Raw genomic sequence first — 120,912 nt, forward strand, 5'->3', positions numbered from 1 at the left:
GCTGGAGCTGCGATACTCTCCCAGCCTTGTTGCTAGGACTCTGAGCTGCATCTGAGAAACACCTCGGAGGGGGACCCAAAGGAGAAGGGAGCTCAGCTCTGGGCATGAGGGGGTGGTCACAGTTCCAGACACACCACAAACAACACCTGAGAAACTACAGCGGGCAGGGCGGAGGGCCCATGGCCTGGCCAGTCCAGCTGGTGATGTGGCTGTTGCTTCATGGCACACATACCACAGCCAGCACAGTAACACCTATTCCTCCCTGAAGCCGGCAGATACAACCACTTATAAAAGGCCACTTACCTTGTGGGGTGCCACCTCCTGCCTCCCCAGGGGCCCTCTTGGAGCCTTGCCCCAGGCAAGCGGGTGGGGAAACTGAGCAGAGGTTGCACGGGGGACTGGGTGCAGTCCCTTCCTGCACCAGCCTCCAGGCTGCCTGGCCTGACCTGGAGATGGGCTGCCCCTACCTCTGGGTGCTCGGTGTTTTTGGAAGCCAGACTCATTCTCTCAGTTGTTGCAATCAGGGTGCCCTCTGGTGCGAGGTCCGAGCACCGGCCTTCCTGCCCCAGCATCCCTTTCTCCCCTCTGGCCCCTCTGTTTCTCCCCACTCAGCCAGCTCCTCTGGCAACCAAGGCTGAACAAACTCCTCCTCGCAGCCACCAGCTGAGCTGCCTCCCCCTTGGGACATGTATAACCCACCCAACACAGCTGTGGGTCGCCAGTCCATGGAGTGGCACTTAGCCCCTTACAGGAAGAAAGATGGAGTCTCTGTAACAGCCTTGGCTGAGAACCAGCTGGCATTTAGCTCAAGCTGCAGTGTTCTCCTACACTCCAGAGGTCCCAAGTTCAAGGCCACCGGTGGGCAGTTACACAAGAAATAGCCGGCCCACAGGCCTGCTAGATCTTCCCCCACTGGCGCTGACCAGCTGCCTGGAGACAAGAGTTCTGGTTCAACACATCAGCAGCAGTAACATTTAGGATGCACTACCCCTCCCCTAGGAGCACGCACCGTCCCGTGTGCAGTAAAAGACCCACATTGCTCAGTCCAGGGCTGGGCCCGTCTCTTGCTGTTTTTCTGTGTTGAGCAGGTGCTCAGTGCTGGACTTGTCTCCCAGGCAGACCACCGGGTAAAAGAGACAACTACAAGCACTGCCTGAAGGAGCACTCCTTTAGCTCTTGCAGCAGAGATCTGCGGTTGTGATGCCTCCCCATGTGTATAGATCAATGGCAGCCCCCCAGCTTCACGCCCCTCTGAAGGGAACTCCCAGCCATGAAACGGCGCTGTGCCACGAGCTGGCTAAAAAGCAGCTGGAAGCCCAAAGGAATCCCACCTCCTGCCGTCATTGCTGGGGGCAGTCCAGCAGCACAGCACAAAACCCCGCTGCAACTCATTCAGTACGCCGGCGCTCGCCCACAGGGAAAGCACCAGGGAAATTTTCCTGCCCACCAGCCATCAGGTTCTAGGCGCTGGGGGAGATGGCCGAGGGCTTCAGTAGGCTCCTTGCTGGTGGGTGGCAGAGCGCCTTCCCCGACTCACCAGTGCTGCTTTCTGCTGCACCAGGCCACCTTACACCCATACACTGACCTCCTGCAGCCCTTCCAGGCAGGCGAGAACTGACAGAAGGCCAGGCCCCACTCCCCTGCTACCCCCACTTCCCGCCAGAGGCTCCAACCCTGGCACCCAGTCACCTCAGCTTCAGGTTCTCCATGAAGTGCTCCATGGTCACCTGGTCCAGGAGGACAAAGTCCGCCTTGCCGAACTCCAGGCTTTCCTGCTCGGCCATGCCGCTGCGGAACGGGGCGCTGCCGAGGGGGCCGCTGGGGCTGGGTAGCGTGGGAACACGCCCGGGGCTGAGGAAAGATGACTTTCAAAACCTAGCAAGCTGCCAGGGCTCAGCTTCCTGTGCAGAGGTTGCCTGGGCGGTGGGGGGTGGCGTCAGCCGAAGGGGTGGAGTCCCGTGGTTAGCCTGGGCTCTTTGCTCATGGCGAAGCGGGAAACCCATGCTGCCCCCCGCCATGGCACAAGGAGGACAGCCGGGCATCCCTCTGCCCATCACCCAGAATCCCGAATCCCATCCCCCTTTCCATGTGACGGGAGCCAGAGGGGGCAATTCCCCTGCAGACAGGGGGCAGGGTCCCACCCAGGGATGCGGTGTGCCATGGAGCTGTGCTCTGCAGGGCCCGGCCCCTCCCTTGCCCCCCACCCCCATGGTGAAGCAGATTCGGAGAAGCCCACCAACCAGCTCTCCTTGGAAAGCATACAGGAGCACTGCAGTTTGGCTGGTGGAGAGGGTCCCCTCCCTGCCTGGGCCACTCAACCTGCGCCTTGGAGGCAGGGGATTCTCACTGTCCCTATTCACGCATTGCCCTCACCCTGTGGCAATTCTACCGATGCCCTCAGTAAGTTGCACTGCAGCCCGGCAGGAGCAAAGCCCTGCCCAGCTGGGCACTGAGAGCAGTGTGGGAATAGCAGTATCTCACAGAGCACTGGCAGAGCTGGGTAGGATCTAGGCCTGGGTGGGGTTCGGTGCTCAGATAGCAGCATCCCAGGGGCAAGGGGTATGGGCCGAATCGGGTGAATTGGAAGACGAGGCTACTGTGGAGAAGCAAAATGATGTTTCTACATCTGTCTCCCTCCAGCGCAGATGACGCGACTGGGAGTCCTGCACCTGAGCCAAACTTGGGGAACTGTTCCAGGGTGAGGTAGCGGCAGAGGTGGCTTCAGAACAAAGTGCGAAAATCAAACAGTAATAAGTCCCCAGGATCAAAGGGATTCACCCCAAAGATCTGAAGCATCTCAAATACGAAACTGCCGCAGGGAGAACTGGGGTACTTAACCCACCCCCAGCAGGCAGGGCTAGCTCAGTGGTTTGAGCATTGGCCTGCTAAACCCAGGGCTGTGAGCTCACTCCTTGAGGAGGCCATTTAGGGATTGAGGTAAATAGATGGTGCTTGGTCCTGCCAAGAGGGCAGGGGACTGGACTAGATGACCTCCCAAGGTCCCTTCCAGCTCTAGGAGAAGTGTATCTCCAATTACATCTTAATAAAATCAGATTGTGGAAGAGAGCCAATGTGACACCAATTTTTAAAAAAAGGCTCTACACATGATCCTGGCAAAGTTACAGGCCAGAAAGTATCATTCATTACCACAGAGACTGACTGAAGCTGCCATAGAGAACAGCATCACCATACAGTTTGTTGTGGAAGAGTCAACACAGCTCTTGTAAAGGGAAATCTCATCTCACCAGCCTCCTGGAACTCTTTGAGGGGCCAACAAACACGTGGACAAGAGCGTTCCAGTGGCTATTGTGCACTCGTACTTTCAGGAAACCTTTGACAAGTTCCCTCACCAAAGCCTCTTCCGCAGAGTGGACAGTCCTGGGACAAAAGGGAAGGTCCTCTCGTGGATTCGCATTAATTAAAAGACAGGAAACAAAGAGCAGGAACGAAGGGTCAGGTTTCCGAATGGAGAGAAGTATCTAGTGGTGTCCTTCATGGGTCCACACTGGGACCAGTCCTAGAATCACAGAACACTAGAACTGGAAGGGATCTCCAGAGGTCATTGGGTCCAGCCCCCTGCCCTCACAGCAGGACCAAGCACCATCTAGACTCTCCCTGGTAGATGTCAGTCTCACCTGTTCTTCAATATCTCCAGTGCTGGAGATTGCACAATCTCCCTAGGTAGTTTTTTCCAGGGTTTAACCACCCTGACAGGAAGTTTTTCCCAATGTCCAACCTAAACCTCCCTTGCTGTGTTTTAAGCCCATTGCTCCTTGTCCTATTCTCAGAGGCCAAGGAGAACAATTTTTCTCCCTCCTCCCTGTAACCCTCTTTGAGGCACTTGAAAACTGCTACCATGTCCCCTCTCAGTGTTGTCTTTTCTAAACTAAACAAGCCCAGTCTTCCCTCACAGTTCATGTTCTCTAGACCTTGAATCATTCTTGTTCCTCTTCTCTGGACCTTCTTAAATTTCTCCCCATCTTTCTTGAAATGCGGTGCCCAGAACTGGACACAGGACTCTAAATGAGGCCTAATGAGCGCTGAGTAGAGCGGAAGAATTTCTCGTGTCTTGCTCACCACAGTCCTATTAATGCATCCCAGAATTACGTTTGCTTTTTTTGCAACAGCATTACACTGTTGACTCATATTTAGCTTGTGGTCCACTATGACCCCTAAATCCCTTTCTGCAGTGCTCCTTCCTAGACACTTGCTTCCCATTGTGTACGTATGAACCCGTTTGTCTCTTCCTAAGTGGAGCACTTTGCATTTGTCCTTATTAAACTTTATCCTGTTTACCTCAGACCATTTCTTTAGTTTGTCGAGACCATTTTGAATTCTGACCCTGTCCTCCAAAGCAAGTGCAACCCCTTTGAGCTTGCAAACTTATTACGTGTGCCCTCTATGCCAATATCTGTATCGATACTGATCCCTGCGGAACCCCACTTGTTATGCCCTTCCAGCATGATTGCGAACCATTAATAACTACTCTCTGACAATGGTTACCCAGCCAGTGGTATACCTACCTTAAAGTAGTCCCATCTAAGCTGTATTTGCCCAGTTCATTGATAAGAAGATCATGCGAGACCACATCAAATACCGTACTAAAGCCTACCAATCCACTTCTCCTGTAGCAACAAGGCTTGTTATCCTGTCAAAGAAAGCTATCAGATTGGTCTGGCACGATTTGTTCTTCACAGATCCATGCTGGCTGTCACCTATCACCTCATTTTCTTCCAGATGTTTGCAGATCAATTCCTTAATTACTTGCTCCATTATCTTTCCTGGCACAGAAGTTAAACTGGCTGGTCTGTAGTTTCCTGGGTTGTTTTTTTTTTTTCCCTTTTTTATAGATGGGCATTATATTTGTGTTCTATTCAACATATTCATAAATGATCTGGGAAAAGGGGTGTCATGGACTGTGTGTGGAGGGTCACCAGGCCCTGCACACCATCCACAGCCTGATGTGACTCATTCAGCAGGGAGAACAGGTTTATTAGGAGACATCAACTCAGCGTAGAACAGACTTGTCACAGAAACTAGAAGCTATCAGTACCACCCATCTTGGGGAAAGGCCTCCGAGTTGGGGCTCTGCCCTTCCTTCTTCCCTCTCAGGTCAGCTGAGACTACCCCACTCAACAGCCCAGTTCCAAGTCAAACCAGCCAGGCACCTCCTCCTTCCGGGGGAAGAAAGGTGTCACCTGGTTACTTACCTTACAAAGAGCCTGGAGGGCCATTGCCAATGTGTAAGAAGTCATCACAGTGGAATTCCCACCACCAGCTACGCACTGATGACGTGCCTGGGGAAACTGAGGCACCCACCTTGGGTTACTACAGGACAGTAGGAAACACATGCAACCTAACCAAGGAATAAAATCCTCACACACCCCACTTCACCACAAGGGATAAACAGGAATGAGACAATTTGCAGATGCTACAAAATTACTCAAGATGCGTAAGTCCAAAGGTGACTGTGAAGTTACAAAGAGATCTGATAAACCTGTGCAAAAAATTCATGGTGGATGAAGTCCAGCATTGGTAAATGTGAAGTAATGCACATTGGGAAACATCTCAGTGATCCATACACAACAACGGGGTCTGAATTAGCTGCTTTCAGAGTCATTTTGGATACTTTGAAAACATCTGCACAATGCACAGCAGCAGCAAAAAGTGAACTGAGGACTAGGAGTCATGAAGAGAGTGGGAGGTAATAAGACATAAAGTATCAAAATACCCCATTCTAAATCCATGGTGTGCCCTTACCTCGAATGCTGCCCACAACTTGAATGCACACCTTGGGTTCCAGCCAGCCCATCTCATACAAGATACATTCGAAATGGAAGAGGTACAGAGAAAGGAAACAGGAATGACTGGGGTATGGAGCAGCAACTATACAAGAAGAGATTGAATCCTGGGACTATTCAGAGTAGAAACGAGACAATGGCAGAAGCATGAATGGTGCAGAGAAGTGAACAGTGAACATGACAAGAACTAGAGGTTACCCAGTGAAATTAATGAGTCACAGGCTTAAAGCAAACTTAAGGAACTACTTTGTCAGAGTTAACCTGTAGAACTCCTTGCCAAGGGATGTTGGAAAGGCTAAAAGCACTGTTTGGGTTCCAAAAAAAAAATTAGGCAGGTTGATGGAGGACAGACCAACCAGTGGCTATTAGTTAAGCTGGTCAGGGACCCAAGCTCTTGCTCTGGGTGTCCCTAAGCTTCTGACTGCCTGAAGCTGGGACTGACAACAGGAGGTGAATCACTCAGGACGTTACCCCATTCTGTTCATTCCTTCTGAAGCATCTGGAGCCGGCCCCTAGTGGAAAAGAAGATACTGAGCTAGACGGACTACTGGACTGAACTTGTACGGCTGGTCTCTTGTTTTTAGGTCTGGGACAGCAGTGGGCTGTGGGCAGGGGCACAGCTGTGTGGGGTGCAGGGTGGGAACAGTAGGGGCTGCACGCCAGGTGCGAGCTGCCACTGCCCACTGCTGGGTGTTGGGGAAACACGCCTGGATCACGTCCTGCCCACCAGAGTCAGTGCTGTGGGTTTTTCACTCCCACTGCTCCACAGAAATAGCTGCTGTGGAAACCGCCTTTGGTTCGCTGCCGGCTCTCACTTCTCGGTGCTTTGGCATCATGTGACTCCTGTGGGTGACTGACTTCATTTCCTCCTGGGGCCGGGGCCACTCACACGCTCGGATGGCACCACACAACATCCTGCCGGCCCGCGCTGGGGCGAACTCACCCGACCGAAGCAGCCTCTGCCAAAACCCTGCGGGAAGGGGAACAGGCTGGGGGGTTTCCTGGGTTAGCGTGGGGGCTCTGCTCGCTGCCAGGTGGGCTTTTCCCTGGGGATGACACGCAAGTGATGAGCAATCGCCCCAGGCCCACCTTGGGCGTACCACGCTCAGTAGCCACTATCCCAGTCGGACCTCAGCCCCGTGGGGGCCAAGCTCGCAGCACACACCATGGCCTGGGGGGCGCGCCTGTGTCATACAGATCAGGCAGCAGGGCAGCAGCGCCATTCCAGAGGGTTTCCCCTGCTGGCGCTGGCTTGGGGAGTAACCCAGTGCTGCGTGGTCCATGGGGACCAGGGGACACATCACCAGGATGCAGGGCCGGAGGCGAGAGGATGAGGAGGCAAGCCTGTCACGCCCGCTCGTGTCCCTGGGGACAACAGAGCTCTGAGCACCGGCTGCGGAGGGTCGTAGCAGGACGCCATCCCTGCATACAGCTGGCGGAGGCTTGCACCCGCCCAGAAAACGGCCCTCAGCACAAGGAACTCCCAGCCAGCGTCCTGCCTGGCCTCTCTGTGTCCTATCCCTCTGCCCACCAGTCCCTGCAGAAAGGCCCCGCTGAGCGGCAGCGACAGAGAGCACGTGGACAGGTGATCGCACGCAGCCTAGCAGGGGTGGCCCGAGAGAAGGAAACTGACTGGGGCACCCATCGCATCGGCCATCCCCCTCTCCCGTCGCAGGACAGCCGAGCAGCTTTTCCCAGCACCTCCCTTGCCAGAGGTGGGCCCAGGGCTAGAGCTGGGGCTACAAGGGCATGTCCAAACTGGGAAGGATGCCAGGCTCTGACAGAGGGTAACAGGCCCCCCCAAAGGGGCAGGGACCTAGGGGGGCTCCAGCAGGCCTCACAAGGGGAAATGAAACTCAGTGCACCTGGGACTCACCAGCTGAGTTACCGGGGACATCCCAACAGGCAAGGAGGCAGCTGGCCGAGAGCCAAAGGAAGCTACGACCTGTGTGTGTGTGTGGGGCGGTCAGGGCTAAGGGCGGCAGCTCAGTGTGTGCGTGTGTGTGTGTGCGTGCACGTGCGTGCGTGCGTAGGGGGCTAAGGGCGGCAGCTCAGTGTGTGTGTGTGCGCGCACACGTGCGTGCGTAGGGGGCTAAGGGCAGCAGCTCAGTGCATGTGTGTGTGTAGGGGCTAAGGGTGGCAGCTGTGTGTGTGTGGGGGGGGGGGCATAAGGGCAGCGGCTCAGGGGTACAGAAGAGTCCCCAGGCCATACAGAGAGAAGCTCCCCGAGGAGGGGGTAGGTGGCGGACTTGGTCCAGAAAGGACCCAAGGGGACCAGTGCTGGGGAGACAGAAGGCCCTGAGCAGGTGACATGATGCAAGTCTCGGCAGAGCCCGGCCCCCCGCAGGCCCCAGCATCAGGCTCCTAGAAGCCTGTTGCACTTTGACCCCTGCAGGGACCTTGGCGACGAGGCAGCACGTCCCCAGGGGGTGACGCCTGCTGGCGGGAGACCTGGACTTGGGCCAGCCGCCCGCTTCCATCCAGCTGGCGCTCCTGGGGGTGGGGGTGGGGGTGGGGAGAGAGACCTGTTAGTGCAACGTTCCCCCTGGGGCTGAAATGCAGCAGAGCCCTACGTGGGCACAGCCCGACACACATTGCGCTTGAGGGAAACTGAGGCAGAGGTACCAGCTTGGTACTGCAGTGGGTGGCTGGGGGAACTCAGGGCTGAGGGTCCCCGTTCCAGGCTCTGACTTTTGCAGGCACAGCTGCTACCTGCCACCGGATCTGCAGCATCTCTCGATTTACCGACGGGCCTGAGGTTAAGACATCTATAGCAACTTCCTCTTTCCGCGCCTTCCGCCTGCACTTGCTGCAGGGGCCTGGTGCTTTCTAAGTGGCAGGGAAGGGAAAGACAACCTCTGGCTGCAGGGGCCCTTTTCCACCTCTAGGCTGAGTGTCGATGTTATTATTGAGAGGAGACCGGGGCCGCCCGCCAGCCGGGAACAGCTGGGAAGGGAAGGAAGGGTGGGCAGGACGCTCGGTCCCAGCCTGAGGGATATTGGCAAGGTGGGAGGCCCTGGGGGTGAGGGGACTGGAGCTCAGAACACAATCCCACTTACCCCAGCTGCCCTCAGGCAGAAAGACCCGGACCCCAGCATGGTGAGGGCTTGCTGGTTTCCACTGAGCACCTTCAGCCAGAGGTACCAAAGAACAAATCACATCTTGTTCCTATCAATGCCTCTCCCGATAAGGAATCTCTGTGGCTGGGGCAGGGTTCCCTCTAACTTTTTCCAGCCACAGGTGGAATAAATTTTATGTGCACCACCAGTAGAAACACAGGCTGCTGCATTTCAGCACTGTGCTAATCGGTCAGGCAGCATTCCACACTGCCCTAGGCAGCTGCCCAAGCACTCAGCTTACAGGGAACACCGGACAGTAGAACCGTGAGCATGCACAAGTCAGAAAGGCAGCTGGTGCCAGGAGGAAGAACGCAGCCACCCTTCTGGGCCAGGTCTGGCGGAGCAGGAAGCGGTGGCGGGGAAAACGGGCAGAGAACTAGATGTACACCAACCCCTGGTCACTAATAAAGCAGCCGGGACTGTTGTCACCGTGCGCTCCTTGCCTAGCCCCATACTGGGGCGCTGAGCAAACCCCCTGAGCCAGCACCTGGGGGCTGCAGCTCTACTCTTGGCAGCCATATACCTGCACCCAAGCAGCACAAGGGATCTTCCCCCTCAGCTGGTGCCGGGAGGTAACAGCAGCCTCCAGCAAAGGTGGGTCAGATCAGCAGGAGGAGCCCCATGCATGCACTGGCCCTCCCCACAGCCAGAGGAGCCCTTGTAAACCAAACAAGCTGTGGGCTTAGTCCCCTCATCCACGTGCTGAATTCTGGGGCCAGGCCCAGCCTCTGCCTCCTCTTGTCCTGTAACCCAGCAGGAGGCCTGGAAGCAGTGGGCCCCGCTCCTCCCCCACCAATACCCTAGGCTAGTGACTTCTGGGCACTGGTGAAACCCCCCCAGCCTGTGCTGGGGCTGCGGATGCTCAGCTACCGGAGCCGTCGCTCCACCAGAGCTGTGTGTGAGCGTTCCCAAAGGGCAGCGCCCCACGGCACAGGGAAAACCTTGTGTTTTGTGATACTAAGGAGGCCAAGCCAGGACCAGTTTGTTTCCCGCGGGTTGTACAGTGGGTGGAGGGATAGGCCAGGCTTGCCCCTGCCCAGACCAAAGCTACAGCCCACGCCTCAGCCCCCCTTCAACACCCTCCCCCCGACAGACCAAACGCCCAGCCTGCCCCGAAGACCCACTCCCAGCACTCGGCCCAGAAACAGGTGGCCGCCAGTCCACTCAACCAAGGGGAATCCGGCAGTGGGGCCAGATGCTGCTCAACACTGCTGCTGTCCCCCAGGCCGTCGGGGGGCTCCATCCACCGCCGATGGCACCAGCGTAAGGCGGGCAGGGACCAGCGGCGCTACTGCCCTCCACAGCCCGTTTCCTACTTTGGGCACCTCCTTGGGGGTTGCTCTCAGAAGCAACAGAGCCTGGGGGCCACTCCTGGAAAGGCTCTGACAGGACAGGGGCACATTCGGGGCCTTCCCCTCCTTAGGCCCCCCGGGTCTCATCCAACACCGAGGAGGATGTTGGGACTAAGCCCAGCGCCTCACGCAGGAGCTCCCCCGCTGCACAGATTCCCCAAACGAGTGAACTCCTGGCCTTCTGTACCGCTGACCCCTTTCCCACAGCAGACTTTTGGGGGTGGAGGCTGACAGCTATGCCCCGCCCCCCCCCCCCCCAAGCTCCAGCACCCCTGCACTAGACAGACCTGGGGCTACCAAGGAAACAGCTGTGGCTCTGACCACCCCCCCAGGGGGCTATGAACTCACTGAAGGGGAAAGACTTAGGCTCACCTCAGCAGAGAGACCAGCTACCCAACCCTGGCTCCAGCAGCCACTACCGGGCAGGCCAGCACACTGCACCACCACTGCTGTGGCAGTAGGTCCCAGGGCCCACTTCAGAGCTAGTGCTCATGGGGCCTTCCATCTTCCAGGGGTTGTAGATGACGCCACATCATCCCCCCAACCCCTGGAAAGGCAGAAGGGCAATGTTTCAGAAGGGGAAACTGAGGCACATTGAGGGCTACTCAGAGCCAGCAATGCAGCTGAGATTAAAATTAGGTTACCTGCCTCCTGGCCTCAAATACATACCTGTGATCAGAAAGTGCTGCTTCCAAGCCTCGCCCTCCTCGGGAAGCGACAAACTCAGAACCAGACCTCCTGGACTGTGACCTGTCAAACCCCTTCCCCAAGGAGAAGGCAGAAACCTCAATAGTTCAGCTCCAGGGAGCAATTTCCCACTGCATCCCAGCTAGCCATGACCTGGGGCCCAACTGCTCTTTGTCAGCTCTAACTTGCCCCAAATTACACATACAACATGATGGGGTCAAATTTAGCTACGATAGATCAGGAAAGGGATCTTGGAGTTATAGTGGATAGTTCTCTGAAGACATCCACGCAGTGTGCAGCAGCAGTTAGTAAAGCAAATAGGATGTTAGGAATTATTAAAAAAGGGACAGATAATAAGACAAAAGATATCATACTTCCCCTATATAAAACTGTGGTACGCCCACATCTTGAGTACTGCCTGCAGATGTGGTCTCCTCACCTCAAAAAAGATATATTGGCATTAGAAAAGGGCGACTAAGATGATTAGGGGTTTGGAATGGGTCCCATAAGGGGAGAGGCTAGAGAGACTGGGACTTTTCAGTCTGGAAAAGAGGCGATTGAGGTGCGATATGATAGAGGTATATAAAATCATGAATGGTGTGGAGAAAGTGAATATAGAAAAATTATTTACCTTTTCCCATAATACAAGAACTAGGGGACACCAAATGAAATTGATGGGTAGTACGTTCAAAACTAATAAAAGGAAATTTTTCTTCACATAGCGCACAGTCAACCTGTAGAACTCCTTGCCCGAGGAGGCTGTGAGGCCAGGACTCTATTAGGGTTTAAAAAAAGAGCTCGATAAATTTTTGCAGGTTAGGTCCATAAATGGCTATTAGCTGGGGGTAAAGTATGGTGCCCTAGCCTTCAGTACAAGGGCAGAAGATGGATGGCAGGAGATAAAATGACTTCATCATTGTCTTCTGTTCTCCTTCTCTGGGGCACCTGGCATTGGCCACTGTCGGCAGACGGGATACTGGGCTGGATGGACCTTTGGTCTGACCCAGTATGGCCATTCTTATGTTCCCTCTTTGGAGCAGGGGTTCCCACAACACATGCTCGGCTGGCTGCGCAGCACTGCCACGCTCTCGCTCAGCTGCTCCGACAATTTGGCCACAACTGCTTAATTAACTTTAGGAAAAACAAACATGCAGATACACGTCTCAGTCATGGTAATTTATTTATGCAGGGGTTTTGCGTTTGCTTTTCGCGGATTCAATTAAAATAACACACAGTCGTCTTCATCCTTTCCTAGAGGTGAATGCTGGAGACCTATGAGAAGGTGCATTCCACAGTTTTGGATGATGGCGATGCACTTTTACATTACGGATTCAACAACCCCCGCACCTTCCAATTAAGCCTCTCCAGCATGTCCTTCATGGCGGACAAAGCAGTGACGCTGAAAAAGTTTCCAGCCACAGCTTTCTTGGAAGCAGTTCTGGGCTCGCCAGATTACCTGCCAAGCCCTACAGACTGTCAAAGCTCACCTGGCACTTCTGCAGTCTCGCCTGAATGCACTGAAAAATGAATTTGCCATCTGGCTTATCAGCGAGGCTTCCCTGACATAAGACACCTCCGGCAAAACCATCGTCAAGGGAGCATGTGCAATTATCTTGGGATTGTGACATCAGGGCTGCCAGCCAAGTGCAGACAAGGGAAAGGGTTCCCTGCGACTCCCTCAGCTGTTTTGTTTTGTAGGAAGTTTGCCCAATCTCTTGTGCTCCTCTGTAGTATCTTGTTGCTCAGTTGTACCGCTCCAAAAATGTGCTTGACGGCCAGAACAACTGGCTTCACAAATTCTTCATCGTCAGAAGATTTCCTTGCTTTCCCCAAGAGCGGGGCAAACTTAAACGTAGCCACCTGTATCTCACCTTTCTTTGGTAAAACCTTTGGGGCATCACTGCTGTCTTTCTAGCTCGGCTTCTGCGTCACTGAACAGCTTGCACCGCTGAAGATCGTCCCCCACACAAGCGCTCTAGTGACGTTTCATTGCGCAAGTCTGATCGTAACGAATTTCCCTCTTACAAATACCACACTGCCACTTGCTCAGAAACAGAACTCGATGGCTTCAAAACACACAAGCAATGCTCTTATCTTTTCGGTTTTTTCCCTGCTTCCATATTCTTCTCTTAGCAGCAGGCGACTCCTTTGGGACCATCTTTTTCAGGGGCCTTTTCTAGAACTGCTTTCTTTTAAAACCTCTGTTACCCAGTTGCGTTTTTAACTCTTTCACTGTCTGCCGTGAACAATCTCAACCTACCCAAACGCCATGCAGTGACCTTGCTGATGAGAACGCTGGAAAACAGCTGCTTAGGAAAGATGCAAACATAGGGATTAGCCACTGAATATGCTTTGTGACTTAAAAGAAAACCATGCCTGTGTAGAGAACAACGAGAAGTTTTGTGGCACCTTATAGACTAACAGATATTTTGGAGCGTAAGCTTTCATGGGCAAAGACCCACTTCATCAGATACACTCGTGCATCTGATGAATCAGGTCTTTGCCCACAAAAGCTCATGCTCCAAAATATCTGTTAGTTTGTAAGATGCCACAAAACTTCTTGTTGTTCTCGAAGCAACAGACTAACACAGCTGCCTCTCTGACACATGCCTGTGTAGTTCAGCCAGTCCTGCTGTACTGTATATACTGTTTAGAAGCGAATGAGAATGAATATGATTTATCGCATTTACTCCTACAGAATATCATCCCTCCCTTTGCTTCAGGATCAAATGATGCATCTCCACGCTCCTGTGCAGGAAGCCTTGGCTGGTCTGAAATTTCTATAACCTCACTGCAAAGAGGGAATAGAGGAAGGCCTCAGACCATGTCTGGTCTGCTCTTTCAAGCTCTACAAGAATGAACAGGATTCACAAGGCAGACTCAGCCTTGCTGGATGGCTTGCATGAAAGAACTTGGTCTCCCAAGCACACAATAGCTCCTCTTATTCAAGAGAAATAGAACCATTTAACAGTAGAAATAGATGCTGAGGCAAGTAGCATCAGCCAGACAGATGCTCTCGCAAGCGGAGAGATTTATTCCTATGGTCATTGCCACAGATCAGTGCATGCACATAACTCAGGCTGCAGTCTTGAGAGTCCTACTTCTGTCGACCCGCTGCAATTTACGATGCATCATTTGATCCCGAAGGCTTTAAACAGGGGCGTGACTTTTATACAGACACTACCCTCACCACCGATATGCAGCTGCTAATTTGCATCTGCGAGTAGGAAGAATAATTTCATTGAAATTACAGGCACAGTTACCCCAGAATGCCCCGGGGGAATCTGACCAACACAAGGACTCCTGAGAAGAGTGCTGTAAAGGCACTGGGATTGTGTTAGAAGCACTGACATCTTATATGCAGCGCAACATCATTCTGGGGCACTGTTCAAAACTAGTTCAGGAATTCTGGGTCAGCTAACTCCATTCTGGGATTTCTTTTGGACATGTCCCATCCAGCCGCACCCGTGCCAGCCCTGCTTAACTTGTAAGCTGCAGAGATCGGACTGGGGCAGTACAAGGAAAGATGACAGATTGAACAGAAACGCTTACAACTAACAATGGCTGACTTCAAGCCCACTTCTTGCAGGGCCTCACCGTGGGGTGCACAGCTCCCCCATCTAGATTGCTCTCCGCTCAGCAAGCTCCCAGAGCTTTTCTTTTCATAGTGTGTGTAAGGCTTGGGATGCATTGGTTTCTCCACAGCAGTCCTGGGTGGGTGGAAAAAGGGGTAGGGAACATTATTTCACCCAGAACTAAACTGGTTTTTAGCTTACCTACTAATTCCACTTTCCATTGTGTGAATTATTCCAGCCAACCAGTACAGACAAGGACGCCCCAAGCTGCAGGCAGGAGACATGACACAGTAACACTGGCAATGCAGCTTTAGAAATAGCGATTTATTACACATTAATGTAGAGCAAAAAGCAACAAGCACGAGGTCTCCCCTGCAATTCCTAACACAATAATTCAGAAGGAAAGGGGTACAGGAGAATAAAGGAAGGCTTAGAGCAGGTTCTGCTCAGGAATAAACACTGGTTACACCTCCTGGGTTTTTATACTACCTGGGTTCAGGAGTCACTAGAGGGTGGGGCAAACACCAGGCTAAGGGCGTGTCATGCATATTTTAGGCTCTGTGTGCTTCTACCTAGAGGCAACTGGGTGTCCTGATTCGGCCTGTCTGAAATTTCTATAACCTCACTCAGAAAAGGAGCAGAGTGAGGCCTCAAACCATCTCAGGGCTGCTCTCGCAAGCGCTACAGGAATGAACAGGGTCACCGCAGACCCAGCCATGCTGGAAGGCTTGCTCACAGGGCACCGTCAAAGGAACCAGGGGAGACTGGTGTAAGGTTGAATGTCTTTGCTCTTGTTCAAACCCACAGAAATTTTTACCTCTGCAGCTCAGCAATCCCACCACTCCAATCACAGATGGCAGATGTTTCTGGAGGTGGAAGATGGAAAAAAATTAGATGACTTAGCAGAAGAAAGCAGAGAATCACCTTAATTGGGAGGTCAGGAATAGGATGGTTCTGAGATATTTATGACTATCTGCTCAGAGAACTTTGCGCCTGCACGCACCTCACTCACTCCTAGGGCAGCCAGGCACCCTTAAAGCAAGCAACACCGTCTAGCAGAGGAAAACGGAATCAGCACAGTCCATGCCGGATGCCAAACGACAACTGATTTTGCAGTAGTGGTTGAAGCAGGCGCACAGTAACCTGCTTAGAGATCAGCTGATCCACCCAGAGAGTAAGAGCACAGCCCACTTGGCTGGAATTTGCACCGGGGTAACTTAAGTCTGATGCTTAAACCATGATCCCAACCTTTCAGGGCATGCCTCAGATTCAACCTTTTATATACTGCAAAGCATCAGCCCGAGGCACTGTTAAAACTAACTCAGCAGTTCCATCCTGGGCTCTCTTTATAATATCTTCCAGATACAGTCCAAGCCAGCCCCACTTAACTTGTAAGCTGCAGAGATCGGACTAGGACAGTAAGGGCAAAGAAAACTGAACAGAAATACCTACCCACAGCAAACAGAATGGCTAGATTTTAGGCCCACTCCTTGCATGGCCTTGCTCTGTTTTCTGGTAGCTCTCAGCATGCGAGGCTCTGATTTGTTCAGAGGAGTGCAGCTTCCCTACACGGCTTCATCTCTGCTCAGCGAGCTCCAAGGCTTTCCTCTTCTCTTTGTGACGTGAGTGTGGGTTTGAGACATACTGGTTTCTCCAAGGCAGACCTAGCAGCCAGGGTGAGGGCAGAAAGAACAGACACGTCAGCCCAAAACTAGTCCTCTTTGTAGCTTATCTACCAATTTTGCTTTCCATAGCGTGAACTTGTCCATCCAGCCAGTGAAGTAACAGGGAAGCCACAATTCGCAGGCAGGAAGGCAAGATGCAGTAACTCCGCGAATACAACTTTAAAAATGGAAATTTATTATAGGTTAACACGGAGCAAAAAATAATCAGCCCAAGGTCTGGCCTGCAAATCCTAACACTGCAGTCTAGAACTAACAAAAGGGTTAGAACAGATTTTGCTATGGAATACTGGGAATCATAAGGAAAGGGATAATAAGAACAGAAAATACCTTCTTGCCTCTACATAAACCTACGGCATGCTCATGTCTTGGGTGCTCCATGCAGATGTGGTACCCAATCTCAAAGAGATATACTGTAATCAGGAGTGCTGGAACAAGTTTTAGAGCTGGGGTTTTGAGAGCTGTTGAACCCAACTGGAAACTCTGTATATAACAGATGCCACTTCAAGACAGTGGGTGCTGCGACTCCCCCAGTTCCACCACCTGCAACTGGATTTGTAAAAAGTTCAGATAGAGAGCAAGAAAGAGGATTACCTTCCCTATGAGGAGAGATTAAAAACACTGAGATATTTCATCATTGAAGAGAGACGGAGTAGGGCGTAACACGATCAAGGTCTGTAAAATCATGGTCTGTGTGGAGCAAATAAATAAGCAGGTATTATTTACTCATCATAATACAAGAACAAGTCACCAAATGAAATAGGCAGCAGATTTACAACAAATACAAGTAGTTTTTAATTCATACAACACAGTCAACCCATGGAACTCTTTACCAGAGGATATTGCGGAAACTGAGACTAACATGATTTGTAAAAAAGATGGTCCATGAATGGCTATTAGCTGGGACAGGCAAGGATGGTGTTCCTAGCTTATGTTTGCCAGAAGGTGGAAGTGGGTGACAGGATAGATCATCTGACTGCTACCTGTTTTGTTCACATTCTCGGAAATACCTAGCAAGAACCAATGCCAGACAGAATACTGGGCAAGATGGACTTTTGGTCTGACTCAGCGTGGCTGTTCTCACGTGACAAACATTATCCATCCCTCAGTGCTTTTCACACTAGGTGTGCTCAAAGATCATGAAGTGGTGAGGCAGACACTGGGAGGCTTAGGTTAAGGGCGTGTCATGCACATTTCAGGCTCTGTGTGCTTCTGCCTAAAGGCGACTGGGCTTCCTGATTCGGCCTGTGTGAAAGTTCTATAACCTCACTCAGAAAAGGAGCAGAGTGAGGCCTCAAACCATCTCAGGGCTGCTCTCGCAAGCGCTACAGGAACGAACAGGGTCACCGCAGACCCAGCCACGCTGGAAGGCTTACTCACAGGCCACAGTCAAAGGAACTAGGGGAGACTGGTGCGAGGCTGAATGTCTTTGCTGCCGTTCAAACCCACAGAAATCTTCACCTCTGCAGCCCCAAGAGAGGAGGCTACAGTTGAGACAACAAAATGAGGGAAAAATAATTAGTTGATAAGGAGAAGAAAGTGAAGAATCACCTCAACCAGGCAGGTTGGGACTAGAACGGTTCTGAGATATTAATGATCAAAATGCTATGCAAGCTGCATAAAGGTCATTTGCTCATAAAGCCAGATGGACACTCCTGCTTTAGGATGTCTAACAGCAACCTGTGGGCCAGAATCTAGCCCACAGAGCCCTTTTATTGGCTTGCAGAGGCCAGCTGCCACAGAGCCCTGGTGGCTGGGCGGAGAGATACTCCGCCAGCCCTGGGAGTAGAGCTTCTGACAGAGCGGTTTGGGGCTGCAAGTGGGGGTTAAACCTGGGGATGTGACTAAGGCTGGGGTCATTTGGGGCTGCAGGGTGGGGTGTGTCTAAGGCTGGGGGAGGGAGGTGCTTTGGGGCTGCGAGGGCTTTAAGCTGGGGGCATGGAGGTAGTTGGGGCTATTTTGTGTTTGGCCCCCAGAACATGTAAAAAGTTGCCGTGTGTGTCGCCCCCCGCGAAAAAAGGTTGGACACCCCGCCCTAAAGCAAGCGACCCCGCCCCGAGTGGAATCATGCCAGCAGCTCCTGCCTGATACCAAGAGAGGAATTAGCTTCATGGCCCCTTTTGAAGGCAGGACACAGGGAGGGCCCTGCAGGGAAATCCCCGGCCCGGGAACCCCAATCCCTTCGGCTGAGAGCCGCACCGTGATTTCTGAAGCCGGATACTCACACCACCATCCCAGGCCTTCTGGGGTTTGCCTTGCAGGGCGATAATCCCACAGCCACACAGCAACAAACGGAGCATGCTGCCCATGCAGTCTACCGGGACAGGAAATCCCAGCCACCTCCGGCCCGGCGGAGCCCGCGTTGCAGAGCTCGGCGCTCAAAACGAAGGGCCAGACCCCACGGAGGTGAACGGGCGGCCGCGCTCGGGGCAGCAACACACGTGCAGACGCCTCCTTTTAAAACTACAACTCCCAAGGTGCACCGTTCTCGCTGCTGCACCGGCGGCTGCGTTCAGCTCGGACCGCGGTTCCCTGGGACTTGCAGTCCCCGTGCGGGGGGATCCGATTCTTTACTCACCTCCACGGGGGGGGGGCTGAACCCGAGGTGCATTTCCCGGCCCCCGAGAGCAGCAGAGCCGGCGGCTCCTGCTTGCGCGCCCCCGGGGCTCCCAGGACAGCGCCAGTCCCCCGATGGAGGCGGATTGGAAACTCCCCAGCGCCGCCTCCGCCGCTCCCCACCACTACCGCCATGCTTGCGCTTGCGCCTGCGCCCTGCGTCCCCTGGCGCCTCGATGCGTCAGCTCCGCCCCTCGCTTCCTTCGCGGGGCGACCGGGTAGCCTTGCGGCCAGGCGCCTCGGCTGGGTTTGCGCATGCGCCTCACGTGGGTGCCCCGTCCGTGCATGACGGCGGGGGCTGATCCTGGCGCGCCCAGCCCATGAAAGTCATTTGGATCTAGGGGTGAAGGCGCCATCGATTTCAGTGCGGTCTGACGCCTGCACGCGGCATAGGGAGCTGTTTGTGGCACGCGGACAGTGGGTTGTGTAGGTGGGAGCCTGTGTACTCCAGCGCTGCATGGGGCTGCTAGAGCTGGGATCCTAGAAGTGGACGGGACCTCCTGAGCACATGGAGTCTCGTCCCCTGGCCTGGGGACAGGACCAAGCTCCGTCCGAAGCAATGGAGTCCAATAGTAAAGCAAGGATTGCCCTCTTTGTGATTTCTCCCCAAAAGCCAGACTCTCCCAGCCCACCTCCCTTCTCTGCATCAATGTGCTCCCCTCAGCTCCAGAGCCCGGCAGCCCACCCCACCCCCGTATATTCCACCAGACTCATTGCCGCTGCATCTGGGGCCACCGGGGTTGCAAGCGCCACTCCAGGCCCCCAGGCTGCAGATGCTGGGGCAGCAGTTGGTGCACCAGGCCTGAAGGAGTCACGTGGCTCCCAGCTGGTCCTGCAGGCGCTGCACTGGAGAAACTATGGCAGGGGCTGTCTCCACCACCACCACCACCATGCACTTGTCCCGCCATGTTCTTAAACATCTCCTATGATGGAGATATACATAGCACAGCGAGAGAGAAGGGACCTCAGGAGGTCATCAAGTCCAGTCCCCTGCCCTCTTGGCAGGACCAAGCACCCCACCCCACTTATTTTTATTTGTCCCAGAGCCCTAAATGGCCCCCTCAATGGCCTGTTCTGGTCTGGATATGGTCTGAAAAAGTGGGTCTGTCCCACGAAAGCTCACCTAATAAACTATTTTGCTAGTCTTTAAAGTGCTACTTGACTGCTTTTTGTTTTGCTACTCATCTATAGTACACGTTTATTCCACCTACATGTTCTCCTGGGCTACATGTGCACCAAACACACACAGTGACTGGAAGAAGAGCTCGAAATCTTCTCTCTCCCCAACAGAAGCTGAGCCAATAGAAATTTGTTGCTATCTAATCTCTTGGGACCAGCATGGCTATGACACTGCCCAGTTACACACGTGCACACCTTGTAGGTACAAATTTATCAAGATGCTCTGCAACTTCCACACCGGCCATTTGCACATTCAGATTGGCACGAGGAGGCATGTGCCTCCCACGCTTATGGGCAGGAGGGGTGAGTGGCAAGAGTCCAGCCAGCAGCCAGTGGAGGCCAGAATCTCTTGGCATCTGGAGGGACTAGCAGGGGGTTGTTGCCCAAAGAAGACATTCACCCACCCTCCTGCACCCACTGGCAGTGGTGGGGGAAGCAGAGCCAGGTGGACTGGAAATCTTGTGATTGCTACCAGAGTATTTGATCTGGGCTTTGCACTGCCCTGCTGAGAACAGAAGTTTGCCTACTGTAGGGTAGGACATTTTCATTTAATTGATTCAGCTACTCATGACTGGGATGGGGGTGAACAAAAGGCCAGTCTCCCTAATGAATCACATATACTACTCACTCCACCTATTCATGACCCTAACTGAGTTAATGTGGAAACGCACAGTAGTAACTTTATGCACTTGTGTAACTTTTTGCAGGCTCACGGCTGAAGCCTGTAGAGTGGTTGGGGTTAAGAAAAAGTAGAAGTTAGGTTTGGGGCGTAGGTTAGCACAAAGGTAGAGGGCTAGGGGAAAGTGAAATTGTTAGTGTGAGCAGATAAGCTGGAGATAGTGTTCTGGGGAAGTAAGAGTTAGCAAGGCCAGGACCTGGGGTCATGTTACTAAATTGTCTGGGTTAGAACTGGTTTAAGCAAGGATTTAAATGAGTATTTTTGAGAATTGTGAATTTCAGGACCAGACTCCAAAGAGAAGTTGCTGAGCTACAATTCATCTGCAAATTCGACACCCTCAGCTCAGGATTAAACAAAGACTGTGAATGGCTGGCTAAGTACAAAAGCAGCTTCCCCTCCCTTGGTGTTCACACCTCCAGATCACCTGCTGGTAGTAGGCCTCATCTTTCCTGACTGAGCTAACCTGTTATCCCCACCCTTGCTCTGGCTTATTTATACCTGGCCCTGCAGATTTCCATGACCAGCATCCGATGAAGTGAGTCTGTGCTCACAAAAGCTCATGCTCAAAACTTTTCTGTTAGTCTATAAGATGCCACAGGACCCTTCGTTGCTGTTACAGAGCCAGACTAACATGGCTACCCCTCTGATGGTTAATCATGAACATCCCTCTATCACCCATATTAACAGTATTGGACGGACTTTGGTGCAGATGTTAATTTAAATAATGTGTGATGTAAAAAAGCAATAAGAAGGTAGCAGAACCATAATTATGACAGAAGATAGTTTAACTAGTATTAGACTGGAGTATAAAAGGAATAGTTATGCTAATTAGCAGGAGAGCTCTAATGACCATGCAAAAGGTATTGTTAGGCTCCTGGATTTTGTGGCTGTTCATCACTGCATTGTACCCTGATTGCCCACTGATACACCAGTTCATGTTTCAAATATGAGTATAGTCATAGTATGGTGTAAGTAGTAATTGCCTGTTTGTTTAATCATTTTTCTTTTTAATAAATTTTGGTTGCATCATTCAAAGAGTCACCTAGTGATCCCCTACTACATAAATGTTCCGTAACCAGACTAGAAGCTCAAACCTGAAAACTGTTTGTAAGAAAACCTACCTTATCTTTTATTAACTTAATCCTAATTGGGAAACTATTTCCATATATAGGTTATAAGAGGTCTGCAAACCGCCTAAGATCACAAACAGCTGCAGCGCTCTTGTGTTTGCCCCGTGTTCATTATTACCAAACTTAAGTGCAGAAAAATGACTGGCTTAAAAATAATTATTTTTCAAAAATTAGATGTCTTGTTCTTTGAGCTTTTAGTGTTCTTAATACCAAGCTTTTGTATCTGCAACCTTTTATCTTATTTTCCTTCCCTTTTTTTATTGATTCTTAACATCCTATCTGCTCTTCTGACTGCCGCTGCGCACTGCGTAGATGTTTTCAAAGAACTATCCATGATAACCTCAAGACCTTTTTCCTGATCATATTAGCTAAATCAGCTAAATCAGCGCCCATCATGTTGTGTGTGTACTTGGGGTTATTTTTTCCAATGTGCAATTACCTTACACTTCTCCACATTAAATTTCATTTGCCATTTAGTTGCCCAGTCCCTCAGTTTGGTGAGATCTTTTTGCAATTCTTCACAGTCTGCTGTCGTCCTGACTATTTTGAACAGTTTAGTATCGTTCGCAAACTTTCCCTCCTCACTACTCACCGCTTTCTCTAGATCATTTATGAATAAATTGAATAGGATTGGTCCTAGAACTGACCCTGGGGGAACACCACTCGTTACCCTTCTCCATTCAAAAAATTTACCATTTATGCCTACTCTCTGTTTCCTGTCTTTTAACCAGTTCTCAGTCCATGAAAGGACATTTCCTCTTATCCCATGAAAACATAATTTACAGAAGAGCCTTTGGCGATGGACTTTGTCAGAGGCTTTTTGGAAATCTAAGTTGATCCATATCTACTAGATCCCCCGTGTCAGCAGACAGGATGCTGGGCTAGGTGGACCTTTGGTCTGACCCAGTAATGGCCGTTCTTATGTTCTTATCAACTCAGCTTTTAAAAACAAAAGCAGAATTTTTTCTCCATAAGCACATGGCACCATATAGCTTGAAACTTGATCAAACTGTGTGGATTTGCAATACGCTTCTTATGTGGCTTTGGGTTGGACAACTGCTGAGCCCTGAAAACCATCACATTTATTGGAGGCAAAGGACAGCACCTCTGTAAATGGATCATCAAGTGTCACAGGGTGCCTGGATTTGTAGAGGAAAGTGGGTACAGAGGGACAAATTACATCTCAGCTGACAATGATCAGCTAGCACGGTGGTTCCCAAACTTTTTGGTGTGCCGCCCCCCTTTGGATTTTTGAGAAACCCTCACGCCCCCCCCACCTCTTCTTTACCATCATCCAACCCCCTGTTAACAAAAAAAAATCAATTTGTAATTTAAAATTGACACAAAAACTTGATATAAAAATGTTATTTAAAATTAAAAATAAGCACAAATAGTTTTTCTTGGCCCCTTGCAGGTGCCTAGTGCAACCTGAGCTAGCCAGCTTCCTGAGCCCTGTGCCAACCGCCAGAGCTGCCCACGCCAGCTGCCCGTCCACCTGAGCTCTGTGCTGCCAGAGCCGCCCATCCGAGCCAACCAAACCCTATGTTGCCAGGGCCAGCCTCTCACCCACCAGCTGCTGGGACCCCCTGCTGCTGGGCCAACCACCCACTCACTAGCTGTCCCAGCCACCCACCTGAGCACTGCGCTGTCAGAGCCAGCCGCCCAAGCCCCATGCTGCTGGGACTAGCCGCCCGCCCACCAGCCCAAACCACCCCAGCCCCACGATGCTGGGACCAGCCACACGAGCCCGGCAAGCCGTCCGCCTGAGCCCTGTAAACCCTGCCCCGCCCAACCCCTCCCCTCCCCCAAACCCAGGCACCCCCATCCCCCCATCTAACCCCATGCTCATCCTTCCCCTCCCCCCACAACCCACACTCCCCTTCGCAGGAGGCAACTAGCTCCGCGGGGGTCTTCACCAGCTGTCAGCTTTTTATAGTGGCTGAGCCAGGTTGGCCACGTAAAATGGCAGGGGCTGAGAGCTGGAAGCAAAGGCCTGCTTTTTCTTGGGGTGGGGGAATGATGTGGGGGCAGAGTCACCTTGCGCCCCCCTGGAATTTCTTCATGCCCCCAGGGGGGCATGCCTGTTAGCCGATGGTCAGGTGAGATGCCACTTATGCCCTTGTCTATGGCAGAGCCCACCAGTGACCAGGCTGAGAGCAGCTGAAAGCAGCTGGGTTCTTTGTTTTGTGTTGGGTTTGCACAGTAACAGGAGGGGTCACGTTACCACTTAATCAATTACTTTGTTCATTTATTTAACAAGTTAATCTCTTACTGTTACAATGTTTGTTTGTTTACCTAGCGAGTTAAGCTCTTGAGGTTACAATTGTTACAAGGTTTACAGTTTGCTTACAAATAGCTAACATGCACTCTAATTCAGAGATCTATACTTGTTAAATGCGTGCAAAAATGAAAAGCAAAAGATAAAATACCTAGCAGGTCTTATTCTCATCCCTGCATTACCATCGTGGCTTGGCCAGTTTCTCTCTCAATCCCTTGGGAAGAAGTCCTTTGTCCCTTTTTCTCCAGGAGTCGGGCGTCTCCGGGGACCTGGGGAGACCCCCATCCTCCTGTCCAGCAGGAAAGATGATTGGAGCTCAAATAGGGGGTCCGCCGGACCCCTCTTTTATACCCATTGGGTCATGTCGGCTTCTTCCTTGGTTTAAAAAAAATGCCCATTGAATTAAACTGGTTGATGCTGGTTCTCACAGGGACTTTAAGGGCGTAGTTCACACCTGTGAGGTGGACTGTTGAGGGCATTTGTTTCTTAATGGGCCAGAGATTTTCCTAGTGTCTGGGACTAAGTGTGCGGTGGATCAACTGATGGTAATTAGCCAAGGGCAGTCTGAGGCCCGGCTGTTAATTAGCCCTTTGTTCTTAGCTTTGCTCCAGAGCTTCAAAGACCGTGGCTAAAATAAGCCCATCTGTGCTCTTGGGCATTCCAGGGCTGGGCTATTCCTTTTAACCCTTTCGTGCTCTGAAGCATCTAGGGAAGGCAAGATGGAGTAGAGTAAAACGGGGGGTTCTGTCTGGCTACAACGCCCCCCCCCCAGTCTGGGAAACCATGATCCAGAGAACAAGTGATCATAAAACCCAGCAAGTGGCTCTGTTAGTGAAAGAGCTGTAAGGATGGTGGCAGAGGGTGGGGCCCTTAGGGCACCACAGGCCAGGGAGGATAGGTAGGATGGGGTAGGTTGTCCAGACTTTTCTGCTGAAAACTAGACAAAAAAGGGACCTGATAGTGTTTGGTCACATTGACTGACTGGCCACCTGAAAGGTGGTTACTGTAGGTGGGGATGGTGGGGAGGGGCCGTCACTGGGCCCTATAGAGCCAGGGCCACCCCTTGTCTGCAGTGGGTAGCTGCTGGTTCCAGGCTTAGTTTTGCAAGGGAATCACAAAAGCCTGCTAACTGAGCTAGCCAGGCTCACAAAGTAACTAGTGGTGAAGGAGAAGGTCTTCTGGAAGGCCATGCGGTGGAGGGGGAAAGCCTCTTGCATCTGACCAGGGATTTGAACCCTGGAGAGTCCTTCAAACCCAGGGCTCTGCAACCTGTGGCTCTTTATTGTGGCTCCTGATGCTATAATTGCAAAGAGGAAAAAAAATCCTGATTATTTTTGATAAATGGTGAATGTCTGAAACCCCAAGAATGAACAACTCGTATCTAAATAGCAAACGATATGTGATGTCGAAACGTTGGATAACACCCCTAGCATCCTCGAGAGAGGGAGAAGGTTTGGGAGTGAAAGTCAGGAAGACAGTGGTACAAACACATACGCAACATGTGAGCAAATAGAATATGTAAAAAGTTTGTGAACGTGCTGCAGTAAACATGTACCACGTTACAAAGCATTGTGTGCGTGCTGCTCTTGAAAGAGGGGTTACAAAAAGGACGGTTTGAGGTTACTCTCTCGTATTCACATGCATTGCGGCTCTTGGATTCAGTTTTTTACCGAATTGGAAAAAATGGCTCTTCTTGCTATTTTGGTTGCTGACCCCTGCTCCTGACCTATGGGTGGAGCAGGAGAAAGCAGTGAGCACTGGAGGGAGTGGGAAGGAGGCATTAAGAGCTGGGGCACTGGGGCTGGACATTTTAAATATTACAAAGTTGGCAGTGAGTGGCAGGAGCGGCTACTTGTAGGAACGTGGGTGAGGGCTGGAAGAGGGGCAGTGATGTGGGGTGCTGGTTTCAGGCAGCGCTGCACATGGCTGGTGTCTGACACTCTGCTCACTGGCCACTGTGCCAGCCTGGGGGCCCGAGCTGGCTCCTTTCACAGCTGGGGCTGTTCCCATCCACTGGATAGGGCACAGCTGTGCCAAGCTGGGGGGGCTCTGGCTGGTTGGGGATCAGTGGGGAGGGGCTTAGGCTATGGGCCGGTGGGGGCAGGGATCAGTGGGGAGGGGCTGAGCCCTTGGAGAGGGGAGGGGCAAGGGATAGTGGGGAGGAGCTTAGCCCCTGGGCACGTGGGAGGGGCGTAGGCCAAGGCGTGGTTAGTGTCAGCCATAGCCTCCCGCAGGAAGGTGAATAAGGAAACAGCGCATGCGCATGTCTGTCTCCGCCCTCCTTCCCCCCCCCCGCCCGTCGGGGCTCCGCACATGCGCTGTCCCCTTCTTTGCCTTTCGCGGAGGACTGACGTCAGTCCTCCGGGCGCGGGGAGGGCCGCGCCGGCCCGCGCTGAGCACGCCGGGAAGCCGACGCCCAAGATGGCGGCAGGATTGAAAAGTTATTGCCGCCGCTGAGCTCGCGGCAGGACGGAGCGCGGCTGGCGGGCCGGCTGTTGCCATGGCAGCCCAGTGAGGGGGCGCTGGGCCGCCCGGCCGCCGACGGGGCGCGGCTGCGGGGATGCCCCGGGGGGGCTCGGGCCGCAGGAGGCAGCAGCAGCAGCAGCAGCCCGGGGCAGCCGCCGCCCCCCACCCCCGCCGGAGCCATGGAGGATGAGGGCAAGAAGGGCAAGAAGGTGAGAGCGGGGCCTGGCCGCCCCCCGCGCCCTGGGGGCCGGGACCGCGCCGGCTCCGGAGCCCGCGGGCTGCGCTGCAGCTGCTGCCGCTGTACCCCGCTCTCAGCGCGGCCCGTCGCTCAGGCGCCCTGGGCCCCCTGTAGCCTTGGCTCGGTTACCCTCTTCTCCCAGCCGCTCTGATGCGAACGCCCTTCCCTGGCTGTGCGCCCCCCGCCCCGCCGGGCCTTGCTGCTGCCTTCCCGTGTCTCAAGTTGCCAGCGCCCCGGGTTATACGCCCCTTCTCCCAGAACTGCTCTGTCCTCCATCTCCCCAGCTTGGCTTTGTTCTCCAGCACAGAATTGCTCCGTGCTCCCCCCGTTCTGCTGCTGGACCTTCCCCCCCCCACCCCCCTGCAGTGCTCCTGGGGCAGTGGGGTCTAACTCCCCTTCTGGGAGAGCACTTCCTTTCTCCTCCCCCCAGTCTTCATGATGATTAATATTTCCACGTTGTTTCCCACTTTCCAACAGCTTGCACCCTGTTACTCTCTGCCCTCGTGGCTCTGGCTCTTCTCAAGTGTTATCTGGCCCTGTCTAGTCTTTCTGCACTCTAGTTGTTGAAGCGTCACTTATGACTGACTGTTGGGGATAAGTGACCTAAATCCCCCAATAATTCTTCATGCAAGATAGAGCTAAAAATTTTCCTTTAAATGGATGTCACCTGTGGGGGTTTGCCTCCCATCAGATTGGGACTTGGATGGGTATAGAATAACAAAACAAAATCACAGTTAAAAGCTGTCGCATGCCTGCAAAGGCAGCAACCTAAAATTGGTATAGGAGTGCACACAAGGCTCTTAACTGTTTAGATTACAGTACCTTCCATATCCCCACTGCCTTGTGGGTTATCCTGGGAGGGAGCAAGGCTAAGGGAGTAAACCCTGACAGAAAATCTGGAGGGGAGTCCCAAGCCGGTTCTGTGCCAACTTCTGGCATTGACCTGGCAACTCCTGCAGCTGAGGTTATCCTCTCCTTTGGACTACATCAGTAAAGCCGAGAGGGAAACACTGGTGTCCGGGCAGCCCAGGGTCCCAAAAAATTGCCCAGGCTTGTGTCTAGAGAGGTACTCCAGCATCACTTGACACCGTTGAACCAACATGGGAGGTAACAGATAGCAGTTACACATGCAACAGATGCAGCAAGGACTGTCACTCTCGTGTGGGCCTTCACAGTCGGCGCTGCAAATGATGATCCTAAATGGAACTACGAAGGGCATGATCCATAGTCTACGTAGACTGAAGGATGCTACTAAGCTAAGCTAAAACCTTCCATATGTGTCTGAAATGTTATGTGAATCTCACACTCTTCTAATGGTGTTATTTTCCTGTGAGATGCTTCATTCCTTTGAGCTTCATGTGTCCCAAGAGTACACTGCTAGTTAATACTTGTAATTAATAACTTTGCTAATTGGGCCTAGAGAGAGTTTTGGAAACTGTGCCACTGGTCTTGAAAGTTTGCATGTTAAAACAAAAAAGCAGTCATGTAGCACTTTAAAAACTAACAAAATAATTTATTAGGTGATGAGCTTTCGTGGGACAGACGCACTTCTCCAAATCATAGCCTTACCAGAACAAACTCTATATATAAAGCACACAAGTCAAAAAATGATCAAGGTTGACCAATCGGAAAAAATTGTTATTGAGGTTGGCAAATCAGAAGGGGTGGGGTGTGGGTTGGGGAAGTTGAGTTAGGTCAAACATCAAAGTATGTAAGACTCCTTATAATGGGTGCATGTTAATATACTATAGGTAGATCAGTCTAATTATTGTAAATATCCCATGCAAATTCTAATGCAGCCATCACTGCTGATATAAGGAATGTGCCAGCAGGAGCTCAATACTGCTGAAGCAGTTGGGGAATGTGTCCCGCAGAGATCATTTGCATGAAAATACAAAGGACGTTTTAGAAGGGGCCTCTTCAAAATATAGCATTAGGTTTCTACTATGACTTTGATTTGCACATGCTTCTAAAGAAACTGTAGACTCAGACTTGGAGTTTAGTTTCAAGAAAGGTGTTGGCTATCTTTTATTTTTTTTGCTATAGTGCTTGTGAAAATTGCTATCTTGACAGCCCTGTGCATGGCAGTCCTCTAGACCAGTGTTTCTTAACCACCCCACTGCCCCCCAGGGTGCATGTACCCTTGAGGGTTATATGCTGAGGTCTTTTGGGGGTACATCATCTCTGAGTATTTGCCTAGTTTTACAATGGGTTACATAAAACAATAGTAAAGTCAGTGCAATGTGAAAGTTCATTCAGACAATGACTTGATTCTAGTCCTTCATATGTCTTACGCTGATATGTGAATATAATTGTATTCCAATTCATTCATTTATTTAGTAATGAGTAGAAAGTCAGCAAGTTTTCAGTAACAGTCTTTCTGTGCCTTTTTTCAATGTCTTTATAAGTAAGTAGTTTTTAAGTGAAGTATAACTTGGTGGTATGCAAAACAAATGACTCCTGAAAAGGGTACAGTAATCTGGAAAGACTGAGTGCCCCTTGCTTCAAGACCTCCGATTACTTTATGACCGTGTTTCTCATCCAGTGATACATGTACACTTAGTGGTATGTGAGAGAAATCTGGGGGTACTTACAATTTTTTTGAAAAAGGAGAACTTTATTTAAAAATTGCAAAACACTACAGTAGACCAAGTAGAAAAGCAATGCAAGCCTTTCCATCAATGCTACCAAAAAGCACTAACCTAGAGACCACCTCTAAGAGAGAGAGGACAGTTTAGTCTTTGTGGCCTATTCAGTCCTGCCTCTTTGCTGGAACTGCCAAAAAGACAACTAATTAGTGCCAAGATGTTTTAAACATGTGTGTCCCTACAAGAGCCCTGCATTTCATCTCTTTTACAACCTGATAGTGTAACTAGTTAAATGAGGGCTGTAAGACAAGATTTGTGATTCAACTTTAGCCCTTGAAGGTGTCACTCCCATGAATGTAGGTTGCTGTGAAAGTGGTAAACTTAATTTAGTGCAGATTTGGGAAGTCTTGGCTTTAAATGAGGTCAGAATATCTCAGTGTTTTGGGGTCGGCAGGTGAGGGATAATGAATCAAACTTTATTTGTATTTAGCTGTGACACTCTTAATACCTTTCCCAAACCTGAAGAAGAGCTCTCTCTAAGCTAGAACAACAGAAGTTGGTCCTCTAAAAGGTACTGCCTTCTCCATCTTTAATATGGCATACATGCTGTTCAGAGTTGTAGTAAAGACCCTGTCAAGAATGGCATTTAACTTCCCAGGAAGAGGGAAGCAATTACTCTTCTGGCTTGGGATGTTACAGTGATGGCGGTGGGGTGGAGGGGTGCATTTTAGTCCAGTATTTTTTTATTGTAGATACCTGCAGTAATTGTTGTTTCACAAGGTGGCAGCAGAGTCCCCCACTGAAGTATGAAGATGCTCTTCATTAGTGATCAGAATACCAGTGTGTTTAGGAATTGCATAATTCTTCCTGTGGTGTAGAATTCTGTAGTCATTACAAAGTGAAATCGAGATATTTAACTTCATTATGCAATGATAGGACTTTTTTTCTGAGCTAATACATTGTCAAACCTCATGATATACCTGTAAAATTAGGGTACCTTTCTTTCATCTGGGGAACCAAAGAAACAGATTAAATTACATATTCAAGGACCCACAGAAAATCAGTAGCAGAATTGGGAATGAGCTCAGAGCCTTTCCTCTCACTGGTGTGCTGTAACGAAAGAGCTTTCTTTTTATGGTATTCTATATGTAATATTAACACTCAGAGGTTTTGTACAAAATAACTGTGCTTTAAAAAAGTTTAGTAAGTTGAAAACAGTGTGTGTATTCAGCCTCTGTCTGGACACTTCTGCATTTTGTTTAAAACTCTTCTGGTGAAGTAGAGGAGTGAAGGGGGAGCCTTTACTGGAGTAATCCAGGAAATGCTCAGTCCTGGGACAAGACTCCTAATGTTACAGGTGATATGCTGCCCATCTAAAGGTGGTACTTGCAGCATGATCAGGAAATGCTTTGAAGCTATATCAAGTGTTTAACCCCCAGCTAAAGTTCTGGTCTCTAAATAGTGTCTGTTAACAGAACTAGTTTTCTGGTCTTTAGGGGGCTGCATGATTGCCATATTACCAAGCTGCATTCTGTGTGTACTCCCTTGTCTTTTATCATCCTACCAATGCAAGGTATACACTTGAGCCTGGATGTATTAGCAAAGAACTGAGTAAGACCTTCGGGTCAGGCAAGGCTGCAATATACAATCTCATGGCAGCATTAAGATGTCCTAAGCTAGAGGTCATGTAAAGTGAAATGATACCAGATGCATGTTTTATTTCTAGGAGAGCTTCCTGGACCAGTATAGACAGATATCTTATAATAACCTACTACACGTTGGCTGGGTAAGCAACTTTGAAGCTGAGCGTCTACATACAGTTTAACTTTGAAGTAGGGCACTATTCTATTCCTGGGAATGGAGTAAGGAGTTGGGCTCCCTACTTCAAAGTTAACTTCGAAGTAAGGGGAGATACGTGTAGACTCTGCTGGCTATTTCGAAGTAGTGCCTAACTTCAAAGTTAACTTTGCAGTTAGTTCCTAGTGTAGATGCACCCGTTTAGTTCCAGTTGGCTGGGGGAGGGCTAGGCTGTTGCTTTTAGGTGATCTGTTTACCACCTATGAAATCAGGACTTGTCTACACATGGTCTTACTCCTGATGAATGCTTGGGGGGTGGGGGCGGGGAACTCTTTCCAGAGAGAGTGTCATCTTTCATTACCTTGACCTGAAGCAGAACAGAAACAAAGCGCTCTTATTCTGGAATAAGCTCCTCCAAACATGGAGCTCATCAGGAACAGGGGACGGCAACCAAAATAGCAGGAAGAACCATTTTTAATTAAGTTTAAAAAAAATCAGTAATTTAAGAGTCAGTGTTTGTGAATGGGAGACAGTCCTTAATAAATACCCACACTTTTTGTAACCCTATTTTAAGAACAGCACATGCAGTGATTTGTAAGAGGTTACAGGTTTACTACAGGAAACTCAGACTTTTTACATATTCTATTTCCTCACACTTCACGTGTGTGTGTGTGTGTGTGTGTGTGTGTGCCGCTTTCCTCCTGAACTTCCTTTAATTATGCCAGTTTTAATTCATGTTTAATTCCAGTTTTCTTTCTTAAAATGTGTTGCTCTTCCCAGCAGGAATGCCGTAAGCTTCTTTTTCAAAAGGAAGACTTTATTAGCAACTTGATCAAAACACAGATACCGTATACTAGCCACAATGTGCTGCACGTGTTAAAGGGGGAGTTATGCAATGTTTTGAGATCACATCACTTTGTATCTAGATATGAGTTCATTGTTGGGCATTTTAGATGTTCACTGTTTATAGAAAATAATTGGCAGAGGTTTTTTTACTTTGCAATTATAGCCTTGGGAGCCATACAGAAATCCTTAGAGCCCCTTGTGGCTCCGGAGCTGAAGGTTGCAGACCCCTGATCAGGAATAAGTCCATCTGTAAACCAGTCCTGAAGTTTGACACTTGAGAGCCAGACACTAACATCGCTTATGGGGTTAGCTTTTCATCTGATCTTGAACTCAAAAGGACCAGTTTGATTGTGTGCCTTGACCTCTTCTAGAACACAGGCCATAGAACTTGCCCCACATCGTTCCTATAATTTGAGTCAGACTGTTCTAAAGTCCAGGGCCCCCACACAGCCACAATGGTACTCCCTCAGTGCCAAGTTCTTGCCACAAATTAAAGGCTCTTCTTTCACTTTGCGTAATGTTTGAAGTAGCCTCAAGGGTTAGGACATGGGGATTAAGCATTTCCTGTCACCCTGGTGTTTAACAGCACCTGGAATGTCTGCCATATGGCTTCTTGTGACCTTGGACAGGTTACAAACTCTGAGCCTGTTAACATGTCTAATGAAGTGGGTATGTTACTGTGCTGTGTACTGTAACTACAATATCTCTGTGAGACATTAGCCATTAGATGCAGCATTGTCTTCCCTGTGTTTGTGTGTTGTGTATTGTAGAGAAGTGCATGTCAGACTTTAAATAGTTTAAACACAGAAATTGATTCTCACAATACATTAGCGCACTGGTCATTAAAATTCTTGTTGGGAAGAATCACATCTGAGTGAAAACAAGCTGTCTTGTTTAAACTTCACATTAACTTTATACTATGCGCTCACATCTTAATCACGTTCATTAAACAGATGACCTAGCATCCAAAATGGAAAGTTTGAAATGCTGTAGAAATGGTAACTGTTCCCAAATCGACTGGCTGGGCTTGTAACTTTTGTTGCTTCCCACTCCAATTTATTTGTGTGGTGTTTTTTCCAACACTTGTTCAGAATTAACTTTACCCATGCTGATCTAAACATGATGGATGTTGAGTTGGCTGCGTAAAAGTGAAACTGACACTTAAAAGCAACTGCTTTTTATGTAGTCTTGTCTTCAGTGACTATTCAGTTGTTGTCCATCATTTGGATACTGAGGAAATGTGATAATCTCTTTCGCAAACAGACTTGAATAGATACCTGGAGTTACAATGAAATACTAGGAGAGAGAACGGCCTCAGACTTTTATTCCATCAGCTATGTTTCAATGGCCTCTTCCTATTTTGGATTCCTCATGTTGTTTATAATCATAGAAGCAAGTGTAAGAGAGGTTTTGTTGCTTCTCTGCTGTCCTTATGGTGGTCTGGTTCTTAACTAGATTAAGATAAATGTTATCCATACCACAGAAAATATTACATGCCTGTAATCCATCAACTCCATTTGGAGCCTTCAGTTCCTTTTGTAAACTTCTCTTCACAGCCCCTCATGTTAAGTGTGTGCTCTATTTTGGTTAGTCTTCATTGCAGTTTCTGAAATGCCTGGTAATGATGTAGATACTCTGAGAATTCTCTAGTTCCATTTTCTCCAAATGGTGTTGCGGGGAACCCCCGGGGTTCCACAAGAAAATGATTAGGAACTTGTGGCCCTAAGGAATCGTTTGTAGCTCCAGATGCTGCTGCTGCCGCCACCACCTCCTCTGGCTTGCTGCTGCTGAAATAGTAGAAGTAAATTGAAGTGGTTTAAGGGCCAACAGGGTGGTGGGAGGGATCCATCCACTAAACTTTCTGAATTTAGTTCTGTTATTTCAACAGCAGGGCAAGGAGCTGCAGAGAGCCCCTTGCTTGCTAGGGAGCCAGGGTGTGCGCAATGGAGGTGGGGCAAGGGAAGCCAGTGGCTATCCAGAAGGGGAGCCAGACAGGTCCTGCAGTTCCTGGGTTGTCCTCACCTTTAATTGGCTGCAACTGGCCTCTCGTGTTGCCATAGGGTGGGTGGCCGATGAAATCAGGCCCTGGGGACTAGAATTGGAGGGTAGATTCATCCGCCATGTTGGTTGACGTAACTGGAGAAGCTAACTTGGGTGGAATTAGTCCAGGTGGGGTTAGGCTGGGGACCTCTTGGGTGAATGGGTTAGTCCTGGGGGCTGGTTTGGGTCTGAAGCAGGTAAATTCTGAGGTGGTGGTGGTAGGTTTGGGGTTGAGAGGAGATTAAGCCATATGACTGTTAGAAGTTCTGCAAAATTCTTTAGAGTTTAAGAAGGTTCCATGGCCCAATAAAATTGGGAAACACTGCTCTAATCATTGGCAAGTTCAGTCCTTTTCAGTCCCACAGATGAGCTCATGAACTTCCACAGCATGCGTTGGGATGTTCAGTGATATTTAACCTTTGTTGGGGAAAATGAGCAAGAACCTGTCTTAAATGGTTTTCATCTGAGAAGTTTTTTGCTGGGATAAATACGAAGACTTTGCTATTTTTGTGAAACGAGTCCGGTGGCACCTTATATAGACTAAGATATTTTGGAGCATAAGCTTTCCTGGGTGCAAAGACCCACTTTGTCAGATGCATGACTTGTTTCTGAAGATACAGACTAACTTGGCTACCCCTCTGATACTTGACATTTTGTAGTTTGGAGATTCATCTGTGCATGAATCACAGGCAGAAGAAAAGACCTGGGGAGCCCAGAAGAAGAATGTTTTCTCTTGCTGTGTATGTTTGCAGCAATTAACCATTTCTTATCTGTAACCAACCATTTTGCATTTGTTAGCGTTTTGATTCTTCAAACTCAGACTTCTTATTTCCTCTGTAGTCACTTACAGCATCTCGTTTTACTGGAGTTACCATATAAAAAAGAGGACACCCCTGAAAGGGAGCATTTCTGTATCAGTATCTACCAGCTCATGTTGAATTAATGTACTATATATACACATGCTAACACACACAAATTTCAGGGGTGTCTTTTTTTTTTTTTTTTAGAAAGGTCAAATATGGTAATCCTAAATATAACTTGCAGGTTTATCCTGAAAAATGTACTGCAATCTTTTCTTATTAAATAGCTCATCTTATGCTACATTTGAAAGTGATGTTAATTTAAAAATCCAAATGTTCATTTATCAAAACTGAAAGGCAAATGAATCAATCTTTTGCTCATCTTTTTGACACCTCCAAAATGCTCTTAAATCTTCTGTATGGCTGTAGGAAGGCCTTGGATAGGAACTTGTTACTGCAGCCATTGAAAAGACCTCTCACTTGCAGGATCAAATTCATGTTCTGCTCTCCCACTTCAATAGTCGGTATCATTCAGTAGCATACCTTGATGCTGTAAAACTTATGCAAATAGTTTTGTACTTCGAGAAGCAGGAATCCTTTTTATCCTGCTAATTAAGTCTTGACAGTGTTCAGTTTTTAAATGAACTGAAGTAATGGAATGCTGCCTGCCCCCTCCCCCCCCCAATGTGGAATGTGTTGATTTAGGCAAATTCATCCAGTTTAATCATTTACGTTATTGATTGGCCTTCACATTTTACTGCATTTTTAGATAAACTAATGAATTTAATTCTCCAGAGACTGAGAAATAAGCAACTAATTATTTGCATATAGCACTGTAATCATGTAAAGGTCTGTGACGTGAAAGTTATAATGTAGGGGACACTGGGCTGTGTTTTTGGCTGGGAGAACAGACGTTTTGGAAACATAGCCCTGCTTAGGAACTCAAACCACCACCATGCTGACCCTTAAATACATGTAGATGCGTCAGCCAGATTGTATTATGAAGTATTAACAAGGGAGGAGAAATCGCCTTTTGGGTCATATATAACTTCTACATGAGAGAGAACTTTGCAGCTGTATGAGTGCAGAAGGAAAAAATGGGATTTAGTTCGGCTAAAAATGAAACAAATATGATACAAAATGCTGAATGGTATTCAGAGGTTAGGCCGTGCACTTGTGTTCGTTCTGATGATATGGGAACAAGTGAATATTCCATAATGAGGCAACAAATTTAAAACCAGTGAAAGACTAATGTAATGTATAGTCTCCAGTGGAACTTGTTGCCAGAAGACACTGAAGTTGAGTTCAAGGACTTTTTTTCAATTTTTTTCCGTGTTATGTACATTAGTTTTTTTTTTTTTTTTTTTTGGTGACCTGCAAAGATTAAGCTCTTAAGAACTGCTTTGTTAGAGGACAAAACATAATCAGCTAGGAGTGGCCACTAACGGCAGGTCTACATTTAAAACCTGGCAATGGTTCAGCTACACCAACACTACTTAGCACTCAAGGGAAGCAGCTTTGACATTAGTGGAGGAGAAGCCTTCTGCTGGCAGAGTTAATCCACCTTCCTCAGAGATGATAGCTATGCCCACCCTCACTACTGTGGTCTTGGTTGGCTATTTTGAAGATTTGTGCCTGTGTAGACACACCCTGTATGTGTGCTGTCTTTAAAACGGGTGATTAAAAAGTACAGTTGGGGGTTTAAGGGCTGTCTCCTAGTCACATGCATTGTGGCTCTTGGACTGATGTTTGTAACTGAATTTGAAAATATGGCTCTTCTCACTATTTCTGTTGCAGATCCCTGCACTAGTGTAAGCACCCTCCCTTCCAGAGCTTGGAATTGCACCTAAGCTTCCTGAGTCTCGATGTTCACAGCTGTTTGCTGACAGCAGAGGAAACCTGCTGGTAAAGTAGTTCCTTAGTCTCTAACCGTGGTCAACATGCAGGATGACCACCTGTTGTTGCTGTCAGCCATTCCATTAGCTGAAGTAAAAGGAGGGCTGTGGGGTGGAGCTAAGTGTTCCATATGTGCTTATGAAGCACATGGGTGTCAGTAAGTGTCCCTTCACTGTTGTAAGAGCCTAGGAAATGGTGTGAGTCTACAAGACAGTTGCTTGTACAACCTGGATTTAGCCCCGTTTCATGAATAGTTTTTTCTTCTCACAGGTTCCCTGCTTCATTTAATGCATAGGCCTATTTATAGCTTGACTAGAGGTGGGTCTAGGCCCACCCAAAGCCAAAGACCTGTCTCTTTAATCAAGAGAGTCCATGAAGCCCAGAAAACAAGAATATATGAGGTCAGTGAATGAAACAGGGAGGGAATTAAGACTCAGAAGCTTATAGGAAAAGTACTGGAGCAGAATATAGGATGAGTCTGCTCTGGGGATGAATCAGGGTTGAGTGTTTGTAGGACCCCTGGCTCCATTTTGTTGCAAAAGTTGAAAGGTGTATAGTGAATGAGATAGGATGGCCTTCTGACTAAGGCAGCTGAATGCTGCCTTGGGAAATGCGATCTTTGCCTCTGCCGTGGATTTCTTATGTGCTACTGGATATGCCATTGAAATCGGACTTGTCACAGCTAGTTGCTAATTGCTTCTCACTTTCTGGGTGCCTGAGTTGATTTGCAGCGGTGCCGAGAACTCTCAGGTGCAATTGAAGGCAGAGAGGGCTGTGCTTTGAACATACTCGAGTTAAGTAAACACTGAAAAATTAGGTCCTAGGAGTCTCAGACAGAGTACCCAAGAACCTGAGAGAGAATTGTTTAGCTCAAAAGCTTGTTTTTCACCAACAGAAGATGGGGGAGGAAATAGCTTTTTGGACCAACTCAAGTCTGTAGTATTCTGGGATCAACTCAGCTGCACTAGTGCTGTAAACAAAACACAAGATGGAGGGTGCTGGTTGTCTGTATTGGCTCTGGTGAAAGCGGAGCTCTTCTGTGTAATATCTTTATGAATGATACGCTTGGCAGAGTGCAGTGTTTGAAGAGTTCTGTGCAAGTTTGAAAGCTTATCTTAACCAACAGTTGGAAGTTGATTCAGTAAAAGATATTGCCTAACCCACTTGATCTTGTGAATGGTACAGACTTACTTGATTTAGATTACCTATTGAATATAGAAGGATTAAAATGCTGTCCTGGAGCACGGTGTGAGATAATGAAGGGCTTGAGTCATGTAACTGTCTGTTGAATGAATGGGTCTTCTAGAACTTCCTGAAACCAACTTGTATCAACTGAGGTTCTGGGAAGACAGACTCTAAGGGTTGAACGATTTGATGCCTGTCAACAGGAAACTTTGGGCAGGTGGAACATGCGAGTTCAGCCTGGGTCTGTAGCAGGAAGACAGTGCTAGGGTTAGAGCTAGGCTCCTGGAAGAGATGACAGTTCTGACCTGGGAGTGATGGAGAGAGAGAAAGGAAACTCTGTGGCTCCTGAAGAAACATGGCTTGAGGGGGCTTCGTGCTAGCCTAAGGCATTTCCTATGTTTTCCAGCTGACTAGCAAACTCTACTCTGCTTTAGGAAAGAGTGCTTGGTGTCTTGATCTCCGAAGATGTCAAATCTCTGAGTAGGGGGTTGATCAGTTGGACTGGCTCGGCAGAGCTCACGCTGTGGACCAGGAATGTTTAGCTAGATGCTAAGTCTTGGAGATAGTGCAGCTTGTGTGGTCTCCCCTTGTAGAAGAATGTGGGACCTTTTGGAGTTGGACACAAGTAAGGGGCTACTCTGAGACACTGCTGAAAAGCTGGGGCACAGCACAGATCCTGTAGATGTGAGCTACAGTAAAACTTAAAGAGAGAGCTATGAACATGTGAGGTTTTTTGAATGTATATCTGACCTAATGGCTATGTCTACACTAGCCCAAATCTTCGAAATGGCCATGCAAATGGCCATATTGAAGACTACTAATGAGGTGCTGAAATACATATTCAGCGCCTCATTAGCATGCCACCGGCCGCAGCACTTTTCGAAAGGGACCCCCGTCTGGGCGGGCTGCATGGCAATGAGCTGTGGCAATTTCAGCACCTCATTAGTAATCTTCAAAATGGCCATGTCGAAGATTTGGGCTAGTGTAGACAAGGCCAGTTTTTCAAAGTTTAACACAAACCAGCCAGCCTTTAGTCAATTAGGGCAGGCTGAGACCATGGATGTGTGGGGCAGGGTTCCAGATCTGTATACTGCAGGGTTCTTGCACCTTTTTCTGAAGCTTCTTATTTTGGCTCCGGTTAGGATATTGCACATAGATCTCTGGTCTGCCCCAGTGTGGCAGTTCCTTTACCTGTATAGTCTTATCCTCTTTGAAACTAGAACTAAAAGAACTACATCAGTTGTAATTCACGCTGTCGGTTATTTCAGGGCCAGTTGGTGTGAAGACGCTTATTTCTGACTACAAGCATTCTCTTGGCAAATAGGACAATCATTAAAAAAAGTATCCACATGTGTTCCCCCCCACATCGTAACAGAAGATGCAGTTAGTGTTTTTGGGTAGCAGAGCCCTTAAACATGCCTGAATTTTTTCCTCATGGACCCCAGAAGAGTTCATGCAGTAAGAAGCATCTGCAGCTTTTTACCTATGTTGTGGGACAGTCACTGAAAACACTAAGGTAGACTTTATTTACTTGGTTACCTCTGAGCTTAGACATGGCTGGAATGAGGGTAAAGGTGGATCATGCAGATGCGCATGACTGGCTGGTGAGCTCTCAGGATTGTGTTGTGTTGGAGGTAGCCAGCATTTCTGCTGAGCCAGACTGCGTTTACCATAAGCAGAAAGCTGCGGATCTTTTGAAATTTACTTTGGCTGTAAAACAGTGAAAGGATTTATGAAAGCTAGTAAGACTGCCGAGTATATTCCAGCAGCTAAAACATGTAAAGCACAAATATCAAAGTGTAATTGACCCATCCTTAGACTGGGTGTGATAAGAGATGGGTTGTTTCTTGACTCTCTTCAGAACTGAATGAACTGGTGCAGGAACACGGGTGGGGGGTGGGAAGGAAGATATCCAAACAAAGCAAAATAGCTGGTTTCTCTCACTGAAGGAGAGGTACTCAGTACAAAAATAACCTCCACTAGTTGATTTATACTGCAGGTTGTACGGATCTTGCTTTTTGGTGGTGGCTCTCTTAGGATGATGGGGAGGGATAGCAAGATAGCTCAGTGGTTAGAGCATTGGCCTTGTTAAACACGTGGTAGTGAGCTCAGTCCTTGAAGGAGCCTTTCAAGGGTCTGCAGCAGGTTAAGTTTTTTAAAACAAAAATTCTCAGGGATGGTGATAAGGGGACTGGACTCTATGACCTCTGAAGGTCTCTTCCAGTTCTATGATGATGTGCAGTAAACTTGTATAGCCTGGAACTCTCAAATAATGGCAGTTTAACAATAAGTAAATTTTAGTTGTTTTTCATTAGTTCAGTGTAGTGAAAGTAAATGCAAATACAGTACAAGTTTATAAGTAGAGAAAGCCGTGCTAGTCTATATACGATCAAATATTGAGTCTGTGCTGGTATGGCTATGGCCTGAAGAAGTGGGTCTGTCCCATGAAAGCTCACCTAATAAATTATTTTGTCTTTTTAAAGTGCTACTTTACTGCTTTTTTGTTTTTACAAATTTCTAGTGTACAACACTACTGTTAGTAAATAAAGTACTCTGCATAAATTCTTTTGTTTAATACCTAATCTTTTTCTTTAGTGTTACACATTGCTAGGTATACCTTTTATAATCCAGAATATTTGATTATCTGGCAACTTCCCAGTCCTGGGGCTGCTGATTTTGGAAGAGTTTAGTGGGTGTGAGGTGCATGTGTGCGTGCTACCCTTCACCGGCACGCGAGGTGGGAGCTGAGCCCCATCCCTCGTCCTCCATGCATCCGAGAGCTTCCTCAAAGCCGTGCTTCTTGTGGATTAACAAGACCAGCTAATGCTGCCAACTGCCACTTAAATGCTAAAGCTCTGCATATTCAGTTTTTAATGAAGCTGTTGTAAGTAGGACTACAAGTGACTTTAAGTATCACTGGCATTCCGACTGTTCATAGAGGTCAAATGATCAGGCCTAAGCTCATATCTTTGGAGATGCCTTGGAATTTAAAACACTAAGGCTTCCTCTTCACCCCGTTACCCTGGCAAATTTCTTTATCCCTTTCACGCTTCAGGGCTACACATACCTTTACCCCAATTCCAAGGGCTCAAGGCATGACCCTGTTTTAAACTCCCATCCATAGCCAGTTTCTAGGGCACAGGCCATAATTTCCTGTGAGTCTGCAAGATCCGTGCCCCTGAAAAAGCCTTACACAGTAATATTATGTTCTCTATTTACAATGACCAAGAAAGCAGAATACATGCTAAGCACTCCGTATCATGCTCACCAATCCTGCTGCAGGGAGGCAGGCTTGCCCTGTTGGGACAGACAAAATCAGTCTTTCTGGATGCTGGTTGCTGCACCTCAGGGTCTGGTAGTTCTGGTCTTTGGGGTGAGTCTTCCCAGGTTTTTCCCTTCTTGCTGTCCTTTTTTTTTTTTTTTCTTCCTGTTTTTTTCCTTCTTGGACTCCAGTTTAAGTAGTGAAACTTAAGTCCTGCTAAGCTAAACCTTGACCAATTATTTTAGTATAATTTTACTAACCAGTTGTAACCTACTTTAACAGAATTACCTAACCAGTCATACCCCTTCTCAGCTTAATTTGATTTATACTTAGCAAAAGTAATTATACAGCAGACAGGAACAATTACAAACCAGAGAGATCATACAGAAAACAGTTTAAAAAAAAAAAAAAAAAAGACAATCATCACAGAATGGGGATTCCACAGCCTCAGTTATTAAGTAGCTTCTTGCCAGACAAAGTGCTGTTAACTACGTTGTCTTTACCCACCTTGAGATCTACTTTCTTTTATTTGGTGACAGTGGGTGGCATTAGGTCGGATGTGGCCTCCCTCTTAACAGCCTGGTGTGACACTATTGTAATGAAATTTAGATGGACTATGAGTATGTGGCTACCAGGTCTAGAGGTGGCTGCAGCTCCTTTATTTTGTCTGTAGAGGATGTTTTCAGGCTTGTCACTACGGCTGTAGAAAAAACACTTGTTATACTGTTAACACTCCCCACTGCCACCTCAGTCCCTGCATTTGTAGGATGTACTGAATGAATTACTCTAATATTTAGCCTCTTGTAACGAGCAAATAGGGCTCCTCACATCTGAAAACAGCTCCAGTGGGCCACTGTCAACATTTCCTGTAAGTTAAATGCCTGGGTGGTCATCCAGGAGAGATTCGTGCGCTATTCAGCTAACTAGTAAAATGCCCACATCCACCCAGAGCCGACATGTGCACCACCGATAGAAACACGTAAGAACTTATTCTGCACATGGATGGAAAAAGTTAGAGGGAACACTGGCCAGTGCTGACTTGCATCGAAAGGTTCAACCTACTGAATCACTGACATCACTTGTGCATCACCAGAATTTTCCTTGGCCATCTCATTGGCTAGGTCAGTGCTTCATAGCTGTCACAATATGCAATCTTCAGAAAGAGTTGGGTGCATTTGAAGTGTCTTTTGGAAAACAGAAATGTGCAGGTGTCACAGGAGTTGTTTTTTACTTGAGTTCAAAAGATCCCTTGCTAGCTCTGTCCATAGCCAGCTTTTTTGCTGGTATAGATTAGTAAACATAGACTTTCGCAACTTAAAAGAACTTCAGGCTTTTTGCTTTGTTTGATCTAGATGTGCAGACATATGGTCAAAGCCTTTTCACATGTCTTTTTTGTCTGGTTGGCTATTTTTAGCTTATCCACCACTTAGCCAATGCCTTGTACCACAGTATGGTCTTTCAGATGGTTTTAATTAAAAAGCCATAAAAGATTTCCCTTTTTAAAACAGAGCTAATAAATATCCAAGTTCACGATTAGCGTGGCTTGCTTAATGTCCCTAATTGAAGTTATTCCATTCGGTGATCTCTACAAGGCAAATGGAGAAAGTAGTATCATTTTGCTCTGAGTGGCCGAACTTTAAAGTTTGTAGGGGTGTGGGGGAGGGGGGTTCCCCACCCCAGAAGCTGAGGTGGGACAGTGAATGGGGCTGATTGGTGCTCTAAGATAAGGCCCACTCAGGTGCTTGGATGCTATCTTGCTCCGGGTGTAACTGATCGCCATATTCTGTGTTTGAAAGAATTTTGCCCTCTGAGATTGGCAGGGATCTGGGGTAAGGAGGCTTTCCACCTTCCTCTGGAGCGTGAAGCTTGGCCACCTCTGTCACTTGCTCATATCTCTAACTCCATTTCCTTCATTGTGTAATACGATACCTCCTGTTCTCTGCCTGTGGCACACACTAGTTTAGTCTCAAGGGGTGCAGTACTCTGGCTTAATTCTGATTGATGGTCTTGGTGTGGAGGTGGCAAGGTGATGTTTAGTGGTCTGATTTACAAGGGATCTGAGGAGAAGATGGGATGGTCCCTTCTGGCCTTAAGTTATCAAACAGCCTTCCTGGCTTTAACACCAGTGAAAACAATGGGAAATACTGGCTGTTTTGAGAGAGAGGAAACTTTGACACAAGTAGCTGGTATAAAAAGTGTGGCTTTTTTTAATCCCCAAATGTTGCCAGTCTCCTAAGAGCGAGAGATGCAATGTTCTGCTGTCATGTGCAATTTGGTGCCAGGAAGGTGAAGGCAGTATCCCAACATGACCTGTGCTTGAGATTGTGGCAGGTAAATGATACTTCCTCTTCCGCAGATGCCTCTGAAGGCGCTTGGGACAAGGTGGTGATCCTTGTCGTTATAATAATAGGAAGAATCACCTTTGGGATGGCGCTGCTTATGGAGAAGTGCTTGGTGTGACGAGAAGCTTTTTAACCCCAAGGGCCTCAAGGCTGAGACTTGTCAACAACCAGCTGTTTACATCTTTACCACAGCATTGTGCGTTCCTCGCCTGTGTTGCTCCTTTCCAGTTCAGAAGCCCCAATTATGTGATCAGATCAGGAGAGTTGGCATCGCTGATACCTTGTCAGTTTCACAAAATGAGTTAATAGCTTCAGAAGTTACACGAATGGATGAGATGGCTCTGCACATACTTTTCCTGGGCCCAGAGCTGTATGGAGCTAGCAGCAGGAAGCCACTCTAGATCCTGCTGCCCCACTGATGGTAGTGGCAGGGGCTCCCGGTGGGTTTTAAATAGTCTGGGGCAGCAGGCAACATGTATGGTGGAAATGCATGGAGACCCCATGACCCCCAGAGCCCTACTGGAGGGGAGGGGGTGTCCTCTGGCCTACTAGGAGGATTTGAGGACTAGCACTGGCCTTAAGGTGAATTGAGTTTGGGTACCCTGCCATAAATAGCTAGTTAAATCAATGTTTGTTACTATCAGAAGAACCAATACTTCCATTGAAGTAAGACTTACCTAAAGCAAATGGCAAGTCAAACACCAACCAGTTCATATATTTCATATGTGTCAGAACTATGGCCTCGCTCTGCTCAATCAACTCCTACTTTTATTGCTAAGACTTCCTGCCTCTAAGAAAGGAAACGCGCATGCTGTCAGGGTGGAGTCAGTCCTCTCTAAAATAATTCTCCAAATCCTGTCTGAGATGGGGAATTTGAACAGTGAATAGAATGGACAGTTCCTGGGAATGGTTTTTTCCTGTCAAACATTGGGAGGGCCTCACTTCCAGTGCTTGCTATCGGATATCGCTAACCAAGCCCTGGGTGTTTCACTGATTGCCTGTGATTTAAAAGCAAAGCAATGGCTAAAGGATACTCTGGCATGGGAATGCTCTGAATGTTTGCTGTCTCTGCCATGGTATGTATCGTTGTACTTGTACTTGTATATTTCTTTACATGCTTTGTGCTGGAAAACTTCGGCTGTAACGTTGTTTTACCAGATTTTGCATTTTATCGTGCAGAAGCAAATTGGCACTCAATTAAATGTAGCTGTAGTTTGTAAAGCTCAAAATACTTCTGGGACTCGAGTTTGATCTGCTTTCCTTAAATCTCTCAAACTTTTTACTCTCCTTTCAAGAGAGGGATAGTTTGTCTGACTTTCAGAGCAGAGCATGATTCTTCTGTTCACATCCTCATAAACAGAGGGAAAAGTGGAGCAGTCTTGGAGAGGGTCCTTATTTGCAGTGTTGTCAGCTCTCATTTGATCTCTTGCTGGAATCAAGAGATTGAATAACCATCTCTGCTTTCATTTTAAAAAATATTTAGTTGTCTTTGGTTGCAGAGACTATCTTTAAACAAGTGAAGTGCCCCCTCCAAAGTAAAAAAACAAACCTTCAAACTTAACTTTTATGGGAATTGGGGGTGGGGGGGCGCTGATAGGGAAGACCATCTGTGCATGTTTTAGGAATAAGGCAGTAAAGTGGTCTGCTGACCCTGACAAGCCTCCACTCCTTGGGGATTTACTTAATGCGTGATGGGATGTCAACTCTCGTCCTGTAGTCGCCCTTGAAATCATGGTAGTGGTCCGTTTTTTCTCTTGCAATATCTATGATAGTCCTTTCATTTATCTGAGACAAGTACAAGGACTGAAAGCAGCTTGGCAAATGGACTGCTTAATCTTGCTATCCTACGGAGCTCTCTAGAGTTGGGACTCCACAGTCCTAATGAGGTACAAGGAAAGAAATTTGTTGCTTGCTTCAGTCTGAAATGGGAAATGCAGTTCTAGAAGATGCAGTTTAATATTTTGTCTGACCAGAATATTTTAGCACTTTCTAATCTGGATTTCAGGAACTCGTACTGTTAATCAAGGACTCTATTTTTCTTTTCCCCGAAGGCGGGCAGGAGTCTCTGGCATTCCTGCTGAATCTCCAGTGCACAGAGGACTTTCAGGCACTGGCACTTTGGCACGTTCTGGAGTCGGTGCTACTTTATGGAAACTGCTTGAATTGTCATAAACAGGAAAAAATTACAAGCTGAGTACAACTGTTTGCTGTAATATAGCAGTGGTGGGCAATCTGTGGCTCCTGAGCTGCATGGAGCCCATTGGAGTTCAACTTGCAGCCACTGAACACCCTCTCTGCCTTGTGCACTGGAGCCCCACACTTACCACCTATTCCTTCTCCTCTCTCCCAGGACTTAGCACAAGAACTAGGGACCGCAAATTTCGAAGGAAGTATTTCTTCCCATCCTGCACAGTCAATCTGAGGCACTTCTGGCCAGAGAGTGTTGTGACCCGGACTTAAACAGGGTTTCAGAAAGAACTGGGTAAATCCATGGAGGAGATCATCAATGGCAATTAGCCAGGCACATGAACGCGAGCACCCTGGAAGACCTGAACACGACCAATATTGAAGCCATTATCATTCACCTCCAGCTTGGTTGGGGAGGCCATGTAGTTCGGATTTCTGATCAGCACTTCCCAAAACAGTTTCTGCTCTCAGAGTTGGAGGAAGGACAGAGCAGCACTGGGGCCGGTGGAAGTGATATAAGGACGTGCTGAAGGTGTACACGAAAAAGTGAAGCATCAGTGTCGCTTGGGATGACCTTGCCCAGGACCGTCCTGAGTGGAGAGCAGTAATCCATTGAGAGGGTGATGCAATTTGAGAGGTCCCACTGCAGTGCAGACAAGAAGTGGTGGAGAAGAAGAGTGGCAAAATTGCCCCGCCTCCTTCCAACTACCAACACCTGCCCCTTCTGCGATAAGACCTGCAGCTTCAGAATCCGGCTGGTCGGCCATCAACAGACTCACAAATGGGAGCATGACATGAAGACATCCTACTCCCGAGTGACCACCAAGAGAAGGAAAAGAGATTAGCCAGGATGAGTAGGAATGGTGTGTCTAACTCTTTTCCAGAAGTTGGGAATGGGTGACAGGATGGATCACTTGGTGATTACCTGTTCTGTTCATTTCCTCCTGGGGCACCTGGAAAAGGTTCTTGAGGTTCACGAATGATATAGTTATCATTGAGGAAGATGAGGAGAAGCTAGTGAAAACGGTGCAGGTGTTAAACGAAGAAGGGAAGTGGTGTGGACTGATTATGAACACGGATAAAACAAAAACAATGGTATTTGGAGATAGGAAGGCAGATCTGTGCGGATGGGATTGAACTAGAAAATGTAGAGAAGCTCGCAATCTGAGGAGCAACATAACGTATGATCTAGACTGTAAGAAGGAAATAGCGAAAGCGAGAGCGAGTTTGAAGGCGATGGATAAGATCTGGGAAAGCAAAGCAATTAGCTAAAGAACGAAGCTGGGCGTCTTGAAAACGTGTGTATTCTGCAGCATGTTGTACGGATGTGAGACGTGGGTGATAATGAAAGATTTGAAAAGAAGAATATTGGTGTTCGAAAGGAGTTGTTATAGAAAGATTCTGAGAATAGGATGGATGCAGGTCACCAATGAGGAATTATATAGGAAGATGCAGCCGAAAGAGAACCTGCTGCAGAAGGTTATAAAATGAAAGCTACAACTACTTGGACATATTTGCAGAATGAATGAGGAACGAAAAATTAAGACCCTGGTATTTGGCATAATGGATGGCTTGAATAGGAGAGGCAGACCCCACAGAGAATGGACAGATGATGTAGTAGATTGGTGCAGAGTTAGTTTACAGAAACTAAGCCACCCTGCACTGGACAGGGAAAGATGGAAGGAAATAATGTGAGAGGCATCAGATGCCAACAGGTGCTGAGCCCACAGTTATTGATGATGATGCACCTGGAAAAGGCCACTGTCAGAAGATAGACCAAAGGGGTATAGAGCTAATGGATCTGACCTGGTGTGGCTGTTCTTATGCTCTTATGAGAGTGCCACTTGTGAGGCCCACTCACTAACCTTGGTTGGTCATCACTGTTATAGTAACAGACAACCCTTTCTGGGGTTGAGGCCCATTTATTCTTGGTGCATGTAGGAGGACAGTTCCTGCGCCAAAGAACTTACAACTGGCATTGGACAGATGACAGCAGATGGATGAAATAGGCAACAGAAGAGTGGGATGAGGAAACCGACCATGTTTTTGTTTAATGAGAAGTTGTGCCAGCTGTGTTGTGGTGGTCAGCTGGCGCTTGGAACTCTGAAGGCAATGTGGGGAGGTAAATTTGAATTCATCTGTATACTGCTGGCTTACGGCTTCTTGGTTAACAGACTTCCTCTTATCAGTGTTTCATGTTAAAACCCATCCTAGTATCTTAAGCCTAGTCTGTACCTTTGTGCTTGCTGTTCTAGTCACTTATCTCAAAAGTGCTAGAACTGGAAAATGTACAGTGAAGGGCAACAGAAATGATTAGGAAAATGGAACAATTTCTGAATACAGATTAAATAGACTGATTCTTCCACCTGCCCGCTAGGAAAAGTGATGACTAAGAGGGGACATGATAGGCCTATAAAATCATGAAAGGTGTGGACCTTAGTCTGAGCCAGTATGGCCATTCTTATATTCACTTAAAACTTCGGTCAGGGTAGTTGCTTTGCTCAGAGATGTGAAAAATCCACATCCCATAGTGACATAGCTGTGCGGGCCTGTAGATGCAGCTAGGCTGATGCAAGCATGCTTCTCTCAATCTAACAACTGTTGCTCAGAGAGACGGTGTTCCAGCAGTAACAACGTGGATGAAAGTGGGGGGGGGGGGGCTGAGAGAGAGAGAGTGTGTGTGTGTGTGTGTGCGCGCACGCACACAGAGGGATTATGCTGCAGCTATTCTGCTATGCTACTTGTTGTGTAGACAGGGCCCTGGGAGGCTTTCTTTGTTGGCTTCAGTCTCTTGTAGAAATTTATGTACAGTAGGCATGCATGTTTAGAGTGCCAGGACAAAGTTTCGTATGCATGCCAGTTATCTTATTCCTAGGCTGTGTAACTGCCACTTACGATCTTTAGTGGTCTGGCATTATGGAACACTTCTGGACCAAACCAGAGGGTGTAGTGAAGTGTCGCAGTCCTGTTTACAGTGTGATTTTTTTTTTTTTTTTTTTTTGGTCCTACTTATTCATGATCGCCTAAATAATTCTTTAACACTGATAGACTGGTAGTATACATCCTGCAAATGAGCTCGCAAGCTGTCTCCGCCGTGAGCCTGATATCATACAGGCTGAAGTCTTCAATTAGCTTTTTTTGTTTGCTTGCACATACCAGGACCTGGAGCGCCTTTGGCAAATAGGACTGAACTAATCTTTCAAAACCTTTTCCTTATGGGACATCAGCTTCCTGAATCTGAGACCATCAAGGTGAATATTTCTGTTCTTAAATATCCTGGACTTGCCTGTATTACACTTAGAACAGTGATGGTACTTCATAGGTCACTGGAGAGAACCCAAATTCATGAAGTCTCTCTCACAGGCAGGGTGAGCATTTTTTTAAAGGCTGGTTAGAACATCTGTATTTGTTACTTCCTTCTGTCTGTCATCCCCTTTATACAAAACAAGACAACTTGTTTTGTACTGCCTTTTTAAAGCCTTTTCGGGAAACCTCATTCATGGGCTAGCATAAAACTTGGCATCACAAATACTGTGTTGTTTATGTATCCGTTCAGCCTCATGTCAGTATTCATCGGTCTAAAATAAAATGCTATGGGTAGTGAGCCAAGTTGAGTTAAATGAGGCAGGGAAAGCTGTTCTAAAGATAGTCTGGAGGTGGGGGTGAAATATTTTCTTTTGCCTTAAAAGAAAATCTTCTTGGCCATTCTGGAACCCAGCTACAGCTGGCAGAGCTGACTTAAAGATGAAAATACAGGCGGTCTTATACCATGGTTGGCTCTTCCAGGTAGTTGTTTTTGCTTTGTTAATTTTGGAATATTTCCTTTTGAGACCTGTGATTTGGCCATAAGATCCATTTTTAAGGAGCAGGCAAATGAACCCTTTCTGCATCATCTATGTATTGAAGCTCTCTTGCCTACAGAAGTAGCTTTAAAATGAAATGAGGTCTGCTTCTTGCAGTCACTGGTGGATAATTCAGGGTTTCAGTCCCTCGGCATTTTTAATAAACACCATAGCCAACATGAATGTGGATTCTGCAGACTGCTAGAAGCATCTTGAAGTGAGAAGGATGCAGTTAATGAGCCACTATCTAAGCATAATTAGTAGCTGGCTCAATGAGCAGTGCCGAAGTTGTGGTAGCCATGAAGGGAAGCCTTATGGGATCAGCAGCAGACTTGTAGAAGAAGTCCGTCTCCTCCCCACTTAGAAGGATGTGGACAGGATGACCAAATCCCTTAAGCTGACTTCGAATTCTTCCAGCACCTGCAATGAAAGCCTTTAGTTGGCTTTGTGGCTTATACTCAGTGGTTCTCAAGCTGGTGGGCTATGAGGAAAAATTTTTGGGTGGGGGAAGTGGTATATAATTCATGTACCCTTATTTCTGTGCTGTTGCTTTCAGAGCTGGGCACACAGCCAACAGGTGCCACTCATCTCTGCCTTCATAACTGGATGGCTGGAAAGTAGTAGCTATAGGCCAGGTGCCTCGCTCCAAAAGCAGCCCTGCCTTCAGGAGCAAAGAAGAGGTGCTATGATATTAACATCTTTACTTCTCCAGTGCTGCTGGCAGCCATGCTTCCTTCAGAACTGGGCATCCTCCCTTCAGCTGCTGTTCTCCAGCCACCCAGATCTGACAGCTATGCAGAACTAAGGATGACAATACTGTGATGCCCCCTAGAATAGGCTTGTCCCATCCCCCCCAGCTGGAGAAACACAGCTATGTAGTTCACTTAAAATTTACACTTGTAGGTACTTACGTGGCTCTGTTTGAATTGAATTCTTATTTTTAACACCGAGTGAGTTGCATGTTGTTCACATATATATATATGCATGCTAGTGATGGTCAGAAAATAAATGACCCCAGATTTAGTATGGAGGGCACTATCAAATTTGAAAACTACTGGCTTAAAAGGAGGCTGGCTGAGGGTAACACCACAAGTTTCCCAAGAATAAGGAAAGCAGTAAAGATGATCTGTATAGGGGTGGAAGTTCTTGCACTAGTCTGCAAGCAAGAGGTTTAGGATAACTGGTGACCAAGCTTTTCTAACCTAATGGCTTTCCAGAGTGATAAGATCCTTCCTTTTCTGAACCAATTACCAGAGGATGCCAATGAGAGAAAAGCCATTATTCTGAAGGGCCAAATGTTGCAAAATGCTCAGGGCTTCCTAGTGTACACAGGCCAGTTCTGTAGTCTTGTCATGGTGGGTTTTTTTTGTTCCCCTCTGTTTTCTTCCTCGTGGTGGTCTCCAGCAGAAGTTAAACTGCTCTGGTGGAGGGACCAATACTGAAGGACTCCAGCATAATTATAAAATCATATGGGTATTAACAGACTTCAAATGGCAAGTCCAGCATCAATGGGTGTCTGATGCAAACAAAGGCGCTCCTTTGGAATGAAGCAAAGATCCAGGTGCACGTCTGTCCTCTGTTTCTTCTGCACCTTTTTATTCATCTCTAAACACAGGTACCATTATTATACACATGCTGTTCCCCACTTCCTTTCACTGCTGGCATAGTCAGATTGCTTCAAACGTGGGGTCTGAGATACATCCCAGGAACTCTAGAACAGCTGAGCAAATGCCATGCCATGAAGTCTTCTCCCTATGCAGGCAGTGATAGGTGTGTTATAGGTGTGTTTTAAATCTTTATCTAGGAAGGGGGCTCTTATTGCTTGTATGGCTCCCCTCCTAGCTCTAACAGTTCAAGAGGGACTATCCCACTTCAGGTCTGAGATGACTCAAATTCATCTTTAGGTTAGATTTGGAATGGTGTGTGGTTTTTATTATAAAAAGCCACTAGTTCCCCTCTGCCCTGTCCTCCTATAACAGGCCACAACCTCATCAGACCTGGTTTGGGGCTATCCTTGATAGTGTCTGTCATGTACAAGCGTGCAAGAGCCGGTCCCACTCACCGTGCTCCACCTCCTGAGTCCCGTTACCTCGTGAGCCCCTTGAGAGGATCAGATCCCGGCACTAATAATGGCCTGGTGATCTGTGCCGCTGTCAGGTACAGTTCCCCTTTATGCAAATCATTTTGGTAAAAGATTAAAGTGTTTGGCCAATTAGACCAAAAAAAAAAGTGGGTGTTAGTTAAAAATGATACAGTGCCAAATTTAGGAATATACACAGGTGCATGCTCCTGTACAGGTAACATACCTAGAGAGGGCGTCAGGTGGAACTCACGATTCAACACACAGCATACTCAAGAGCAAATGAAGACAAAACAGGCAAGTTGATCAAAACAAATAGTTTATTTGCTCTGTCACCTGTATCTTTTAACCCTTAGGTTTGATTTCTCTTAGTGTCACTGGTATCAGTTACTGTGTCATACGCTCAAACATGGTGACATAAGATTACAGTTAGTACTTACATAGAGCTTGCCAAGTATGGCCCAAAGGACTGGCACTCTGCCAAGCTTTGTGTCAGTGTAAAAGTAGCAAATCTTTTGCTTTTTCTTCTTGATACCTTTAACTAACCCTTAAGGTTGTTACTTTTCAAACAATCTAGTTATGTAGGTTGGAGGCCCTGCTACATTTGAACCTAATTACTATAGTTAGCTCAGGTGGGGCGCTACTCCCACTTGAGGCTATCAGTATAGTTAGATTGAGTAGGGCGCTGCTCCCTCTTGATGCTATCAATATATATGTATTCTTTTCTCTAGTTCTTTGTTTTACTAACTGTTTTAAGAATACTATTTTTGATTGGAGTAAGATAACGGCATTAAGCAAATCATAGAATCATAGAACACTAGGACTAGAAGGGACCCCGAGAGGCCATTGAGTCCAGCCCCTTGCCCTAATGGTAGGACCAAGTACTGTCTAAACCATCCCTGATAGACACCTATCTAACCTGTTCTTAAATATCTCCAGTGATGGAGATTCCACAACCTCCCTTGGCAATTTGTTCCACTGTTTGTCCACCCTGACAGTTAGAAACTTTTTCCTTATGTCCAACCTCAACCTCCCTTGCTGCAGTTTGTCATAGAACCATAGAACACTAGGACCGGAAGGGGCCTCGAGAGGCCATCGAGTCCAGTCCCCTGCCCCGACGGCAGGACCGACCACTATCTATGCTGTCCCTGATAGACATCTATCTAATCTGTTCTTAAATTTCTCCAGCGAGGGAGATTCCACAACCTCTCTTGGCAACTTATTCCAGTACTTGACCACCCTGACAGTTAGGAATTTTTTCCTAATGTCCAACCTAAACTTCCCTTGCTGCAGCTTAAGTCCATTGCCTCTTGTTCTAGCCTCAGAGGCCAATCAGCTGGGCGGGCTTAGACTCTCCCCCAAACGCCCACCCAAACACCTACCTAACAGGGAACATGGGGAGGAAGCGAAACCAACGATCTGGTTTTGATAACCATGCGAAATGCCAGGGGAAGGCAGCTGGCATAAAAGCAAGAAGCACATTAAAATGTCACCCTTACTTCCGTGTTCATCATCTCACCTGGGGTTAGCAGCATGGGGAAGGCCGTGTGTTTGTTACAAACATTTGCATGTTTGACTAGTCTTTTGGCATCAGCTTTAACTCTGAAATGACACAAAGGACCTCGCGCTAGAGACCCCACGGCCCCCAGACATGCAAGGGGGACGGCAACGCAAATACAGTAGAATGCAGAGCCAGCAATGCCCAGGCTGCCGTAGTTCCCACGTTAACGTCCGGCTTATATGGGTACATGGTACACACCTGGCGCAGGTAGGGTGTCCTTCCCCATCCTTCTCTTACATGTCCAGCTCCTTCCCAGACCCTGCTCACTTCTAAATGTGGATCACAGAACCCCGCACAACTTCATCCAATAGCTTATCCCAGGAGAAGTCCCTTCCATCCATCTCACCAGAGGCTTGGAAGGGGAGAGGATGACAATCATGTGACAAGATTAGGCTCTATTCATGCCTGCTGGCCTGGACATGGAGTTAGTCACTAGAAAAGTGAGCATTTCCTGCCTGTATGGAGAGGGCTGACAGGGGACTTGTGGGTCTAGGAACTGTACTGAAAAACTATGCATGAAAAATTGCATGTGGCTGGGTCTGTCTGTGGCTACTTCCAGAGAGTGGATAGTTACAGTGCAGAGGGCAGAGTTATGGTTAATGTGGGAACCCCAGCTGCCCGAACACTGCTGGCTCTGCACCCCATCACACCCACACTGCAATCCCCTCGCATGTCCAAGAAGCACAAAATCCGCAGCACGAAGTCCTTGGTGTCATCTGAGAGCTAGCAGCCTAGGTTTCTCGGGTATTTAGCGAGAGCTGTGACTGAACTCAGAGAGAAGCAGGTGTGGTGGTTCTCAAGCAGCTGCAGTAAACGAGACACAGACAATCCTGTACGTGCAAGCACACGGAAGGCTGCACAACGGCTGTGGTGCACGCCTGTGCCTGGCTGATTAACAGGAAGAGTGAACAAGCCCCGCCTACTGGACCCCTGCACCAGACCAACTAGGGCAGAAGGCCTGGATGCGGAGAGGGAAGCTGCCTGGCCATTCCCATGGGAGACGAGGGGGAGTGGCCTGGAAGCTGCCAAGAGGTGGGAAGAGAGAAGGGCAGGAAGAAGATGGGACGGGGGAGAGGGTGTTGCCACCTGGGCACATGGAAAGGAGGCTGGGGAAGAAGCTGGTGGCGAAGTGAACACAGAGGACGAGAGGTGCGGTTGGAACAATGGGAGTGGAGGAGGTAACCGGGCTGGGAGCTTCTTGGAAGCAGCTGGGCCAGGAGGCAGAGAGGATGTTCAGATCAGGCTCCCCCCAGAGATGGGGTGAGAGGCGAATGTGAGCAGAGAGCAGTGGGCTGATGCAGGGGAAGGACAGCCCAGCGGTCTGAGCAGCGGCCTGCCAAACCCAGGGCTGTGAGCCCAATCCTCTAAATCCTCCTTTTCTAAATATCCTAACTTATACCTAACTAATAGCTATTAATCTAACTAAATATCTATTTATCATTAATCCTATACTTCTCCTACCTTATATTAACACAAAACCTTTCTTATGTTCTACTATAAATTTATACAGTTAAGGAAATTAAAGTCTTTGTTGCTATCAAATGTTCAAAGTCAATAGTTGGACACAGATCAGAATAAATGATATGAGGGAACTGGGCCACAATTCTTTTGCTGCAGGGAGACTTGCTGTTGGCAGTGGGGCTCTACCGCCTCACACGCTGACTAGAGCGCAGTACCCCCTTAAGAGGGGCCAGTTCGACCACCAGCCAACGGGCGGCAGGAGCCACCCACTGCAACTTACATCGAGTTCTTGATGTCTATTGTTGCTATTTAAATGGCGAGTGGAGACAAGGCTCGACACTGCCGCCAAGTGTCAGCTCTTTTAATAGGCGGACAGGGACAAAGCTCTACGCCATACGCCTTAGTGATTTTTTTTCAGCTCGTGCAAATTCAGCTCACTTCTTCTCTTCCTTCCTCCTCTTCTCTCTTTGCCTGGATCCCAAGAAGTGAGCAGGCAGTGGGCAAATGAGCCAGCTGGGACCCTGACCCTTGTACGGACCATCTTTTATAGAGCCCCGCCATTAATATTCATGAGGCTCAAAGTTCTGAACGGACCTGATTGAGGACTTAAGTCCTGTGGTTTGCTGGACTTCTAAATATTCCAGGTATATTTATTAATACAGGAGTTCATCATGATTCTATAGGTAGCTTTGTACCGTATTTACATTAATAGAGTGGTAAAGCTAGATTGTAACTGACCGTTGGGGGGACTCCAACAGTCATTCCCTCGATGTAAGTGAGTGGATGTGTGGTGGTTTGAAAAGTAAACCCATTTCTATTAACATTTTTGAGGTAAAAACTTCATGATTTGCCTGTGATAAGCACGGCCACACAGGGGAGGAGACCCTGCAATACACCCTGAGGGCGGGGACATCAAAAACCCCCACTAAGATTTTTAAGTGTCTAAGAAGTCTTACCAAAGTATAACTTCAGCTGAACCCCTAATGGCACCAGAGATGCCAGACAGTTGTCCTGTGTTTGCACTACGTTGACTACATGTGCACCCCCAAAAAAGTGGGGACCAAAAACCTCTATATGCCACCCAAATGCCAAGAAGGGGTTAACAATTGCTTGTTTTAATGGAGTAGAAGGGATGGCCACTAGACATTGAAACTCTTGGCATTTACCAAGAGGCGAAAAGTGCTCAACTTATACCATACATCTCTGGTGGTGTGCCTAGAGCTTTGCTCTTAATTACCTCAGAGCTTTTTGCATAACAGCGTCGTTCTTTGGAACCGTGCTTCTAAATCCCTTTTCTAGCAGTTTTATCAACTTGATAAAATCTGGTGGGGCGTTTTTCAGTCCCCTGACTTAAAGGGAAATACTGAATTTATGCTGCTGTTGACATCTAGTTAATAAAGAGAATTCTGGGGAAGGGAGAACAAGTTAACCACAGAAAACTAACTTCCAGGCTGTGATGTTGAGTGCCAAGTGTCGGCCTTCAACACAAGCTAATTTTTGTCAGTTTAAAGCAAATCCTGGCACACCCTTTAGCTGGAGCTGGCTGTGCGCACTGGTGAAAGCGGGGTAGGGGGGGGAAACCTTTCAGTCCAGATTTGTTTGCTGAATGCTGCCATCTAACCAAAAACAGAAGGGGCTTTCCGAGCAAACATCCTTAAAATTCAGTTCATGCAAATTTTTTCATTCTGGTTTTGCTGTGATATGACTGCTGTTGCAAACCCTGGTTTGAAAATTAAGGCAGCCAATAAAATGAAGGTAAATGGCATTCTTCTGGTGGATGGAGTTTTCAGTTTATAGCCCACAACAGAACATCATTTTAACTATCTTGCTTGAGGACTTGTAAAACAACCCAGTTCTACAGAGGTGTTTTCCAGATAGCTGTGAGGTTCCAGCATACTACTAGGGCACAGGAAAGATTTGAAAGTCCCTTCAAGGCTGTTTCTGAATGTTTTACTCTCATCCCCTCTAACAAGACTTTCAGTGCACAATTCTGTAGCAAGTAGCGCTTTTAGGGGGTAAGCTTCTGTTACCGGAAACACCTATAATCTGTATTCCTTATTTTGAGATTACACCCCAGATCCTCTTGGCTGAAACTTTGGTAGTTTTGTGGCCTTCTCCCCTGTCCTGGGGAGTTTAAATGTAGAACAACCTTTAGATCTCCAGACAGATACCTGGAGAATTGCCAAAAAACTGAAAGCATGCTTGTTGTAGTTATAAGTAACCACTGAAGTGGGAATTGTTCTTGCACCTCTCATAGCATTTTGGGTAATGCCATTTTACTGTTGGCATTGTCTTCATGGGCTGTCCTGCTAGGACAGGAGGACTCTGGTTTATTAATGACTGCAGAAGCAAAAGAGAACCAGAAGAGGCAATAGTGGTACATGCATGGAGGGGTGAACCTGAGTGTTGTGTTGCATCTTGATTGCTGAAAAGAAAAAAATGTTTACACAGCTCGAACCTCTGTTGTCCAGCGCCTCAGGATCTGATCAGTGCTGGATGAGATAATTTGCTGGATAATGGGAGGTTAATATTGTCTAGCACATTATCAACACTTCCACTGTTCATCGGTCTCTTAGAAGACACTTAGGGGTAAATTACTGTTGCTGAGCTGTATGGAACACTGAAAGCCAGGTTTGGTGGCAGTAAAACTTTATGGAACCCCTGGGAAACTTAGCCCCTTCCATAAGTGGTTATCCAGCCAACTAAAATCTTGCCAGATTATGGAGTTTGCTGGATGAGAGAGTTCCTGATTAGAGCATTTCAACCTGTACCAGGGTATGGAAACTTCCAGCTGTACTGTGCTTTTTAAATCTCACTATTAGAACCCCTGATTTTTAATTTGAAGTTGGATTAAAAAACAAATTGATAGAATCTTTTTTTTTTTTTTTAAAGTCTGTATGCCAACTCCTGTAAGGAAAAATCCTCTGTTCCACTGGTTTCTCTGAGTTCCTTCTAGAAAAGAAACTCCACTTGTTGCGATGTGCTGTGATTTCAGAAGGCGCTGTCTTGCTGGTGAAAGTCAATGGTTTGATCAGCAAAGCTGAGTAAGTTTTAATGGCCAAGAGCCAATCAAACCAAGGAGCAGCAGCTCAGGTGTTGGGATACTGATCCTGCAGGTTGCAGGCTGGCCTTAGCTGCACCCTAGATCATAGGCCTGAAGGAGGAAGCTGTGAGTCGGCTGGGTTGTGAATGTTTACCTAACTTAGGATTCTGCAGATAGTAAGACTAGCTGTCTTCTGGCCATGCCTAGTGCCAGCAGCCTGTACAATGCTCTGCTTACAGTATGTCTGTTTCAGAGTGTGTTTAAACTAGTCTAAAAATGACCCTTAATTTTTCTGGAGCTTAGCCTTTGGCTTCAAGACACCATCATGTATTTCATGAGCATCTTCCACTGAGCTCACTTGAAAGGTGGTGTGCTCCTGTTTTTATGGCATCTCCCTGCTTCAGATCTGATTTGGTTCTGCTCTCAAATTGACTGCCTCCACCCAGCATGTAACATACTAATGTTCATATTTCATAAAACAAAAAATATGAATCAGGATAATTGCTTAAATAAAAGCATATTATAGCGTACCTTCCTCTGAAGCAAAAAAGATGTACCAAGCCTGGTGTAAAGCCTGTATTTAGTTTGTAAATCAGTGTTAGATGGTGTACTAACCAATGAGAGTTCACCTTTCCTTGGAAAAATTGAAGTACCACTGGAAAAGCTGATTTAAATCCAAAGCCTTTCCCTGGCATTTAAATCAGTCTACTCTGCTTACAATGCTCCTTCAGACACTGTCTGATCACTCACCCCTGGGAGTTAGACCAGTGTTAGCCTCACTTGGCAGAGTGAAGGAGTTCTAAAGAGGTTTTAAATGTTTTGTAGAATTTGGGAGTTTTTAGCTTCCGTTGTCAGCGCTCGCTCTCTCATTGCCAAAGCTACTTTTTACCATGATGTGGTCTTTCCGGTACTATTGATTTTTGTTTTTACTGTTACCCACTTAACATGGAGTGGAGTTTTTTTTAATAAAAAAAAACTTATTCAGTTCTTATTTGCATAATATTGTTATAACTGAAGATGATCCTCTGTATAAACCTCAATGTAATTAGACTTGAGCCTGTGCTGGGGGAGTGACTCTGCAACTGCTGCACAGGCCAGTGTTCAAACCCTCCATGTGATGGGGCAGGAAGCCTTAAAAAGGCGCACTGCACCTACCTTCAGAGCAGCATCTGCTAGTGAGAGCAAATACTCTGCTGTGAAATGTGAGGTAGTAGCTAATGGCCAAGCTTAATTACATTGTGAAGCAGCAATAAAAGTAACATGCAAATATAACCACTAAAGAGTGGGGAGCCAGAAGTTACAGCAGTTGCAGGTTGGGAAGCAGTTTGCACTGCAGCCTGTTCTGTACTTGGGTACATCTGACTGCAGCTGTAGAGGTGCAGTGTGTTTAACAGACGCCATCTAAATGAAGAGGTATCTTGAAGCTTCAGTTCTCCTAAGTTGTTCTTGTTGGGCGGGGGGAGTGTGTGTCTGTCTCTCTCATTTTGAGACAAGTAGCAGCCTGGGAAACTGATTTAACAGCAGAACGCTTCACTAGATAAAGTGCAAGTTGTGACTATATGCAGCAGAACCAAGGCCTTATTGATTGCACTGTATTAGCAGAACATGCATAGGAAGTAACTCGGCAATGTGCATTTGGCATCAGATAGAGGCCATGATACAGTCTGAGGTTTGCCTTCTATGTTTACAATTTGATTAGGTGCATAAATCTTTAGGTTTCAGGGCAAGGACTGGTAAAAATCAAGTACATCTTTTTGATCACCTTTTCTCTGTGGGTTTCTCTGCAGCTGAGCAATGAAATGACTGTTCTTTGGTCCAAGAGCTTGCTTGCTCTTTATTCCTGAGTCTGTGGAGTAAGCAGAAGAGGATCAATTCCTGCTGCTGTCCAGTGATACACACTCACACTAAGCTCCTTTTTGAGGTAGAAAATTGTCCCTCCTGTATACTGGCCATGTGTCTCTCCTTTCTCCGGTACATTACACTCACCTCCCCCCCCCCACCCCCCAGCAGTTCTTGCTAACCTCAGTCCCTGTCAGTTCAGAGCAGAGATGGGTTTTATGTGCTCATAAAGCAGCAAGAGTCTGCACAGTTTGCTCTTGGACCAAGAACAATTTTTTTCAAGGCAGAGGCAACATCTCCTTGAACTCTGCATCTGGACAAAAAACCCACAACCACATTCCTCCACAGGGCATATCACAAATACGAATCCTGGAACTTTTCTTTGTGTCAAACCTTGTTGCCAACTTCGTCCACGTATTTACTCTGGAGACACCATCACTGGACCTAACCATGTCAGTTACATGGTCAGGAGCTCATGCATCTGTACCTCCACCAATTATATATGCCATCATGGGCCAGCAGTGCCCCTCTGCTCTGTATATTGGACAGACTGGGCAATCACTTGTCCAAAGAATGGACACAAATTAGTCAGTAGGAATCAGAATATATGTAAACCTGTCAGTGAGCATTTCAGTGGAGTAGGCCATAGTATTAAAGACGTGAGAATCTGTCTGAAAACAAAGCAACCTTAACTCCAGTTTACAAAGGGAGACATCTGAACTGGAGTTTATGCTCAAATTAGATACTTTGCTCCTTGGCCTCAATAGAGAGAGCAATTACCTTACATGTTACAAAGACAGTTTCCCCTCTTTGATATGTATTTTTAATGATCTTAGGCAAATCATTTAACATACTTGCAGTAAGTAATTTTCTCCCCCCTCTTTCCCCCTTCATCCTATGTACCTGATTTACCAGTTTTCATTTATTTTTTGTTTATCTTATATATTTGTCATGCTAAGTCACTTTCAGCACTATCTCCAGATCTGAAGGAGGTCTGCCCCACAAAGCTCAAACCTATTCAATTATTTTTTAGTCTTTGAAGTGCTCCATGACTCCCTTTTTTTTTTTTTTTTTTTTTTTTGTTAGAATACAGGGTGGTAGCTAAGTTAGTCTGTTACTGTTAGCATTCCTCCAAATTCTACTCAGGCAGCAGCAGCACCACTATAGGTAGTGTTAAGACACACAATGATTTCTGTTTATGATGACCACAGTGACCTTACCCCGTAGCATATACGGAAGGCTTTTTCTGTCTCGGCAAGAACGCCATCTCCCCAAGGGACAGTGGGCTAGTCTGTGTTTGAAGTGTTGTAGCTGTAACGCTTCTGTGTATTCTGTCAGTCTAGCACTGGGTGTACTGGGGGTTGGGCTTGGGTTATGTTAACTACATCACACAAGGGTGTACAACTTTTAGCCCAGAACAATGTAGCTGGGTTGGCTGAACTTTTTTAGCATATACCTAGCTGCCCTTTTTTGAGACAGTTTATCTTTACTTATTGGGTTCTCAGGTTGACCGATAAGCTGCTAGACCTACATTAACTGACTTAAAAAAAAACAAAAAAAAAAACAAACCAAGAAAAACCCCAATGCTGAAGTTTTTTTGTGGTACGCTGCTATTGCCTATGTTCGCATCCACCAAGATAACTTGTTACCCCTTAAGTGACTTCATTGTAGTTGAGTGACTTTGTATTTGTCCAGAAATCCATGTTACTATAGTCCAGAACAGTGGAGGCAACCTTCAAACGTCTAACATAAGCATGCTGGTTTTATGTACTGGTAGGATTGGCCCATACTACCCTAAGATCCAAGATACTTCTATTTATATTATAGAGCTGGAAGGGACCTTAGGAGGTCATTTTGTCCAGCCCCTGCCTCAATCAGGAACAACCTTAACTAAATCATCCTAGCCAGGGCTTTGTCAAGGCAGGAATTAACCTCTAGAGATGGAGATTCCACCACCTCTCTGGGCAGTGCATTCCAGTGCTTCCCTACCCTCCTAGTGAAATATGTTTTCCTAATATCCAACCTTGACCTCTCCTGCTAACTTCAAACCATTGCTCCTTGTTTTGCCATCTGTCTCTACTGAGAACAGCCTCTTTCCAGTCTTGTTAGAGCCCCCTGCAGGAAGTTGAAGGCTGCTAGCCAATCGCTCCTCACCCTTCTCTTCTGCAACCTAAATAAGGCCAAATTCCTCAGCCTCTCCTTGTAGGTCATGTGCTCCAGCCTCTTAATCATTCTGGTTGCCCTCTACTGGACCTGCTCCAGTTCATCTGCGTCCTTTCTGTGCTTGGGGTGGGGGGCCCAGAACTGGACACAATACTCCAGACCAGGCCTTGAGATGCACATGAAGAGAAGAGTTAAAAGCAGGCTGCTGGGTTTGTGGCATTGTACAGCCCAGATAATTCATGGTTAGAACACTGTCTGGCTCATGCACTATAATGCAGTAAAGGAAAACTAGCTCCATTTATTTGCATTAAAGCAAATCTACTTCTTGTTTGTGTACAAAGCTAGCCTGGCTTGCTTTTAAGGTGGGCTTCATTTTTTTCCACCTGTCACTCAAAGGGCGGAGTGGTCTTTAAAGGGGCTGTCCAAATCAGCATCCCCTCTTGGACTGATCTGTATCACAAAGGACAGTGTATGAGAATGGGCTTGGGTGGAGTAGATGGGACAGCGTGCAAGCTTACCTACCATGTTCATTGCCCATAAATACTGCAGAAGGAAAGCACTTAATCTAGCATGGAAACACTGTAACTGTTGTGTAATGTACTTGGGCCAGAATGTTAGGAGTAGCAGCCTGTCCCCATAATACATCCCCTGAGCACACTGGAGTCATGGCTCATGTCTGGGGTTCTTAGGCCTTATAGTAATACAGGTAAGTGATCAAGACTTCTAGAGCAACTTTCTGGTGAATGGAAGGCTGGTCTTGTGGTGAAGTATGGGAAGGGGAGACTGGCATTTAATTCTTAGCATTGCCACAGGTGCACAGAGGCCACAATAGCGCTGGTCTCTTCCTCCCTCGTTTCTGCCTTCTCCCCCCTCAGCCCCCAGTCTTAAACTAGAAACATGAGATCAAAAGAAAAAAGTACCCCTCCCACCTTGCACATGCCTCTGGCTTTCCTGAACTATCTTGTTTACTGGCACCACTCCAGCACCAGGAGGAGTGCTAGCAGAGTGCCACTGTAAACAGAAGCTGGTGCCCTGTCTCCACAAGTGCAGAGGTCTGCAACCTGCAGCTTGTTAAGTTGTCGTTTGTGGCTGGCAGGAGGGATCCAGCTGTTAAACCAACTGAATTTATTTCTACAATTTCAGCACCAGCTGGGCAGGGAGCTGCAGAAGAGTCAGCAGTGGCAGCGGCCAGCGCTGCAGTGGCTCCATTTGGGTCCTGGATGGAAGGGGTGGTTCTACGTTCTCCCTCCCCTGCATCTTCCATGTTGGCCAGTTCTAGCTGGTTTCCTTCCTCCCTCTGTCGGGTGCAAGTCAGCAGATCCAGGGGCTGAGAGGGGAGGGGAAGGTGGAACGGAGGCAGGGGCACGGAGGATGAATTGGCCCCTCTGCCTGTCTGTGCTGCTGGCAACAAGCACCCCCTGGGCAAGGCCTGGCTACAGAGCTTGCCTCAGGTGGGCTCCCAGCTCCACCAGCCCCACATGGGTCAGGAATGAGGCAGGGCATGCTGCTGCTGCCTGATGGGTGGGCGGAGAGCTGGGGCAGGGTCTCGCCCAGAGCACCTGCTGCATCCACTGACTGCCAATCCTGGGAGTGCAGGAACTTGGGCTACCTCGAACCAGCAGCAGCGGCGTCAGTTCTTGGGACCCCAAGGGAGGGCTGCCTTTCAGCTCTGGCCAGGAGAGCGGGTGTGACGTTGAGTGCCACCTGCAGGGACTTGCTACCCAGTTCCTCCTCACCATCGAGGGTTGGTGTGAACGTTTTCTCCTTCGTGCTTAAGGGCCTATCCCCAGGTGCAGTGGTTTCCTTGTCCTCATTTGCTCTCCAATCCAGGGGTGACAGTAACGTAACATTTCTAACTGGTACAATCATTATGTGTGCGCTGCTCTGAAACTGGGTTGCAAAAAGTCTGGTGTGAGGTTAAGGACGGTCTCCTATTCACATGCACTGTGGCTCTTGAAGTACGGATTTTATAACCGAATTTGAAAAAATGGCTCTTCACCACAGTGCCCGACCCCACTCAGCCCGAATAATGTCATGGTAATGGCGCTTGCAGCCTGCCAAGCATTCATCTAGACACATTGTACCTCACCCCTGCCACTGGCCAGCTCTACCCTAGGCAGTTCTGCCAGCATAGCTTTGTTGGTCCAGGGTGTGATGAAGATCGATCTTAGGCTGGTTTGTTAGAGGAGGGAGGGCTCTGTCAAAAAAAACTCATATTGGTACAAAAAACAGTGTGTGGACGAAACTGGTAGCATTTGCACTGGTACTTTGCCCACCATTGGTCTAGCACTGAAAAGTCCCTCTCTTAGACTTGTCCTCTCTGTTTGTTTGTTTTACAAATCACCTTTCAACTGAAAAATCAGAACTATGCCATCTGCTTCGCTGATAGTTAACTCTGCTGCAAATGTCGGCAAGGGGCTGTCACTCCAGCTGAGGCTTTTTCAAATTTGGCATTACGCTGGTTGGAATAAATAATACTTCACACGAATAATGAGTAGAAAAGGAAATGTTAGTGCCCTCTCTTCCTATGGCTGTTTTGTGCCATATTTCCAGATAAAAGGCAGTGGAGGACCAGACTGCATTACAGACAGGGTGGAGTGGGAAGGGAAGTGGTACAGTGGATTTAATAGATAACAGTAGCCAGAAGCTTTGCTGTGTGGACACTGGGTGTGGGAAGGGAAGATGTGAGGGAGGTCTGGATGGGACTTTATACAATTTGAGAGGAAAGACTATGGAAAAGGGTCCAGGTTTTCATGTTTGTTAGCTTTGTGATGACAAAAGAAGGCCCAAGTCTTCTCCTGAGTACCCCTAGAGTAACGGAGTCTGCCTTGTCTGGGATTACAAACTAACTAGTGTAACTCTTATGTAAGCGAACTCTGCTATTTTTCTTACACTCTTAGGGCCTTGATCTTGCAACCAGGACACACACAGGCCCTTGCACCCATATGGAGGCCACTGAAGTCCATGGAACTCTGCCCATGTTCAAGAGTTCACCACACAGATCTGATTACAGGGCTGGGGCTGAGGTCTGTGGTGTACAGACAACTGACAATTAGTCTCTTCATCCCCATGCCAAACAATGAGCTCTTCATAAAAGCCACGAAGCTGAGCTGAAGTCTTTCCTCTGTAACTCTGAATCAAAGCTCCCTAAAATAACCGTGGTGAAGGGTGGGGGACGCTTCCTATGGGATTGAAAATTAAAAATCGTATGTTGTTTGAAGCACTGGGAAAGTAGCAAAAGCTGTAAACACTGAGCTCTGTGGCACTGAAAGCCATGTTGTCTTAACTTCTGGAGTTCCCATGTGTCGTGGGAGCCCCTGGAGGGGAGGAAAGCACAGAACCCTCTGGCTTGATTTTATTCATTGAATTCTAACTGGAAAATCAGTTTAGTGCATGGTCGCACTTGCTTAAGCTCCCTCTCCATCTCCTTCCCCACTTTTGGGCCTTATCTGTCTTCGGGGAGTTGGATGGGGCTGGCACCCAACTGGTACAAGCCCCTGGTGTAGACATCCACAGCCGCTGGTTGGCGCCATTGTAATTTAGGCTGGTTTCAAGACCGGAGTTTCAGCACTGGTGCAACCCACGATTTTGTAGTTTTGCTAGCTGGAGTTTGCACCAGTGGCTGGACCCCAGAAACAGCAACCTCACTAGGGTGGGTGTGGCCTTTCCAGGTCTGACTACTTTTGGTAACCCCTTGTGTATTGGATAGTCTATAGCAGTGATTCTCAAACTTATTTAATTGTGTCCCCAGCACTTACTCCTTCCCCAAACAGCTGGGCTGGGAATTACCTGCAGCAGCAGTCCCCCTCTCTTCTCCAGACACTCACTGTGGTGGGGGCACATGAGAGTGGAGCAGGCTGCCACCCACATGCTAAGTGCCAGGGTGAGGGCAAGGGGAGGCAGCTGCCTGTTGCTGCTGTCCCCTGCCCCAGGTAATCCCTCCCTCCCTAGGATGGCTGGGGCAGCCATCATGTGGCACAGAGCCTGGTGTGGCCACCCAGTGTGCCCTATGGACGGGACAGCTCTGCATGTCCCCCTTCTTTGCGTCTGCAGTAGTTTCACGCCTTCCCGTCTCAAATGCAAAAAGCACCGTGTGCAGCTGTGCTGCTTCGCTTGAATTGGTTTCGGCTTCTTGTGTGTTTCGTTTGAGGTTTGTTGTTGCTGCGCGAGTGAGCCTGTGTTCTGTTGTAATAGTGATCAGTGCTTACAGTTAAATACGCACACCCTGAGCCAGCCAATGGATTAACATACAGCCGGTAATGTCTTTGTACAATGGTATTCCGAAGCCTTGCTGGTCACACGTTCATTCCTGTCAGTAACTACTAGCACAGCTGATTCCTCCGCACGTCTGACCTTCAGATGATGCTGTGCATTTGACTACAGTAGACCCTGGATTTACGCGAGGGTTCTGGTCCCACGTGCCCTGGTGTAACACAAATTTTGTGCAAGTCGAGGGAAGGGGCAGCTTTTTCCCTGGCAAAACGCAAGTTCTACAGCCGGGGATGGAACAGGAGCTTCTTTTTGGAAGGCAAAACCTGGCCTTGGCGGTGCAGCTGGGGAGGGTTAAGCCTCGGGGGGTGGTTGGGGTGCAGGGTGTGGAGTTGAGCCAGTGGGGGATCGTGAGCCAGAGCTGCAGGGGCTTTGAACCAGGATGGGAGGATGGAACCAGAGCTGCATGCGGAGGGTTTGAACCGGGCCCGCGTGAGGGTGGTTTGAACCAGGGTGGGGTGTGGTGAACCCAAACTGCGCCTGAGGGGTGGTGAGCTGGAGCCAGAGCCGGGCGCAGGGTCGGGGGGTGAGCCGGAGCCGTCCATGGGTGGTGAGCAGGCCCGGGGGGGCGGGGTGTCAGCCAGGGCAGAGAGGGGAAGTGGGATTTTGAGTCGCACTTAATGCGAGTTGAGTGCAAGTCGAAATCGCGCATTTTGAGGGTTTACTGTATATGGCACCGAGCATTTGGTGGAGTTCCCCCCCCCCCGCCTTTTATACCCCCCTCAGAATGCATTTCACTATTGGCTTACCACATCTCTGATCTCCCTGGAGAGAGGGATTCATGGAAGGGATGCAAGTTGATGGATCGAAGCTGCATTAGCAAATCATTAGCTCAGGGTGGGGAACGTGTGGCCCAACCCATGGGTAGCCTGGATCTAGCCCACAAGGTTTGGGGCTTGGCCTCTCTGCCCTGCCACAGTGCAAGCTAGTGCTGATGTTCCAGACAGGTGGGGATCACTGTGGCTGGTGCACCACCCCTTGCCTCCCTGCTATGCAGGCGAACTCCAAACCTCATGATCTGAATCCAGACAAGCCAGGACCGGATCTGGCCCCTCTGAGCTCTGCCTGGCGGTGGGGAGGAAGTGCTGCCTGCAGGCACTCCCCACCCCTCCACACCCGCTGTCGCTCCTATTGGCTGAATCCTTTTGTCAGTGGAAGTGGCAAAGGGCACTTCCCTGCAGTCTGCAAAGCCATGTGCATGCCCTCCAAGCTGCACCAGGAAGGCACCCCATCCTCTGCCCCCTCCCACCAAGATTGTGCCCCAACCTGGTCCCACCTTCCCTCCTATTAGGACCCTGTATCCCTAGCCATGTCCTGCTGCGCCCCCACTTCCGTCCTGCTCCTGCACCCTGCCTCCCACCAGACCCTCACCCCCAGCCCGCTCCTGCACCCTCCCATTTTCCTAGACCCTGCCTCCCCACCCCACCCTACTCCCTGGCAGCCCCCTTCCATGCTCTGAATCCCTAATATTTTTCTCTGCCTACGGAGCCTGGGGGCTTCCCTGCAAAAATCTGTTGCCTTAGGTCCCCCTGAGCCTCTGGAGTGTAGCTTGGGGGTAGTAGCCCCATCAGTGAGCAGTTTTCCGCCCCCCCCCCCCCCTCGGGAGCCAGGTCAGTGAGGGTTTTTTCCTCATTTGCATGTGGCCCTCCCAGCTCATTTTTCCATGAGTCAGTGAGTCCTGATCCAAAGAGGTTTCCTGCCCCTGTACTAGCTGCTTTGCCCTTGCGCATCAGCTGTACCAAAGGAGGTGCTAGGTCACACATGAAGAGCATCCGGAATCTGCCCAGCGCTTGCGGGTTTAACAGTCCCTAGCTGACCCTTCTAGCAGAGGGGGCAGTGTTTGCTCAGGCCCACTTAAACAAGGAAAGGGGTGTTGCTCTTCTGGTGAGTTTTTAGTTTTAGCTGTGAAGTGCAAAAGGTCATCGCACAAAGGTCTCGTTAAAAGGAAACAGCTGGGAGGGTTTAAGTCCTCAGTTGCTGTCATTAAAAGACAGAAAAAGCTGTACTAAGCGTTTGTTTAAACACACACGTGCACACTACAGTACACTTCGGGTTGAAAACTCCCTTGTCCGGCAGGACCACAGATGTTGCTGGAACAGAGAGCGTCTGGATGAGAGGGCTGGAGGCAGGAAGCCCTGCTGGCAGCTCACTCGTAGGAGCCCCAGGGCAGGGAGCTGGGCTGGGGAGCCCTGCAAACGGGAGCCTGGCTGGGGTTGGGGGAACCCTGTCAGGAGCCTCAGAGTGGGGAGCCCAGCTGAAGCATGGAGCCCTGCCAGCAGCCCTGTGGTAGCGGAGAGCCCAGCAGCCCCGCAGCTGGGAGCATGGCCAGAGTGGAGCCAGGTTTGCAGTCTCCCCAGGGCAGCCAGGAATCCTGATTTGCCCTTGGCTGGCAAATCCCCTTGTTCAGGATCACTCAGGGCCCGAGGATGCCCGACAAGGGAGGTACAACCTGTACTATAGTTAATGTGGCACAGCAACCACACACCGTACCACAGAAATACTAATCCTGGAACTTCTCCCTGCAAGAAACCTAGTTCCCAACTCTGTCCATGTGTTCACTGTGGAGACACCATCACTGGACTGAACCATGTCAGTTACATGATCAGGGGCTCATATCCATTATCTCCACTAATGTTTATATATGCCATCATGTGCCAGCAGTGTCCTCTGCTATGTGTACCAGACAATCACCTTGCGAAAGAGTGAATGGACCCAAATCAGACATCAGGAATCTGAATACACACAAACCTGTGAGTGAGCATTTCAGTGGAGCAGGCCATAGTATTAAAGACCTGAAAATCTGCATCCTAAAACAGAGATGCTTTAACACCAAGTTACAAAGGGAGACGTCTGAACTGGAGTTTATTCTCAAGTTTGATACTTTGCGGCTTGGTTTCAACAGAGAGAGCAATTACCTTACCCATTACAAAGAGAGCTTCCCCATCTTTGATATTGGTTGTGGTCTCAGGCAAGTCACTTAACTTAATAGACACTTGCAGTAAGTAGTTTTCTTCGCCTCCTTCCCCCTCATCCCACGTGGCTGATTTGTCAGGTTTCGCTTCATTTTTCCCCTGTCGGCTGTTTTCGCCGTGCTAGTGAACTTTCATCCGAATTTCCAGATCTGAAGAAGTGGGTCTGTTGCACAAAAGCTCATCACCTAATAATTCATTTTGTTGCTCTTTAAAGTGCTACGTGACTGCAGGTTTGTTTTGTGGCCTAGTTAGACGACAAACTTGGTCTGGAGCAGTCACACACACACAAAGGTGCTTGTTTGTTAATTTTTGTATGGGGTGGGTGTCTGTCTATGCTGGCATAAGGCATCTTTATTATAAGCATGACTTCCTATAAAACAAAAGCACTCCCCACACAGATTAGTTTGGGTGTGAAATCTGTGCATAGAGTAGGCCTTCGGGTTGGCATCTCTGTCTTATTGAATAGAATAGAAGAGCTGTCCCTCTCTGAACTTCTGTGCCGGTCTTTGTGCTGGATGTAGCAGGCTCCCCCTTCCGCTCTGGGCAGAGTTTTTGTGTTGCGTTCCTCCTCTAATCTGGGAGAACAATACTTTGTAAGTGGTGGGATGCAACTTCAGTTATGCGGCGACTGTGTGTCTGTCTTGTGTCAATTTGTGGCACGTGGAGGTTATATAGGCAGCTGTTTCTGAAAGAGGATCCAGTGTTCTCATTTAGCCCCACATAGATGGTTTGCTGGTTCCTGGGCATGTGTGTCATGGATAGTTCATTTCCAAGTTGCTGTGGTTCGGGGCTTCCATTTCCTTCAACATTCTTCACCTCCCACCCACTCCCAGCCCCTGTTCTCCCCCAAATAGACCTGTTTCAGTTTAGTGGCTGGAATGTCTTTCCTTGTTATGGAGGTTCTATAGTGAGTCACTTCAGGAGTTTATTGTAGGACTCTAACTTTTGTGTATGTCTTGATGGTTTGATCAGAAATCAAATCAGTGATCTTTAGTGAGCCTCTTATTAAAGGCTCCTAGATGTGTGTGTAATGCAACTAATATGCTTGATAAATACTTTGTGGTCAGTTTAAGTAGGTACCAAACTCTTGACAACTGGAGTGTGTATCTTCTGCGTTTTTCGTTATGTTTTTTAAGGTGAAAATGGCAGTGTGACGCTTGCTTATATGTAAATTTGAGCGCTCAACTGGAGAACCTAATTTAGTAAATATAATCTCTGACTGATGGCTGCACCTGATCTGGTTACTGGTCTACATGGGAGTTTAATTGAAGATAAATTGCTGTTTAGTGTACAAGGAGTGCTTCGGGTAACAGATATGACAGCTTAAAAATTCCCTCACCGATGGTCCATGAGGAACTTCCCTTCATTAGAGGGGATCCTTTCATCAGTTCTTGCAGACAATCAGTTTTGAATTGGTAATGAAGAGAACTCGCTATATGTTAAGCATCTAATTGCTGTCATCCTGAGTCTGCAGTCAAATGTGTCTAGTGCCTCAGCTGGTGTTTCCTGTTTTTCTGCAGCCAGAGAAGTGACTTTGTCAAAATCTGGTTCACTTCGTTGCTGTGAATTGGACCCTTGTGGGCAGCTGTGAGAGAGTGACAGCAATAATAGCCACACTGTGGCCACTTGATAAAACCTTGGATAGGTGTGACATCATGAACGTACTTCAAGCAGTAATGTCGCATTGTCTGTACCAAATCTCCAGTACTCAGGCAACTGAAATCATGGGTTCTGTGAATTCTTTGGGTTATTTTATATATTTAAGAGTGCTAGAGGGCAGATCCATGGAGCATTCCTGTATATTACCAGTGATGTTTCTATAGGATAGCTTTCCTTCGTTGACCCAAACTGTGTTGCTTTTGTGCAGAAACTCACATTCCTCTGTGAGAGGGCTCTTAATTTGACTTTAGTCTGCCCCCACCATAAAATGAGGATGAAACATGACTAAGTGTTGTAAAGTGAATGGAGATTTTTTTAAAATGAGAGATGCTACAGAAATATGTACAAGTTGAAACTCCTTAGTCCAGCGTTCTTGGGACCTGACTGGTGCCCTATGAAAGAATTTGCCAGCACCATGGGAAGTCAATATTGTCTAACGGCAATGTCCAACAGTGTCTGTCCAACACTTCTACTGCTTACTGGGCTCTTTGAAGACCTTTAGGGGTAAAATCATGACCGATGAAGGATGTTGCCAGATGAGAGAGAGTTCCAGACTGGAGAGGAGCCTCTAGCCTGCTTAGTTTCTGAACTGGCTGCTTTTCACTTCATGGAAGGAGAGGAAACACAAGGCGGAAGAATGTGTTTTTTAAAATGGATGGTAAACTCCTCGGGCAAAACACTGTCGTCTTTTGTGTTCCTGTTATAGTGCTCAAGGAGGTCTCAGTTCTACTGTCGGCTTCCTGGCACAGCTGCAGTATGAAAGGAAAGCTTTACTTCAGCAGCCTTTGAGAGTGGTCATGGAAAACGTCATCTCTTAGGGATTCTATCTGTGGCTGCTGTAAGACAGTGACAAAAATGCAATTTTCCTTAAATAGTTTGAGTTCTGTCTGGGCTAATCAGCCAGACTGGATATTTTTCTGATGTTAGGCAATGCTAAGCCTTGCAGACGATTTTTAATATAGTCCCAGTGTTCACTAATACAGGCTATTTTTGATATACTCTGCTCACTAATCTCCTACTGTTTCCTCTTGACAAAACTCGCTGTCATGTGTACATTATCCAGTGAGCTGTCTGGTTTGGTTTTTTTTTTGTTTTTTAAATGCAGACAAACCACAATTCTTCTGAAATCAGAATCCTTTTTCTGATGGTGTGTCCTATGAATGTTTCTGAATGGATATGGCTTAGCACGCTAACTCCATAAATAAAATGTTCTCCTCTTTATCAGTTAAAACAAATTGCAGTTTGAGTCTGAACAATCCATCTAGTAGATGGAGTTACTGTTGTAGACGAACCAGGTATAACCAACTGAATTGAAATAGGCTAAAACTAGTGGAAAAGGGCAGACTATGGCAAATCCTGGAGGCCTGGATGAATGGCCCTACACCTTAGGAAAGGGAGGCCTTTTTTGCTTTTCATCCAAAAGAATCTCTTCAGCTTTACACTCCTGGCTCCCTTTGCCATCACTGAAGTGTAACCCCCGGTGGGGGTGACATTAGTCTCTCTTTAACTGCACAGTAATGTTTGGTACAGCACCCTTTCCATTCAGGAAGTGAAAGAGGCTTTTTCCACTTCAGGCTGCAGGGGAAATTCTAAGTGGGTGGAATGCAAATATCAATGAACGTTTTGCCCTGGCCACTGACCAGTGACCACTGATTTCATTGTGGTTTGGAAGGTTACTTTTTCCACTAGCAACTCTTCAGTCACTCCTCTGATATTTGTGAAAGTTGTACATTCAGTTGCTCGTGTGAAAACAATCAGATTGCTAGCAGGTAGCTCTAAATACAGTCCATCCTGTCCTTTTGTTCCGAGAGACTACAGATCTCTGCGGGTTGCCAAGTGTGAAACGCACAGTGCCACTTGTGACTGCTTCCCTGTCCATCAGTGGTCTTATTTTAAAATATGCTTTTTTTTTTTTTTTTTTTTTTTTTTTTAAAGGGAATCCTAGAATAGCTTGAACTCCCCTCCCAGGAGATAGATGCTCTATTTGTCCATAGTGCATTGCCTGCTAGCAGGGACAGCGTCCTTTGTATTTTCTTACCCAAAATATGTGAGTGCACTAATGGACCTTAGGTGTGAGCTGACAGGACAGGCCAAGGACGGGGACAGTTCAGTCTCCCCATGGCCTCTCTGCTGAAAACGACAGCAAGGATGTAAAGCGAAGGCCCAGTTTTTTAGATTGTGGGAGTTAGGTGCCTGAATACTTCTGAGGATCAGCTGAGATGTTTTCAGTGGAAATACCTGACTGTTGGACTTGGACAGCCATCTCTTTCACAGAAACAACCAGTTAGCCTTTGGTGCCTTCTAATTTGGTTCCCCATGAAAACTCATTACCGACAAGTAAAATGTTCATATTTTTTATTAGTAATTATCTGAACCTTGGACTCCTGGGAGCAGGGGTGCGTGTTTTTACCCGGTGATTTTTTTGAGTGCTATTGCCAGTTTTAATTTTTCTAAGACTAAACACAGTCTTTGAAAAATATTGTCTCAACAATTGGGTTTTATCAGCCGATCTCTTGGTCTCAGTCCAATGCCTTTTGTCATAGATATTCATTTGAATTCCTTTTGTCACTCCACCCTGACTCATCTCTGGGTGTGCCACTGCAGTGCTGAGGAAGGAACAAAGGGAGTCCGCCTAGGAAATGACACCTTGAGATCCTAATTGTGGAAGATAAGGCGGGAGTGTTCATTTTGTAATGAAGACTGGCAGCTTTACAAATCTCAAGCAAAAACGAGGTCTTTGCCCCAAAATGAATCTGCTTCTGCTGTGTCTAGTCTGACTCACTAAGACAAGTATTGCAACTAACACTTAGAAATTGCAAACTATCCAGCAAGAGGGAAAAATTGGCTTCAGTCATGCTCTGTACTGGCTGCAAAAGGCAACTCGATGTGCTGAATCCAGATGTAAAGTAACCTCATTTGAGCTCCTAATTCTCATCAGTCTCCCTCCTGCACCTGGCTACACCTTTCTTAATGCTGCTGCTGGCAGCCAGTTATCTGTCACCCAAGATACGCCAGGTTAAGAAGCTGGCTGGAGTTTTGTGTTTAAATGGTCAGTTGCACCATGTACACACACATTTAAGGGGAATATGGTGGTCTGAAACCTAACCAATTTGTCTGATTTGATCGGACTTTTCCCATAAGTTACAGATTGTGTTGTCCCCATTTAACAAGTGTATTACATTAGGGAATAACCATATTAGGATTTTTAATTTTATTATGTGTGAATTGCTTGCAGCTAATTCTAATTACTCTTCTGATCCCATATTCTGCCATTTATATCAAAGCCTTGCAAAGCTTATTTGAACATACCTTTCTCTGTCTTCTTTGCAGGGCTGTCTTCTGGAATACCTTGTGTCAGGCAAGTTCTTCCTAACCTGACTTTCAAAGGCTGATAACATTTTGCAACATAGACATGGGCCTTATATAAAAGTCCTCTTGCCACAGATGATGAATTAGGCCCTAACCAAACATTCCCGGTCTTGGTCTTAAAGCTTGACAGGGGTTAAAGTAGTGTGAAGTAACTGTAGCACAGTGGAAAGTGGGAGGGGAGCTGGTGTTTTGAATTGTCATGCTTGGGTGGTATCTCCATTCCCAACTTCTAGGGCAAGGTTTCCCAAACTGGGGTGTGTGAAGAAATTCTGGGGGGAGGGATGCAACCCAGCGCCCCCTATGTCATCCCCCCCCACCCCAAGAAAGAGCCGGCCCTTGCTTCCAACTCTCAGCCCCTGCCATTTCACATGGGCAACCTGGCACAGCTGTTATAAAAAGCAGGCAGCTGGCGAAGGCCCACATGGAGCTAGCTGCCTCCTGCAAAGGTCAGTGAGTGTGGGTTGTGGGGAGGAGGGACAAGGGGTTAGATGGGGGCTGGCGGTGCCTGGCTTTGTGGGTGGGGAGGGGCTCGAGTGGGTGGCTCACAGGTGGCTGGGGCATTTGGCCCACGGCTCGGGCAGGTGGCCCTGGCAGCGGGGGGCTTAAGCAGTTGGCCAGCTTGGGCTGTGCCAGGTACCCACAAGGTGGAGCCTGTGCCATTAGCCTGGATGGCCCATAGTTGGCCTCCTAGGATTTCCCAATTTATGAAGAAAATGCAGCAGCATCATTGACACTAAATCCATTTGTTTCTGATGTCTAAGTACATTTTTATTAAACTTTTGGGCCAAGAGGAACTATTGGTGCTTATTTTTAATTTTCAATAACATTTTTATATCAAGATTTTGTGTTTACCTTAAATTACAAATTGAATTTTTTGTTAAAAGGGGGCTGGATGATGGTAAAGAAGAGGTGCGGGCCGTGAGGGTTTCTCAAAAATCAAAGGGGGAGCATGGTGCCAAAATGTTTGAGAATCACTGTTCTAGGGCAAGTGACTGTGGGGATTACAAGAACGAGCTCCCCAGCTCATCTCTATTGCCTGAGTAGCACAGACTAACACAGGTAGGTAGTGCTGGAAATGGAGCATGTGCAATTGGCACAGTGTGACTTCTTCGCTATTTCCGGTATTTCCTTACTGCATGCTAGATTGGGTCCCTCAAATAGCAAGTGCCTGCCAACTGGAGAGCACTGCTTTGCTGATTGATACGTTTCCCAGATTCATAGATGCCCAGGCCAGAAGGTGTCATCGCGTCACTTCAAGTCTAGCCTGTTTAACAAAGGCCGTTGACTTATCCCAACAGAATTCGTTGGGAATGTAAGAATTCCTTTTGATTGGCGGCAGCAGTGAAGATGGTATTTGTTAAATAGTCGTCTAATTTTTTTACTGGGTGCTTGCTTGTTCTCATGAGCTAGACTTTTCACTGGTTTTCAATACCAGTGTGTTAGCAGGAGGAAACTGTGGTTACTCCACTTCCTGCTCACATTATTGTTGAAGAGTGAAAACTTAACAGCTATGCTGCTCTCCTCCACACGACCAAACAGCACGTTGAAAGCCCATTAGATTACAGCAATGAGTTGCGCAGCAGGTGAAGAAGGACTTTTTGGGGGCTAGAGAAGTAGCTGCACCACATTTTGCTTCTGCTCTCTGGTAGGATACAGAGATGGAGACTGAGGTGGGTCTAGATTTTTGTGTTGACTCTTTCGATAATTGGCCTTCAGCGTTCAGTAGTGCTTGGTTCCTCATTGTGTGTTGCTGCCTTACTTCCGTTTCTCTAAGACTTTCAGAAAGCAAAATCCAGATTCTCTCCCTGGCTAATAAGAGTTTGTAAAGCTCCCTCTCCTTTAAATTCGAGATCAGTTCACTGTGCTAGCAAGTGCAGGTTAGATGGGAGCAAGCGTCTTTCTTACATGTCCTCTCGCCCCTCTGTAGCCTGAATAAAGCTGTGAGGATAGAGCCAAAAATCTCTTGTAGGGTGCTTGGGTCTTGTATCGGTTGACTGTCACATAGGAGCGCTAATATTTTCAAAGTCACCAGAGCTTTGTGTGTGAGGAAGAGGATGCATGTTAGTTTGAGATGTCATTTTGGGTAGCATATTGAAACTGACTTCAGATTTTCTTCCCTTTCGTGTCTCTCTGTAGAGACACTTGTAGTTAGAGCACTGTAATCTTGGGAATTTTTTTTTCTCATTGCTCCAGAAATAAGCTATCAAGGCCAGCTACTTTATTTCTGGTGTCCTTGAGTAATTTAATTGAATCAAAGTGCTAAATTCTGCCATTGGTGCTCAGGCAAAACTGCTGTTTGACTTCAGGGCTCTGAAGCTCTCAAAGTATAGCAGGTTCCCTTTGATGGGTGTTGCTCCGTTTGCTGGAGAAGTTGCTGTTCCTTTCTTGGGCTGTGGCCACACTTGGCCAAAACTTTGAAATGGCCATGCAAATGGCCATTTTGAAGATTACTAACGAAGCAACTGAGATGAATATTCAGCGCCTCATTAGCATTAGAACACTTCCAGCTAGGATGCTTCAAAAGCGCTGCTTTTGAACGCTCGCGGCTCGGCGCAGCTACAGGGGGGTCCTTAAAGCATCCTGGCTGGAAGTGTTCTAGTGCTTAATGGGGTGCTGAATATTCAACTCAGTGCCTTGTTAGTAATCTTCAAAATGGCCATTTCGAAGTTTTGGCCAAGTGTGGCCACAGCCTTGGTGTTTAGCCTTTAGAAAAGTGGAGAAGGGAGTAACAGCGTAATTAGCCTGCTAGTTTTCCCCTGTGTTTGCAACTGCTGAGAAGACAGAAGAGTTTTGAGAGAATCCATTGGAACAGGCATGCCATCTTGTATGTGTAACCTTTGTCTCTATTTCTCCTATCCACTCCTTATAAGGCCATGGAGGACATAAGCTCTTCAGGTCCGGGACTGTATCTTATGTCTTCTAGTTCCTAGCGCAGTTTTGGAGACTGGTAAATGTGATTTAAATATGGACTTTGTGTAACTGAATATGGCAGCAGGGGATGTTATTTTAAATGATTTTGGGGTCTTTGTAGATTGCGTTAGGAATTAACTTGTGTTTAGTGGATTTTACCCATCTGTCCAAAACAGCGAGGATGGGGCAGGCGAATGAAGTCTACAGAAGCTAAACTTGCAGCTCTGTTTGATAATCTTGTCCACAGAGTGTTCGTATCAGTAAAACATAACACTCTCTATAGATGGTAAACATGCCAAATTAAAGTAAGGCTAAGAGAGTAGCTCCGCAGCGTACAACCCTAATGACCGTGGCTTCTGAGAAAAGAAGCTATGAAGCTGGATGCACCTTGGGCTAGAGAAGTGGAGGGATTAACTAGCTAATGTTCCTGTAGCAAGGTGTATAGTAGGGTCTCAACATTTGCCAGGGTTTTGTGTTTGGAGCCCTCGTGAATGTTGATTATGCACAAATATGAGGGTGAGGTATCCGGGGGGAAGTGGCGGCTGCCAGCTCTCCTCCCCGGAGGAAGTGACACCTCGTGAATAATTGAATTCGCAAACATGAAGTTCGTGAATCATGGGACCCTGATGTATCGGAGAAAATCTAAGCTCCTCCCCCTGTTTGTTCTCCACATTGAAAGGGTGGAAAATCAGGAATGGACTTCCCCTAAGTTTTTTAGGAAGGTCAGGCACTCAGAAATCCTGCTCTTGGGAAGCAAAGCTTCACCTTGCAACAAAACTGAAACCTCAGCTTGCAGAGCCGGTTGGAAGTCACTTGACCTGCTCTTCGTGCCCAAGGAGCGGAGAGCCGAAGTGGAAAGCAGATGCTATTGCCGTGGGGAAAAAGAAACGAGAGTTCTGCATGAGCTTGCCTTCCTGTAACGCGCTCACACGTGCACGCGCACACACACTCAAACATTTTTAATCAACAAGTTTGTGTTTGTCTGGCTGTTTTATAGGAAGGCAGGCTCATGCAGAACTCCTATTTCTTTGGCTCTGGCAGTAAGCTGTACTCGGGGCTTTCTCTAGTGTAGGGGTGGACAGTAACTTTTGATGGGGGGCACTCCAAGAGTTTGTAAAATGGTCAAGGGCCACGCTCTCTTCCATGATCTTAACAAAGGAGGAGCAGGGTCTGGGACAGATTGGGTACAGAAGGGAGCTTGGGGTAAGGGATTGGTGTGCATGGGGGCCTGGGAGGGAGACAGTTGTGATCCGAGGCAGGAGACTGAGGAGGCATGGTCTGGGAGGGGGTATGAGTGCAACCAGAGGCAGAAAGCGTTGGTTATGTGGGGTAAGGAGGGGCAAAGAGCTTGGATTAGATAGAGTAAGAGTGGAAGGAGAGGGAGGCAGAGGGCTTGGGGTGTGGTTGTGGGGGCAGAAGATTGGAGGGAGGGAGGGGCTGGCATGCCAGAGGCAAGCCCTGGTCAGGAGATTTATCTGGGCAGCTCCTGGCCAGCAGCCCGGCTGATTCTTATGATCATGAGTTGGCCAGGGGCCATGTGCTCACTGTAGCTAGGAGCCTGAGGGGCTGGGAGTGGTGCTTCCCATGCTGCTTGTGCATCAAGCAGGATGGGATTGTACCAGCAATGGGGGCAGCACATGAGCCTTCTATTTCTCTCCCCCAGGCCCCACAGCCACTTTTCTGAGCTGCGTGTAGGAGTGGGGCAGATATGGAGCCGGCCTGAAGCTCCCTGCTGGATCCAGTGGGTTGGCAGGCCACACCTGGTCCATGGGCAGTGTTTTGCCTGGCCTTGGTCTAGTGCATTTCCTTGGTTGGGTGGTGCAGTTGTGTGAACTGTACTGACTGGTTGTGGTGACAGTCTTCCCACTGGAAGTGGGTGTGCACACGGTACCTTGCCCTGTTGCAGTGCTGGTATTGAAAACTCAGCCTTTGAACTGTAACAGCAACGAAGGGTCCTGTGGCACCTTATAGACTAACAGAAAAGTTTTGAGCATGAGCTTTTGTGAGCACAGACTCACTTCATCAGATGCTGGAAGTCTATAAGGTGCCACAGGACCCTTCGTTGCTGTTACAGATCCAGACTAACACGGCTACCCCTCCGATACTTGATACCTTTGAACTGTGTGCATTGAGTCTTTCAAAAGTGCCTCTGTGATGTCAGGGCCCAAGTCCTGCTTTCAGATATGACTTAGAGGTTCTATTTGATGTCTCCTTACATTGTGTATATGTTAACTTGGAAGACACTGCTGCTTCCCTTGCTTTCTTGGCAGATTAAAGCCTTTGTCTGTATTAACCGAGATTACTAAATTTGATATGTACATTTGCTGCTGAGATTACAAAATGGGTGAAATTACAGAACACGGAGGAGGAGTATTTTAACGATATTCACATCCTGATGCTAGCTGGGTTTCTGCTTTCTGACAGCCGTGGCTTTATCTGTGCAGTTTATTTTTTTGCTGGGTTTGTTTAGTATCCTCCAACTATTCATCTGCATTGTTGGCGGGCATGCTTATGTTTTAATACTGGCAACTCAACAGCGAACACAAAGGAATAAAACTAACTTTGATCATAAGTGTGTTGCTAACAGATGGGTGCTGATTAAAGTCCCATCAGAGTCCACGAAGCTATTTTGTAAGATGGCTCTTCCTTACATTTTGGATCTTCTCACTGCATCTGAAGTGGATCTGTTTACTTTAGTGACACAAACAACTCATTAGATGGTTACAGCTTTGGAAGAACAAGCTGGATTTTGTTGGCCTTGCTTATCTTCAGCATAATTTAGCTAAGCTCCAATCAGAGAGCCTCTATTATCATTAGAATTCAGCAAGATGGGTTTTTTCTTCCAGACCCCAGACTAAACTTGGAGAACTTTCTTTTAATTTTGAGACCCTTAATTTGCACACACAAATCACTAAATAGGTAAATGAATCCTGTAATGTTAATTTTCTGATCTCATTAGGACCAGTTCCTTACAGTCAATATTGGGTTGAATCATAAAGTTACCTACTTCCTCATACAAATTTTGAAAGCACCCAGTTTTTCTCAATGGGATAATTACTTCCATAACTATTACTTGTAATGGGTATATATTTATATACCTGAAAGGGAAATACAGTGATAGTTTGAAGAATGGTGGTCAGTCATGGTAGAGGGGGAATAAAAAAAAATTCCTGAGAATTTAGCACTGTAAATTTATATAGATCTTTACAAATGTAAGGCAAAATCCAAAGAATTTACAGATTCGAATGAGGACATTGCCAGCAGAGATGATGTGGCAATTGAGTGTCAAGTAAGAATTCCTGTAACAAATGAGTTAGAGTATATTCCAAGTCTGTCCAGTATCTGCTGAAATACTATAGACCGAACAAACTAGACTCGGGAGAATTCTGGTTGTCTGAGTAGGTACTCACTCTCTGGTGGCTCCATAGATGCGTTATCCCTTAGGTTTTACCATTTTATGAAATATAAGGCTGGTAGTTGTCATATTGTATGTAGCATGATTCAGAACCTTCATACGAAAGATTGACAAGGAATTGTTAGCTGTTGTCATCTGTCATTGACAGGGCAGCCTCTTCGCCTTTCAGAGGGCATCTGATTTGATGGACTGGGTGAAGCAGTGGACGTATGTGCCTGCACTTTAGCAAGGCTTTTGAGACAATCTTACATGACGTTCTGCTAATCTGGAGAAATGTGGTCTTGTGACAGAACTACAGGTTCAGCCTCCCTGGCTGGGACCTGACTAGTCCTGGACAAGAGAATTTGCTGGACCAGGGAGGTTTTCCTGCCATGAATCTGAATACTTGGGAACAGCTTTTTACCAAAGCAGAACATAATTTTGACACAGACCGTGCTGTTGAAGAAATGTTCGTGGTTTTGTGGAAGTGTCATGGGCTCTGTGCAACTCTGAATTGTGCTGCCTTTTTTTTTTTTTTTTTTAAAAATACTCTAAATCACACACCAGGGACCAGTGCAAAATTCTCAATCTTCCTTAGAGAGGGGGGCGGAGAGGAAACTAGCTGGAAAAAGAAGTATACAGAAATTAATGTTGCTTCACACATCAGGGAGAACTAGCCCTTCGTTTCAGAGGGGTTATAGCAACAGGTGAATAATGGGTTGCTTCAGGAGAGAGGAAGAGGCAGTAAGGTCTGCAGTGCTTGTAATCCCTGCTCAGCACACTGAAATGGAGAGTACCCAGTGCACTGTTTAACTGCTCCTGAATTCGGATCCTTTTAGTTGCATAGTCGTTGATTCATCTCAAACTCTCTACGCTGCTTCTAACAAGACTCCTTCACTTGTCCATTAGTTGGTATATAGTACCAAACGGAACACTAACTGGCCACTATTTCTGTTTTTGCCAGCAGCCTGGAATAGTGTCCCCTTTCAAACGAGTCTTCCTGAAAGGTGAAAAGGGTCGGGATAAAAAGGCCCAGGAGAAGGTTACAGAAAGACGACCTCTTCATACAGTACTGCTGTCCTTGCCTGATCGAGTTGAACCAGACATATTGTTGAACGACTACATTGAAAAGGAGGTCAAGGTAACTTTTGGGCTGGAGGGGAAGCCATCTCTTTCTTTCATCTCTGAGCCTCGCCATCTTGTCAAGTTTCTGGCTGTGTTTAGTGCATGATTTAGTAGATTCCTTTGCTGCAGCACAAGCAGGACCGAAAGAACTGAGTTTGTTTAGTTTGAAAAAGAAGGCTGTGATGGGGCAGGATAGCAGTTTTCAAGGACAAGATGACACAATGGGGTTAAACTGTCAGGGTTGTTAACCACTGGAATAAATTGCCTAGGAAGGCTGTGGAATCTCCATCATTGGAGATATTTAAGAGCAGGTTAGATAAAGATTTATCAGGAATGATCTAGATGATACCAGGTCCCGCTTTGAATGCAGGGGACTGGATTTGATGACCTCGCAAGGTCCCTTCCAGTTCTAGTGTTCTGTGATTTCAGAATTGGCTCGATTGCAGAATTGGGTCCTCCACATTAAACTGCATTTGAAATCCTACTGAATTCACTCCCTCAGCTCGCTGCTCTTTTCTGTGCATCTCTTTGAGGAAAGATTCTGACGTGGAGATGCTTGTGTCTGTAAATTTGTGATCTTCAGCATCTGTCTCGGAGATTGGTGCAGCTCGTCCGTAGCAGGTACAGCGGAACCAGGGGAAGAACAAAGGCACGCAGCGGCCTCACTGCCGTCAAGCCGCTGTAATGGCTCCCCCTTCATTTTAGGGTCAAGTTCAAAATGTCAAACCTCCTGGGGGCTTCCTCTGGCTGTCCTAATAGCCTGAGTGCGTGCGTTCCCATTACGTGATCTCAACACTCCTCACACAACACTACTTTCTCTTCAGCTCCTGCCATGTGGGACAGCTCTCTTGTGTGTTTCCTCCACCACCTCCTCCCCAGCTGCCTGTGCTGACATCTCAGCTGAAAGTGATATGTTCCTGGTCACTGGTTAATTCTGTAACTATATTTAACTCCCGTGAAGCCTTTGGGATGCAGCTTCTATGAAAGATGTTAAATGGGATATTGTATAATCTGTCCTTACAAAAAATCTAGTTGGGATGAAGTTGATGATTGCTGGAGAACGACAGCTGTCGGTAGTGTTTTGCTAGGCCAGTGACCTTCAAACTGGGATACACGTACCCCATAGGATACGTGAGCTCTTGTCGGGGGCTAAGAATGGCCACACTGGGTCAAACCGAAGGCCCATGTAGCCCAATATCCTGGCTTCCAACAGCGACCAGTCCCAGAGGGAATGAACAGAACAGGCAATCACCAAGTGATCCATCCTCTGGTGAACAGCGGCTAGGAGCACCCTCCCTGCTGTGAGAATCCTGTAGTGGTGGACAATGCAGTTGTATTTTGGAAGACTTGGCAATTTATACTAGGCTCATAATGCCTCTCTATCAGGTGAGGGTGTGCGGCAGACAACATTATCCCGGAGGGCTACACTGGCTAAAAAGTTTGAAAACCACTTTGCAAGCTTCTGCTCGTCTAGGCTTAGATGCTCACCCTTTGACCAGCTGAGAGAGACAGAACTTCAGCTCCTAGAAGCCAGCCCCTATAAATAGCGACTGCCATGTGTAGCTCCATCACTTGCATTTTGAGTGGGATTCAGATGATTGCTAAATGGGGCATTGAGGTAACAACTTGCCAACGTTTTTGTCCAGACTTGGCTCATGACAGGATTTCCCACTATGTACTTTTATTCTTTCAATTTACCCCCCCTTGATGTGAGCACATGTGGAAGGGTTTCAGTGTGTCAGTTTGTATATCTTACGCTAATGGACCTTCTTTTCCTTCCCAGTATTTAGGCCAACTAACATCCATCCCAGGGTACCTGAATCCCTCCAGTCGTACTGAAATATTGCATTTAATAGACAATGCAAAGGTGAGTACTGTCCTGTGATGTAGCCCACACCCTTGCTGAATGAACTATGCCAGCTCTATAGCTGCTACTATTCTTAATCAATATTTCCATGTAGCACCATAGATACAGATGCTGCTGGGCAGAGAAATTAAAGTCTTGATCTTTGTTCTAGTTCTTGGGCTGCAAGGCTTCTCAGAACATGTTAGATTGAAGTCACCAGAGGAGAAGCTTACACAAAGCATGTTATTTTGGGGTTGTTTGGAATACACAGTACGCATCATGCTGGGTCCAGCTCTCAGCTGATCTTAGTCCTTGTATTTTCAATAGTGAAGGTGATCTGTACATGACCAGTTATCAGGTGCTGAGAAAAAGTGAACTGCAGAGAGGTGGTGTGTAGGTGTTCCCCACCTCCTGTGGGAGGCGTGCTGCCAGGGAGAGTGCCTGGGAATAATGAAGGGGAAATCATCACTCTTCTTTTTTAACAAAAGCTTGTTTTGTTTGTAGAGGGCACATCAGCTCCCAGGACAGCTGACCCAGGAACACGATGCTGTGATCAGTCTGTCTGCCTACAATGTCAAGCTGGTGTGGAGGGATGGAGAGGATATCATACTGAGGGTCCCCATCCATGACATTGCATCTGTGTCGTACATCCGTGATGACTCCTCACACCTGGTAGTGCTGAAAACAGGTAGGTTGTGGCCAGCACAGGGATTGCAGTGCTGGTTCGATTTGATTTGCAGTCTAATGACCTGAGTCTCATTTACATGAAAGCCTTTTTGCACCATACTGGTGGCATAAAGGGATCTTAAAGTTAGACCTATATTATGCTTACGATCAATTTAAGTCTTAGTTCTCAGGTTGTCTCAGTGCAATGGGAACAGCCATTAACTCTCCCTGGTGCATGTGAACAAGATATTTCATTAGTTTAGAAGTACCTGTAAGGTTTGATATAACTGGGGTGTTTGTGTGTCCTTTAGCACAGGAACATAAGGCTAGGTAGGATTTCCTGCTGTCACAGCTGGCCCTGCCATGTAGTGCCGTTCATAAGTTCAGAGCTGCATCTTAAAACTAGTTAGCTGGGTTGACCCCCTACTACTGCTATTTAAAGGCTGTTGGGAAAGATTTCCATTTGCATCAGCTACAGCAGCATGCCTGACTGAACTCGAGGCAGGTGTCACTCCCTGAAAGTGCTCACCTTGCTGATGAGGAAAACGTGCTCTGTATAGGGCACTTCATTGACAGCAGACATACCCCCATCCCAGGTGAAATCGAGCCTTAAGGAGCCGTCCATGCATTGTGCACGTACATTCTCAGTCTGCATGTGAGACAGCCATAAAAGTTAGAAACTGCTCAGAAATCTCTCCAGCAGGTCTGGTTAATACAGTTAAACCATCTTTTGGTGTAACTTTTTCCCTGGGAGCTGATGTTCTTCCTAGTGAATATAATGGCAGTGATTTTTTGTTGGTGACGGACAGTATGGAGGATCAGTGAGTGTGACTTCAGCAATGAGGCTGTAATTCTATCAATGAATTCTTTTGGCTGTTTTAACCACAAATCATGGAGCTAGTGATGTATGAAGTTGTCAGAACCTTTCACTGGAAAAACTGCATTGTAATTCACAGTGTTTTTCTGTTTTATCCAGAGCATGGGTCTGAAGCCTGGATCCGTGCTCTGTACCAGGTCCTGCTGCCTCAGAAGAGGGTGCTGCTTTCTTTTGCCATTGTGTTGGTTGCCTTCCTCCTTTGACAGCTTTGCAGTGTCATTAGCCTGACCGAGTTGACTCCAGGGTTAATTTGCTCCTTCCTTGTATGCACTCTTGTAGGACACTTCACTGTAAGCACATGAGAGAGAGAGAGAGGAGCTTGGGAAGAGGTGGAGCTATTCCTTCGTTATTCCTTATTCTCGCAGTATCATGGGCCAGTTAACCTCAGCTGTAACTGACCGGAAAACCATCATTTTGGGATTTTATGTTTAGCAAAGCAGCTTGGCCCATCTGATGTACATAGTTGATGCTAATTGAAATTCCTTGTGAAAATACAGGAATGGAATATACAGTGGCAAAATGAGAAATGTAAATTGATCACAACTGTGGAATTTCAGGACATTCAAAGCAAAGTGACAGGTCAGTTACCCAGCTCTAGACTGAGGATATGGAACTGTTTGAGATGGCCACACAAATCCTACTTCTGCAGAGGGAGTGATACCAGCAAATCACAGTCCACGTGAATAGCACATTTGAGAAACAAACGAATTCCATCCCAAAGAAAGGGGATCAACGTCAGGCTGACAGGTGCAATGCATAGAGGGGCATCAGTGAGTTAGTGATTTCCACAGCCTCGCCGCTTCTTTTTTTTTTTTTCATTTTTTCTCCCCCCCCCCTCCTCTCACTCTTTCCTTAATCATGTCTCTGTGTCTCAGCTCAGGACCCTGGAATTTCCCCAAGCCAGAGTCTGTGCGCAGAAAGCTCCAAAGCGCTGACTTCTGGGTCGCTGTCAGAGAGTGGAGTGGTACCTGTTGAAGCCTGTTGTTTGGTGGTCCTGGCTACAGAGAACAAAGTAAGACTTAAGTACCTTGTAGATCCTGCCACAGAGCACTCATGCTTTGGTTGGCATTGCTGCTGCTACCTGTGAAGTTGGGGGTAGGAAGACACGCTAATGTGCTGTGTGGGCTCATTCCGTGGAAATAGGTAGCTTGACTCCAGCCCTCCGTTACTTGCACATAAAGCTGCTATTACTCCGCTGACTTCCCAGGAGTTGCTGCAGACTATGAAGTATGTAACTGAGATCAGAATCCATCTTGATGTGAACTGTAAGGTGCTCAGCTCCACCTTGAGATGGGTGAGCTTGGTGCTCCAGAAGCGTAGTATCCAAATTGGGTTTGGCGAGGTTGCCCTGGTCTGCTAATGCTCCCTCTCAATTTAGGGAGACTAGTTTCTCCCTGCCCAGGGATGCCCATAGCATGGCATGTGTGCTGCTCTAGGTAACTCCATTGCATAATAACACATTAAGCGCTGTGTAAATCAGGGAACCTGGTCCCTGTTTTCAAGCTTCACAGTCTAATTCAGACACCTAGAAGAGAGTACTGCACACTCACACTTCTGCAGTAAGGAATCTGGAGAAGCTGCTGCTTGGCTACTGCACCCTTCCAGTACTTTTGAGCTTGCTGCTAAGGGCAGGGCTGTCCTGTGTGGGGCAGGGCACCACCCTCGTGCCCCAGGCACAGGGCCTAGGGCAACGTCCCTCCTGTCCCCCTCTTCTACAGGCCCCACCCTTAACATTGCTCTCCCTGACCAACTGAGCCAGTGATCACCTGGGGCAGGGCACTGCAGTGGTGGTGGATGTCAGCAGACGCTGCAGGTGGTCCTACCTTTTCCCCCTCCCCTGCACAGATACACACAGTCACCACACAGGGCAGTGCAAGCAGCAGCCTACCCTGCTCAGCCACACTGCACTCTCCAGGCCCACTGAGCCTGCTTCTCTGTGGGTGGCTGGGAGCAGGGGCTGCTTTCCTGCTGCTGTGGAGAAGCAGGGCTCAGCGGGCTGGGAGGGCATGGTGTGGCAGAATGGAGCAGGCTCCGCTGCTTGCTCGGCCTGTGCAGTGACGGTGAGGAGAGTGCAGGGGTGTGAGAGAGTGAGGAGAGGCAACCCACGGCTGCAGCCTCTGCAGCTTGCCCCAGGTAGCCCTCCCCCTCCTTCCTCAGGGTGGTTGGCATGGCCGCCGTGGGGCCCCCAAACGCATGGGGCCTGGGGCAGCTCTGGCTAAGGAGGGGTTGTGATAAGCAGTAGTGTGGTTCGTAGCCTTCTTCTGCCCAGGAAAAAGGGGGTGAGTGACAGCTGCAGGGGGAATCTACTGTCTAATGTGCAGAGGTTTCACTCCTTTGGCTTAAATGCAGTTGTTGGTATGACCGCAATGGCTGGGGGCCGGGGGGGTGGTGTGCCTTGCAGAGGGGCACAGGCTGCTGGCCCAGTGCATTTACAGCCTAGGTTAAGATAGGACAAAGTGACAAGGGAGCTGCAAACACACAGGCTGAGGGGAAAAGTAGGACAAGGTTATAGCAAGAAAACAGTGATGTCGCTTAGTCACAGGTACGTGAATATTCATGTTTTGTTTTCAGTACATCCCACATGCCTCTCCCCTGGTAGCCTCAGCTCAGATTTGTGAAACTAAGGTGGGGTTGCAGGAAATCTCAGTCTTCACTGTCACATGGGGTCAATGCTGAAGAAAATCTGGGGCACAAATAACCGAACTGGTTATTCTCACATCCTGGGGCTGTCTCTTTACCAAGCCTTTTTACTAGCAAAGGTCTTGGAATCCCCTGAGCAGCCTCCTCTGCTCTGCTGTGTGCTGAGTAGTCAGAATATACGCCCTAGTTCTGACACCAGGGGGTCTCTCCATTTAATGGGATGTAGTGCAGTATTACAGTGCTGCCAAGGACTTGCCTGTGTGTGCCATGGGGCAGCTCCTATGGGGGATAAATAGAACCCAGTGCTGTCACTTTCAAAGGCACCTAGCACCACCACCTCCCTGGCTGACGGTGCCTTCTTTCCTTCCCTCCCCAGGTAACTGCAGAGGAGCTCTGCTCACTTCTCTGCCAAGTCTTCCAGATCGTTTACACAGAGTCCACAATAGACTTCTTAGATAGAGCAATATTTGACGGGGCCTCAACACCAACGCGCCACATGTCCCTCCACAGCGGTATGTGAAGCACCATTTCCTTTCACTCTAGGAAGAACTCTCTTCCTTCTCTCCCTCCCCATTACAGCTCAGGCTTGCGTTGCCTGAGGTTATACTTGGTGTAGCAATATTCCTGCTTCTATGAGGGAGCAACTGGGACAAAACAGGAAGTCCTGTGGCATCTTATAGACTAACAGATATTTTGGAGCATAAGCTTTCGTGGGCAAAGACCCGCTTCATCAGATGCATGGGAGGGTGGGGTTGCATCTGATGAAGCGGGTCTTTGCCCACGAAAGCTTATGCTCCAAAATATCTGTTAGTCTATAAGATGCCACAGGACTTCTTGTTGTTTTTGAAGATACAGACTAACACAGCTACTCCTCTGTTACTTGGGACAAAACAGAAGCCTAGGCCTTCCTGGGGCCCTGTCTTCTGTGTTGCAAAACGTGTGTGGATGTTGCATCTCAAATGCTGCCAACTTTATGACAACTGGGCCCCATTGTGTGGAGTCATATGGCCCAAAGAACTCTCTCCTCTCTGATCATTGTCATTTGGAGCTGCCCCTTTCTCATAGCTAAAGGGCTAGTAAAGGCTTTAGGCACTTGAAATACTGAAGCACTCTGGCACCTTTCCATAGATGGTCTTTATTCGGTTTCCTTTTCACTCAGTGGAGGCAAAGTGGTGCTTTGCAATTTTGCATTGTACAGCTCTTGGCCTTCTGAGAGTGTCTTAAATGGCAGACTTCCCGCAGTCCTAGTCTGGTATGTCTTGTGTAGCCGGGGACACTCCTAGGGGAGCTACTTAACAGCATTCATGACCAGTAGACTGAGAAATAGTCAGCTGTCAGTGGCTCGAAATCTCTTGACTGAAATCTCTTCCTTTCAGATGATTCTTCAACAAAAGTGGACATCAAAGAATCGTACGAAACAGAAGCAAGCACTTTGTAAGTTGGTAATACACATTGTGTCTGGGTTGGGTTTGGCTTAGCTGGCTGATACCTTTATTTATACAGCCCTGACGGTTTATCGTGTAGTAAAGCAGACTTTTTATTTTACAGTGCACACGCTGGAAGTTTTTTGATAATTTACAGCTAGAGGACTAGAATGTGTCTGTACAGCCCCTGGCCCCCGCCACAGTTTCCTTGTGTTGTAGCTACAAGAGGATGGTATTCCACAATAGTCCACAGAATACACCTTTCTCCTATGCAGTGGTTGAATAGAAGGGTTACAAGACAGCTCTTCCCTCTAAGCTGGCTACATGTTTGTTAGGGTTCTAACACTTTACCCCCGTCCCCAGAATGTCTGAGTTTCTCCAGGACACCATCCTCACTGTCTGTGCTGGCCAGTAAGGGAGACCAGATGGCATGTGAAGTTCTCAAGCCAGCTCACAGGTCTGTTTGCATTTCAGCTCCTTTCCGGAATCCTTGGATACACGTGGCAACTCTCCTTCTTCCCTAACGCCTCAGTCCCCACACGTTAAGACGGTCAGTGAAAGTGAGCTGAGCACCACAGCAACAGAGCTGCTCCAGGATTACATGATGACGGTAGGAATGTCCGCATCAGTGTCCAGGTGTTGTCCGCTTTTGGAAAAGAGCGGCGGTATGCATGAGGTGACGTGAACCCTGCGTGGTAGCGTCAGTCAGGCCACCGCCTGGAGAATGCAGCCTTGCCCTTGGCAGGGAGTCAGAACCCCGTGGTACGTTCTGGTAGTAGTTCAGAAACATGGCACAGGTCCTCCAAATGCCCTGGATTTGTTTTCTTCTCTAGTTGAACATAACTTCGTGGTCCCTCAGGAATTGTGGGGATTAGGGTCAGAGCCCATCAAACTATTTTGCACTTGGAGACTAAATGGGCTTTGGATGTAAGTTGGCTCAGGAAGTAAGTGATTCAAGCACAGCATCCCAGTGCTGCTTCCTCCCTCTTGTGGATGAGAACACTCTTAGATAACAGCTCCCTGATTCCTGTGATGCACCGTGCCCAGTGACAGTGGTGCCTGAATGGGGGCAGACTGTAGAGCATGCTAAGAAATTGCCTGTAGGAAAAATCACTGCTGTGGGTCACTGAATTAACAGGGTTAGGAACAACCTACAAAGGACTTAAAAAAACTGTACTGATTGGCTCTCTCCTTTCTGAGGGTCCTTTTGTGAGCAATGGGACGAGGTACTGTTTGCAAAATATGCATTGCTCTTACCTGTACGTGCTGGGTGATTAGTACTCCGACTTTTAGCTCCTTGCTGGGGTTGCCCATAGCATTGTGCTCACACTGAATCTGTGGGATTGGTCGTGCTGCCGGCGATCTCCATGACCTAGGGGTGCCACCTCCCTTCTGAGGATGCACTGAGCAGTCCTGAGTGGAGCCCTTAGCAGAGCTGTGCTCTTAGCCAGAGAACGGCAGTGTTAGTTTGGGAGAGGTGCACCAGGGCTGTTTTTGCTGGGGTTTGGTGAAATCTGGGGGGAACTGGAGGCTTTACAAAGACAGATGGGCAGAGTCTCAAGGCCATCTGCTACCTGGGCCTCCGCTCTTATTTCTTAAACCCCATCACAGCTTAGAAGACTCTCAATAGCCTGAGCTTCCCAGGGTGAGCCAGCCATCCGAAGTTAACCTGTGCCGCCCAGGCCTGCATTTCAAACGATATTGTCGCCCTTTTTCAACAAGGACATGTCCTGAGTCATCACCTATGCTATAAACTGACTCTCTCAAACCTATTGTTTAGGGGAATGTCCGTCCCTGCTTTGTCCACCATTTTGTGAACCTTATGTGATGTGTTTAACTGAGCCGGTTGAGGCTTGTTCCTTGCGAGCAGTAGCTTCTCCGATCCTAGAAATAAGTTTGAACCATATCTTGTGCTTCTTCCCCTTAGCTAAGAACCAAACTCTCTTCCCAAGAGATCCAGCAGTTTGCAATGCTCCTGCACGAGTATCGCAATGGGGCTTCAATACACGAATTCTGCATCAACCTGAGACAGCTCTATGGGGACAGTAGGAAATTCCTGTTACTAGGTAAGTTTCTCAGCTGAGCTGGACAAACCGTTCTGGGAGGGACAGAGAAGATGGTCTTGTAGAGTCAGTCTCCTCCTGAGCCTCTTGGGGCAGGTTGCTTCTGTTCCTGTCAAGCGTAAGGCTCTTCTGACCTGCACAGGCCTTCTGAGAAGTATAGTTTGGTGTGTTGCCACATGCTAGGAGGGGGAGCCTGGAAGATACAACCTTCCTTCCCTCTCAGGATTCAGACTGATATGCTAAACTACGGTGGAGCTGCAAATGTTTTTTCTGCTGCTTGGTGTCCTCAGTTTCATCATAGTCAGTGATGACATCCATGGTCATCCGACGTTCAATACGAGCTCCTCTTTCCCCATTGATCAGAAGGGCAGTGGGAGGGGTCTGGAGTGTCGCCACCCAGTGACAATCCCCTGCTGCACATGCTGGCTCCCCAGCAGTTCACTGCAAAAGTGGTGATAGTCTAGTTCCTCCTGTTCCAAATACACGGGTAGGCCTGGGGCTCACATGTGAACATTTCTGCAGGTGGCACCTCTGCAGTATGGCATCAGATCAGCCTGTGCCTGGCATGTATTAAAATGAACCTTTTGGAATAGTAACAGAGAGGGAGCCAGGCTAGTCTGTACACTATCAAAACAAAAAGCAGTCAAGTAGCACTTTAAAGACTAGCAAAATAGTTTATGAAGTGAGCTTTCATGGGACAGACCCACTTCTTTAGCCCATAGCCAGACCAGAACAGATTCAATATTTAAGGCACAGAACTAAAAACAGTAGGCAAGGAGGACAAATCAGAAAAAGATAATCAAGGTGAGCAAATCAGAGAGTGGAGGGGTGGGAGGGGAGGTCAAGAATTAGATACTGCATACTTGGCTTAATCTAATTCTTGACCTCCCCCTCCACTCTCTGGTTTGCTGACCTTGATTATCTTTTTCTGATTTGTCCACCTAGCTTACTGTTTTTGGTTCTCTGTGCCTTAAATATTGAGTCTGTTCTCGTCTGGCTATGGGCTGAAGAAGTGGGTCTGTCCCACGAAAGCTCACCTCATAAACTTTTTTGCTAGTCTTTAAAGTGCTACTTAACTGCATTTTGTTTTGGAATAGATCCATGGATACCTTTCACAGAAGCACTTTAAAAATTCCATCGGAAAGCTTGCATTGTTCTCGGCCCAAACGCTGCACCATCACTCATTGGTACCTGAACTATTTAACTGTCATTATCCAAGCTCAGAGCAATGCAGAAAATTATGACGTGGTCAAAATTATTTTAATTTTAATCATTCAAGACAGTGTTAATTTTAAGACAGTGCCCCCTCCTCAGCTGCTGCAGATCACCAGAGCTTCATTAAAATCAGTGCGGCCATGCTTCAGTCCTGTCAGCGGAAGGTCTGTCTCTCCTTTGTTTTTTAAAAAAGCCTCTTCAACCTGGCAGTGCCCTTTCAGATTGTCTGGGTCGTGTCACACCCTCATCACCTTTTGTGTACGTTGCTTTCGTGAATGTCAGCATAGCTCAAGGAGGACCGCTGGTTCTGCTGATGAACAAACAGGAAGTGAAGGAGCATAACTTCCCATTCATTCAATAAAAATAACATCTAAAATGTCTTGGTAATGTGAAATAAAATATATAATATATATTAAGCTTGAATGTTTAGAATCCAGAGCTTTTTGCCCTGCCTCTGTAAGTCTGCACCTTTAAATTCTCTTAGAAATTGAAGCTGGTGCAGAGTTCAGCAGTGGCTTATGAAGCCAAGTGGCTTTGGAGAGTCTATACCAGTGCTCTGGGATCCACACTGGCTGCCTGAGCTCCAGTGGAGGTTGATGGGGAAAAGAGTTTTGACCCATAAAGTCCTGAGCAGCTGGGACCTGCCTGTCTGAGACATCACCTCTGTCCCCCATGTGGTGCTGTCCCAGCTGCAGTTGGTGAAGGCGAAGGAGCGGGAATCCCTTTGCTGTACAAGTACCGAGCTTCTAACTCCTCAGTAGTCCAGGCCACCGCAGAGAGACCTACTCTGCCTGGTAAGAAGCCTCAAGTGTCTTGACTTCTAGCTTTCAGTTCAGGATCGCTAGCTACCAAGCACTGCTGGCTAGACGTGACATCCTGAACTACTCAAAACTCACCAAGTTGACCAACAGTCTTCCACAGCAGGGCAGAGCTCATTTCCAGGCTGTCCTAGCGGAAGGCAACATGATTGCCAGGACTGCACTCCAATCGGCAGTAGATGCAGCTGATACCTGTGCCAGGGCACTGGCTAATGCCATTGAACTGTTCAGGAAGTCATGACTCTCTGCTTTGGTCCAGGGAGGTCCGGAACCATGGGACCTACTGTTCAATGAAACTCCTCTCTCTGATCCGACTGAGTCCTTACTCACTTTAAAGGATCCCAGGACCATTCACTGTTTCTTGGGAATATATTCACCTGTTCCAAAGAGAAATTCCATTGGCCATCAAACAGGCCTAGATCAATGGCTCAGCAGTTCTTTGTCTCAAGATGTTATGAGCCACTCTATAAGAAGAAGTGAGTCTGTGCTCACGAAAGCTCATGCTCAAAACTTTTCTGTTGGTCTATAAGGTGCCACAGGACCATTCGTTGCTCTATAAGAGGCAGAGGGTTTAAAAGACTTGTTTCCCCAAATCTTCCACTGCAGGTTAGCAAAACAGGGCTTGCATCCCTCGATGTCCCAAGAGAAGTAGCAGAGTCCTACACCACCTGACCACAAGGCACCCTTTGTGTAGCTCTTTTTTTCAACTTACACATTGAGTGCAAAGCAATGTCTGTGGGTTGGATATATGGCTTTTGGTTCAAAGCAGCCCTGCTGCCGAAGTGGGCACGGTGTCCCCTTACAGGTTATCTTAGCATCAGTGGGGCTAAAATGAGGATGGGTTGCAATGCTGAGCCCTGGGTTGAAAATGTAGTGACCTGCTTTCCTGAGGTACTGTAGTGCCTTCGTACCTGTCCTACCTGGGCATCACAATGCTTTACATGCTTACCTTCACCTTACCTCCATGGTTCAGGTGGAGAACAGAAATATTAAAGGCCAGATCCTCATCTGTGTGTTAGGCCCCTGGCTCATGCTGAAAGCAGTGGGAGTGAGGCAGCTAAATACCTCCTGAGGAGTCAGGCTGAAGTGGCTTGCTCATGGTCACTTAGGAGGTCTGTGTCAGAGCAGGAAACTGAACCCAGATCTCCAAAACCTGAGGCTACTATCCAGCCAGCTAGATCATCCTTCCTATGGTATGACAGCAGGGCTGGTAGGGAAAGACAGGCTTGCAACAACATGCGAGATCAGCATGATTGGAACTCAACAAGCCTGCTGCTGCTCCCATGGACTTCAAAAGCATCAGGGCTGTGCCCTTGTGCTCAGAGCTGGGAGGCAGGGCCCCTTGGGCTTCAGTCCCAGATCACAGCATGTATAAGCCAGGTCTGGTGACCCCATTAAAAGGGAGTTACAACCCACTGGTCTGGGTTAGACTAATTTTGCCCAAATGGAACTTTCAGTGTCAGAAGGTTCTAATCCATACATCTAATTATGAAGAAGTGTCTTACAGAATAATTAATCAGGAAGTTACCACCCTGCCCTTTTGAAATGCACCATTGGATTCTGCCCCGACTGAACAGTGGGAATTAAGGAAGTTCTGGTTTTAGAATGGGTTTAATTTAATCTCTGGCAAACCCATTATTGAAAGTAACCCACATTCTAACGTATATCATAGTACGTCTGAAAGTCCCAATTTCCACTGCTTTACACAGACATCTGTATAATGCTGTAATTGTAGTTCCACCACAAGACAATAACCCCACTCTCTGCACTGGGAGAATGAATGGTGACAGATGTTCCTAGAACCAGCTCTGAACCTTTTCCTCGACAGGCGTTTCATCTCTGTGTTGATGCTGTTAACGTATTAAGAACTGTAAAGCTGCCCAATGAGGCTTTCTGCAAAGCCGCCCTTTTGGGCTTTAGAATTGTGCTTTATCTCCACTCTTCTTTTAATGAATTATCCTTGGCAAACAGGACAGGTGTTCCTCCCTCATCCATGGGAATGCAAATGTGTTACTTTGGCCGGCAGAGGGAGTCTGTGCTGCTATGTGCAGACACTACTGCCCTCCGAGAAGTACAAGAAAGACTTTTATCATGTTAGGAGAGAGCCGTGTGTTCCGTGGCAGTGCACACCAAGACTGCTACAAAACCACCCAGAAATCAGACAGCTTGACTGAGTGGGGCTGCTCTGCCACAGTGAGGGAGAGGAGAACAAGGAGCTTCCTACAGTATGGATGTAACTAGATCCATAAATTAGATATTTACATTTATATTTATTCATAAATGAGGTAGTTTAATTGATGGAAATAAGGTAGTTAAATAGTAAACCTAGCGAAGCATTAAGGAGATATTTTAGGTAAAGTTTTACTGTCATGAGATGGGTTACGCTTTGGACAATGTGTGGAGAAAGGCAACAAAAAAGATTAGGGGTATGACAGCTTCCATATGAGGAGAGGTTAAAAAACCAGGATTGTTCCACTTAGAAAAGAGACAGCTGAGCAGGGTATGAGAGAGGTCTAACATCGCAAACAGCGCAGAGAAAGTGGATACGGAAGTGTTCTGTGTTGGTAATACGAGAACCCACTGGCATTAAATAGGAGGCAGATAAAGGAAATGCTTCACTCAACACATAGTCAACCTGTGGAACTCATTGCCAGGGAATGTTATGTCTACCTGGGTTGAAAAAAGAGACAAGTCCATCAATGGTTATAAGCCAAGAAGGCGAGGGACACAAACCCATGCTCCTTGTTCTCTAAACCTCTGACTGCCAGAAGCTGGGACTGATCAGTGGGGTGGACCCCTCAATAATTGGCCTGTTCAGTTAATTCCTTCTGAAGCTTCTGGTACTAGCCACTGTCAGAAGGCAGGATACTGGGCTACACGGTCCACGTGTGTGACCATTTTATGCTCTTAATGCTTCATGAGACGTTTGAGTAGGATTCTTGATCCTAGCCTTGTTAGTCAGGTTCTACCAAGTGTAGGACCACTAACAGAGTGGTAGATTCCAAGCCTCTTCTATTCTAACGTTCTGTGTGTAACAGGCCGGGGAACTTCCCCAGAATAATTCCTAGAGCAGAGCTTTTCAGAATACATCCATTCTTCATTTTAAAGTTATCAGTGACAGAGAATCCACCACAACGTCTGATAGAAATGGTCCATTGGCAGTTGACCGTGCCATGAAAAATATGGGGGTGTTCTTTGGGCCGAATTTGTCCAGCTTCCAGCCAGTGGCTCATGTTACAACTTTCTCTGCCGTACGGGAGAGCCCACTATTAAATATTTGTCCCCCGTGTAGATACTTAGACTGTAACCAAGGTGCTCTTCCACCTTCTCCTTGTGAGTGCTGAGTCTCCTTAGAAAGCATGCCTTCCAATGCTTGGATTATTGTGGTGGGTTTTTCTCTGAGCCCTGTCCAGTTTATCAACATCTTTTTTGACTGGTGAGTACCAGAACTGACACTACTGTAAACCCTCAATTTAATGGATGCTGTCTGTCAGCCCCTCACCCCCCACCCCAAAAAAAAATAAACGCTGGAGGCTCGCCAGAGCCACTGCTGGAATGGCTGGGGCTGGAGGGGCCACTGCAGTGGCTGGGGCAGGGTTGGGGGGGCTGTGGCGAGGTGCAGGAGCTCTCCTCCCCGAACCCCATGTGTGTGGAAGATGCTGGCGCTCGTCCGCCGCTGCCTGCAGTGGCGCTGAGCCTCAGCCATGGTGTCGGAGGCTGCTGCCCACTGGCAGGCTAGGGGTGGCCACACTCTACCTCCACGTGGGGGCTGGGGGCTGGAGGAGGTGGAAGGAGCCAGGCTGGCATTCAGCTCCTCTCCTAGTAATTGGGAGAGGGAGATGGAGGGGGGAAGGCGGGGGCAGAGGACTGGTGAGTGATGGGCTGGGAAGGTCAGTGCATTGTCATACAGTATAACCATTCTGCTATAAAGGACTTTTGGCATTAATGGACCCCCCCCCCCCCCCGCCCCATTAGTCTGTTAAATCGAGGGTTTACTGTATTCCAGCCGCTGTCACACCAGTGCCAAATACAGAGGTGAAATAACCTCTCGGCTCCTAACTGTGAGCTGAATGGTCATCTACCATGTGAAATCGCTCTTCCGTAAAGTCCACAGAGGCCCAAAGCCTGCCCCAGCTCTTCGCTTTTACCTGTAAAGTGCAGGGGGCTTTGGGGGGTGGGGAAGCTGTGTGTGATCGGTAGGTCTGTCTACCTGTTTTCTGTCTAAGCTGCTGGAGTCCTCTCCAACAGGGAAAGGCCAAATTCAGAGACCTGTAAGCATTCCACAGGGTCCACAACTAGTCTGTTGCCCCAAGGTACCAAGCCTGTTGCTTGGGCATGCTGCAGGATGGTGGACAAAAGGCGTTGTCTCCTCCTGCCGGGATTTCAGCAACATGCTCTTCCTTGCAAAGTTTGCTTCCGTCAGCACTTACAGCAAAGCATTCCCCACTCCGAGCAGGTGTTTGGTGCTGTTAACTCCATCCTGATCTCTGGTTCTGGCTGAGGGAACTGCTTTGGAAATTGCCTTGAAGTGTGTGGACCTGGGGCAGTGCTGACTTCTGCCCCATTGCTACTCCATTTGGAGCCACCGGGACTGCCTCCCTCCGGGTCCGGGCAGAGTAGGGCTGTTTGATTAGTGATTGGGGGATCATGGCTTTCTGTATCCTTTTCTTAAGCAGCCCCTTGGTTCCTGATTGTCTCAGGTCCTTTGCCTGTGGCTGTAGAAGTGCCCTTAAGGTGAAGGCATGGCAGGATTGAGTACTGAACCCTGTCAAAGGGTGGAGTGTCCTTTTATGGCGAAGAACAATACTGCTGGGCTCATGCTCATGCTGCAGGGCCCACCAAAACATCGGCTGTGATGGAGAAGCTGCATGGCAGCTGCAGACAAGTTTTGCTCCAAAACAAGCTGTCCCCTAATGCACCCACAGCATGTGACTGCATGGTGTCATTGGTCTTTTAGACAGATGTGGTTGGGGAGGTAATATCTTTCATCTGTCTGTTCTGACACACAAGTTAGTGCCTTTTGAGGTACCTCCTCGCTCTTGTCTGTCAACCCCCAGGAATATTCCCCTCCTCCCTCCACTCCCTCCCTGTTTCTTGCATTTGTTTGTTGTCGGGTTTCAGACTCAGATTGGGGCGACACCTTCCAATTTAAACAGTAAAAAGGGTTGTGCTGGTCAGATATCAGAGCTGCTCCCTCCTGTACGGGACACCCCAAATCCTGCTCATCCGGCTGGGTGAGACAGTTAATAGTTGCGTGGGGGCGAAGGTGAAGAGTAACTGGAGATGGAGCATCTCTCTCAGAACCCGCAGGAGCTGGCAGCCCTGAAAGGGGAGTCTTCCCCTGCAGGCAGTGCCTGGGAGAATGAAGAGTGTGAGCTTGAGAAGACGTTGTCATGGGTACAGAGTAGTTGCTCTTGACCTTTTTTTAAGCTCATTTTTACTCTACACTCCAGGTCCTTTGCTTCTGAGGCACTCGTGGTGCCTTAGTAACACGAGCTAAGTGTTGCCAGGTACTTGTGATCAGTGTTTCCTGTAAGCTGAGCGCTCCAGTAGCTGGCCAGGAGAGATTTTGGTGCTTCCCAGCTGATTAGCAGAGCATCCACTGCCGGCAGCGTGTTTCTACCAGTGGTGTATGTTCACATGTGCCTTTGTGCGCGGAAAATGTGTTCTGCCCAGGGATGGAAAAAATGAATGGAATTAAAGTCTAACGTAAGGAAGCACCCCCATTTCACAGATGGTGGAAAGTGGTAGCACAGAAGGTAAAGTGCCACCATCACACGCACAGTCACTGGCGGTTTGGATAAGTCACGTTTTAGTTTAAAAACAAAACCCTCAGCTGTTCAAGCCTCAGGTACTGGGGGAAGAGGAGGGAATGCCATGAGACTGAATAAGTTCGGTTGCTGCATTTTGGCTTTCTTGGTGTCCTATAACCACATCTCGAAACCTTTACCTGAGCAAAGATCTCACTGGAAAGAATGTCATGAATATTTTCTTGATCAGGGTAATGTCCTAAATGTATTGCATGACTAATTTTTTCTCCTGGTTTGTTTTCTGGGGAAGGCCTTAGACCGTTCATTCCCGAAAAGGACAGCCAACACTTTGAGAACTTCCTAGAAACCATTGGGGTGAAGGATGGCCGGGGGATTATCACAGACAGTTTCGGGAGGTACAGACGAACTCTGAGCACTACCTCCAATTCTACAACCAATGGGAATGGAGCTGCGGGGAGCTCGGATGACCAGTCTGCCCCTTCGGAGGGAGACGAGTGGGACCGAATGATCTCTGATATAAGCAACGACATCGAAGCTCTTGGATGCAGCATGGACCATGATTCATCATGAGACACAGCAGGGGTGGGAGGATGAGAAGATAGCTCCTCTCTCAAAGGAGCTTTGTTGTTCTCTCTCCCCCCCTCCCCCCCGTAGCGATTGCAGCAACCTGTGCAGCTGTCTTCCTGACCTTCCAGTCCGAAAGCAGCTCTAGGGATGAACCAGGATGTGATTAGTTTTTCCCTCCACCAGTGAATCCACTGGCCTCAGCACCTGGTTTGTGAAGGAGGCTCGTGTCCTCCGACTGTGAAGGCAGGTGTGTCTTGGCGCAGGTGAGCATGCTGTGAAAGAGGAACCCGGGTGGGGTGATGGAACCAGAGTCCCTTCTTCCAACTTCGTGGAACTCTTTGGACGTCCGTGTTCTCTGCTGTCGGAGTGAGGCGAGCAAGCCAGGGCAGGAAACTCGCATTGCGCAGTGACTGCTCACTGGGACCCTCTGGTGGGGTTACAGTTTTGCACATGATATTCCTATTGTAACTCAGACTTTTTTTAAAGAAAAATGAAGTTTACCACAATGTGAATAATTTAAACCTATAGTTGGTGTTGTCGGAACATTTCTAATCCAAACCTGAAGGCTGACTGTTGTGACACTGACATGATTGTGTTGTAGCGAAGGCCAGCGTGGGCTGTTCTTCGCAGGTCACGGAGGGAACGCTGCAGATACGACTTGCAGGCTGTACCCTTGCAGGAGGGGAGCTGGTTGTCATGGGTAACTTTTGCCTTTTGTCGCTGTCGTTCAAAGTCTGCCCATAGCACAGTGCGGGGCGTGAGCGACGGTGCGTTAGTGCTGTCCTTGGGGCCAGTCTAGGTCTCGGACCAACCCTGCCATTCGGTATGGCTGGCAGTCTTAGCTCAGGAAAAGCCTAGGACCTGAGAGGAATATGAGATGGAACCACGTTATTACCTCTAGCAAAGTTATTGCTTGGGCTAGCGTGCATCTGTATTGCATGTGTGTGCCTGGTGTGAGCTCCTGTTGTGCTCTTTGTGCTGCCGGGCCTGGGGCTGCAGGGATTCATGTTTCCAGTGCTGCTAGCCCCTCAGCCTTCACAAGCACAGCCGTTCACTCTATCGCGACAAGTTCCCTGCTGCTTCCCGGAGGGTGCCATGGTACAGATATACCTCCCCAATGCCCCATAGCCTCTGACCCCACAAGGTGCTTGGGCAGTTGGGCACCTCCTGCTGGACTGACGTCTGTAGGGAATTCAGGGCTCAGAGCATCGAGCAGGGTCAATGCCAAAAGCTGGCAATGTATTCCGGACAGGAAGTGATGGTAAACTGGTTCCGTCACTTAATAGCTCCCCTTTACGGCTCTACTAAATAGGAGAGTGTGAGGCAGGCTGAGTTTAACACAAGTACCTGTTTGCTTGGGGAGTGGATTTTGATCATCCTTGAAGGGTGAGATGATAACACGTTCAACTGATAAGTAAACTTTCTATGAAATTAGCAGTGAGATGGATGTATAATGTACAAGATGTATATATTATACAGGTAATTATGCACTTAGTTTTTGTATTTGTATTCCATGGCATAATATCTATATTGGTCACTATATCTGCTCTTCAAAGAAACATATTGGTTGATACTTCAGCCCTTGCAGTAGCAAAACCCTATTTCTTAATGGGCATCAGTGTTCTTTTTCCTTCTCTTTTGATATAATTGAAAGTAAATTAAAACCACCTATTGGTGGCTGGGCATGTTTGTCATAAATACAAAGGCAGCAAGCGATAGACAGCTAGCATTCTCTTCCCCTGTGCCTTCCACAAGATCTAGCCAGCATCTATTTTTCTTTGTCCAGTACAGGACCCTGTAGCACAGTTACAAGCTGACTTGGCTAAGGGATCTCTTTCCCTTTTCTTTCAAAACATCACTTAATTTCATCTGGTTGCAGTGGGCAGGTGACGTTATCTGCAGTGCTGTAGGCCTGAAACTCAACTGGAATTCTTAGTATTTTCAGTAGCATCCATTGCTGGATATAAAGAATGCCCATAGATGGTGGTTCCTTGTTGTTCTGATATAATATTCCGGTCAGGCCTTTTCTTTCAGTGTTGGCAAAATGATAAGACCTTAGGATGATTTAAAAACCAAACTCTGTAGAACCAAAAACCCACCGGAAAAACAATCTGGTTAGTATTGAAATTTTGAACCATCTGTATCTTTTCTGAACTAGAAATGGTACCATCCAGTGAAACCAAACTTGCACGACTGATAGGGACTCAGTAAAGAAAACAGTGACTGACTGGAGGAGATGCTTTTGATGAGGACAAAAATGTGCTGAGGGAGTTGAAGGGTGCTTTGGGGTGGTCTCTGAAGACAGGAAGCAGCTCAGGAATGGGATCTTTAAGGATTCTTTGCATACCTGGGCTTTTTTTAAGAAAACCCTCAGCATAAACCATGACTTCATGAGTGAGAGTTTCCCCAGTGTCATGCTTCACCGTGGAGAGAGACCAAAAGAAACCCCTCTGGTGCCTGACTGCTTTCTGCACGGGTGATAAACCTGCACAGCTCTCCCTGGAAAACACCTTGGGCTCTAAAGGTTCCTGGCCCTACAAACTAGGTGGAAGCTTCCTGTCAGCTTGTCCATCCAATGCCGCTTTGCTCCCTAGCACGTTTTGATGCCGTTTGCCTAGCCCAGTTTTCAGTGATATTAGTTATTTTTCCATCGCTCCTGAGACGACTATTCTTGCCGTGAAAGAGTTCGCTGTCCCTGCTTCCCCCGTTTGTATCCGGTTACCTTTAAAAGATGCCTCCTCCTTGCTGTCCTGCCTCTCCATTGCCCCAACAATTACCGCACCCACCTTCCTCCAGCCCTGTTCATCTCACCGAGTTACTCCTCTTTTTCCTCCATAATCGCTCCAGTGCTGTCCTTCAGTTTCTCTGTTCTTCTCCCTGTTCTGTTGTGTGTGTTTGACCATGTTTCTTGCTGTGCAGTGTCCACAACAGAATGGAGGCAAGTGTCAGAGGGGCAGATGCGTTAGTCTGTATCTGCAAAAACACCGAGAAGTCTGGGGGCATCTTTGTAGACTAACACATTTATTGGAGCATAAGCTTTCGTGGGCAAAGACCAGTTCATACACACATCTTACGATGCAGGTCTTTGCCCACAAAAGCTTATGCTCCAAAAAGTCTGTCCGTCTCTAAGGTGCCCCAGGACTTCTCTTTGTTCGTGGAGAACTGAATGTGCTCTCTTGCCTGCAGCCTTACCTCAGGGCCACTGGGATCTTTCCAGGCAGGGAAATAGTGCACCTAGCCTGTCTCTTGCCTCCATATGACACTGCAAGTTGCTGTCCCCTAGCAGCCCTGCGTCTCTTGGCATTGCTGCTTTCTAAGGGCTCCCATCCTGGCATGCTTCTGTAGCAGGGATTCACGTTCCCTGCAGGCTTACTTTGCATTTGAGCAGGTTCAGTCATCTGTCTCCCGCAAACACTCCACAAAGCTTACGCTGCAATTAGATGTCATGAGTTCCCCGTGCTGGTACTTGGTTCATGGGCCTCTGGCGGTGGGACTGTTTAATTGCAGCACAGATACTCAGCTCGGGAGGGGTTTGTCCGCACAGCAAAGTTATTTTGAAAATAGCATCCACACCATGCAAGCGCTACTTTGAAAACCAGGTTCCTTCTTTTGAAATGGGTCATCCTCATTGTATGAGGACAAGTGCTTATTTCCAAAGAGGGGCTAGGTAGACATGGAATAGGATCTATTTTGACCGAAGCCGCTGTGCGTCTAATGGCTGTTTCGAATAGGCTCTGTTGTGTGTAGACGCTGTATTTCGAACTAGCTGAGCAGTGTTTCACAGCGCATTTTGTGTGTGGCTGCACTGTTTTGGAATACGCTGTTCTGGAATACGTTATTCCGGAATAACGTTGCTGTGTAGACATAGCTGAAGAGTCCCAGAGCTCCCCATGTTACAGGGTCCTGGAGTCCAGGCTCCAGCCCAAGCCCAGGTGTCTACACTGCAATTCATCAGCCCTGCAGCCTGGGTCAGCTTATGAGGGCCAGCTGTGAGCTTCAATGGCCTTGCAAACAGCTGCTGTTCAAATGGGATGCACTCTGCCAGAGGACGTGGACCAGGAAGCATCCTGCTGCTCCGTAAGCAGGCTGGCTTCTGCTGCCCTCGCAATACGCTACAGGACGGGTGCTTTGCCACCCTCTGCCCTTCAGGGGAAGGGCTGAGCTCCTCTGGGGCAGGTTTGTATTGCTGGGGTGCCTGTACACAGCAGCCATGTTATTCTTGTCTGACCCATTGTTTATATACAGACCGATGGCTGCAATCTTGCTTACGGCAGCTTCCGCTCTAGCAAATGACCAGGGCAGCGCTCTTCATCTCAAACCCCGGTACTCCTTGCCTTACATCCATCCTCTGAGCTGTCGGCACGCAGCTGTGCACGCCTACGCCCAGGAGAGCTGCAAACAGCTGGTCGAGTAGCACCAGGCAGTGTTCCCAGTCCTTTTTTATGCTAGAAGGAACACGGTGAGTGTTTGTTTGTTTGTTCCCCGGCCCTTCATCCTTTACAATTGTTTCTCTGAGAGAGAAATGAACAGCAAATTGCAATTTCCAACTGATGAGTCTAAGGATGGAGGTCCAAGTTCTCACTCTTCGTAATTTTTGGGAAGCTGCTGATGCCAAGAGTGCATTCACCATCTAGACTGCTCAGACTGGTTGTAACCTTGAGCTTGTGTACAGGGAAGAAGTGAGGTTCTGCTTGTGTTCGCTTACATAATATTCAGTCTAAAAAGCTCCTGCCAATGCCGCCTCAGCTTTGTCTTCTGTCCATTTCCAGGGCTGCTTTTAACAATTGAGGCCAAGTAGAAGCCATCAGTGATTTACCATAGGTTAGTTTTCTGCCCGGCAGAGAGACATTTTTGTCTCTAGAAGCCCTGACGGGGACGTGATAGTGATCTGTGCAGGAAACTCTTACGGTTGCCATCCACTTCAAAGAGCCCGAGTAACAAACCCAGGAGCCTGAAGTTTAAGTGAACATGCTCTGTAGGTAGATGCGTTCTCAGAAACACTGGGCACCAAAGTTTCCCACTGACCGCCACAGGTGTGGCCAAGGGCACGAACACTCTTGAAAACCATGCTACATCCTCAAGAGTCCAACTCAAACTACTTTTTGGGAAGGCTGAAAATCTTCAGACTGGTACTGCCCTAAGAGGGGATTTGATGTGAGATCTTGCTGCAAAGATACTCTTCCTCTGCAGCTAGTAAACTAGTCAGAGGATGGTTCCTGCAGTGAGATCACTCTGGCACACTAAGCCTGCAGCATGGCATTTTGTGCCTGGATGGTGCAGTGTAGCATGAGCATGTGGGATCATCCACAGGTCATGATGCAACAGCTGTGTGTGTTGAGGGGCAGTTAGGACAAACGGTTAAGTGGTGTCTTAAAAATTAAAGGTGAGGCAGGTGAATGGAAAGTTGAGGCTGCTGTGCCCTGTTAAATGGGTTCTCGGACACCTGACAAGTTCCACAGCATGCTCCAGAACACCCCCAAAAGTGTCTCTTGCTGGGCACAGCCCAGGTCCTGGTGTTGGGTTTTCCAATCCGTTCAATAGGGAAAACATTTTTCCTGGGCTAAACTTGTCCCCTGGGTAACGTTATTGCCTTCAGCAGAGCTACCCCATACGAGGGGATTCCCCTCGTATTCGGTACTAGGTTCTGACATTTGCGCGTTCTATCCGGATGTGAGGCTTTTACATTGTAAGCTAAGAGGACTATTGAGAAGCGTGTATGCTGTGTCCCAGGCCCGAGAGGTGTACCTCAGGTTTCCTCTTAGGCTGCGTAACTCAGTCCTGATTCGCTTTGCTTTCAGTAACCCATTATTCATCCATTAATAGCCAATACTTAACATAAAGAAATAGCCCCTGGGCTCTGTTACTCAATCACCATTGTCATCTGGCTTTTTCTCATCCGTAAACTGCTAGTAGCTTCTCCGGCCTTCCAGATTGAGCTTCACCCCCATTCATGCTGGGCTTCGCTCTCTACTGACTCCCTCTATGGTCTGTCTCCCCTCTTGCCAACTCCCTTTCCTTGGAGCCTGGCTCAGACCATGGGCCTCTCTGCTCTTGAGGCAAATACCAGCTCTCTTCCTGTCAGGAGCGCCCAGTCGTCTTCCTTCCCCCTGCGACTTGGACAGTGTTCTTGGGGCTGTCAACTCCCAGCCCCTTTTCAGGGCCTGTTCCCAGAAAGGCCTAGCCCACCTCCTTTGTGTTCCTCCAGGCTGCATCAGCTGCAGGGCTTCTCTGGAGACAGCATCTCCCCTCCCTGGGTCACTTCCTGTTCCAGTAGTCTCCTCCGCACACAGCTGTTCCTTTTCTAATTGGCTAAAGGGCTGCCACCTGAAGCTCTCAGGTATCCCCCTGCAGCGTTGTCAGGGGGCCAGTTAGGCCCTGATCCTTCCTGAAGAACCCCAGACAAGCTTCTCAGGATGACCTCTCGAGATCCCTTCCAGTTCTAGGGTTCTGTGATTCTTTGTGACACTGAGAGGTGGAGAGACAGTTCTGCTCTGTGCCTCGCAGGTTCTCCTGCATCAATGTGCTCGTGCTGCCAACATCTTCTGACTAGACAGGGCATCCTCCGGGCATTGTCAATGCTGGTCCTTGATCTAGAGAGAGCAGAGTACCTGGAGGAAGCTCACCTGTGGCGCAGATGGAGTTATGTGGTATTAAATTCTTCCCCAGTGTATCTATAATACCACCTGAGTTCCCACAGAAGGTCCCCTGTGAGTGATTCAGTTGTCTTCTGCTGCCTTTGCAAAAGACGTGGTATCCGTTTCTTCACTTGCTGCCCCAGGCCAGCGAAGCTGATGGACGCCGTGGCTCTGGCATGGCCAGGGATGGGAGAGGGGGTAGCCTTGCACCACCGACTGGCTTCCTGACAAGGCTTTCTGTGACATGGGGTCTTAGGAGTTGCACATAAACCCAGACATACATGCTCTTCTTCACTTCTGGGCAAAGCGAGTGTGACGAACCCCCGGGAGGGAGCAGTGGGGAGCCTGTTTGCCTGAGCTGTGTGACTGAATGGAATTCTCCATTAATTAGCCAGACATACATTTGCTTTAGTTCAACACCATGTGAGGTTGTAAGCCAGGATTTCCCAGCACTCAGCCACTCAGCGGTTGGCAACTTAATGGGAGAACCTCCAGGCCTGCTGATGCCAAAGAAGTGTTAATTAGGGTGACTGGGCGGGGGGGGGGATGCATCTTCTGAAAGAGTTCTTCAGTTGATCAGACAACTTTGTTTCCCCCGTTTGTCAAGTAACTAGCTGTCAGGCCTGAACTTAACAGCAGCCCATATGTAAAGCCACCCAAGTTCTGTGCAGCCCAAGTGTCTGAGGAGCTCGACTGGGCAAAAAAACCATTCATATCCTTACAACCTTACGTGCCATAAGGCTGGAGGTTGGAATTCAACGTTGCCATGTAATGGGTTTCTTTTCAGTTAACAAACTCACCTTTTTGCCTTTCTTCTGGTTAAATTATTGCTATTGCTGTCGGCTCTCTGACCCCATCTTTCCTCTGCCATGAGGGAGCGAGGCGTTTTAGCTGAGAAGCTACATGTTGTGTTTGAGAGCGCTGCTGTTAAAGGGAACGTGGTTGATCCCACTCAAGGGATAGGCATGGGACAGTGGTGTGGGAAACCTGTGCCAACCACATGCTTTTAACCTTTCCCTTGGCTGCAGGCCTCTCGTAGATGCCTGTTAAATATTCCTGCAGGGTTTGTGCATTGGAGTCCAGATTTTGTTCAACAGCACAAAACAGCGGTACTATGCGAAGTCCCTCAGTTCTCCTGAAAACAGGGGCTGTTGAGAGTGTTTATCCAGAACCTTTATGTAGTTTGAGTTCATAGTGCCTTTTTCTATATCCACTGTTTGGAAAGAAATGAAGTTTAACAGTCACTGAAGATTTGTGAAATAAAAGCCTATTTTTGAAACCGTTGTATCATGAAATCTATAAAAGAAATATCAACTGCAGTATTTTTTTATACTTTGTTCAGGGGGAGACATGACTTTAATTCTAGCATTAACTGTCGCTTTCCATTCAGCTGGTGCGTGAGCTTCGTCCCAGATGGGGCCAGAGTGATTGTAAGCGCATCAGACCCTTGGTCGATCAGGAAAAGACATGTCTCTTTCCTTTTTCAATACAAGGTTTTGGTTGGTCTAGAAAGCCAAGCTACCAAAGATCTGGTTGAGTTTAGGAAATCTGAAATGGGGAGTTTGCATGTTTTGAACTGTTTAAGTTGTGATGAGTTTTGCCTTGGTTTCATCCAACATCATTTTTATGCTGTTTTTTTTTTGTATGTATGCTTTATGTATGGAGTATTTGTTACAGGAAAATATAATTCTGCACCTGATGCTTTCTTTACTCTGGTCTGTCATGCAGTGTGCACTGTTCTGATTGAATTCCTTGTTCATGCTGGACAATGGTATATCCGGGGAAAATTCTTGTTTGGCTTCCTGGGTTTAGAATAATTGTCCAACTTCAGCCCTAACAGTCACAGAACTGGGCTGATTGACAGCTCATAAAAAACTGCTAGAAAGTGTCCGATGGACTTTAGCTGGCTTTGCGAAAGGACCCAAGAGACCGAGCTCTTTTTGCCTCAGTGGCTGCAGAAGACGAGTGTGAAAGAGCGATCCTGGCGTGAGAAGAACAGTGTGCTGTTACTAATCCATTCCCCCATCTAAAAGGGCTGCACCGATCTCCTTGTGCTCTAAAAAATACCACCACATGTAGAGCTGGTGACCTGGTTGCAGCTCTAGCACCTGCCTTTTCAATAATGTCATAGAAAAGAACCTCCTATAGAATGGAGCTAACAAATAAAGATTTCCAGGTGCTGCCTCAACGGTTCCTCCCAGGCAGCCTGCCCTGCCTTGCGTGTTCCAGAAAAGTCAGCGAGCCTGGCCCCAGCCTCCCACTTCGCCAGGCACCTCTGCTGCTTTCTGAGAGGCTGAAACCCTTGGATCATGGAAGTCTGAGAGAGAAGCTTGAGTCCATACACTCAGTCTCAGGCTAGTTCCCTAATGCTTGGTCTGACCTTAACTCAAGCCATGGAGCTTTTCCTGCTGTCAGTAGTAGCCTTTCACAGGCTTGGAGGTGTGCTGTTGTAGTTTTGTAAAATATCGGGGTAGCCGAGTTCGTCTGTATCTTCACAACAACAGGATGTCTTGTGGCACCTTATAGACTAACAGCTATTTTGGAGCATAAGCTTTTGTGGGCAAAGACCCGCTTTGGAGGAAGAGGTAGGTCTTTGCCCACGAAAGCTTATGCTCCAGAATAGCTGTTAGTCTATAAGATGCCCCAGGACGACTTGTTTTCTAAAATAATCGGCCTAAGTGTTTTCATTCCTGTGTACCCTGGTCTGTGTGGTTTCTCCGCCAATGAAAACAATCTCCTCAGTCTTTTTATGTCGACCTTTCAGTCCTCTGAGCCTTGCCGATTCTGTTGTGTCCAGCTGGTCGTAATCTTTCGGCATGTAGGGTCCAGAGCTGGCATGGCCTGGGGCTGCTGTAGAACAAGGGAGAGAGAAGAGGGACGAGTATCTGTCCGCTCTGTGCCATGCTGGTTTTACCTCCACTCCACGCTGGAATTTAAAAATGGCTCCACCCCGAGCCAACCTAATGTGCTGCTACCTGCAGCTGCCTCTTGCTCTGCCCCAGGGCAATGGCTTCCCTGATCTGTCCCCAGAGAACTGCCCAGACCTGCTCTACAGCTGTGGATGCAGACAGCTGTGCCTGTTTTGCAGAAGCAGATACCAATGCGTATCTTACTCCATGGGGAAGTGCGTAACATGGGCTGATTATTTCCCCCCGCGCTACTAAATTGCGTTTCTTCCTAGGAGGGGTTTTATTTTATGTCCCCTGCGAGGGCCTGATGAGCTTGTCCTCGCTATTCTCAGCATCTCGGCTTGGCGTAGTCTGACCCTGAAGTTCAGCAGGCTCCTGTGTTCCTCCTGTAAATCGGTAATGCAGATCTAAAAGAAGGGTCCCATCACCCCACTGTGGCACCCAGCCCAGCGTGTCCCCTCGCTCGAATTCTGTGCACCCCAGCCTCGTGGCTCCATTATCCACCCCATGGGGCCCTCTGTTTGCCCTCCAGCTGTTCAGTGAACTGTGGCCTGGTGAAGAGAGCAATGGACTGAGAAACCTGCATTCAGTTCCTAGCCCTGCTGCTGTGTGGCCTGGAGCAAGTCTCACATCTCTGCCCTGTGCCTCCTGTGAAAGGCAGGTAATGGGGCCTCTGCCATGGGGGACAGTGCTCTGAGCTAGGGCTGCTGAGTAGCCCTCTGCCTCTCCAAAGTACATACTGAACTCCCCAGAGACAGATCAGAAGCCCAGCACCAGGCCGCTGAGTCCCAGCCCCTCCTGGCCTTCTGCGATGGAAACTTCATGCGTTTAGGCTGGGTTTATCTCAGCAGCCTGGAGGCTTGTCAGCCCTGTAATCCAAGGGCCACACACAAGGTGCTTATCTCGGAGCCATCTGGCCTTTCTCTGACCTCTTCCTGCCCTTGGAAAGCCCCACAGGCCACTGACTTGCTTAGCTCAGCCAGGTAATAGCCTTGATTGACCATCATCCCAGCAGCTGCTGCTGCCTTGCCTGCGAGGTTTATATAAGGCCCTGAGTCGGGGCAGGAGGCTTTCAGCGGCTGTATTGTTCCCTCTTCAGCTTGAGCCATCCTCTCGGTGGGGGAAGGTGTGTGTGGATATTACAGGCTCGTGACTCCACCCTGTCTCCTTCCGGCAGGCGCAGAGAAGAGGTTTGCTTTGGCCAGGGGTCATTTCTTAACCTCTGAGCCGCCTTGTGCAGGTCTGAGGGCCTGGTGTAACAGGGCCTGGGAAGTGTACAGAGCTGAGCCAGTGGGGAGTCTCTGCACACTGCTTCTAGTGCTGGCTTGGCTGCTCGGTTCAAGACCAGTGTCAATGGTCAACGACCCCTGTGCCTTGCTCCCCATGCACATGGCTGAATCCTGCTGCATGTTCCTCCGGGCTGGGACCCTCTTCTCAGCCTTGCTGCAGCGAGTCCCTGCTCCAGGAGTCATGTACGCTCCAATGGCTAAGTTCTGCTTTAGCCAGCCTGAGCGGCACTGACACTGAGGTGCAAGGAAGGTGAGTGGGTGCCTGTGGTCAGGAAGGGCCTAGCCGAGGAAAGGCAGAGGGGCGCTAGCTCACCCTGAGCAGTGGTGATACACTACGACCTAACCCAAGCTCTCACGCTCAGAGAAGTGTCTCCTGCCCGGTCTGATTGGGGTTTCTGGCAGCATGAGCCTTGCCTCCATCCACGCCTATACCCAGAGCAGCACTGGAGGTCACCGTGAATCTACCAAACACACAGTGCTCTTTTAAAGGGAGGAGGCGCAGGTGAGCTGAGGCCAGGCCTGGGTCTGCTGATGAGGGAGAATCCTAACTCCTGGTGCCAAAACACGGAGACCTGGCACAGGGCTGCGGCTGCTTAAATTGCTGCCTTTGTAACCTGGGACCTAAGTCTGGCTCAGACCAATGATGGGTCTAGCTTAGGGTTCCCCAACTCCCCCTTTTTAATTTGAGGAACTCTCCTCCACCCCACCTCTTCTTTACCATCATCTAACCCCGCTTTGAACAACTGTTTGTTTGTACCTCCCCACCTCGAACAGCAACAAATAAATATTTGCTGTTTGCAATATGAAATTTAACACGTTTTATGGCCGTGGGCTCCAATCTTTTTACACCCAAGATGACTTTTTCAATGTCAGGGCAAGCCCCAAGACCCTGCCCCTTTCTGGGGGCCCCACCCTCTCCGTTCCCCTCCTCTCAGTCATTTGCTGTCCTCAGCCCTTACTTACTCTCACCAGGCTGAGACAGAAGGTGGCGGGTCTGGGGTGGAACAGAGGAATTTGGATGTGGGAAGTGGGTGAAAGGTGCAAGCCCTGGGAAGGAATTTGGGTGCAGGAAGAGGTGGAGAAGGGGCTGCTGGCTCAGGGAGGGGGCCCCAGGCTGGACAGTGTTGATTGCTGAGCTAACTACAGGCTTGTTGATGTGAGGGTGCAGAAGTTCAGGTTGGGGTGCGTGAGGGGCTCAGGGCGGGGAGATTGGGAGTAGGGCTCAGGACACGGAGATGCAGTGTGGGGATTGTGCAGTAGTGGTGGGGCAGAAGCCACACTGGGAATGCGAGAGGCTCAGGAGAGTGGGTTTTGGTGTATGAGGCGCTCAGGATTGAGGGGTGTGGGAATACTGTGGGCAGACAGGGGGGGCGGGGGGCTGGTTGGCCAGGCTGTGTTTTTAAATAAAATATATCCAACGCCAATGTTTTAGGGTTGTCTTTATTTAGGGGAGGGGTAGGGAACCTGGTTTGGGTCAGGGGTCACTGACCCCCCCCCAAAATGTCAGGGACCACTCAAGTGAAATACAGGGGAAAAAAAAAACCCTCCACCCCCCCACTGATGTGGCCCCACCTGAGACATCTCCTGCCCCTGGCACCCCAGCCTTATGCGGGGGGGGGTAGGACTGAGGTCTAAAGCTTCAGGCCAGATTAATTGTTCTGGGGTACATAGAATCCTAGGGCTGGAAGGGACCTCAGGAGGTCATCTAGTCCAGCCCCCTGTCTAAAGCAGGATCAACCCCAACTAAATCATCCCAGGCAGGACTTTGTCAAGCTGGGACTTAAAAACCTCTCGGGTTGGAGATTCCACCACCTCTCTCAGTAACACATTCCAGTGCTTCACCACCCTCCTGGGGAGGTAGTTTTTCCTCATATCCAACCTACTCCTTTCCCTCTTTAACTTCAGACCATTGATCCTTGTTCTGCCATCTGTCACCACTGATGACAGTTACTCTCCATCCTTTTTAGAGCTCCCTTTCAGGAAGTTGAAGGCTGCCGTCAAATCACCCCTCACTTACCCTCTGCAGACTAAATAATCCCAAATCCCTCAGCCTCTCCTCATAGTTCACGTACTCCAGCCCCTTAATGATTTTCTTTGTCCACATCCTTTCTGTACTGAGGGAGCCAGAGCTGGTCACAATACTCCAGATGTGACCGCACGTGTGCTGAGTCGAGGGAAACAACAATGTCTCTAGATCTGCTGGCAATGCTGCTCCTAATGCACCCTAATATGCCATTAGCCGCCTTCGCTACTAGGGCACACTGTTGACTCATATCCAGCCTCTGATCCACTATAATCCTCAGGTCCTTTTCTGCTGCACTCCTACTTATCCAGTTGGTCCCCAGTCTGTAACAATGCTTGGGATTCTTCTGGCCCAAGTGTAGGACTCTGCACTTCTCCTTGTTGAACCTCTTCAAATTTTTTGACCCAATCCTCCAATTTGTCTAGGTCACTGTAGACCCTATCCTTACCTTCCAATGTATCTAACTGACCCCCTAGCTTCGCGTCATCTGCAAACCTGCTGCGGGTGCAATACGTCCGCTCATCCAGGTAATTAATGAAGTTACTGAACAATACCAGCCCTAGAACCAAGCATTGGGGCACTCCGCTTGAAACCGACTACCCGTGAGACATTGAGCACTACCCACTGGGCATGTCTTTCAAGCCATTTTCTATCCATCTTACAGCCCATGTAACCAATCCAGACTTCCTTAACTAATGGGCAAGAATGTTGTGGGAGACTGTATCAAAAGCTTTGCTGAAGTCAAGGTATATCACGTCCCCTGACTTCCCCATGTCCACCTAGCCTGTCACCTCATCATAGAAGCTATTCAGATTGATCAGGCAGGACTTGCCCTTGGTGCATCCATGTTGACTACTCTTGATCACTTTCCCCTCTTCCAAGTGCTCTAAAATGGATTCCTTGAGGAGCCCCTTCATTATTTTCCCAGGGACTGAGGCAAGGCTGACCGGTCTATAGTTCCCTGGATTGGCCTTGCCTTTTTTAAAGATGGGCACTACGTTTGCCTTCTTCCAGTCACCGGGGATCTTTCCTGATCTCCAAGAGTCTTCAAAGATAATGGCCAAAGGCTCAGCAATGACCTCTGCCAAGTCCCTCAGCACTCTTGGTTGCATTAAATTCGGACCCATGGATTTAGGTACCACTAGCTTTTCCAAGGGGCTCTTTAACGTGTTCTTTGCCCACTGAGGGCTGCCTACCTCCTTCCCTACTGCAGGACCTAGTGCCATAGATTGGGAACTGATCTTGTCTGTTCCAGGGCTAGTGGAATTTGTGGGCCCCTCTGCACTCTGAGGTGGGGCCAAAATGAAGGCTCCAGTATGTGGGACAGTGCTGCCAGTGGATGAGATAGGGATTGTCGGGGGCGGGGGGGAATCTGGGTGGAAAATAGGGTACAGGTGCAAGCTGGGGGTAGGTGTCTGGCTGGGAGGTAGGGGGCAGAAGCAGGGTGCTGTGGGAGCCCTGGACAGGGTATGTGGTGGGTGGGGTCTGGGCACGGCTCTGCTGGTACTTGGGAGTCCTGCAGCTGCGCACCAGGTCTGGGGGGGGTCTCAGGAAGTGCATGTGCTGCTTCCCCTCCCCACAGAGCCAGCGTGTTTCCTGACAAGCCAGGTCTGTTGCCCACCAGCAGCTTCCTTCACCTGCTGCCTTCCTGGGGTGGAGGAGTGGGAGTCCTGGGTCTGTACCAGCTCCAACAGCTCAGGCAGCACGTAGCTGCCATGGGGAGCAAGGAGCAGTTGGTGTGGCCTTGGGGCTCCTCCTGCCCACATGCCACCCCCCACGCAGGAAGGCAGCAGGAAGTTGCTGGAGGGGAACAGACCTGGCTTTTCAGGCCAGGCACCAGCTGTTTGAGAAGGGGAAGCAGCGCACAGGTTTCCTGCAGCCCTCCTGGTCTGGTGTGCAGCTGTGGGATTTCCCCATCCCATGCCGCAGGAAGCCAGCATGACCGCTGGTGTTGCAATGCCAGTGTGGGCTCTTTGTGGGGTGGGGAGGGTTGAGGGGGTGTGCTGGGTTGCTTTGTACCCCCCCCCTCAGGAATTTCTTTGTGCCCCTTAGTGCCCCCACAAACCCAATTTGGGAACCTGGTCTAGCTCAGTTGCCTGTTTTTCTGCTTGTGGCCAAGGCCTGTACTTCAGAGGGAATTAAGCCAACAGGGTGATCTGGTGGCTGGGGGCTGCAGCCAGCCTTTGGCTGTTGGCGCCCAGAGTATGGAAGTGTCTCCATGAACACCTGGGATAAGAGTCTTTGCCAGGCCCATCCTCCCTGAATTCTGTCTGCCCTGGGCTGGTTGTGGCCTTCCTTGGGGGAGGTGCTCCAGGGCTTGCCAGGGAGTCTGTAAAGAAGCTTTTGTGTTAAACCTGGTGCACTGGGTTGCTCCTGTGTTTTGTGAAAAGGTCAAGACCACATCCTAGTGCCTTGTGTCCAGCCCTTGCCCACCCTGCCCTGGCTCCTTTCCAAGCTGCACAGGCCTAAGCTTTTTAACGTTACAATTCACATGCCCCTTTACTAGCACCTGGGCGAGCGCGACGGCTGTGACACAACTGACTCCTGCAGCTGGCGGCAAACGTACAGCTCCTTTTGCTTCCAGGCGTGGCTGCACCAGATTGCTGCACAAGGGAGATGGGGGACAAAACCAGAACCTTGCCCTGGATGGCAGGGGCTCTATTCCCCCTGGTCTTGCATGTGGCTCTGGAAGGAGCAGGGCAGCACAAGCCAGGGACAGACTCAAGGGGCAATCACACAGTACAGGCCGGTGGGGGGTGGGTACTCAATCAATTGAGTTACTGCCCTCCCCCACAACAATTGTCCCAGGGCCCAGACCCACAACCTGTGAAGGACACCACATGTGTCTGCCACCAGGTAGACGCCAACCTGGGCCTGCTGGCATGTAGCGTATGATGTGCTGTAGTGAGTGAAAAACCTGCCTGGTGCACCACTCGGGCTGGAGAGACACTATTCCTGCTCTCTGTAACTGGGATAGGGGCTAACATGGGGCTAGCCAGCCCCCCCCCCCCCCCCGCCCCCCCAGGTATGTGGGTTGCACACCCAACCGGTACAGCCAGGAGCTCTTGTGCTGTAGGCAGAGCCCACCTTAGCCCTGCAACAGGTGCAGCTGAACAGCAAGGTCCAGCTGCCAGATGCTCAGTGCAGCAGGAATGACCCAACATGCAGATTTCAGGCCCAGCTCCTGCTGCAAGGTGCCCAGGTGGGAAGAGGGACTTTCCGGGACATAGTAGGGCTGTCCCACCTCCAATCTGACAGTCCTGATGCTGTTATGGAGGATGAAAGGCTCAGGGAAGGAGAGCAGCCAATGGGAGCAGAGGGAAACCATCCCATAGTTGGGACCCTCCTTCCAGAGGGTGCTGTTGTATCCTCTCGTGCCGAGGGTACTTCTCCGGGGGGAGGGAGCACCAGCTGTTAGGAAGAAGCAGGTTTTAGTAGTGGGGGATTCGATCATTAGAAATATAGATAGTTGGATTTGTGATGACCGGGAGAACCGTATGGTGACTTGCCTGCCTGGTGCGAAGGTTGCGGATCGCTCGAGGCATCTAGACAGACTTATGGGCAGTGCTGGGGAGGAGCCGGTGGGCGTGGTACATGTTGGTACCAATGACATAGGGAAGGGTAGAAGAGATGTTCTGGAGGCCAAATTTAGGTTACTAGGAAAGAGACTGAAATCCAGAACATCTATGGTGGCATTCTCTGAAATGCTTCCAGTTCCACGCGCAGGGCCAGATAGACAGGCAGAACTTCAGAGTCTCAATGCGTGGATGAGACGATGGTGTAGGGAAGAGGGGTTTAGATTTATTAGGAACTGGGGACACTTTTGGGGTAGGGGGAGCCTATACAGGAATGATGGGCTCCACCTAAATCAAGGTGGATCCAGACTGCTGGCATTAAACATTAAAAAGGTCGTAGAGCAGTTTTTAAACTAAGAGGTGGGGGAAAGCCGATTGGTGCGGGGGAGCACCTGGATCGGACAGAGACTTTTCTCTTACACGAGGCTCCATAGATAGGGATTCCCTAGAAGTTAGTCAGATAGGGAACGTGGGAAATAATATATGGGCAAGATCAGATGTGAAACAATCGCATATAAAAAAAATCCAACGCATCTGTGAAAGGCGGACATATAAATAGTGGTAGTTTTTTAATGTGCTTTTATACAAATACTAGGAGTCTGTCTAATAAGATGGGTGAACTGGAGTACCTCATATCAAAGGAGGAAGTTGACATAATAGGCATCTCAGAAACATGGTGGAATGAGGACAATCAGTGGGACACTATCATACCGGGATATAAATTATATCGGAAAGACAGAACAGGTCGTGCGGGTGGCAGAGTGGTACTATATGTGAAGGATAATATAGAATCAAATGAAGCAAAAATCCTAAAGGAATCAAAATGTTCCATAGAATCATTATGGATAACAATTCATTCCTCTAATATGAATATGGCATTAGGAATATATTACCGACCACCTAACCAGGACAGTGATAGTGATGCTGAAATGTTAAGGGAGATTAGAGAGGCTATCAAAATAAAAAACACAGTAATAATAGGAGATTTCAATTATCCCCATGTTGATTGGGTGCATGTCACCTCAGGACGGGATTCAGAGATTAAATTTCTTGATGCCTTAAATGACTGCTTCTTGGAGCAGCTAGTACAGGAACCCACAAGGGGAGAGTCAATTCGCGATCTAGTCTTGACTGGAACGCAGGATCTGGTCCAAGAGGTAACTGTTACTGGACCGCTTGGAAATAGTGACCACAATATAATAACTTTTAATATTCCTGTGTTGGGAAGAACACCGCAGCGGTCAAACACTGGCATTTAATTTCAAAAAGGGAAATTACACTAAAATGAGGAAGCTAGTTAAACAGAAACTAAAAGGTAGAGCAACTAAACTAAAATCCCTGGAAGCTGCATGGAAACTGTTTAAAGACACCATACTAGAGGCCCAACTTAAATGTATACCCCAAATAAAAAAACACAGTAAGAGACCTAACAAAGAACCACCATGGCTAAACAGCCATGTTAAAAAGGCAGTGAGAGAGAAAAGGGCAGCTTTTAAAAAGTGGAAGTCAAATCCTAGTGAGGAAAATAGAAAGGAACATAAACACCCCCAAATTAAGTGTCATAATGTAGTAAGAAAAGCCAAAAAAGATTTTGAGGAACAGCTAGCCAAAAATTCAAAAAACGATAGTAAAATGTTTTTTAAATACATTAGCAGCAGGAAGCCCGCTAAAAAAGCAGTGGGGCCCTTGGACGATAAAGTTATAAAAGGAGCGATCAAGGAAGACAGTGCCATTGCGGAGCGATTAAATGATTTCTTTGCTTCAGTCTTCACGGCTGAGGATGTTACAGAGGTTCCTAAATCTGAGCCAGCCTTTTTAGGTGACAAATCTGAGGAACTCTCTCAGATTGAAGTGACATTAGAGGAGGTTTTGGAGTTAATTGATAAGCTGAATAGTAACAAGTCTCCAGGACCAGACGGTATTCACCCAAGGGTTCTGAAAGAACTCAAATGTGAAATTGCAGAGTTATTAACAGTGGTTTGTAACCTATCCTTTAAATCCACTTTGGTACCAAATGACTGGAAGACAGCCAATATAACGCCAATATTTAAAAAAGGCTCTAGAGGAGACCCTGGCAATTATAGACCGATAAGTTTAACATCAGTACCAGGCACATTAGTAGAAACACTAGTAAAGAATAAAATTGCAAGGCACGTAGAAGGGCACGAATTGTTGGGCAAAAGTCAGCATGGTTTCTGCAGAGGGAAGTCGTGTCTAACTAATCTATTAGAATTCTTTGAAGGGGTTAATAAACATGCGGACAAGGGGCACCCAGTGGACATAATATACCTAGATTTCCAGAAAGCCTTTGACACAGTCCCACACCAAAGGCTTTTATGTAAATTAGGCAGTCATGGGATAGGAGGAAAGATCCTTTCATGGATCGGGAATTGGTTAAAAGCTGGAAAACAAAGGGTGGGAATAAATGGTAAATTTTCACAATGGAGGAGGGTAACTAGTGGTGTTCCCCAGGGGTCAGTCCTGGGACCGATCCTGTTCAACTTGTTCATCAATGATCTAGAAAATGAGGTAAGCAGTGAGGTGGCCAAGTTTGCAGATGACACCAAGTTGTTCAGGACAGTCAAAACCAAAACAGATTGTGAAGAACTACAAAAAGATCTCAGCAAACTGAGTGATTGGGCAGCAAAATGACAAATGAAATTTAATGTGGGTAAGTGTAAGGTAATGCATGTTGGAAAAAATAAGCCAAATTACACGTACTACATGATGGGGTCAAATTTAGCTACGACAGATCAGGAAAGGGATCTTGGAGTTATAGTGGCTAGTTCTCTGAAGACATCCACGCAGTGTGCAGCGGCAGTTAGTAAAGCAAATAGGATGTTAGGAATTATTAAAAAAGGGATCGATAATAAGACAAAAGATATCATACTTCCCCTATATAAAACTATGGTACGCCCACATCTTGAGTACTGCCTGCAGATGTGGTCTCCTCACCTCAAAAAAGATATATTGGCATTAGAAAAGGTTCAGAAAAGGGCAACTAAGATGATTAGGGGCTTGGAATGGGTCCCATATGGGGAGAGGCTAGAGAGACTGGGACTTCTCAGTTTGGAAAAGAGGCGATTGAGGGGCGATATGATAGAGGTATATAAAATCATGAATGGTGTGGAGAAAGTGAATATAGAAAAATTATTTACCTTTTCCCATAATACAAGAACTAGGGGACACCAAATGAAATTGATGGGTAGTAGGTTCAAAACTAATAAAAGGAAATTTTTCTTCACACAGCGCACAGTCAACCTGTAGAACTCCTTGCCGGAGGAGGCTGTGAGGCCAGGACTCTATGAGGGTTTCAAAAAAAAAAAGAGCTCGATAAATTTTTGCAGGTTAGGTCCATAAATGGCTATTAGCTGGGGGTAAAGTATGGTGCCCTAGCCTTCAGAACAAGGGCAGGAGATAAATCACTTGATCATTGTCTTCTGTTCTCCTTCTCTGGGGCACCTGGCATTGGCCACCGTCAGCAGATGGGATGCTGGGCTGGATGGACCTTTGGTCTGACCCAGTATGGCCATTCTTCTGTTCTTATGACACTGGCCCTGTTAGGTACTAGCATGAGAGCCAAAGGTTTCCCAGGAACGAGTGTCCAACTGGTCATTGGCTGCTTGTGGGGCACAGACTTGCAGCAGTGGCAACATGAAATCATTCATATCCCCATGGAGCACCCAGAAGCCACCCCCTCTAATTAGCAGCAGCTGCCTGCCCTGAGTTCCTTGCCAGGCAATCACTGTGCACCCCTCCCAGCCAGTCCTCAGCACCATCTGACTGGCCTCCCAGCCTGCACAAATAGAACCAGAGCCCAGCTGGCAGAGCTCAGCCACCAAAACATCTGTTGCCCAATTGTGGCTACACCTGAAAGCAGAGTGCTCTGGCCTGCCACTGTAAAGAGCAGCTGGATTGCCCAGCCATGCTCTTGCTGGACCAGCCAGCCAGAGGCCCAGTGACTCTGAAGCCCTGTCTGGCAGGTGGCCCCCTGCAGCATCCACCCAGCTTTTTTTGTTGCTGGATTCTAGCACAAAAGGCACCCGGCCTGGGGGGCCGCAGGAGCCTGTTGACAATGTCTATTTAGTGTGGATGCTGCACATGGTTTGTTGAAAAAACCCTCCTGTGTAGCTGTGGGGTTGATTGACCCTGAGGGGGCTGGGCACATACTCCTGCCCAAGCCCAGCAGCAGCTCCTGGAGCCAAATCCTGAATTTATTTTGGAGGAGCAAAGAGTAAAAACTGCGGCAGCCTCAGTGCTGAAGGGTTCAGCTCAAGGGAATAGCCCCTGGGCGCCAGCAGCAGCAATTGATTTTTAAGAGGCCGGTCTCTCTGCTGCACCCCATGGGGAGGAGCGCAGCATGGCAGGGACATGGGAAGAGCTCATCTCAGGCAGGTTCCCACTGTCCCTGTTGCAGCCTCTGCTGGGAGCTAGTGGAGTCAGCCCCAGCCCCTCCCTGCTTGGAGAGCAGCAGCAAAAGCTGTTTAATGCAACTGAATAAAGCTTCAGGCCTTGACAAAGCACAGCTGGCCTGACTCTGCCCTCAGACATACCCCACCCCCACTCCAGCTGGCTGCAGGGGCCATTAACCCCTCCATCTTGAGTTTTAGTTTGCATGTTTGGCTCTGAGCTGTGATGTGGCTGGTGAGGCAGTAGGAACTAGTGGGTAGAACACACCCCTCCAAGTCCCCCATGCAGCTCTGCCATTATAGTCTGGTGGGTAGCATCAGACCAGCCACCCTCAGACCTGTGTTTCCCCTCCAGCCAGCCTTAAATGGCCAGGGGCTGGTGGAGCAGTGGGAGCTTGGCTCAGTCCCTGGAACAGTAACATGGGGAGGGGGCTGAAATTAGAGCTGCCCTCAGCAGCTGGGGCTTGTCTCTAGGCTGCCTCAAAGCACCAGCTACAGGACTGGCCTCAGGTGACAGTGTGCTGGGCTCTCAGGACCCCCTGTGAGCAGGTGAAGTGGGGGGGCTGTCCCCCTGCACAAGGGTCCTATCCCTATGCCTAGGGCAGGGAGCTCTCAGATCACAAGCCAGCCACTGCCTGCTCCTGGGTGTGGCTTTTGCCGCAGCCCTGTCCTTGAGGATTCCTGGGAAGGGAAAGGGGCACAGCTGGCTGCCCCCACTGGGAGCTCACAGCAGGGCACGCACAGCCACTGTCC

At 48.1% G+C, this 120,912-nt stretch overlaps 1 protein-coding gene, 1 long non-coding RNA gene and 2 other non-coding genes across 17 annotated transcripts; 1 reads left to right on the top strand and 3 right to left on the bottom strand.

Annotated features, from left to right (window-relative positions):
* Positions 1-11,727: 11,727 nt before the first annotated feature.
* Positions 11,728-18,982, bottom strand: LOC142008176 (uncharacterized). Of its 11 annotated transcripts, XR_012644104.1 has the most exons (6): positions 18,442-18,777; positions 17,597-17,700; positions 16,811-16,906; positions 15,987-16,198; positions 14,512-15,400; positions 11,733-13,265 (listed from the first exon to the last, which is right to left on the bottom strand). It is a non-coding gene; the product is annotated as an uncharacterized LOC142008176 (long non-coding RNA). The 11 variants fall into 11 exon arrangements; XR_012644098.1 differs by having other exon boundaries at positions 11,728-13,265; positions 14,512-14,801; positions 15,352-15,400; positions 15,987-17,700; XR_012644101.1 differs by having other exon boundaries at positions 11,729-13,265; positions 16,547-17,700.
* LOC142009871 (small nucleolar RNA SNORA9) lies at positions 15,134-15,268 on the bottom strand. Its single transcript, XR_012644634.1, has one exon. It is a non-coding gene; the product is annotated as a small nucleolar RNA SNORA9 (small nucleolar RNA).
* Positions 17,460-17,594, bottom strand: LOC142009872 (small nucleolar RNA SNORA9). Its single transcript, XR_012644635.1, has one exon. It is a non-coding gene; the product is annotated as a small nucleolar RNA SNORA9 (small nucleolar RNA).
* A 7,532-nt stretch (positions 18,983-26,514) lies between the features above and the next one.
* On the top strand, positions 26,515-107,647 carry CCM2 (CCM2 scaffold protein). Of its 4 annotated transcripts, XM_074985246.1 has the most exons (11): positions 26,515-26,773; positions 73,965-73,992; positions 81,275-81,448; positions 83,216-83,299; positions 83,783-83,966; positions 85,697-85,833; positions 87,838-87,973; positions 88,838-88,895; positions 89,360-89,495; positions 90,813-90,951; positions 99,042-107,647. In XM_074985246.1, the coding sequence occupies exons 1-11, from the start codon at positions 26,751-26,753 to the stop codon at positions 99,320-99,322; spliced, it is 1,380 nt and encodes a 459-aa protein (XP_074841347.1). In that variant the 5' UTR covers positions 26,515-26,750; the 3' UTR covers positions 99,323-107,647. The 4 variants fall into 4 exon arrangements, with proteins under 4 accessions (XP_074841347.1, XP_074841348.1, XP_074841349.1 ...); XM_074985247.1 differs by lacking the exon at positions 73,965-73,992 and having other exon boundaries at positions 81,272-81,448; XM_074985248.1 differs by lacking the exon at positions 73,965-73,992.
* Positions 107,648-120,912: the final 13,265 nt, after the last annotated feature.

The sequence above is a fragment of the Carettochelys insculpta genome, chromosome 2 (assembly GCF_033958435.1).
Source record: "Carettochelys insculpta isolate YL-2023 chromosome 2, ASM3395843v1, whole genome shotgun sequence".
NCBI classification, from domain to species: domain Eukaryota; kingdom Metazoa; phylum Chordata; order Testudines; family Carettochelyidae; genus Carettochelys; species Carettochelys insculpta.

Bases quoted from the DNA above. Each gene is read 5' to 3' on its own strand.
- CCM2 (XM_074985246.1), top strand. From the start codon at position 26,751: ATGAGGGCAAGAAGGGCAAGAAG. The intron at 81,449-83,215 runs GTAACTTTTGGG...TTTCCTTCCCAG, and splicing joins ACATTGAAAAGGAGGTCAAG to TATTTAGGCCAACTAACATC. The intron at 83,300-83,782 runs GTGAGTACTGTC...TTTTGTTTGTAG, and splicing joins ATTTAATAGACAATGCAAAG to AGGGCACATCAGCTCCCAGG.